The sequence below is a fragment of the Indicator indicator genome, chromosome 18, assembly GCF_027791375.1.
Source record: "Indicator indicator isolate 239-I01 chromosome 18, UM_Iind_1.1, whole genome shotgun sequence".
Taxonomy (NCBI): domain Eukaryota; kingdom Metazoa; phylum Chordata; class Aves; order Piciformes; family Indicatoridae; genus Indicator; species Indicator indicator.
Window position 1 is genome coordinate 1,885,295 of NC_072027.1, and position 131,151 is coordinate 2,016,445.

At 47.3% G+C, this 131,151-nt stretch overlaps 3 protein-coding genes across 3 annotated transcripts; 1 reads left to right on the plus strand and 2 right to left on the minus strand.

The window, feature by feature from the left end:
* Window positions 1-18,892: 18,892 nt before the first annotated feature.
* KLHL3 (kelch like family member 3) lies at window positions 18,893-64,015 on the minus strand. The gene is made up of 15 exons (XM_054388927.1): window positions 64,002-64,015; window positions 56,133-56,249; window positions 53,152-53,258; window positions 47,361-47,482; window positions 39,524-39,686; window positions 36,173-36,282; window positions 31,205-31,321; window positions 30,653-30,802; window positions 28,033-28,150; window positions 27,126-27,323; window positions 26,192-26,293; window positions 23,714-23,842; window positions 19,476-19,616; window positions 19,150-19,293; window positions 18,893-18,921 (listed from the first exon to the last, which is right to left on the minus strand). Exons 1-15 carry the CDS (start codon window positions 64,013-64,015, stop codon window positions 18,893-18,895), a joined length of 1,761 nt encoding a protein of 586 aa, XP_054244902.1.
* Window positions 64,016-76,962: 12,947 nt separating this feature from the next.
* Window positions 76,963-78,017, minus strand: HNRNPA0 (heterogeneous nuclear ribonucleoprotein A0). The gene has a single exon (XM_054389091.1). The coding sequence runs from the start codon at window positions 77,902-77,904 to the stop codon at window positions 76,963-76,965; it is 942 nt and encodes a 313-aa protein (XP_054245066.1). The 5' UTR covers window positions 77,905-78,017.
* A 15,487-nt stretch (window positions 78,018-93,504) lies between these two features.
* LOC128973098 (neuropeptide Y receptor type 6-like) lies at window positions 93,505-94,626 on the plus strand. Its single transcript, XM_054389294.1, has one exon. The coding sequence runs from the start codon at window positions 93,505-93,507 to the stop codon at window positions 94,624-94,626; it is 1,122 nt and encodes a 373-aa protein (XP_054245269.1).
* Window positions 94,627-131,151: the final 36,525 nt, after the last annotated feature.

Sequence of the window (131,151 nt, forward strand, 5' to 3'; positions counted from 1 at the left end):
AACAAGGCAAAGAAACCAAACAAGGCAAAAGAAAAAAAGAAAAAAAGAAACCAAACAAGATGAAAAACCCCAAACAAAACAAAACCTAAAAAACAAATAAAACCCAAACCAAACCACCCAGAAAGCCAAAACCAACTACAAAATAAAAATAAACACAGAAGCAGGGGAGAAGGGGGGAATGAAACAGAACAAAACAACCCCCCCACCACCACCACCAGTGAGGTGGCTGAAAGGAGAAGACCAAGAAGTACCATGAGAGCCTCAGGTCAGTAGCAGACTCCCATTGGATTTGTAATAGCAGCTACAAAATTATCTGAACTCCCATAAATCTCTGACTGTGCACAGAGGTTCAGGAAGCCACAGGAGTCATTCAGGTGGATTTTTACTTTAAACAAACTCTATGAGGCCACACAGAGTCAAAAGGAGCCCTGAAAAGGGAACGGAAAATAAATCTATGTGAAGCATCCAGCATCTAAATGAGGATTTCCACCAACCAAACTGCAATCAGGACCTTCAGACCACATTAGATGCGTATTAGACAAGGGCAAATGTTGTTGTTAGCTTAAACAACTGATAGGCTTTAGGAGGCCTGTGAGGGATCATAAAGCCACTTAGCTCTGCTACACACAAGCAGCACAAAACCATTTGCAGGCAGAGTTGTGTTCCTGCCAGCAGAGCCACCAGCAGCAGCTGCACTGCTTAATCTGATGAGCAGTAATTTCATTTATGCATCCAAAATAAGCTCTTAGATAATACAATTTTCGAGCAGACACTTGTGTGATAAATGCTTGCTTCCTACAAGTCTGCTATTCATTGCAGCATGTTTTTATTTTCAATCCCCTCTCTGTCCGAGGTCATTTGCAAGCTCTCCTTCCTTCCCTGCACAATTGATGCCATCTGGTGGTAGCAAAATAGCCCTCAAGCTCCTGATGCTCCCGGTCTCCTTTAATCATAGAACGGTCTGGGTTGGAAGGGACCTCCAAAGCTCACCCAGTCCAACCCCTCTGCAGTCAGCAGGGACATCCTCCACTAGATCAGGTTGAGCAGGGACATCCTCCACTAGATCAGGTTGCCCAGAGCCCTGTTGAGCCTTACCTTGAATATCTCCAGGGATGGGGCCACAACCACCTCCCTGGACAATCTGTTCCAGTGTTCCAGCACCCTCATGGTGCAGAACTTGTTCCTAACATCCAATCTAAATCTATTCTGCTCTAGTTTGAAGCCATTGTCTCTCATCCTGTCCCTGCAGGCCTTTGCAGACAGTCTCCCTGCAGCCTTCTTGTAGCCCCTCTTCAGGTACTGGCAGGCTGTTATTAGGTCTTCCCAGAGCCTTCTCTTCTCCAGGCTCAACACCCCCAGCTCCCTCAGCCTGAGGTGCTCCAGCCCCCTGTTGATTTTTGTGGTCCTCCTCTGGCCCCACTCCATCAGCTCCATGTCCTAGATTGGGGGCTCCAGACCTGGATGCAGCACTCCAGGTGAGGTCTCACCAGAGCAGAATGGCAGAATCACCTCTCTGGCTTTGCTGGCCACACTTCTTTTAATGCAGCCCAGGCTGCCATTGACCTTCTGTGCTGCAAGCTCATCCTGCCTGCTCATGTCCAGCCTCTTGTCCACCACACCCCCAAGTCCTTTTCCACAGGGCTGCTTTCTATCACCTCCTCCCCCAGCCTGTATTGATAGCCAAAACAATCCTTGCCTAGGTCAGTGTCACCAGAACAGTGACCACATTCCAGATCTGTCTGTTGCATCACAATCACCTGCTGCAGCCTGCACAAGGGATAACACAACCTATAGACACCATGCATTAGCCGGCCCTGGTGAGATCCTCACCTTCCCCAAGGGTCTCCAGCACATTTTCTTCTGTTTCAGGTGCCAGAACCAGGCTTTTCTGAACAACAAACACAATTAACCTGCTTTGTGACAGACAAGGAGCAGGGGGAAGTGCTTCAGAGTTTTCTTTCCCTGCAAATTAATTTGCTGTTGTTTTACTGAGTATTGGATTTTGGTGAATGCAAAGGTAAACAATGTTATCACACAAATCTTAATCTGATAATTGCAGCCTCACTTGAATCACTTGGTGATTAGCCCCTAGGCATAATGCTCATCTCATTCAGTTTATACCTTCATTATCATCAGATTCATTAATTTAATCCTCTGTGTGCTAAAACACTGCATGGTTAAAGGCAACATTCAGCAATATTCAGAACATTGGCAAGGCTTCCCTGTTCTCTGCTGAAGAGTTTGCAGAAGCAATGTTACACCAAGAGGATCAAGAAGTTCATTTTTCCCTTTAAATCCTTGAAGCATGGAAGTAATAGTTAATTTTTTTTTTAAATATATATTAGCACTTAATTATTTAATTGTAGCTTCAGTGCATGTTGAGCATAGTGAGCGGCCTTGAGGTGTACCCTGAGGAGGCTTTGTCAGGGCATGGCTGGTGAGCATCTTCCTCCTGCCTGCACAGCTGGAAAAGCTGGGACCTGCCACCAGAGAGGATCTGCCACCCTGGGGTCAGGGTTTCACTTGCTGAATTGCTTCTTGCCAGCAGCTAAGTTTGCTAATCCTCCTATCAGCCAGGGCACTGGAAGGAAATTTGTCATTTTTATTCCCTAGTTGATCTTGGCAGTGCCTTGCACTGTGCACTGCCAGGTTGTGCACAATCCCTCTGTATCCAACTCCATTGCTGCTACTTTAAATAAACCCCTTTGGAAAGGGGCCAAGGGATCAGCTGGTCACACAACCAGGACATGAACGTTGAAAACCAGCCATCAGGTCTACAAACTCAAGGGAAATCCTCTCTAAGGACACAGACCAAGACCATAGACTTCGTGCAGTAGGAAAAGAGCTGCAAGATGATGGGAGCAGACATGGGAAGGTCATCAGGTCAAGCCTGGCATGGCCTTTCCAACCCTCTCTTGGCAGGCTCATTAAAATACTGCTCATCATAGCCATGATAGAGTCAAACAGAGGGCCAGTACAACTGGTCCTGAGAAGTTTGAACCTGCTTGAATTTTGGGAAGATTCCTCCACCCTCCCTCCCCTAACAAGGGTAAAGCCCTGCCAGAAGCTAAGTGTGCCCTGCACGAATGGTAAGGGGTACTCCTGTAAAAATGAATAGTCCAAACCTGCTTCTGCATCAGCTTCTGAACACTTTCACACAGCACTATCAGAACAAAAAGGTTCTGCAGGAAGATATCAACCCAGTTCACAGCACTCCAGAACATCTCTGTACTCTTTGGTCACTAAGAGGAACAAATATTTGTTTATGAACCCCCCAGTTTATAAAAATACTGAACACGTTCCAGCTGGAGGCAGGGTGACCCGGACAGCTCAGGCACCAAGCCCAGGGATTTGGGCTTTTTTTGTCCTAAATTCAATTATGTGTTATATATTTTAGCTTCTTAGTGAATCAACATCTTTGGCAACACTTAGAGATGGATGCAACACGGCTCAGAGGTGAGAAGTGATACACCTGACCTGCCAACATGTAAACCAGAGAAACATTCCCCTGGCACCCTGAATGTGTTAGCTAAAAGGAAGGAATTAAGTCAATACACAGGCAAATAGATGTAGGTCAATTGAAGAGAGGCCTTTGAACTCCAGTGCTAACATTTGCACAGCTTATGCTCTGCATATCTCTTGTGTGCTTCTAAGCTATCGACAGCTTCAATTCAACAGGGCAAATAGGAACAGAAGGTGAAATATTTCCCTGACCTGGCTTTCAGGGTTGGAGCCCATGGGGAGGATGAAAAGTAGAGCTGAAAATATATTTAATGAAAAGGAGACTTGTAGAGATTTGAAGTTTATAATAGTTGTTTTAGGGAAGAAAGGTGATTCCACTAGCACTTGAGCCTGCAGGAGACAGACCCCCTCTGCACAGCAAGGATTCAGCACCTCACAGATGCTTCAGCACCAGGGCTGTGGAACTTTCCACAGAATCACAGCAAACAGCTAATTGGAAAAGACCTCCAAGCTCATCCACTCCAACCTTTGACCCAGCACTGAAGGGTCAACACTAAACTATGTCCCTAAGCACCAGCTCCTAACACACCATCTCCACACACTGCTTGAACACCCCCAGGGATGGTGACTCCACCACTGCCCTGGGCAGACCAGTCCAATGTTTGAGAGCTGTCTCTGTGAAGAAGTATTTCCTAGCATCCAGCCTAAACCTCCCCTGGTGCAGCTTGGAACCATTTCTTCTGCTCCTGTCTCTTGCCACCAAAGAGAAGAGGCTGCCCCCTCCTCACTCCAACGTCCCTTCAGGGAGCTGTAGAGAGCAATGAGGTCTCCCTTCAGCCTCCTCTTCTCCAGCCTGAACACCCCCAGCTCCCTCAGACACTCCTCACAGGTCATGTGCTCCATATCCCTTCAGAAAGGGCACCTCAGACATTTGCAAAGTGACAAACCACCACTTCCTTGATGTCTTTTGGAGCTTTCTCACGGCTGGCTGGGGAGGATATTAAACTGAGTACAAGAGGAGAGAGCTGTGCTGGTGAGCACAGGCATCCTCAGCTCCACAGCAAGGTACCCCTCCAAGCACCAGCCTCTGGCAGATATGACTCCTCCAGGCACTGGAAATGGTTTAAATAAATAAACAAACTGTTTCGATCAGAATTTAAAAATAAAGCAGCCCTAGCTTCTCAGTTATTTGCAACTTTACAGTCAGATGGAGAGCTTGGGCAGCCTCCTGCTAGCTTTGCACTCCTTTTACAAGGGCTTTGGACCAGCTCTTAATGACCCTTGTGAGTGACTGATGGTGAACTGGCACTGCTACAGCAGGGATGAGAACATGAGTTTGGCTGCTGACTTCATGTGTGCAGAATCATGCCCAACAAATTAAATTCAATTAAGTTGTACTGCAGCCAGTGACTGCTTAGGGACCATTAAAATGTCAGTTAATTAAAGCTGGATTTACCAAAGGTTAGGAGACAAATTGTTATCTGTTAATCTGTCAAAATCTTGAAACTGAAATGCCCTGCACAGCTTAGAGGATATTTTCAGGAGATCAGATAACAGAGCCAGTTGCATTTTTTTCCCCTTGTCTTACCTATGCATAGCTGATTGCCTGCCACAAATTAAAAATGGCTTCAAAAAGTTCTTTTTGTAGGGGGAAACTAAAAAAAAATGGGGAAAGAAGGAATTATTATTCCCTCAAGAAGCCACAACAAGACCAGGTTTTACTGATAATCCCATCCATAAATCATGAGATTTGGGGAATCAGTTGTAGCTTCCTAGGATTAAAAATGTCAAGGAAAAAAAATATTTAATTGAAAGGGTTTGATTAGTTCTCAAACTTTGCCATGGTAAAATTTATCCAGTACCTGATTTTTGTTTCCCCTGTTGCTGCTTTTACATTTACTTGGGATCAAATCCAGACAGCCTCTCATTAAAAGCAACAGGCAGGAGAGAGATTTTCTAGAGAGAACTCAGCTAGAGGAATCCTTTCCCCATTTGTTTAAAAGGCAATTACCAAAGGAGTTAGCTGCAAAAAGCCATGGATTCAGAACCCCTTCTCCACACCAGCCAGATGAGGAGCTGGAGGGGGTGGGGGGTGTGTGTCTCACCACACCTATCCTTTCCAAAAAAAGCTAATTAAAACCATGACATGGTGTCAAGCCTTTGTGTAAGTCTAAATCTCATCTGCATAAGCTAATAGAAGCTTTTCAGGTTCAGCACCAAGCCAGGGACAAGGCAAGCAACCAGTTCCCTTCCCAGGCAATGCCTATGTTATGATAGAAAAGTGAGATGCTCATAACCTCCTGGGCCTCCTTTTCTGAGGTTCAAAAAAGCACAAAATACAAATCCCTCGAGGCAGGAGGCAGAGTGAAACCAATAAGGAGCTCTAAATGCAACCAAGAGCAATTATTTGCCCTGCAGCCAGCTGCCCATGCTCAACAAAATCAGACTCTCACCTCCCTGAGTTTCTAAATGTGACTTGGAGAGCTGAGCAGTTTTTAGGTAATGTCATTGAGACTGCAATTACAAATTATGTTTCCACTAGGTTTGAATGCCAGAGAGCATCTATCTCCTTCTCCTTCTCTCTGGATAGATGAGGACTAGAAGAGCCTGGGACCAGCTGTAAGTCTGGCTCAGGTTGCCACAAAGCATGGATCCAGGCCCACACAGCACTGAGGCAAATCTAAACCTGCATTGAAGTAATCCAGTCCTTACTCCTAGCTTCTCCTTTCCCACCCAGCACCAATTTCACACAGTGACATGGCAGGGCTGAGACCTGAATGCTTTAATCTGGTGGTGCTTTTCTCTTAAGATACTTCCTGATAGGCTCTTTCACATTTTGCTGCCTGGACAAAGCCATTCCATGCTCTTAGTCATGAAGCAGCCACCACTGCTGGGAATCCAGGTCCTCATCACTTGCTCCCAGGGAACAGCACAGACGTTGGCAGGATTCAGTCCCGGATACAAGAGGCAAAAGACCAAATTTCTCCCAGGCATCCTTGGCATGCCCCAGATGGGGAGGCAGTCTCAACATCCCTCTTTCATTTTCCATCAATGAGGGATGAGTTCTGCTTTAGTGGCTTGGGGGTTTTTTTTGGGGTGGGGGGGAAGAGGGGAGGGCTGGGGAGTACGGCAACAATTAGCAAATAATCAAACTGTAAAGTTGGGTAAAGCCCCCTAAAAGTGTCAGTATTAGCTTAATTGAGGTTCCTATACCACAGTGCACAGCTTTGACCCCTAAGACCAGTTTAAATGCTCTCCCCTCCCACCAGCTGGGGCTCAGCCCCCTGCCCCTCCAGGCACCTCACAGTAGGAAGTAAATAAATAAATAAATAAGCTGACGAACTGCATGGCTTCAAAAACAAGAAAAACTCCAGTTTCTGCTTTGCAAGGATTTTTTTTTAACTGTATATCATCAAATGAGAGGCTCAGACACAATGGAGCTGGCAGATGGAGCAGGCAGGATTTGTATCACTCTACTTTTGATCCCAATCTATATGCAAAATACAGCAGAGGTGCCTGTGTTATGAAGTCTCACTGCTTGAGAAGAAAGTAATCTCTTCCTCTTTTATTTCCCCACCCACCCCCAAAATCCTATTTCCAGGAAGACAACCCTGCCCTGCAAAGGCTCTTGCTAGCCAGGCTTTGCTCATTTATTTGGCTGTGCTGACCCCCAGAGTCCAGTGCTCCATATGGCACATCCCAATGCCCAAACCCACGCTCTCCACCTGCTACAGAGAGGGTTTGCTGAAGCGATTGCTCCCACAGGCTGGGGAGGATTGCTCCCTGACACAGACATTTCCCTCCCCTTGACTCCAATTGCTGCATGTGCAGGAAACTGCACAATTAACTAGATAAGGGGGAAAAAAACAACACCACCACATTGCAACAAAAGCAAGAGAGAGAAACTCATGGGGATGCTCTCTGATGATGTCTGATATTAGATCTGATATTAGACCTCTCCAGCTGCACACCTGGCAAAAGCCAAACTGCCACTAGCTAGGCAGCAGCTGTGCCAGAAGGGAATCCTCTCTTTCTGCTCCTGAGTCAGGAGGAAGCTGATATTATTTTCTGTTTTATTGTACATTGTTGGGATTCTCCATTTCCATTTGTCTGCAATAATTGTTGGTTTATTAATCAGTTATGCTCCTAATTGAAAAGAATTCTGTCAAATGAGCACATTTGATTTTTTTTTTGCTTTGGAGCTGCATCTTAATTCATTTCCCCCACTCTTCTCCTTGGTTCAAGCCTGAAGCTTGGGAATAGAAATGGAAGTGTGTCAAGATCTCCCAGAGAAGAATGCTCACTTCCCTTTACCAGCATCCATTTTAGGCTACTTTTGTTTTCCCAGAGGACTTCAACATCCCTTATGATTGGGGCATATTTTTTGCAAACATTTATTCCTGGCATGAGTTTGGTTCACAATGCTTCTCCTAAAAACTATGGATGCACACAGGTACACAACCAGGGAAAAGTCTGGGAACTTCAGTACTGTTTTGACTCTGCACTTCTTAGTGTAGTGAGAGAAAAGAAAAGAGGGAAAAATGTATTTTTTCATTTATTAGCATCAGATTCTTGCCTTGTGCCTTCTCCTTTGATCTAGGAACTAACTGAATTGTCTTTCTCTTGCATGTAGCACTAAAAAGACTACAGTTTCCCTCACCCAAATTTAGGTCATCTCATGGATGAGAGCTTAAGGTTTGTTTTCTGGGCAAGCTTAATGTACTGACAGCTTTTTTTAACTTTGAAACCTCAATGTCACCTTCAGCCTAGAAAAAGAAAAATATTGAAGTTTGTCTTCAGGTAAGAAGCATTTTTCAAAACCCAGATGGGAATTACCTTCCCTCTCCTCCTAGCACAAATGGCAACCTGATAAATCTGATCATCTCTATCTATCCTCCTGGGAAGACAGAATCTTTGTCCTTGGCTGTGCTTCCCAACCTCTACCTTTTTCTGCACCACCTTGTAGCCTGACACACGTAACCTCAGCCAGATGATGAACAAGGACATCACCCCTGAGCCCACTCTGTCACCAGTGTGCTGGACACTGTTTTGGAGCTGCACCATGCTCCCTAGCTGCAGGGCTGCTTGTCATGGACAATGTGTGCACACAGGGAAGGAAGGGAAGGAAGGGAAGGAAGGGAAGGAAACTGTAATGATAAACAGCATCCTAAAAAAGAGTCAGAAGAGAGGTAGTGCCTGATGTATCATTCAGGTTGATGCACTATTCAGAAACCCTCTCTCAGCAAGCAGGCTACAATGGCATCAACCCAGCAGTCATGTGGGACCAGCCTGGTGGGAGCCAAGCCAGCACTCCCAGCTGCAAGCAAGCTGCAGCCCCCCAGCAGCACCACCTTGGCTGAAGCCAGGGCCTCAGAGCCTCCCACCAGCAGCAAGATGGAGTCCTGCACTCCTCCCTCCAGCACCTGAGGCTGCAATGCTTTGCCACAAGCAGGTGTGTTAAGCACTGGAACTAATTACACAAGAAGAGCTGCTCAGGAAAACATCCAGCTCCAAAGACAGCTTGAGCTAAGAGACATCTGGGATGCTGTACCCAAAATGCATCATCTCCTCAGAGGAAAAACCTCCTCTGCACTCCAGGGAGAGACACCAGCACTTTGTCTTCTTCCAGCACAGGTTATTAGGGATGTAGAGAGAAGGCTCAAGGGCTTCACAGGGACCTTGGACAAACACCACCAGCGGCTGCCCAGCTCCAGGCTCTCTCTCTGCCGAAGCACCAAGTCCCCAACCCCCGTGCAACGTGCATGACCCAGTGCCAGGAGCTTCCAGACCTTTGGTACCTACCGTTTCTGCTGCAGCTTCTTCCTCTCCTCACAGACCCTCTGGCTGCAGCAAGCACGACCTCCCCTGGAGCCGGCCCGGTGCCACCCCTGCGGTCTCAGCTCTGCTTCTCGTTGCTTCCACCCCAGCAGCTACTCTCCTGCCTTCAGCTGATGTGTTGGTTGGGACCAGCGAGGAACACAAAGAACTTTTGCAAAGAAAAGAGGTTCAGGAAAGGGCTTAAACCTCCCATGCACAGAGACAGAGAGCAGAGGGAGGGAGGCAACAACCCAACTGAAGAGACAGAGGGTGGGCTCAGCAGGTGTGCTGCTGATATCAAGCTGGGCAGAGGGGCTGGCACACCTGAAAGCTGTGCTGCACTCAGTGTGACCTGGGCACACTGCACAACTGAGAAAGATTAACCTAATGAAGGCTAACAAGGAGAAGTGCAGAGTCCTGCACTTGGGGAGGAACCACACTGTGCACCAGTACAAGTCAGGGGTTGGCCTGCTGGGGAGCAGCTCTGCAGAGAAGGACCTGAGAGTCCTGGCTGATCAATAATCCAATAACCAAACAGCAATGTGCCCTGGTGGATGAGGACCCCTCTACCTCCCTGGGCAGCCTTCTCCAGGGCTTGCCAACCCTTTTGGGGAATGACTTGTTTCCCAGTGGCAGTGTGATCTGTTTCCCAGGGAACTTGTCTCCACCTCTGTGTAAACAAACAAACATACAACCTGTGTGTGAAGGAGCACTGGGGTTCACTGAGAGCATAAGTTTAATTTCTGTTTAATTACTTGCTAGCTAGGCCAGGCTATCTTTGCATTCAAGAGACAGCTCTTAAAAGCTCTTCAGGACATGCAGCCCACAAGCACACTCACTCTGGGTTCCTCTAAGCCACTGGCCTTTGGAACCTCCCTTTGCCTTGGCTCCATCCATTGGCTTAAGCCTGGACCATGATGAACCACAGCAGGCAGAGGCTAAGACATGGCTTGCAGCCTTTGTTCTTGGCAAAGCCTGAGCTAAGAGGGGATTTTAAGAACCTCAGAGTAGAAGACAAAGCAAGTGAGCCATGGAGCACCACTCTCATAGGAGCCTGAGCACTGATGGGATTCTGGCAGGATGCAGTCAGTCTGGAGGATAAAGGGAGGGAAAGCACGGGGAGTCACAGCCAGCAAGGGGTCTCCTAATGTCAGGTTAGGTGGTAGAGATAGGGCCTAAAAATCTTAGGAACTCATTTAGTGTAAAAGCCCCCAGCCATTTAAAGCTTCAAAGCTGGCCTGAACTTGGAAAGTCAATTTAGACAAAATCTCACACTCCTGGAATGATTTTATCATGTTCACCTTTCTAGGTAACCACAAATTAAGCGTCCGAGGCTGTTTTCCATTAGTTGACAAATTAGCTGCTATTTATCAACAGCATATTTTCCACTCCCTACCTTACCCAAGGTCTGTTAGCACTGCAGGTCTGTGCAGCTGCCTCAGGGCTTTCTGGGCACTGGGACAAAGCTCTCCAAGGCTCAGGCACACAGGCATCACACCCTGGGATGCCGCAGCAGCAGGTTACAGCACGTGTGATCACACACTTCACAGCTGTGGGTGCATTTAATACTGACCTGATAACGTGCACATTGATGGGCCATTGAACTTCCCTTACATAGGTAAGAAATATCATCCAGTTCTGAATTAACTTGGAGCTGTCTGGAGCACTGTGGCTCTATAAATAGTGCATTTTCCATTAGAGAAAATTCTGACCAAAAAATCCAACACCAAAACCCAGAGTAAGGTGGGAAGGGTTCCAGCTGAGGAGGAGGGGCTGCATTTTCCCTGGTCATGAAGACCTGGACTCAGATTTGGCTCAGGTGCCTGTAGCTCCATCTGGAAGGGCAGCTGGCTGAGCTCCCCAGCACATCACCAAGGTGACTTTGGAAGCACAAGAGCCCTGCAAAGCTGGAAGCTTCAAGCCATTCACACCAGAGGTGTGTGGAATTTACACAGATACACAGAGCAGGCAAAATCATCGAATCATAGAATGCTTGGAAGGGACCTTTAGAGGGCATCCAGTCCAACATCCCTGCAGGCAGCAGGGACATCTGACAGGTTGCTCAGAGCCCCAGACAAACTGACCCACAATGGTTCCAGGGACGGGGCATCTCCCATCTCTCTGGGCAACTTCAGCCAACAGGAAAATTCCAGGGAGGCTGAATGAGGCACCAGGAAGAGCAAATGATAAAGTAACCCAAAACTTTCTCTCTGGGTGTGTTCCAGATCTGTGTGGCTTTCTCAGTTTTGATGGCAGAAAACCAGAACCTGGTAATTTCTTTAGGTAGGTTCAGAGTGGAAGAAAATGCAGGGCACTAAGAGGTGCACCTGCCCAGAGGGGAAAGAAAAGAAATGAAAAAGAAAAGAGAGAAAAAGCAAGAAGCTGCCACCACATAAACTGTAATCCACATGTTGCAGATCTATTGCAATGCAATAAAAAAATGTCTCAAGAGCAAGTGCAGGTTTTCTGAGGTAGCCTGCACAGGTCTGGCAGCTTGGGACTCAGCAGCAAAAATTGCTTAAAAATCCTTAATAAATATCAAATGGAATCTCAAGGCACATCTCTGTCCCAATACAACTCTGACTTGAAGAACATGATTTAAATTATATTTCAGCATTTGTCCTGTGGGACAAACTCACCACTGGGTGAGAAAACTTTGTAGAAAGAGTTTAAGGTAAAGAAGTATGAGGAGGGCATTGGAAAATAACAGTTAAACCTCTTGTGCTTTAGAGAAGAAGAACAGATCCTTTGGGACAGGCCTTGGGCATCCTTTCAAGGGACCCTTTAGAAATTCTGCTGATTGAAAAAGGAGACTTCAGTACTTTCAGAGCTGTAATTTACTGAGCAATCTGCTTAGCAGGGGCTGTGGAGGTTTGCAAGGGAAGCAAGAGGAGAAGGAGGCTCATGATAATACAGTTTATAAATCAAGGCCAAATCAAATACATTGAGCTTCAGCAGCTGTGCCAATTAAATCTCATTCAATTTGCTGAACAAGGACATTAACATTAATCACTTTGGCAAATTTCTTAGAATATTTGGAGTCCCTAAGCAGTTAAGTGGTTTTGTGCTTGTTTACAGTGCACAATAACATTACATGAAGCAACATCATCTGTCACTGAGCAACTGCAGGATGCTCTAGGAACCCTGCTGTGGCTCATGGCAGTGTTTCTGTGCTGCTCCTGTCCTTCCTGCTTCTCTTCTCAGAAGTATCCAATAGATTTTGTTTAGTTTCATTGCAATCATTCTCTGCAATCTTGCAGCACCCTCAGCATGGCCACAGAACGAGCTGCCAGCCAGGGGAGAAGCAGCTTTGCCTTCTGAAGCCAACACAGCCACATCATCATGGCTTGGGAAAAGGAGACCTTGTGCAAACTTCCCACTGCAGTTCAGGCCACAGGGATGCAGGAGATCCCTCTTTGGCCATATAGATTCCTTTAGGTCCACAATTAAATAGATTCCATTTTTATCAGCTGTTTACAGTTCCCACAGGTGAGGCTCTTTTCTGCCCTACCTTTGATCCAGGTGACTGGTGCCAAGAGAATGCAGAGGAGGCTGCCTCATCCTGGGTTATTGCAGAGCACCTACTACCCAGCAACAAAAAGGGGAGCTGTTTGTTTGCCTGAGCAGCTCAGGCTGGAGCAGCCAACCTGAGAAACACCTGGGTGCAAGGGAGTCTGCAGGTGAACAGGAGTGAGCATCACTTGCAAGGAGAAGCTCAGCTTGCTTGTTAGAGAGAGAACTTGGGAAGGAAGACAGCAAGTGTCTTTCAGCAGCTAGAAGTCTCACTACCACCACATCTCACACCACCAGTGATGCTCCCTGCAGACAGCCCTCCTGCAAGCCAGGAGCACGACGGCTGGGTGATGTCCTGGCAGAGACAAGGAGGGACCTGACCTCTCTGGCCTCACACAGGCTGCCCAGTGCAGCAGTGGGGGGAAACACCCAATTTGGTCTGGGACCACAGCTCCATTTACAATCCCACTGGAGGAGTTTTCCTCCATATTTCCTTTCCTATTCCTTCCCTCACTGCAAAAGCACTTGGCCTCCAAGGTGGATGAGGCAAAATGGGTGATACTGGTATATGGTCCTTGCCCTGAAATCTGAGGTGCGATACATGCCAAGATTAAAATGTGGGATGCACTCACAAACTACACTAATAGCAAAAACCTCCAGGCACCAAAATCAAGGTCATGAGATTTCCTCTTGTATTGCAAAGGACTTTCTTAAGCTGCAGCTTCCTAGAATCACAGCTTTAGCACTTCAAACATGACTGTAAAGGGGCCAGCAGCGTGGGAAAGGAGTCAGCTTGAAATGAAACAAGGAATGGCTGCCAGGCCCCCCAGCTGCACAGAGCAGCCCCAATCTGGCATCACCTTTTCACCAGTTTCAGGATCCCACATGCTTTGTCATTAACAGAAGGGGCATGAGGAGCATCTGTGGAAGACCAGAGCACTCAGAGAGAGGTGGGGTGAGCAGAGGACGTGAGTTGTGCTATCCTTGTTCCATGTGCTGATCTTTCAGTGTTACTGCATGGTTACTAAGAAACACAGGGCCCATGGTGCTAAAATCTCCTTTCCCATGCTTCCTCTCTTCCCAGTCACACTCACTGAAGGTTGTGTCTTCTGCCATCAATGCCCTGAGCAGGGGCTTGCCCACCCCCAGGAGATACACTCACCTCCTGCATCCCAGCAGCCAAGCAGCCTTAAACCTCTCTTGGAAAAGGAGCAGCACAGACCCAAGTCAGGCATGAGGGCAGCATCTCTCCCAGCATTTGGGCCTCTCAGCATCAGTACAGCCAGTGCCACTGCCCTCCTCCAAAGGACACAAAGTAAACCCAGGGTTTGTACTTGCTGTAAAAGGCCAGGTGGGGTGAGAAGATTGTTCCTCGCTTTCAGAAGCCACCAAAATGAAAGCAGACCCAGAAGGGTTTCATCAGTCCAGTGTTTATTCAAATTAAGGGATGGGGAATTACAAGATGATTGTATTTTGTGATATAAACATGCCAGTGAAGAACATTTCTGGAGTCATTCATCACACTGGACGAGAGAGCTGGCAAGAGAATGACTTTGCAGAGTCCTTGGTCCTTCACACTCATGCCAAAAAGGAAAAAAAATATAACCTTTAATTAACAAATTAGCTTCAACAGTCAACCAGCTCACCAGGGTATGCTGCCAGCCACCAAACCAACACGGTCTGCTTTACAAAAACAAAGAATTTCACACCCAGCTAAATTAGTTCACAATCATCCATTACTCTTAAAGTGGTTTGTTTGGTTTGTTGGTTTGTTTTTGGTTTTCTATACATAAAATATACAAATGAAAATTCTCAATATTTATCTATTGACACAGTAGAGGAAAACAAAAAAACCAAAAACAAACAAACAAAACCCAAACCAATAATTTATAAAGTTATAAGCAAAGATAAGGGCAGAGGAAAAGTGAAAGAACTTTCCAGCCTCTCACATCTGACACACTGCCAACCACTGCAGCTTTGAGCAGCACACTGTGCTCAGGTGAATGTGATTTGTGCCATGATGCTAAGCCAAGGGGGCAACTGCTTTGATATTACATTAGCAATGAATCCCAAAGGTTCAAAACAAGCTGCACTTAACCATCATCTGCTGAACATTGCTTGGAGAGTAAGGGTTCTGCTCTCCAAACACACTGCCAATGAGAGAACAAGATTGAGCTTTTCATGGTGTTGTTGTGCAAATGCTGCCAAGGGTATTTATGGTAATTGCAGTGCTGTATACATCTGTACCAAAAAAAGAAAAAAAAACAGTATTTGGATCCACTGAATGAACTGGAAATTGGGTTTAATCACCCACAATTTATCTATTAGGCACAAATGGGAAAGATGGACTTGATTCAAACTTGTTTAGACAACAGACTGCTTGAGGCAGATGACTGTGGCCCTGCTCACCTGCTCTGCAAAGCCTGCACCCACGCGAGATGCTGCTGGCTTTTGTGGGTGCACATCCCTGGGGATGCTTTGCTTCCTCCACCACAGCAAAGTCACCTTTGAGAAACTCACAGCCACAAGCCCAAAGGTGGCCAAGCACATGGCGACCCCCAAAAGGAGCTGACAACACAAGAGAGCTGAGGAAAGCTCTCTTCCACTGTGAGGAAGAGCCTGAGATGAGTTTGTGAAGGTTTTTTAAAGCCTCCTGCCATGGAGGGGGTTGCACAGGAGTGCAGTTGGGTGCATGGCATCCTCCATCTTCACACAGCAATGCAGGAGCTGAGAAACAAGCCCAGAGAGGGACAGCTGCCCACCAAGCTGAGCAGGAAGCAAGCAGGTGGCATGAGAAAACTAAACCAGGAGGATGAGAACTGCCATAAACCAACTGAATAACCTAAGAGCCTACTGGTGGCTGAGGTAATGGATTTTGATGTATTCCATGATGTGGAGCCCAATGCCATCCTCCTGTGTTAGAATCAACAGAAGAGCAATCCCAGATACTTTTTTTTTTTTTTTGTGCAGAAAACATACAGGTTCACACCTACATCACAGCCAGCAAAAACCAAACTGCAGTGGATTGTTAAGATTTAGATCCAGAATTTAACAGAAGTGTTGTTGACAACCACAAAAAGCAGCAACCCCAAACTAAAAAAAAAAAAGAAAATTTCATTTAAAATTGTCTTATAAAAATATTTACAGCAAAATTTGTTAGCACTAATGCTACGTTTTCAGTCCTAGAAAAAGGCAATCTTTAAAGGATCTGGCTCAGGTGCTCAGAAGTTCCCATACAAACATGAGACCACACAGCAAAGATGGACCAATCCCAAAAGCATCTGGAGGTTGGGGTGGGGAGGGTCAGAGCTGGTTGATCACAGGTTGTTCATATTGCATAGCTGGAAAATGAGGTCACTTGACTTGCATAACACTGCAACGATTGAGGAGGGAAGGGAGGAAGGAAGCGTGAGGGGAGGGAGGGCGGAAGGGAATGCGTCAGTTGCCATCCAGGAGAACTGGCTGCATCCAGGAGCAGCACCACTCATCCCTGGAAAGGGTTGCAGGGCCTAGCCCCATCCAGAGAGGCCAGCAGTGGGAGAGATGCCATTTCACAACAGCAGAAAAACATCCACAACTCTCTTCCTTATCAGCAAGGAAGGTTTATAAAGAGATGTCTAGCAGGGGGAAGAAGTATCCAACCTTCAGGCATCATTTTGGTTGGAAGAGACCTTTAAGATCATCACATCACAAAGAGCACATTTCAAACATGCACCTCTAGCTCTACCTACTAGGCTTTATCTCTAGCACACAAACTCTCAGTCTCCTGACAATATTTGCTTCACTCCACAGATGCCAGGAGTGTGAGCAGGTGAGAGGTTAGCTGGCAGCTGTCCCCAGCCACCCAGCTGCAGTTGAGCTATATAGCAGCTATTTAGCTCATGTTGCCTACCTCTACCTCTACACCAGACCCAAGGAGGGCCACATGTGCCTCAATTCTTGTCCACCCTTGCCCAGTCATCCCAATCTAAACAACAGATCCTGCCCCTGACCAAAACATTTTGCCTCCCCTGTTTTATTCTCTATTCGCACAGGCTGCACCAAAGGGAAACACCTTTTGGTGTCTGCTTTTTGGGGCAGCAAATCAGAGTCAGCCCAACCCAAAGCATCTTCTTGCTTGTGTCCTGGCAAAGATGCAGCCAGGACTCAGCTCTGAAAGCAGCTGCAGTGAGGGATACATTCCTACCAGCCTCAACAGCTCCTCAAAGGCAGCACGTCAGGTACTGCTCTTCTGGCACGTTTCAGTGGGGACTGTAGAACCCAAAGCAAAAGGTTTAAAGAGTTTTATAGCAAAGATTAATTTTGTTATTCTCAAAATCTCTGAGCTGACACACAATGGTAGGCATCAAGGATAATACTGCCATTCCCTTGGGCAGTTTGCCTTCGTTTGGAGAAACAAAAACATCCAAAGAGGAGTTGGTGAAGCCTCATACTGCCTATGGTCATCCCCCTCTGTGGGAGGCCACACAAAGGTAGCTTCTGTTTCCTCCACAGGGAACAGGCATCCAGCTCACAAGGGCTATTTCAACTCCAAAACTAAAAAACCCCATATCTGCCTATTTCAGAAGTAACCCACTCCTCTACAACAGCTGCACCAGCTGCACCAACCTTAGATCCCTCAGAAATAAAATGGTAAGCATTTTGCTTTTCTGCTTTAGAAGGTCACATGGAAACCTTGTAGAGGAGATCTATGGAGAAAGAAAGCAGCAGAACAGCACTGGCAGTGCTGGAGCTCAACAGTACCATGTGCAGATTGGGTCCTGCAGGCCAGCTGCACACTACAAAAAGCCTCAGCAGATCTACAGAGGGGAAAAGACAAAACAAACAGCAACAACAGAAGAGCAGAGCTAAGATGTTTCTTCACTTGTGCTCTTTAGCTGAGGAGCCTTTTGGGAGCCCACTTGTGCCTGCAGAAGCACACCAGAGCTCACAAGGAGACACAAAGGGTATTTTGAAGTCAAACATCTTAGGAAGCTGTAAGACTTTGGGATGTAAGCAGGACAGCTACCATACAGCTGGAGCTGGATTGGTCTGCTTTGAATCATCTCATCAATTCTTCACACTAACAGAGGAACACCTCCAGTAGGGGCAAGATTAAACCAGCAATTACAGGGAGTAGTCAATCTCCATAGACTGGAAGCATTAAAACACTGCAGGCATTTGACTTTGCCCATTAAACCCTGATGGGGTGAGAGAGGATTCTCCTATGTAACATCTCCACATTCATGGCACCACAAGGTATTTGTTACAACATCTAAATGCTCTCCTATGAAATGGCATTGAGATGCTGGGCAGAGCTAGGACTGGGGCTTTCAGCACAGCTGGGGTGCATGGTTTGGGATATTTTCTGTTCCAGCAACATGTGTCCCATGGGAGCAGCAGGCATCTTGCGGGGCTGAGACCTGCACGGTTCAGGTGCTGAGACTGCAGCCCCAGGGAAGGCACTGCCCAGCAGGTACAGCAAACAGCATTCATGGCAAGTAGAAAAACCACAAGGTATTTATTTCCACCACATGAGAAGCATTCCAGGGATACATACAGTGGTCCAGTGGCATATACAAACGGATGTCTGAGACAGCGTCACACTCAAGCCAGAGCACCCTGCTCCAGTCCATGTCTGCTGACTGCTTTTCTCAGATGGTAACTCAGAAGTTTCCACTGCCAGTAGTAAAGTCCACCCTCCAGGCACAGTGAGTAAGTAGTTCAACCAAACAATGTGCATGGAGCATCAGTAGTGAGGAAATCCAGAAGTGTTCCTTTTTACTCACAGGCCCAAACGCAGCAGTTCTGTTTCACACAAGAAACTGAGTGCCTGCAGCTCAAGCACAGTGTTTATCTCAGGGCATGAGCCACTGAGAACAGTTGATTGCACCACAGATAACAAGCAACACCTCTTGTCTAGCATGGAACACGTCCCCAGAGGGATTTTCACTTTGCTACACAATCCACCACAGAGCAAATGATGTTTGGAACGTATCACTTGTCATGCCAAGACAGTAACAGCAATGGGATGGGTCAAGTCAGAGGTCAGTCATCTTCCTAACATCACCTAGCTGGATCCACTTCACTTCTCTGCTCCTTGCATTGGCTTAGTCATGTGTCACAAGGGTTTATGGATCACAGCCACACCTGTTGTAAGAACAGACAGACACAGTTGTCAAGGGAGCAGCTCCTGGGTTGTGATGTGGCTAAGATCATCCTGCAAAGCCACAACAGCCCAGCAGAGAGAGGAGTCTGCTATTCCTATCAGTTTGCTCTATTGAAAGCAACACAAAACATAAAAACCCATAAGACTAAAGCATCAGGAGGCACAGCCCTCAAGCTGATGAATGACTCCAGGTGTTGCCAGGTGTTTACCTGCGTAGCTTCTCCCTGTGCTCATGCTGGTGGGTAGCAATGTCCACTTGTCTGTGATGGGGTTGTAGTATTCCACCGAGGCCAAGTTGCAGGAACCATCATCTCCTCCCACCACATAGAGGAGCCCATTCACTGCACACACACCTCAAAGCAGAGCACAGATAGTCAGACATGAGCCCACTCATGTCCCGTGGCACAGCACCTGCCACATTCTGATTCATTCCCAAGCAGGTGCCTCATCGGGACTGATCACTTACACATTAGTCACACAAAAACCCACCCAGACAGCCACAACCAAACACTACAGAAAGGCTTAGTGTGGTTACCTGCATTTCTTCTACACATGTTCATGTCTGCCACTTGCTTCCAGGTGTTTGTCCCTGGATCATAGACTTCCACACTCTTCCTCACTAAGGGACCGTCGTGGCCTCCGGTCGCGTACAGCAGCCCACTGAGAACACCAACTCCTGCCAGACAGAGCCCAGTGTCAGCCACACACACAGGGGAGAGGGCTCTACAGCCCTGCCTCTTCCACTGGGTACTGCCTTGGCCTCTCCAAGCTCACCCAGCACATGGTCAGCTATCCACCTAGCCACCACATGGCACTACAGCAGGCCTGTACAGCAACCCTGGCAGATTCCTGTCTCTCAGGGCTGGGCCCCTGCTCAGGTAGATCTTTGATCAAGTCCCACAACATCCATCTGCCTTTACCCAGCCTCTGGGACTGACTTGCTCTCTCTTCCCTTTGCCTTCCTGACCACTGCATCCCAACCCATCTTGCTTCCATCTGCCCAACCTTTTTCTGCCATGTGGCTCTTACATTTTAGTCTGATTCCCAATTCCAGAAGCTTTATTTTTGCTTTTCTTGCTGCCTTTGTGCCACATGGCTTCACCCCTCAGACACTCTTCCTATTCTCAAGAACTTACAGGCTCCAGTTCTTGAGACTGCCACTGAGCTCCTCTCCTCCCATTCCCTCAATTTGTGTCCCCAAACACGGCACATGAATTGCCATGATAACTGCTATGAATATCCACTTCACTGAGCCAAATTCTCAGTCTGGTTGAGGGTACCCCAACATGCACCACTTTGGAAGAGCAGAACACATCCCAGGGTGAATCCTGGTCCCAGAGCTGTACAAGGTACCTCCCAGCTGACTGTGGAATGGGAACCGATGAGGAGAGTTTACCACGTCTGAGCCCAGCAGCGTGGGTTTGCAGCACATTAGCATCTGACTATATTGAGCTGTTAGCAAAAATTTTACACTTTTAAGAAATAATTTAATTAGTAAACTAATTTCTTCAAGTAGGAGAGTAAGAGTCAGAAATACTTTGCCACCTAAAACCACCTCCCTGTGTGCTGAGACAGGGCAGACATGGATGAGACATATGGCAGGAGGGGAAAGGGAACCCTCTGGGCTGGTGCAGCAAAGCCAGGCAGCACCCAGACATTCCCAGCCAGCCCGGACGGGGGTGAGCCCGGCAGCGGGGAGCACCTGCCCCCAGGCTCCACTAGATGGCAGCAGCGGGACGACAATGGCCGCAGCCGAGCGCGGAGCTCTACGAAGCCGCACGACCGACCATGCCGCAGCACCCCTCACAGCGCCGCCGGGCTGCGCCCTCCTCGGTGCAGGGGCAGCTGGGTGACAACCAGAGCATGATGAGCTCAGCTTTCAGGTTGGGAACGGAAAATTGCAAGGGTGTTCAGCAGGCTTATGTAAGAGCATTCCTAATGCTGGACTTGCCCTGTGGAGATGCACTTGCAAAGAAGCACTTGGAGCAGGGTGTTCCAAACAAAAAGTCTTACTAAAAGCCACCTCAGAACAGGCACAAAATGTTTTGCTGTGTTTCAACACGTTATCAAGAGCAGGAGATACTCATTCTGTTCTCCTATGAAGTTGCCCTGGGCTCAGTTTAGCATCAGGAAGATATTACACTCCTTTTAGCTGAATTCAAACCCACAGTGACTATTTGCCTCACCTGGAGTTGTGGAAAAAGTATTGGATTGAGGAAAGAAAGATGGTGTGTAGAGAGCAGCCTCTCAACCAGCCAGCTAGGAAGGGAATTCCCATCACAGCTTAAGCTGCAGGATCATTGCAGCAAAGGGCAGCCTCTCGGCTTGGCTACCTCTGGGTAGCTGCCATCTTGACTATTGTACAAGAAGAACTCCACAATTTGACACCAAGAGAGACCCATTGCATGCAATGAGCAATAGCACCACATTGATACATTCCTTTTCATCTGAAGATGATTTTAAATGCAATGGATAAGAGCTTTTATCCCTTTCAGAGAGGAATGACCCTACAGATCACCAGCTCTTGCCAGTAAAAAAAAAAAAAAAAAAAAAAAAAAAAAAAAAAAAAAAAAAGCTTAGCAGGGGCAATCTGAGATGAACTTTTTACTTGGGTTTGGTCTGCACATCACCCAGTGCACAGATGCACTTTTTTGGCAGTTTAGGCTGGGTGCCCCCTGCCACTGCTGCATGAGATACACCTCTGGTGTCCTGGGTGCCCACCCAATAGGGGTGGACACAGGAAACGGCGTATTTCTACCCATAAATCCTGCGCCCTATAAATCCATCTGCAGAGTCATTCTCTTCCTCTTTCTTCCTTCTCTGCTCCCATGGGAGATGCTCTCTTTTACCGGGTAATGCCGGGGGAGTATCCTCAAGGCCACTTAGGCCTGACTAGGCCTAATGCCAGGAGGAGAATGGAGGGGGGGCAGTCTCAGACCTGGCCAGCCTGAGACTTGCCTAGCAGCGGGAGGGGGAAGAAAGAGCCCTGGGGGTTTGGGTATACCCTCAGGTGGGAGAAGGGAAGGATTGGGAAGCTTTAGGAATTCTGTGAGGGGTTCTGTATGCTTTTGGGATATTCTTGGCCCTATCCTTTGTAGTCTCTTGTAGCTTCACCAATTGCTTTTCCATTTAAACTTTCCATCACTCTCCAATCCGTTTTGTGTGAGTGTCATTCTTTTGTTCCTTTCGGGGCAAGAGAGGATCTGTCTGGCCTCAAACCAGTACAATGCCTTAACTTCTACTTAGGGATACTATCTGCTCAGAAGAGAAGGTCTTCTTATTTTCCCTCATGTAAAGGTGGCCTCATCATATCCAGCTATTTTGTGCTCTTTGATTTGATTGTTTTGTTTATATAATGAGTAATGTTTGAAATGGATGCTGGCTCTGACTATTGTGTGAAGTAATATCTTGGAGTGGCATTACTGAGACAGCTGATAGGCCTTGCATAAAAGGTGATTTTTTTTTTTCCCCTCCTTCTTAGGTTCAGGTTAATGTATTTACTGGGATTATTCCCTCTAGGCTAATAGCTACAATTTCTCTGTAGATGGAAAATTTAAAAGGAGCAGTATGTTTGATGGATTTGTTCAGGAACTGGGTGTGATTTTTGTGGATACTTTTGAAGTATTAGATGATTAAAACTAATTGTGTGTTTAAGTGCTGGGCTACCATGAGATTTCACTGCTTTGGGATACTCTTTGCCACTATGCTTTGTAGTTTTCTGTAGCTTCACCAATTGCTTTTCCATTTAAACTTTTCCATCACTCTCCAATCCATTCGTGTGAGTGTCATTCTTTTGTCCCTTTCGGGGCAGAGAAGAGATCCAAAAAGGAAAATCCATCTGACAACCCCCAGATGATAGGGAAGGCGGTGGTGCAGCTAGGCTTCCCAAGTCCCCAGCTGAGCTTGCAGCTGGTCATTTGGAAAGATAACTCTTTGCTTACAAGTGAGATGCATCTGTTAGCAAGGCTCCTCAGAAACATTGAGCATTATTCCACTAATCCAGAAATTAATTTCAATTTGGCAGATTTTAGCAAAGGCAGAGGAGCTGCTGAGAGCTTCCAGGCCATTATAGCTGTTCCCCTCCTCATGGAAAGTGAGTCCAGAGAAGGGCCACAAGGATGATCAGAAGGCTGGAGCATCTCTCCTATGAGGACAGGCTGAGACAGTTGGGGTGGTTCAGTTTGGAGAAGGCTCTGAGAAAACCTTATTGTGGCCTTCCAGTATCTGAAGGGGGCTACAAGAAAGCCGGAGAGGGACTTTTTAGGGTGTCAGGTAGTTCTAGGACTAGGGGGAATGGATCCAAGCTACAGGAGGGGAGATTTAGATTAGACATTAGGAAGAAGTGGTGAGACACTGGAACAGGTGGCCAACCTGAGTCACCAACCCTGGATGAATTTAAAGGTGGTTTGGATGGGGTGCTTGGGGATATGGTTTAGGGGTGAACCTTGTAGGTAGGGTTCTCGGTGATCCTGAGGGTATTTTCCAACCTGAATGTTTCTGTGATTCTATGCCCAGGGAGGTGGTGGAAGCCTCATCCCTGGAGGTTTTTAAGGCCAGGCTGGATGTGGCTCTGAGCAACCTGACCTAGTGTGAGGTGTCCCTGCCCCTGGCAGCGAGGTTGGAACTGGATGATCCTTGAGGTCCCTTCCAACCCTAACAACTCTGTGAAGTAAGAGGTTGCACTGCCAGCCCAGCAACGCCACACCAGACTTTTGCTGTCCTTCCAGGAGCTGAGACCCCCGGGGGACGGTGGCGCCGCAGCAGAGGCAGTACCTGCGCCACTGCGCCGCGTGCTCATGTCGGCCACGTAGCTCCACTCGTTGGTGGCAGGGTTGTACTGCTCCACGGTGCTAAGGCACTGCCGGGACGCTCCGTCGTAGCCCCCCACGGCGTACAGCTTCCCTGCAACACACACACTGCCATCAGCACGCTGCCTGCAGCCCACTGCCGGCACCAGCACGCCCCACAGCCCCCGCCTGCAGCAGGGCCTGGCTGAGGGAGCCCTGCCAGATGAGTCTAAACCTGCTGGGACGCCTGGAGGGAATCCTGGCGTCTGAGGTCAACTTTGCAGGCAGGCAGGAATGGTGTTTTAAAGCTGTCAACTAAATCAAGGAAACAACACAACAGCTTAATTAGAAGCCAAAAGCCCAGAGTGTTTTCCAAATGACTTTCTGGCCCAGATGTAAGAAGATGTAACATCAAGTGTGCTGCTGACGGAGCACTTCCTCCTGTTCACTCAGGGCAAGGCATCACAACACAGAAGGTACCACAGGAGACCCTCAAGGCATGGTGTATCTGTCCCCTTTCCTCCCTCAACTCCATGAAAGCTGAATTACATACACCTAGGGAGACTGGAAAGGCACAATCAGATGTCACAGGACTACATCATACTTGAAACAAGGCTGACAGTCCCTGTCCTCTGTTCTCAGGCCTGATTGATACTCTCTCCTCATCTCCCTGCATCATCCATCAGCTTGTTTTACACTTAGGCAACAAAGTCTCTGGGCAGAGGGTTTCTTTCTGCTTCCTTACCTAGTACAAAGGCTTTCTGGTTCAAGACCAGGCCTTCTACAGACTGCAACAAATAACCATTAATGAAGTTCATTCTACAGACATGTAGAACCCAAGTTTAGGAACAAAGCCCAGGAATAAGACCAATTTTCAATCCCTAACAGCAGAGCCTGGCCACCAACGAGCTGTGCAATTCTTTGCATGCACATGAGACTCCCACCAGCAGTTACCATCTACCATTTCACACTTTTGCATCCTCCGCTCCTGTTTCCTTCATGTTTACAAGGCTCCAAGAACAGGGCCAGCTCATTTCTTTCTCACTCAGCTCCACTCATGCCCTCCTCAGGCTGTGACCACTAGGAGAGGTCTGCAAGGATCAGGCTCATGACTGTGCTCCCTTTGCATTTTCCTGTCTCTGTAAACAATTTAAACTCTTACTTGTGCTGTTGGTTCAATAGCACAAGTGTCAGCATTAGTGTCAGCTAATGAGTTAGGGCAAGAGTGCCAGACCAAGCCAAGCCAAGATAAAGTTCCCTGGCTGGCACCAATTATTTGATATTTTCAATACCCACAGACACCAGATCAATCTTCACAACATTCAGAGATGAAGGCTGTGGATTAACTGCAGGCTGCAGCTTGCTCCCCTCACCAGTATGGATCAGCTCTTCCTCCCTATCAATGCCCTCTTGGGTTTTTTATCATGAACTACAATGCGTGCAACACTTATTTGTGCTTTCACACAACACAAAGGAAAAGGATTTCATGTCTCTAGTAGAAAGCCTGTCCATGGAAATGCATCTCTCAGGTATGTGCTTAATATTTGTCTGCATTCAACTGCTTCAGCAACTCCTAGTGACTGTCCGCAGCCCAGCACTTCACAACCAGGGGCTAGCTGTAAAGGAGATGCTTCTAAAGATGCAAATTTAGCACAACCACTGCTATTTACTTTGACTTTATCTCTCTCCCTCTGCTCACATAAACCCATTTCATGTTACTCTCCATTCAAACAGGTCAAACCCCACCACTTCCAAGCAGAGTTTCTAACAAGGCTTGTGCCAGCAGCTGTCCTTATTGGAAACTGCTAAAACATTCTCCAGACAAGGTCAAACAAAATCCTTCCTTTGCTTTGCTAATGGAGGAAAACATTACCACATGAACTGCTCTTTCTCCTGGATCCAAACCAAGCCACTTGAGTGTGGAGCTGACACATAGGTGCCAACAGCTGCCACAGTCCCCCGAGCAGCCTCTCCACCCACAGGGCCCTTGCTGCCGTCAGTGCCTGCTCATGTAGGCAGCGTGTGGCACGTGTGGGCCAGCCTGATGTCAGCAAACACAGGCTTGGATATTCCTGCCAAACCCCAGCTGGGGGCTGAACCATGCTTCCCTCCCTGAGCAGACCTGCTGTGCTGGGTCCTCCATCCACTCTGCATGCTGCACAGCACCGTTGGCTTTCACCAGCCAGGATGAACAAGGATGAAAAGAAACCTGGACACAGCTAGTGACATTCACAGGAGGCCTGGCCTGGTCTGATATGGGTCTGAAGCTCTTGGAAAGCTGCATGTGATTTTTCACTGTGATAAGGAGGAGAATGGAAAAAGCTGCAGCAATTACGTCACATAAAATAAATCTTCACCAGCTAGAGAAGAGTTCCTGCAGTTCCCTCCTACTGCATTTAACCATCATGGCTTCTGTGGGACACAGTCACATTTGCTTGATGGAAATGGCTGCTGGTTTTCTTACCCTCCACAACTCCAACTCCAACACTGCTTCTTCTTGTGTTCATGGGAGCCACAAAAAACCACTCATTGGTTTTATAGCTATAGGCCTCAACTGATGCCAGACCTAGTTAAAAAGGGGATACACAGGTTTTCTAATTAAAAAAAAAGAGAAGAAAAAAAGATTGGTGTTGCACTTCCATCTGCCTTCCACCTCCTCCCAAGTCCATAATTCCCCCCACACATTCCTGTACCCCAACTTTCTAGTCCCTTGCCTTTCAGGCTGGGACCAGCATGTCAATAGCATTTCTTCAACCCTGGAAAAACTGTTCCCCCATCACCCCTGCCCTGGGACTGCTGCCCCTCTGGTGTGCTGGAGGCACCAAGGTGGAGCAGAGTCCAGATTCCAAGCCCAAAAGTCCCACATCCTCTCAAGCAATACAAGATGCGTCCCTGCTAAGGTTTAAAAATTTCCCCAGAGCCTGTGGCATGTACTCATCATCAGCTGAAATAGTTAATTTAGGGCTTAACCAAACAGCAAAGCTCGACAGCAGAGGCAGAAGTGTGAATTTAAACATGCTGTTATGCCAAGAGAAATCCCAGGCACACATAAGATGCCTTGCTGGCATTTTACTCGTGCTGCTATGAAAAATTTAACTCAGACAAGGAAAAACTCCTTTGAAGTCCAGAAAAAGCATATTCATACAGAGAATGAGACTGGAAGAACTGTATTATTAAAGGAAAAAAAAACCTGGGGTGAGATTCTCTGCAACTGCTGATGGGTCAGAACACAGAGGTGATTGGTTACAGCATGCAGTAAACCCCAGCCCTGGCTCACTGCTCTACTACATCATAGAGGAAGGAGCAGCAACCTCACTAAAGCTCTGCAGCCTTTGCAGGAGTCTCTGAAAACATTTTTTTCAGGTCAGACACTGCCTGTTTTTTGCTCAGTCACCTACCAGTGCTGCCATCGAAGCCGCCCACTGCATACAGGAGATCATTGAGCACAGCTGCCCCCAGGGTGCTTCGCCTCTCCTGCATGCTGGCTATGGACGTCCACTGGTCCTTCACGCCGTCATACACGTCCACTGTCCGTACCCTTAAAGAGCCATTAAAGCCCCCAACTGCATACACATTGCCAGCCATAAACACCACACCTGAGGAGAGAGGAGAGAGATTTTATTGAGGTTTCAAAAAAAGCTTAGGAAGCAAGTGTCTGTTGGGGTATGTGAAGCAGCAGGGAAGAGCAGAACCTGGGCAAGTCATCAGCATTTCCTGCAGGTTAAGGGCACTGGAGCCAAGCAGAATACAACACGTGTCCTGTGGAAGGTGAAGGGCAGGGGAATGCTCAGCAGCACAAGGCACAGATGGATTCCACACCTGAATGAGTAATTCTCTGAGCGACAGAGAACATCAAATGGTGATTCACATTCACAGCCCTGTCAGATGGCATCAGAGGAAAACTCCCAACTTACAGATCTGCTCTCCATCACCCACTTCTCAGCACTGAGTGGGATTGACTCAGCTCCTTTGAGTTTCACTAGGAAAACAGGATCCCTGTGGGCTGCCAGGCTAGCAGGACAGGAAGAGGAGGAGGGAAGATACTGATGGAGAAGCAGCCAGGAGAGAGAGGTGAGGAAGGGGAAATAGTGGCTGTGAAGGACCGACAAGCAAGAACAGCAGCAGGGCATCCATCTGAGTGAGGAGCGTGCGTGTATGGAGGGAAAGAAGAGGAAGCAATGGCAAAAGGAAAAAGCTGCTCGAAGCCAGGGGCACAGAGGAAGGCAGAAGGGATGACTGAAGACATCCATCCAGAGCTGAGGAGTTCTGGAAAACAAAAAAGGTTACAGCAGAAATTCCTGTTACCTGCTCTGCATCTCCTCGAGGGAAGCTCAGCAACCTGATCCCACCGCTCCTCCTCAAAATCATAGCACTCCACACTGCGAATGGCTTTGGGTGCTTGCCCACCCACCACGATCATCACCTGCAGAGGGAAGACAAGAGCTAGAGAGCCTCAGATACCAGCCCAGGCAGCTGCTCTCTACCATCCCCACAACCTGGTCAGGAGTAGCTGCCAAAAGCAGGCTGCAGGCCCACCAGAAGTTTCTGCAGTGTCACTGCTCGCAGTTATTTCTGTTCCAAGGGGCAAAGTGATCTCCAGTATACCACACACCCTGCTAATCCCTGCTCATCACTTCCAAGGTGGGCAACCTGCCCTTCTTCCCCAGGAAACACAAACCCACTGGGCACCAGGCACACGCAAGACTCACTGCTGAAGTATCTCTCAGTGAAGATGATCCCAGTGTAAGTTTCCCAGCCAGCCCCCTGTTTAGTCATTATCTCCATGGCTGTGCTAAAAATAATCGATGCCACTCAGCAAATAAAAGGTGACAGCTGTGTTGCCACCTGCAGGGAAGATGACACTCAAGGAAATCACCAGGACTGTTAAGACCTGGGGTGCTGAGCTGCCAAAGGAAATGATTTGTCAGCCCCATTAAGCCCTCTGGCTGCAACGTGAAGGGATGCAAATCCAGTTATTAAACCCTAAGTTCCTTACAAATAGGGAAGATCTAGGTGAAAGTGATCAAGGGCAACCTCAGGAGTGAAAAGTGAGAAGACCTGGATGACAAAGAGTGGTCCTTTCCAGATCTGCCCCATCTGCCACCACAAAGGCAAACTCCCCATGGACTCACTGTCCTGTGCAGGGGCAGTGGTCCCAGGAGTCTGCAGCTCAGCACTTGCTGGCTGCCCACTGCTGCTGAGCCCCAGATGGGCACTGCAAACCAGCATGTGCACAGGTAGCATCCAAACCACCTCCACCTACAAAGAGCTCAACCTGCACTTTGTTCTGAGCACATTTCATTCAACTCTCCACAGCTCTCAAGAGGGAGGATTTGCTCCCCTGATCACAGCAAATCTCAGGAGCCAACAACCCAAGACAATCCGATTGGTACAGGGCCAAGGAGCTAGAAGCAAAATAAAGAGGTTTCAAATATAGTCAAAAAGTAGATGTGAAACTGGCTTTAGCCTCTGCAGGGTGGCTGGGAGTAACCAAGGGGATAAGACTGTCAGCTGAGGTCACCCAGGTAATGAGCTCAAGTCCAGTCACAGTTGCTTTAAAAGTACAGAGCCAGACAACCAATGTAAAGAATTTAAAAGAGTATGAGAAGAGTGAACTGTTAGATCTACAAAGGTAAGAATGTGTCATCAGAAAGCAAACTGAGTCCAGATTAGCAGCATGACTACTAGCTGTGCTGCACACTTCCATGGAAAGCTGCAGAGCTTCACACGATTACAGAAGTGAGAGATTTCATAGCAGACAGTAATCCCTCCTCAGAGGGACCAACAGAGCAGATGAAAGTTTCTCAGTAACAGGATTGCTGAAGGATCATCACCTTCTCCCTTTGTTTCCCAGTGAAGGGAAGGGAGGAGAAACCTGCAGAAGCTCTGGGTTTGCACTTACAGGTCATGCTACCGAAGTTGCTAGAGAACCTCTGCATTTGCTGGTTCACTTTATCCTTAACTACTTTAGTCCTTGAGCAAGGCTCATATCAGCCCTTCACAACATCCCCAAAGCTATGCTCTACCAACTTCATCTTAGTGCCAGCAGGCAGAAAGGACACCACACAAAACACACTCTGCAGAACCGCAGTTTCTTGATGGCCAGCCCAATCCCCAAGTATCTGATCAGACCCTCAGAACACACATCTCAAACACCCTCCCACAGAACAAGCTCACTATGATTTGTGCTCAGATAAATGACACACTGTGGTTTGGATGCCTTACAACCACCAAAATGCTTATTACTAGCTTCAGCAGCAGTCTGCTGACAGACATTGTGCCAAACTGTGTTTGTCTCCAGGGCACAAGAAAATTTGTTTCTGTTGTCGTTTTTATCTTCACTAATAAAGTGGTGGTCAGAGCATCACATGCCTGCAGGATAAATGTGGGGAGTACCAAGGATTATTTAGTCAGTAGCTGCTTTCAGTCTGCTGACATTTGCTTCAGCCTTCCTGCCCACAAGAAGTCTGGGTGGTTTTATTTCCTGCTGTCCTCGCTTCTGATTATGGATACAGGAAAAGGAAAGACAGCTGCTGTGACCCTTCTCAGCAGGGCTCCACGACAGTGCCGAAAGCCAGCAGGATCCTCAGCCAACTCTCTGAGCACTGCAGGCAGCTGCCTGCAGCCACTCCACGGGTCAGTGATTCTCAAGCTGCAGCTCCAGGAGCAGCAGCCCTTCACAGCCCCACTTGTGGCTAACAAAACATTTCCACGGCAGGCCCTTGCCCCTGGGAGCAGAGATCTTGCTTCTCCTAAGGGTTTATCTAAGTTTATCCAAATTAATGATGTATCATTGGGCAGAGGCAGTACCAGAAGAGGGAGTAACACACTTCAAAGGATAATCATGGAGTTAGTGAGAAGTAACAAGCTCCTCAAAGGCAGAAAATGCCACCAGGAATGCAGTGTGAGGTGAAGCTCAGCTTACCTTTGGCAGGCTAACAGGAGTCCTTGGCTTTGTTCTGGGGTTCTTTATGAGTTGCCTTTGATCCAGAGGAAGTAAATGATATTTCATGGCCTCGATGAGGAAGTCTTTACAGGTATTGTTATTCTTGATTAAAGCTTCTTCTTCAACTGTCTGAGGACAGGCACACATACAAAAGATCATCTTAACTGAAGTGCTTGCCAGCACAGGTCACAAGCTTTGTAGAGAGAAGGGGAAACCTGGAATTTCTCTTCCAAAGTACTAACATAAATAAAAATGCAGAAGACAAGCACAGATCTGCAGCTCTTCCCAAAGAAGAAGAGCCAGATGTAGTAACATCCATCCACAATCACTCCTGAGTCACAGTGCTCTTTCTATTTACCACCCTCTGCCAGACACTTAGCTCAGCACCACCCAGTCTTTCCTTTTATTCCTCTGTTTACAGACTCAGCAACATGCCAAATTCCCCACCTCACCCACAAACAGCCAAGTCATTGATTAAGGAGCTACCAGCAGCTTCAGTGCAAAGTATTAATGACTTTTTTGCAGCCTGACCTGTACAAGGTAATCTCTGGGCAAGAGGGGCAGGCGGACGTGCTCCATCAGTTTAGCCATGTGCTCTAAGCGAGATTCCTTCTCATAGTTTATCCAAGAAATAACAGCTTCAAAGACCTGCACAGATAAAGCACAGTTAAAGGGAGAAGAGAGAACTGGCCTGCATAGCCATCTATCCCAAATCAGGAGCTTTGTGATTTTACAGCACTGAAGGAAGGTGGTGCAAGATCTCTGTAAAACAGATGAAGTCTGCACAGAGCACAAGCACCACTGTAGCCAGGAGGGTGAGCTGCCCATGCATGTTAATAAGCAACTTCACATCTAGATGTGCTGTATCACCCTGAAAGCCAAGAGTGTGCCCAGGACAATCATACTCTTGGACATGAGTACTGGAAGGCAGCCAGGAAAGTTAATTAGCCTGCTGACATTTGCACTGGACATTATTCATGAAATCAGCCACAAGGATTACTTCTGATAAGAGAGATCTCCTCTCCTGAAGGAGCCTAGCCACACAGTAAGTCACTGTGCTCACCATCATGGTTAATCACTGTACCATTTCCCCCTCAATAAAACCCAGAGGACAAGCTCACCACAGGCACAGGAAAAGCCCTGCTCTACATGCATGGCACTGCTAAAAATACTCAAATAGTCTAGCTGGGAAGGAAGGGCTACTGGTCTGAGCTGAAATTTAGTTCTGCTCCCAGATCCAACCAGTTCAGATAAGCATCCAAACTTTGACTCCGTGACAAACTGCTCACCACCCATCCCATGCAGCAGCAGCAGCTACCCAGAGCCCTGCAGGAGGAGCAGATGTGGGCAGAAGCGTCCTGTGTGGGCTCCTGCATGAATATGCATCTGCTTATATAACCAACAGCCTCACTCCTCCTGAAAGAGAGGCCTGAAAATGTCACCAGGAGCGGGGAAGGCTGCCTGACACACCCAGCAAGGCAAGGAGAGGAGCTGCTGCAGTCTCGGATGCTGCACAGCAGGATCTGGATCAATGGAATTTCCCCATAGGGTCAGAATTAAACTCTGACCCTTAGCTCACCTCTACAGGCAAAATTCCCCAACTGCTCTTGCTGCCCAGTTACTTGGGAGGTGGTGGGGGCTGAGCACAGCCCTCTGCCCCCAGCCCCCAGCAAAAGCATTGCTGGCCCTTTGCCCCGGCACCCTTGGCAAGTGCCCTTGGTTTCAACTTCCCTCTCAGGTCACCAAATGGTCAGGTCAATTTGCACGGCTATTTTTTTCCTTTCTTTCCATCCCTCCTCAAGAAACCATTTTGTGTGGTCCAAGGTCACTAATTGGACAAAATCAACCAGGACTGGAGGCACAATCTCTCAGCCCTCTACTGCTGCTGGCGAATTTATTTGCAGGAGGCACTGGCAGATGCATCCTCCCACAAAGGAGAGGCAGAGCAAAAGGAGGTTTCTTCCTCTTAGGCTAAACCATAGACTTTAAAAAAAGAAGCAGTAAGGTATCAGCCTCATTTCCCATGCCAACAAATGCTCCTGCTGAACTGCTTGGAATTCAGGACACTGCCAGGAGGATTTAAGCAACACAACAGGGAGCCATGTAATCAAACCCCAGCAAAGGCAGAGGAAAACATCTCCTGCAGAACCCCCAAGTATCTTTAAATGGAAATAAATAAACAAACAATTTTGCTGTGGCTACAGGGCCTTGAAAGCAGAAACTAGGTTGTGAGATTCTTTTAATTGCAAATGAGCGTGGAAGGAGCATAAAGCAAGTGTTTAGCTACCAAAGATGCTTTTCTTTAACCTCTGCTGCACAAATGCTGAGCTACATAGCAGGTCACAGGACTGGGACTTACCCAGCCACAGACCAAGATGACAGGGAACAGGTCTTAAAGGAAGGTAAAGCAAACGTGCAGGAGGAATAAACTGCTCCCTTGGTGCTGGAGACCACTCCTGGGTTCCACATATGCTGATGCCACTCTGCTGGCCCTGATCTAACAGCTTTTCTTTATTATTTTTCTTTTAATCACATTCTGGCACCTTCCCTTGGTCCCAGTTCCTAATTTTATAAGGAGGGGTGTGTGTGTGTAAATATTAATCCAAGAAAGCAATATCACTATTTAAAGGCCACATCTGTTGCCATGCCCTCCCCTCTGCAACACTGTGCCCACTGCAGACCCTGAGCAGCCACTGCTGGTCCCCCAGGAGAGGGCTTCTCCAGTCAGGCACAACCTGCTGCCAGGCTGCAGTGAAGTGATGCCATGACCCACACAGCTTCATTCAGAGCATGGGCACAGGCTGGCAGCTGCCTGGCTGCAGGAGCAGGCTACGCTGGGGAGAGACAGATTCCCCACTCTACAGAGTGCAAGGATAAAGGCCTGGAGTATCCTCTTTCTGCACACTAAGCAAACAGCAAGGCCAGGTGTTTTCCCAGTCTCTCCAGACAAAACTCCACTTGTTAGATACTCCCAGGAGTAAGGACCAAATTGTGCATCAGCTTCTGGTGCACATTAGCAGCTCGAGATAAGTCAATGACTGGCTACTGTGTAAAATCTCCAACCCAAAAACCTGACCCTTGTAAAAATGCATTTATTTTACCCATTTCTTTTGTCACTGTTCCCAGTTGGCAGAAGCCCTTTCCCAAGTGCTGGCAGCCCATCCATATCACACTCCAGGAGTAAATATGAAAAATCATGATCTTTTAAAATAGCTTTTCCTTGCTTATAATTAGCCAGTTAGGCCAGGTGCAGAAAGTATTGATAAAATTCTCCTCAGAGTACTCAGCTATAGCAAAAAAGAGCAGGCAGACACCAAAATAAACCTTTGCCCTTAACCAGAAAGGGCCCTGTGCAAGCACAGAGGCTGGGAAGAGCAAGAGGGAGAGGGGGAGAAAGGAGGAAAATCTTTGAGTAATGGGGAACTGCTGTCACCATTTCACAATTAGAATAGATTTCTGTGGTAGCAGACAACTTTTGTAGTCCTGATGGCCTAGGGAATATAATTATGCCAAAATCTGTGGAGATGACAACTAGATTTTATTAGGCCAATTGGTATTATTATTGATGGAGGTGGCAGAGGATGGGGAGAACACACAAGCTCTTGGACACACATGTCTTGAGGTTTTACAAGGGCAATGCTTCCCTCACTGGCCTTGTTACCTTCTGGCCCTGGAAGGACTCAGCTGTAACACTTCCCAAGGAGCTGGAGATGGGAATGCCCTGGCTCACAGGCTGCTGGACAGGTGTAAGACATGGTAACAACAGGAATAAGAAAGCCTCTCCTGAAATCTGGCTGAGACAGTTGAACTCTCAGATGTTTGAACTATTTGCCTACTTATAACATCTTATTTCTTAGAAACAGTTCTCGATCCCCCAGGGGGGCACAAGCACACACCCTGGGGGGGGGGGTGTGTGTGTTAGCTGTACACAGATACACACATATCCTTTCATACATAGAGTTATTCCAAGATTTATCCCACATATTAGCAGATGGGAAGAATAAAGGGTCAGGCAAACTGCTTGTCTGTCATGAAGCTAACACAAACCAGCAGCCTGCCTACAAGTCTGACCTCAATTTTCAGCACTTCTTTGGGCTCCAGCACTGCTTTCTCATGCTCATTTTCCAGTCCCATTCTCTGCCTCTCTCTCTCATGTTGTTTTGAAGGCACAGCTCATGCCTATGTTTCCTTCCACTGCCTTGCATCCTTGACTTTTACAATCAGCTAAAGAAATGATGGGTTTGGTTGCATAAGGCTCAGATGAGGAAGGGAGGGAGGGAGGGAGGGAGGGAGTGCTTTGATTTCTCTGGGCACAATGCCAATAAAAGCTTTTTAACAATACTGCACAGGACTGGAAAAAATGGTTACTAAACTTGCACTTCCCTTTGAAGGCTGCTTGGCGGATGCACAGTGATTCTGCTGGGAGTTCAAGGCATTTGCTTTTTCCCCTCCCTGGCTCTGCCTGTGTGGCACCTCACAGCACCCTGCCAAGGTGCCCCCGCCAGCCTCACGCCTGCGGAAGTGCACTCCTGAAGCCCCCGAGGTTGCTGGCTCAGGATCTGAATGAAGCTTTGATGCATTCATACCTCATGTGCTGCAGGCTCTCTGGCAAGCTTTACAGTCCCCATGGGCCCAACCACCCACTTGTCTGAAGCCTGAAGGGGATGAGCAAGGATGGGTGCACACAGACCAGAAGCACCAAGAGCACACAGGTCCACATCATCCCCTCAGAACTCAGACATCCAGCAACTGTCCTGAAATTACAAGCCACAGGATCCTCAAGCTCTTGTGTAGCCTCCCACAAGTGCCCATCACCCCACAGCCACAATTCAGTGGTGAACTGGAGGTCTCAAAGTATGTACCTCTGCCCAGAAGCCTGCTGCATGTCATGCACAAAGCCTACACCAGAGAAAGGAGCTGGACCTGGTGTTCATCCAGTACCATAATTACCGTCACCCTCATCCCCAGGACTACAGACTACACAAGATGTCAACATTTCGACCACAAAACGACATCAACCAGTGCCTTTTCCCCCATCTTTCATGAAAAACATTAATGATGCTGGAAAAATGTTTGCTTCCTCCCTCTATGGTTGCAAGCTTCCTTTAGTTATTCTGTCTGATATGCAACAGAAGCCAACACTCCTCCCTGGCCTAATGAAATTCACCTTTTTTGGAGGTTTTACAGCAGGTAATAAGAGCTTTACAGAACAGCAGATGGGAGGTTCCTAGTTTTCCAGAGAGGAAAGGTATTCAGTTCTGGCCCCCAGGGCTTTTTGAAGTGATATGGATCTGAGAATCATTACTTCCTGCAAAGAACAACCAAGTGAAGGTCATTTTTATGTGGGGTTTGGATTCACATTATTTTTAATTTTCCTTTCCACATGATCACTGTTGGAAAACAGCCCCAAACGAGTATAACACAAGAACAGTTCCTGATGTAAGATCTAGAAACATTACAGCATTCTTCCATTCACTGTTGCTATACAATTTACTGTACCTTTTCTTCAGAGGAGACTGTGAGCTTGTCACTTGATATTAAACTGCAAACCTGGTCCAGACTAAGGCTAAGAAATTCTTCTCCTAGCATCACCTCAGGAAAGTGCTGCTCTGTTCAACAAATGAAAAGGGGGAACAGAAGATTATAATGAAATCCATGTTTTCAGTCAACAGGAGGACAGCATTCACAGAGCCACTCTGGTCACAGCCCTGAGCACCCCAGGCAAAGGACACGCAGCGGCTGCACGGTGGAAAAGAAACAGAAAATAGACTCAGAGCAGGTGAAAGGAATTTGGTGTCATTTCAGGTAACACAAACCCCAAGAGACACTTTCATAAATGACACTAAAGGGGAACTTAACTTTCTGCAACACCACTCAGTACCTCCCAGTAGCAAACACAACTAGAAAGTGGCAATCAAGCAAAGTGCCAGTGCCTTGGTGACGCAGCCAAGGACCTGGCCACCTCCAGAGTCACTTCTTGCTGCTTCAGCCAAGAGACAGAATCAGATCTGCTCAACACCTGGATGAGAGACTCCAGCTAGGGTCCTGGATGTTCAGAGGTATTCAAAGGAAAGCCCAACTTTAGCATGAAGCAGCCAAAGAGTAACTTTGGTGCATACCCCTAGCAGCATATCATGAGGGGTCCCAGGGCACCCAGCTGAATCTGGGTGTGGGGGCACACAGACAGGAGGCCAAGGGAGACCCTTGTCCTATGCACACACATGGGATCAGCTCTGCTCTCTCCCTCCTTTTACTTCTTCCCCCCAAAATGTGTAAATCTAACCTTTCTGCTGCTCCAAACCCTCAGCACGTATCTTCCCCAGCAGCTTTGCCCCTTTTCCACTTAAGCCTGCAATTGCAGACATTTCTTTTTCTGCCTTTTCTCCTCCAAACTCCTCCATGCTGTAACTTTGGGAGCCACCTGAAAACAACGCACATCACTGCTTAGAATCCCAAACTGGATTGCAACGTAGCTCCAAAACAGATCTTCAAATCCTGTAAGGAATATCACATCCAGGGCAGGAGGGATGGAACTAGATGATCTTTAAGGCCCCTTTCAATGCAATCCATTCTGTGAAGCCACCCAGACAAAGCTCACTAGGAATGAGTTACTTCCTAAAGAAATAATTTCTAGGTCACAACTGTTGTTAGCCACTCACTGACAGTTTTAGCTGTGCAAGCATCTCTTACATAGACATGCCAATTTCATCTCACCTGCTAAGTCTCATTTCTCTTTGGTTGAACTACATGGATCTTAGACACTTTATCTGAAGCAGCTTTTCCAACTTCTAATCCTTTAGCTTTGAGCAGCTTACACTCGTGTATCCTGAGAGCTCCTTCCGCAGCAAGATCTGCCTCTAGTTTTCACAGCTGCAGATTCTGCCTGCCAAAAAGCAGCACCACAGGGACATGAGCTGGCAGAACTTCCAGAGAGGAGCTCCTTAGAGATCACACCCAAACAAATCCTTACCAGGGCTGGTGCTGCAAGAGCATTTGGGCTTCCCTAACCACGGATCCTACTTGGTCTAATGGGGACAAAACCACCACAGCAGAGCCAAAGGTTTTGACTAAAAATAGCAGTATTTGGATAAACTTTAATACTCTGTGATGCTGGGAATCATACACAGCTCTAACGAACTCTTTTGGCCCTGAACACTTGAGAAGCAGGAAATGATCCCCACACAGCAAAGCTGGATGCACTCAGACTTCTGGACACAATCTCCTATTCATTCTGGACTGGCATCTGGGAGTAGAAAGATATTTGATCTCTTGTTATTAGTTCGAAGCAAGTAAAAATATTTACTCATTTTAATAAAAGAACTTGTGCCTGCATCAGGCAGGTTCCTCCACCTACTGAAGCTATCCACTGGCCAGAACTAAGCAGTTCTCAAGCAACAGAGCCCATGCACACAGGGACTCTTGAGCTTGGGGACTTCTGTCTTGGTTTAAAGCTGTTACATAAACAACAGAGTGAAAAGAATTTTAATGGCATTTTTATTAATGAAGTTCCATTAACATTACATGTGCTGTTGTGCTAACTGAGACTTAGGAAGGCCTATAAAACAACAAAGCAGACCTTCTAATTGCCAAACAACCAAATAAATATAGAGTGAATGCACTGCTTGTTGGGTTAAAGATTAAACAGGGCCTGGAAGCAAGGATAATGAGATATTACAAGAAAGCCTTTCTACAATTAACCATTCCTTCCAGGGTACCTTTCCCTCCAGGGGATAATACAGCCAGAGCAGCTGAAAAGGTTTTACTTCTATTTGCAGGAGAATAGGGGAGGACTTGGTGGGCACATTTTTATTCCACTGAGCCTACTTATGGTCCAGTTAAGGACAAAACCATACAAGGGAAACGTTGCAGGACAGAGCAGGTGCTCTGGCAGAGAGCAGGTGCGTTTTTCTCTACACAAACAGGCTGAAAAGCAGAGAAACAAACGGAGTTGAGAAATCTACCAGCTTCTCCCAGGCAGAGGTCAAGGGCAACTCTGCTGGAGGAAACTGGAAAGCACTGGGAGTTAAGAGCTTGGAGCTGCTTGGAACAGCTTTGCATTTACGATGTGGAGGAGAAATGCTGAAAGCCATTCCCAGAACCTTCTTATTGCAACCAAACATCCACTCTCAAGGAAACAAGTCTATGCACCCTTGGGGTAAGTGGCCATTGCTCCACAGATCAGAGGCTCAAACTGCATGACAATTTTAGCTGTGTTACCACTCCCACCCTGTGCCATTTATTCCTAGAATGCACAAATGCCCAGCACTGCCTGCTGCCCTCATGGGGCAGTGTACACAGGGAGGACACCAGCACATCAACACTGTGCTGCTGAACAGCCAAACTGTTCATTAGGGATAAAGTATTTTGTGGGCTGGGATTCAGAGGATCAGGGGTTTTTACCTCCTTAGGTGTTCCCCTGTGACCAAACCACAGTCTGCACTATCACAGAAAGGCACAAGTCTACACCCTACAAGGGCATGTAGCAACAAGGGCAATGGTTTTAAACTAGAGAAGGGTAGATTTAGGTTGGACATCAGGAAGAAATTGTTTACAATAAGGGTGAGGGGACCACTGGGACAGGTTGCCTGGGGAGGTGGTGGAGGCCCCATCCCTGAGACATGCAAGGTCAGGCTTGATGGGGCTCTGAGCTGTAGATGAAGATGTCCCTGCTTACTGCAGGAGGGTTGGACTGGGTGACGTCAAAAGGTCCCTTCCAACCCAGGGCCTTCTGTTTTCTGTTCTAATACTACAAGCACGAAGAGAGCAACCAGGATGCACTGGTCTTGCTGAAGCTGAGAGTCCCTGTAGCTGGAAGCAGGTTTAACTCCCCACACAGGACCCTGCCCTCACCTGCGTAGGCGTTTGCCTGCTGCAGCAGCTCCGTACACGCGTGCACGTCGGCAAAAGCTCGGATTCCGAGGCAGTTGGTGGGATGAAGCTGGGACTGCAGGAAGTCACAGCAGTTTTTTCTAACATCCATCAGTTGCAATAAGCTAGCAGCTGGCAACAAAACCTGCAAAGGCAAGAAAGGGGAATTAGAGAGGTAACAAAGTTGGGTTCACAGGGTGCACAAATGAGCTGCAACTCCCTTTCAGACAGGGACACGTCCCTGCGGGGTGCCAGAAGGAGGTTAAAGTTTTGGCACTATCTGCATGTAGAGGATTGTCATCTGTGCTCCCAGAGATGGAAATGGCTATCCTGTGCTGGGCTAAAAGCAGAGCTCTTCTCCTTCTCACACAGCCTCAAGGCAGGTAAAAGGAGGACAAAACACAATTCCTGCCTTTACTCTAGGTAAGTCCTGCACACAGGGTTTTTTTGGTTTTTTGTTTTTTTTTTTCCCCTGAAGAGTTTTATATTGTTTCTGTGCATTATCATCACATCCAAAGCCCACAGCAGCCCAGCACTCTTCAACACCTTGAACTTTCTTATTTCCAACAAAACCATGATGAGCAGGGTGCCCACAATGCCATGTAAGGGAAGGAGTTCACAGAAGCTCAAGCAGGTTCTGGTGACAGTAAAGCTCTCAGAAAGGATGAGGCCAACTCTTCAAAGCAACAGCTCTCATCTCCACTCACATACAATTCTGTGGACACTTGTTCAAGCCTGCATCTGAAGATGAGGTACTGCTTTGTATCTACAAAGCTGGGTGCAGAAATAAGAGACAGAAGTGGATCAGGAATGTGACATCTGCTGGAAAAACCACCTCTGAGGCCAGTGAGTGGGAAAGGAAGCAGAAAATAAAGTCAATGAGATGTTACAGCCTGTGACATCAGCTACTTCCTTTCTTAGGTCCTACAGCAACTGTAGACGTGTCTTATCCCAGCTCTTCCACAGCCCTGGCTGCTTCACACATGTCCTCCCAGCTGGGCATCTGCACTCACCATCTGAGCACAGATTTCCGGAAAATTGTTTCCAACTCAAAAAAAACCCCAACAAGAGGCTGCTAAACAAAACTAACAGGTTAACAGCATTCATCTCTCTGCCTCTCCATGGCAGGGAAGGGAAAAGGATGTCCCCTCCGTGTCCCTGCCTGCCTGTCCCCAAAGTCTCCAGGGTGAGGATACTCACAACCTGCCCTGGGTCTTTTCTAAGCCACTGATGCATTCCAGCTCCAGCCCATCTGTACACTGTCTGCTGCCAAGCAGCCACTCCAACAGGCAACAATAAAAAAAGAAATCAATTAACCTAGGAGCTCGTTTTGGCCCAAGCCTCTTGATGCCAGGAAGAGATTAGTTAGTGGTTGTGATTAAATCAAGATAGCAATGCTCTTGCAATTTTTGAAACCTAGCTGTGAACCACTTTCTATCTAGCTGAACCATCTCCTTGTATCAGCAGAAAGGTGAGCAACTGAGCTGCATAGGGATGTGGGTAAGGAAGTCAGACTCCCTGCACACCACCCCTGGCCAGAGCTTCCTCCATGCACCCCCATCCATCCAGTGTGCATGCATGCAAATCCAGGGGGGCTGCTTGCCTTGAGTGGTTTAGGATATTGCCTCTAAACCAGAAGGTACTTGCTACCATCACCAATACCCACACACTGAAGCCCCTCAACATCCTCATGCTGCTAAACAGCCTTGTGCTGGTTGAGAGGGCGGCACAGAAGGAGCCTTACACCACTGCAGGGAAAGGGGCATCATCACAGAGTACTGTTGTGAGGTAGGATATAAATAGCCCATCAAGAGAGGAGTGGATTTTCTCTTTCTTATTGCCCAGCTGAATGTCTCACCACTCACCTTGTTTTTACCAGGGAAGACAAAAAGCAAGCAAAGGATATCCGCTAGCACAAGGTCTGTTTCCTTTAGAAATAACAAGAGGAAATGCCCTGCCTAAGCATGCAGCAGGACCAAGCTGCAGCCCCATCAATATCCAGGCAAGTAACTCACCAGGGTCTGGATGTGGTTCTCCAGATTTGAACTGCAACCATTGCAAAGGATTTACAGAGAGATGGCTTCTCCACCAGACCAACCTCCACACCAAAATCCAGCAGTCTCTAGAAGCTGTATCAAAATTAGCTATTACTACAGCAGTTGACTTCTTTGCTAACTAAGTTATGTCCAGAGCCTCATCCATGGTGTTATGTGTGTATACACATAGCCAAACCCATCCAGTTCAGCAGCTGTCCCCTCTCACTCTGCAGACTCTGCACCAAGCTCCAGTTTTGCACAGCACTGCCTGTGCCATTAAAGACTTTCACAAACCTTGGATGTCTCTGAAGCAGGGACATCTCTCAGCCTAAAGTGCTTTCTGTTGCTCTAAGGCTCATTCAATAGGCAGGGCATCCAGGCTGGACTGCAGAGGCTGGGTTTAGCTCTCTGCTCTGACACAGCTTTCCAGGTAACCTTGGCCAGAAATTAACCCATTCCTCCTCTGCAAAACTGGGAGAGAAGCATTTCCCCAAGGCAGGGGATGTGTTAAAGCTGATAAGCAGCTTCGACAATGTAGTCAGATTGGAAGCCAAACACAAGTGCTGGCTGTGATCCCTCAGCAGCACATCCAGGGCTGCAGCTGGGACTGCACATCTGCCCCAACAGGGAGAGACAGCTCCCGGGCATGCTCCCAGGGGAATCCGTGACCAGAGAAACAAGCAGATTTGGTGTCTGCATGCCAGGTTAAAGACTCAGTTCTAAATAAATAGCTCTAAACTGCACAAGCAGTGGAGATAAAACTACATGACTCTAATGTGGCTTTGCAGTGCAAGGAAGGCAATTAGGCTTTATCATACCCCAACTGTTGCCAGCAGCACAGAGAGTGAATAATGGTGCTTTTAGTTATTAAATGCTCCACCTGGGCTGAAACAGCCCTGGCAAAAGCACGTGTGACAGGAAGCCACAAAACCTCTCCAGGAGCAAGCATGAGAAGGACAAGGGATACGCAGAGGTGAGGAAGAAAACAGAGGAGCAGCTGGTAACTTCCCTCCTGATGGACCTTCTCCAGTTCCACCATACAGAACACACCACCCCTTGGTTAAAGAGTGGGGTAAAAACATGGAGATGTCCATCAGGCACAGCAGAGTCCCTTGGTGCCACAGCCACAAGTTTCTCCTCATGTTTCTATTAGGCCAATTCAATTTAAAAGAGTTCCCACAGGCCTTGGAAGGGCTTCCAACCCAATGGCTGTGCCCTCCAGAGAAGTCAGCCCTGCTGTTGGTCAGGGCTCTTCAGCACTCCAAGGCAGGCAGTGCATGGCAAGGAGAAGCTTTTGCTCCATGGATTTAGATAGCTCCTCAAGCTGAGCTGGAAGGCTCAGCCTGGGCAGCACAGAGCAGGAAGGGAGCTGAAGTGCCCCACTTGTCACTGCTTTATCATCAAAACTGCATCTGTCATGGATACTCTGCTTCCTTCTTGTGAAGTCCTAACTCTCTAGGGAAAGGCAGAAGCACATTTCACAAAAGACAGTGACACAGCTTCTAGCAAGGCTTCTTTCCTCCTTTTCCAAGCCATTTTTTATTACCATTACTCCACAAAGCTGACAGTTTCAGTATCTGTTGCTCCCAGACAGTTCATTTCAGATTCCATTCTCTAGATGAGCCCTATCTGGAACCATGGTAGTATATAAGAACAGAACACACCACACCTGGTACAATGCCCCTCCTTCATAAGGAAGTCCCTGTGAAGTCAGGTTAAACAGGACACTTCCCAGGGAATCATTCCACCCCTAAGGGCCATGACTTTCTTCACTGGGAGGGTAACTCTCAGGCTGCCTCCAAGTCCTTAAGTGCCATCAGTAAGGATGAGTGGGACAGGTTGAAGAGGGACTACATTCACTGTCTGTAGCCACAGGTCCTGATTTTTTTAACAGGACCACTTAGGAGAAGGAGAGGCCTCCTCCCAAATCTCCTCTTCATTCAGCACTGCTCACGGACACCATGTTGAGCTTCTGCTCCAGCACTCTCCACTCTTCTCTGGGATATGAGTGTTGGAAAGCAAGGAGCACTGCAGTCAGTTCAGCTGCAAAATCAAGACCTCACTGAAATGCTCAAGCCAACTGTTCTGTACAGGTGAGGAGCAACCAGCCCTGTGCTTGCTCTGATACCTGCACAGGGCTTCCATTGAAGCCAACCAGGGCTGCACACAAGCATCCATCTACTTCCCCAAGTCACTCACTTCAGTTTTCCTCACTTCCACATAAACTGCCCAGCACAACCTTCTTCCAGATGAGTTTAACAAGCTCCACCTTCAAATCAGTAAGATCTTTCTGTCATGCACATGAATCTTTACAGCCAACCTTGACCTAGGGTACAACAGACGAAGAACAACAGAAGGCAGAAATCCCAGGAAGGATTTTCCTGAGACTACAACATGACTGAAACAAAGACAGAAATTGTTCCCCTGCTCCATGCCTTCTCCAAACAAGCGGGAGGTTAAATTCCAAATGTGTGTTCAGGGGCAAGACACTGCTGGGCACAGAAGCCTCTCTATCATCCATCACCCCTAAGCCCTCCTACTACTGCATCCATATCTCCTTGAAATCTGCCTCTAAAGCTGCACACAAAGCAGGACTGCATTTGCTGGGGCAATTCTCACCCACGAATCCCCCTCACCAAAGGAGTCAGAAGAGAATATTCACTCCCACATGTCCTCAGTGCTCTCCCTCATGGAGCTAGGGTGGGCTGAAAGTCCTTTTTCACCAGCACATTTGGGACATACTCTTGCTTGAACCTCTCCAGTAATTCACTACATCAGTGATGACTGGAACTGACTGTCCAGGCTTGGCTCCACATACACACATCCTTCCTTACTGAAAAAAAAAAAAAAACCAAGCCAAAACAAACCCCACTTTGCGCAATGAAATGACAATCAGCTAGAAAAATACATGCTTAGAGAGTCCCACTTCCTGAACACCAGACCAGGCCTACAAAAGAGAAAACAACAGATAGGTTCTGTTGTGTGCAGCGTTCAAGCACACTTGAGAACACTCATTCCTGTACTCCATGTTATCTTTGTTGCTCATCTTCCTCTCATTTTAAGTCTACTCATTTTATTTTGCCCACTGACAAGACACTGCCTTATTTGTCCACACCTTTTGGTAGCTTGGCTGCATTGGCTCAGTTAATGCCACTTAGGAATCTTTTTTTCTTATAGTTTGTACAAGGAATTACCTGGCACCTATACCCAGAATCTGCCTCTTCCAGCTGCTGAAGTCTGGAAAAAAAAAAACTTCTAAAAATGCACCCTTGCCCCTGCTAGAAAATCAGAGTGCATGAGATGGCAACAGGAGACCTCAGAGGTACCTGCTGGGAAAAGAGCAAGTCTCACCATGCTTAGGCAAGGGTGTGAAAGAACATTGCTGAAACACCACCACACAGGCACTACTGAGGCACCCTTCCAGCTGGATGGCTGACACAAAGCTGTGCAGCAGGAGCAGTGGGCAATGCAAGGGTTCAAACCTGCTCACTTCTTCCTCAGACTGGCATTGCTAATCCAAACCAGAGACTGCAAGGAGCTTCATATTTTGTAGTTCTTGTTTGCCTTCACTGATGAGAACCTTTCCAGAGAATCACAGAATATTCCTCTCTGTAACCTTTCCTTCTCTGTGGCTGCAGGTGAACATTCATCTCTTTGTGGCATTCTGTTCAGGGCTAAAACACCCAGAGACAGGCTGGAAATTTCTCTCTCAACTTTCTGTTGGTTTCATCACAAAATTCTATTAAATCCCATTAAACATTTTCAGCATGGACATTTTTAACATATAATAAAATTTAAATTACTCATTAATCTTGCTTTACAGCAGCTTCATTTCTTGGCTCCCATGAATTAATTTGCTTCCAGCCTAAAGAGTTGTTCACAGAATGGTTATTTAAATAAATCCTGTAGTGGAAGGACCTGCTTTACCAGATTGGGAAAAAACACACCATGCCCAAACCTTAGTATTCACCAACCTTACTCTTTTTTTATCTTACTGTCTGAGAGATGGAAGCTAAAATACAGAGAAGGCTCTGAATTTAACTCTTTGTAACCCATAGGCCATGGAAGGCAGGGTTTGGTTAGGGCTTTCTGGCTGCTCAGAAAAGGTAAGATCTGAACTTGCTCAGAGAGCTCTGGGGCAGGCCCACACTGCCAGCTGAGCAGGACTGAGCTGCTCTCCAGCTGCTGATACCCAGGTGCAGCTGCACTCCAGCACTGAAATGCTCCCATGAGAAAACAGCCAAAGCACTGTGTAGTTACTTTGAGCAAGCTTCATTCAAGGCACACCAGATGGCATCCTGAGCTCAGCACGTCCCACGTGCCGAGTGGGTGCTTCTGGGCCACCTAACAACCAGCAGCAGGAGAGGAAAGCAGACATTTCAGAAAGCATGTGGAGGTGCTCTTCACATTTCCCACAGGAAAAGGGACCAGCCTGAGAGTGTGCAAATGTCATTGTTCCTCCAGCAAAGGAAGATCCCAGAGGTCCGAGGAACTCCACCCCAGTTCCCCACTCAAGTAACAATGTCCCTCAGCTCCTGATGACCCTCACTATGTGCTGTAATGAAGCAGCAGCAGACAGCTGCTCCAAGTGACCCACAGCTGGGTTTGAGGCTCAGCTGCTTTGCTGTAATGGTACCTTGAAGGTCTCCTCACTTGCTGGTCCTCAGCTTCACTGTAGGGCAGATAGGATCCTACCAAGGTGACAACTGCCAGGGTGACAGCATGCCAGAAAGTCAAACACACATAACTGGAGGGCAAAAGGGGCAAGATAAGGCACCCACAGACTTAGGTCACAAAGGCTGGCACAGGGCATACATTGCTCAGGGTTTTGTCCAGGTTCCTACAGGAAGAGACAAGTCAGCAAGAGCCCACACCCTTCCTGAGGGACTGGAGCAGAAGAGCATGTCCCATCCACAGCCAGAACCTCCTTTCAAGCAGAACCAATCTTAAATTAGGTCAAGGACATTCGTTAGAACACATGCAGCAACACTGCCACTCTCCTGCATCACAGGGACAGGCTTTTTCTCCTGACCAGCACTGAAGACAGAGGAAGACAACAGATTCAGACTGCCTCTTGTGAACAAAGATAGAGAGCAACCAAAAAGCACATCCACACAGGAGCTCCCAGCATCCCTTCCAGAAATCAGTGCCTAAGTGCACAGCTATTTTCTTCCCACGAATACAAGTGGAGTCAAAGACAAAGCTCTACCAGCAGCCACAGCCACGTGACATGGTGAAACACTCTCCTCCTGAGCATCCTGTTTTATCTGTAGGCTGCCTTTCAATTACTCTATCCACTTCTGGACAAATATTTACCTCAAAGAAACTCAAGACTGAGAGCACACAGACACACAAAAAGGCAGAATGCCCTCATTTGAACAACGGATTCCACTCAAAGCTCTGCCAAACAACTCAAGCTACCCAGAAGAATTTAAAAACTAACAGCCAGATTCCACTGCCATGACCTCCAAACAACGTTTGACTCTGCCTGAGTCTGTTGTGACCTTCGACAGACTGACCCACAAGTCAGCACAGCCTCTCCAAAGGCAAATGCCTGCTCTTGTTACAAGTGTCCGACACAAAAGCTAAATGCAACATGACTTAAGCGCTGGGGAAGCAGCAAAGTGCCTCCAGACTAAACACAGGCTGGAAGTAGCTCTTTTCAAGCTCAGCCTTTTCCTTTCTGCAGCCTGAAGAGATCACTCACCCCCAAAGGACTTTGTGCCTCTGAGTTTCAAGTTTTTTCTCCTGGGTATCCAGAGGAGCTGCTGAACCAGACCTACCTGCACGTTCTCTTCCGTGACCTCGATCTCAGCGGTGTAGATGTAATCAATCAGCTTCCTCAGGGTCTGCCCATCAACGTCTTTTATCTCAATCTTCTTGGCTTTACTTTCAGACATGTCTCCTGAAAGTCATTTCAAAAGGACAATTAGAGTTTGCTTTGCCAGCCCTTGCTCCCCAGACATCCAGCACATCCTCCTTGTATCTGACTAAAAGGCTGCCCTGGCACTATCCCTGGTCATCAAAGGACAACCCAGCAAGATTTCCAGGAGCTTCCCAAAGCCAGCTAAAAAACACCTCAACATTTGAGGGCACTGGTGGAAAATAAAAGCAGCCAATCAACCTAATGAGCTCAGCTTTTTGCCAGAAAAGCACCTGCCATCATTCACCTACATTCAAACACATATAGGAGCTAAAAAAACCACCCCAGTTTGACCCTCAACCATCTCTCAAAGAGACTGTGGACAACTCTTAGGATGGCTTTTAAAATACATATATATATTTATTTAAGATATTTTGACATTTGATTCTAGATATATAGGTAGATGACTGAGTTGCAACAGCTAAGTTAGGATGCCTGCAATAAAAGGCAGATTATCTTCTTTCCTTAGGGAGAGCCTGAAACCTGCTGAGGAACACCAGCAGGCATGCCAGCAGCTACATCCAGTGTACTGACAGCTTCTCTTCTAAATTACCCTGTCATAACCTGTCCACACAGTTACCCCTTGTGCAAAACCTCTTGTGCAGAAAGATGTATTTCTCACCTGCCCAACCTTGCACCTCAGGGGCAAGGCAGCCCTTGGATCAAAGCTGTATCCTTTCTTTAAATACAAAACTTGCTTCAAAAACCCCAAGACAAGCAGCACTGGAGCAGTGATTTCCTTCACAGATGCGTAAGTAAAACCTGTAGCTGTGTAAGATAAGTTGCTTTGAGCAGCCTGCTCTAGTGGAAGGTGTTCCTGCCCATGGCAGAGGGGTTGGAACTAGGTGATCTTTAAGGCACCTTCCAACTCCAAGCACCGTGACTGTATGAGCTGATGCTTCATGTGCACCTTCCCCGTTGCTCTTGTGGCTGATGCTGTGCAGGTGCCATAGGCACATACCTCATGCACATCACAGAACAAAAGCAGGCTGTGGGAAGGAGGAGAAAGGATCCCCCAGGGCACTCCCAGTGTCCACATACACAGCGACCTCATCCGGGTTTTAATCACCACAATCCTGAGGAACCACAGACAAGAGAGAACAAATACCCAAGTGGAAAGAAAGCAATAAGAGAAACAAGAAAGCTAAGCAAAGAGCAGTTTGAAGAGGTGCCAGTTCTTAAACCTGAGTGTGAATAATCACTACTCTAAGGAATCTGGTGACTCAGTACTGCTGGGAGATTAAGATGAAAAATAGCTCCTGCAGCCCATGGGAGAAGTAATTACAGCCTACATCTCTGTACAGCATGCAAGACAATGTGGCCAGGCACCTAAAGTGCACAGCTCAGAGTCAGATGCTAAAGGGGGTCCAAGGCTTAGCATAGCCTCCATCCTAGAAAAGGAACTTCATGAGCTTCACTTATGCCAACAAGAAGGTAAAAAGCACGAGTGGGATCAGACCATTCAGTATTAATAAAGCTAACAACATCCCAAGGGATGCAGAGTAAAAGAATATTTGCCCCAAATTCAGTTTTCTTTTTTTTTTTTTTAATTAAATAATAAAATGTTCTTCAGAGAAGGCCATGAATACAAACCTGCAAGTACAAAGGGATAAATGACCTACATTTGGGAGGCCTTCAAAGCAGACAGGACTTTTTAATTAACAAAAGAAATGTCTTTTCTCATCTCTTCACACATCTCATCTCTTTCACACACTTCCTCTCCCAAAGAAAATATCTCAGGAGACAAAAGGGGGCTTCTGAGAACAGGCCAGCTCCCATTAGCCTAGGTGGAGCTGGAGGTGCCTGTAAGGAGCACCCAGCCAAACCCCACCTGCAGAGAGGAGCAAGCAGAGCAGCTGCAGCTGCCAGAGCCCTGCAGCCCTAGCTGGGACCCATGAGGCAGAGGGAAGGCTCAGATGCATGCACCTGGAGATGGACGCAGAAATAGCTTGGAGGGACTGCTCTGATAACATCATCTGTCTTTGTGGTGCTCATGTGATACAGGCAACAAAAATAAAGGCTGTGTGGGTTTCCACACCCACCAGCAAGCTGCCAGCCCTGCCTGCTCACTGCCTCCATTGCCTCTGCTCCAGTAACAGCACATGATGAGAAAGGAGAGTCTGGTGCTGTGCCCCACAGTCAGATGGGAGATGACCCCTCCAGCCACACAGGTGTGACCAAGCACCTGCCACTTGCCAGAGGGTGCTGCTCTGGACATGCCTCTAATGCTGCAGAGTGAGGAAGAACCTGAAGACGTCACAAATGAACCAAGGCAGGGGCTGCTGCAGAGTAGGAGCAGGCAAGAAGCTGCCACCCCCCTCCAAGCACAGATACAAGGCATACACAGCCCCCAAAGCAAGGCTGTGGGCAGCTGAACAGTGGGGTCAGCTAAGGCATCTCCTCCCACCTTCCTTCAGGAACACATACACCTTAAAGCCCATGAAGCCCAGATCCTAGGATGTCTTTCATAAATCAGACTTGAACCTTACCTGATACCTTAAGTACAGAATAATTCAACACACTGGCATCACCTCACATCCATATGAGGAACAGGGCAGGAGGGACCAAGGGCAAGTAAAACAGGCAGAGTGGTTCCAAACAGACCTTCTCTAGAGGACAGACTTAGCAGACACCAGACTCTCATGAAGGCAAGCCCACACCCAGTGGTGCTTTCTCCATCCATTCCCCTCTGCTCATGAGGGCAGGGAGAGAGCAGAGCTCTCCTGCTTAGTCACAAGACAAACTACAGTCAAAACTGCAGCAGGCAGCAGTGCCTTGTTTACCCAGCAGAGCAGTTTGCCCTGCCTCCTACACACTGCACTCCAGAGAGGCTTCCCAGGGCACAGCAACAGCTCATTTCAAAGTCAGGGATGTGCTGCAGCAGAATACAAATGCATTGGATAACAAAACCACAGCCTCTCCTGCACTGGGCGAGCACTTGGAAGCAACACGTGGAGGTCTCTGCGTGGGTGCTTCCTCCTTCAGCACTTTTGAAGTTCCCTCAGGTATCTCACAGGAGCAGTGTCTGTTACCCTTCCTGAAATGATTGTGTTTTCTTCTCAATGGATAGAAATTACTGCCCCAAATTACCCCCACAGAATGGTGTCAGCAAGGACCAGGCACCATCCAAAATGCTTCAAAGTCAGACCAGGAAGGGACACTCAGTTAGGAAGTGCTGGGTCTCATCTCTCCTTCAGCATTTCAAACTTCCCAAGGCTATTTCAAAGAGGAATGCCTAACCAGAGGACACCAGATGGCTTAGGAAAGACCCCAACGTTATCACAAATTCATTCATGAGTCCAAAGTCAGGTCCAAGGTACAGGGACAGAGCCTGCAGACCAAGTGTCACACAAAGGTGGATGAGCTGCAGGCCCCAGTCTGGTTCCCACAGTTCATAGCTTTACACTAATAATTTACTGCCACATGGCTACCAGCACTGCTGGGGAGCTGCTCCAGTTCCTCCAGAAAGCAGCTCCTCCCATGGGGACTCAGAGTGCACAACCAGCTCCTGCCCAGTCCTGCAAGATCCACATGTGGGACTTTTTATGTGTAACAGCAAAAAAACCAAGCTCAAACAGTTCACTAATGCTTGAGCTGTGATTTTGAAGTGTCCCACTCCAGAGAGCAAACCACCCATGGCTGGAAGGAGATCACACACTCTGTGTTTGCAAAAGGGCCCTCCAGACCTTAGAAACTTGGACTTAGCCAGCAAAAAGCAGCAAAGGGAAAACTGGTCTTTGCTCAACCCACTGTCCCCAGGGACATGTCACAGGGAGGGGACCATGGGCTGCCCAGGCTGTCCCTGAGCGTGGGGAAGCTGCTGAGCCGGCCACATGACGGCGGTTAGCTGATTACTGTTTAACTCGGGGCATGAGGGATTACACGGCACAGAGAATTCCTGCATGCAAACATGAGCAGCCCCTCACCACCACCTTCCCCCTCAGATGACCTCTAAGGATCACAGGATTTTTCCAAGAATTATTCCTTTTCAAGCCTCTCATCAGGAACGAGCATCACAAGCTCCCAAGTCCTCCTCAAGGAGCCCCACGCACATGGTTGCCTCTGGGCAGTGTCTGTTCCTCTGCTTCACACCATGGCCAATACCCAGTGCCACGGTGCAGCACACAAATGCTCTCCACCTTAGCTCACCACACTGATTAAACCTCCATGGCAAACCTCACATCTTGTCTCACCTCCAGACATCTGTTAACACCTGAGATGCTTTTCTCTCCCCCTCTGTTACAGAAGGTAAAAAAGCCTCCCGAACAACAAGCTTTTTCCTGAGAAATGCTCTTCTGCTTCCAGTAAAGCAAATAAAACAAGTTCTTATCTCAAGGCCTTTGAAAGGAAGAAACCACTCCTAGACCACAGGCAAAACAGGGGTAAAACCCCCAAAACATTATTCATGCTGAAGCTGAGAGATAGGGAGAAAAAAATAAAAAAAGGAAAGAAAAAAGCTTCCCTAGAGCATGCAATCATTTTCTTTGTATTTGGTTAAGACAATTCTTATCCTGCAAAAAAGGGCAAGGAAAAGGAAGCCAAGTAGCTCCTGACCAGACTAATTTTACTAGAATTCCTTAAATAAGCTGGTCACAGAATCAACCAGGTTGGAAAAGCCCTCAGAGATCATCAAGCCCAACCTATTACCCAATACCTAAAACCTCCTGACAACTAAACCATGGCTCCAAGTGCCACATCCACTCCTTTTTTGAACACCTCCAGGGATGGTGACTCCACCACCTCCCTGGGCAGCACATTCCAATGGCCAACCACTCTCTCTGGGAAGAACTTTCTCCTCACCTCCAGCCTAAACCTCCCCTGGCACAGCTTGAGACTGTGTCCTCTTGTTCTGGTGCCGGTTGCTTGGGAGAAGAGACCAACCCCCACCTGGCTACAACCTCCCTTCAGGTAGTTGTAGAGAGCAATAAGGTCTCCCCTGAGCCTCATCTTCTGATCACTCCCCTTCTTTTGGATTGGCAGGGCTTTGTTTGCTGTCCCACCTGAGCACAGCCTCCAAAGGGCAGCTGCTGCAGGAATCAGGTGATCAGAGAAGGAATTTTGACCTCCTCTTCCATTCACACCGAGGCTGCATCTGCCAGTACCAAAACACACCAGCAAAGCAGGGCTGCTAGAGCACACCAGGCTCCAGAGCACATCGCTGCTACTGCAGGCAGCAGCCAAAAGCGCCACGGGAGATTAAACATCCCTGGCTGCAAATCAGCAATGGCAGGGCTGAGCCTTCAAACTACAACTCCTGTGCCAGCAACTTCTTTGATGTGCACCATGAACATTTAGGGCACTGCACACGTGCTTGATGTTAACAATGCATTTTCATGACCCAAGGTCTTGTTAAAGGGGAAAAAAAACACCCAAAACAAACACCCAAAACAAAAAACAGTGAGCCAAACCTCAGAGTAACCTTCCTGTGACTCACATGCTACCCACTCACCCCACACCCATACAGTCCTACACCAAACCTCAAGGATTGAGTCAAGGATGACCAGCGTCATCCCCATCAGTGTAGCAAACCGCAGAGCTAACTGCACTACTCTCTCAAGGAACCTCTTTCCTCCAGGCTGTGCTGCACCTCCTGCCAGAGACATAACCTCCCAGGGTCACCCAAGTGCAGTGGCTGGTGTCAAGAAGAGTACCTGTAAACATGGCACAGAAATAAGGGCTGCAGGCCGCGAGCACCACACGGTGAGCTTCCATCTCCACAGCTTCAGCCACAATCACCACATCACAGAGGAGCCGCTTGCTGGAAAACACCAGAAAAGGAAAAGATTTCAGAACTCCTGGTCAGGCAGAAAGCTACATCAGCCTAGCCTGAAGAAGTAAGCAGAAGACCCACCATTATAGATAAGGGTCCTGAGCTTCTGCCAAATGGCAGTGGAGGTCATCTAATCCCCCAGCTACCAGCTCCTATCGATGTCTGCCTGCAATGACAATTCTGAATCCTCCCAGTGCTGCAGCTCTGCCTGTGATTCTGCATTCTCCAGGGGAAAAAAATAAAATCTGGAAGCTAAACCAGACATGCATGCTGCCCAAAGAAGAGATGGGTAAGGAGCTCCTTATACCTCTCAAACAAATAGGGCTTGGAGAAGGCACAGAAGAGCATAAGAGTTTGGGCACTACCTGGAGCCTGAACCTCTAGATGATCTATGAAACAAGGAACAGTCATGCTGTGCTTTCACCTTTCCATAGTAGAGTGGAAAAATGAAGTTATTTCTGTACTTCTTTCCATCTTTAGCCCTGAAGAGCATGACCACCACAAAACTGTCTCCTGGCACTGACCAGTGCAAAGGCTGCCTCAGCAGTTTCCCAGTGAGATGTCAGTCACTGGAGTTTACCTATGGGCCTGAGGACTTTCTTTACCACATCCATTAGCCTGGGGTTGAGTCACTGTGATAAAGCACAGGCTTCCAAACAGAAACCAAAACACTTCTGAGCTCCCCCACCGACTCACTGAACAGCTTTACAAAAGTCACTTCATTAACTGGTGACCTTTTGGACTAGCCCGACATATATCCTTTGAGGATTCATTAGTTAATGTTTGCACAAGGCTTCAGAGATGCTAGACAGCTAGGAGTGCTCAGCCTCTCAGTAAGTTGGGTTTAAGATGCTTGAGCATACAAATGCAAACTAAGGGTGTTCTTTTCAAATGTCAAGCCTGGAAAAGGATCAGTGTCTGTAAATCTAGATGTCCCCTTCTCAGAAATGCTTATCACCATGCTGCACTTTGTCTTTAGGAAACTGCATAGCAAATAAACACACACAGAGCTTCCATAGACTACATCCATCTCCTCCATATGTTGGATCACAAGAACAAAACACCTGTGAACTGGATGGTTACAGATGAAAAATAGGCAGAAGGTAGGAACTGATAGTCTGTGCTCCACATTCACTCCAGTTTGGAAGGGGTGATAGCAACGAGGGCTGCTTTTTAACAGCCTCTTAATGCAAGCTTCATTTCCTTCAGCTTACGTAAAAGGTGCTCTGTTCAGTTCCTCTTTGGAACACAGTTATCTGAAGTACCACTCATGAAATTAATTTTATCTACATTTAAAAGCTTAAAATTTCAAGCAAGCAACGTATATAAATAGGTTAAAGGCTTAGCAAGGTTTTTCTGTATGAGATCTCTGGGTGCACTGGAGTAGAGGCACTGTTATTGAAGGTAGCTGTTAACACTGATTGTTACAGCTCATTACAAAATTACACAATACATGAGAACTGTAAATTCCAGAACAGCAGCAGGAGCTGACAAAAAGGAGCACACAGAAAACAAAAACAAACATCTAACAGGTGCTCAAGGGCAGCTTTCAATCTTCTGTGTTTTATCACTTCAGTATTGCACTAGATCTAGCTAACTACAGGCACTAAGAAGCATTGTCCAGCTCTGCCTATTCCCACTATGCTTCAATTAACAAAGGAATAATAGGAGCACAATAGACTTCTGAATATAGCTGCACAAACCTCTTATTTCCAGATCCTTTGGTTTCAGCATAAAGAAAGGACTAGAGGGATGCCAGTACAAATATTTTTTTTAAAAAAGAAAAGCAAACAATATTCTGCTTCATATAATTGTTAAAAGGCAAAGATATTTTAATTTTCTGTTCCTATGCAACTAAAGATTGCTGTCAGACATCTGTGGCAGGAGACATTTCTCATCCTTCTCCACATCAAAGAAGGTGTCTCTTAGGAAACTTAATGCATGGGAGAGAGGTGGCTGTCACAGCATCTTTTGAGCACTTGGAACATGCAGGAGGAGGCTGATACCTGCTTTATCTGGATAGTGAGGGAATACCTAGGTTCATGTGTCGGACACGTACTGCTTTTGAAAACTGGGTTTCTAAGTCTCCATTTGAATGATGAAGGACTCAAATGAACTGGTGTGGGGAAACATTCTCTCTGGTTCATGGGATAACAACAACCAAGAAACAGCTTGGGTTTAACCACTGCCACCACAGTGCTGATTTGATGACAGCAATTCATCAAGACTCTGCTAACTGATATTTTTTTCATCCTCCAGCCTCCCTGAACCCCCACAGCTGTGTGAAGAGACCAAGGTGTTCTCTTTTCACCAATTTCAGGGTTTTTAAATTTGTAAGTAGAGAGCTGACATTCTTCCTGAGTTGATGATTTATTTTTTTTTTACCCCCTGCTTTGGAGTGCTAAGCCCAGACTGAATGACACTGCTAGTTAAAGAGAACAAGAAGAGCACATTTATAATCTTTGATCTATAATTGTGTGTAGGTGTCTTAATGTCTGTAGTGTTCTATTCTTGGTTTTCAGACCATTAGCTCACTTAAGAACATAGTTTAGAGCTGAATTTGCTGTAAGTAACAGAAAAGACTGCATGAATTACCATCTAGAAATGAAGGCTATTGCTCAGATAATGTTTTTGAGCCACAGCTGGCTTCCTTCTGCTGGGAAGACAGAGAGGTGTGAGATGGGGAAGAGTAACCCATCACATTTTAGCTGTCTCTTCCTACTTGTACTGACTCCCTACACACAACCATTAGCTGTTAGAAAAACAGCACAGAGTTTTTTCTGAGTCTCCCCGAAGCCTTTCTGTTCCAACCAGCATGTTCCTGCTCAACCAGAGAGGGTGTCCATGAAGTCAGAAGTATACCTCCGCAATTCATTCATGACCTTGAACGCCTTTCTCATGTGCGAGGGGTTGACTGTCACTGTGCGCTGGTCCTTCTCATCTTCAGCTGCCTCAGAGGACCTGGAGCTCTGCTTAATGCTAAGAACAGGGACAAAATAAAAAAGTTGTGGAAAACTTGATTCAATGACACTTTGGAAAAAAAAACAGTAATAATTTTGAAAGCATCATAAAAGTAAAGCAAAGGGTATTATGTGTGGGGTTACTTGCATGTTTGTTAGTTGGTTCAGGTTTCTCAAATGAAAAGCATCACAAAATGCAGCCACTTCTGCATGGCTGTTGACAGCCAACCCAGCACACAACTCAGTCAGCAGGGAAGAAAAGGAGAAAGTGCCAAGCACTCGAGGACAAAGCTCAGCCTTACAGGCTCCAGGCCAGAAAAGCAGTATAAATTGAAATTCAAGCCAGAACATAATTGCTTCACTGAATAGAAAGAGACTTCAGCACTGGGAACTACAAGAGTACCACAGATACTTAAACATCCATACAGAGAAAGGGAAATTTAGTCTGCAACATCTCATCTGAAAAACCCCAAGTGTACAATACAAGACTTGCATCATCTTCTGTCCAGGCAAGGACAATCAAAACTCCCTGTGCAGCTTCCAAAGCATTTGCTTTACAGAGGCTGCTTCCCTTTTAGAAACAGATCAGTTTAGTGCCAACTGAAACCCATAGAAAGAATTATTAAACCAGACTTTCCCACCAGAGCCACCAGCTACAGAGGTAGCATCAAACCAGAAGCACCCGGTTACGTCTGTGTTGAACCAGGCCAACAGGTGCCTCAGGCACATACGTGTCCTCATTACTCTGCTGGGAGCATTGGCTCTTTATCTAGCACTGACATCAGGTCAATATCTCCATCTCCCTGATCTGAAAGTGTGTGAAACCACTCAGTGATAAGGCAGCTCTTGGTCTCTGCTCTGCTTGCACCCATGGATCACCCTTCAAAGCTGCCAGCAAAGGCAAACAAGTCAATCAAGGCAGTCCGTGTTGAAAGCCAACCCCACGCAAATGGCAGACCTCAGGAGGTAACCCCATCACCATCATGCACCCAACTGAAGGCCTTCTTAGAGTTTTCCTTTGGAAAGGACAGTCTCCTTTAGCTTCGTGTTTGTCCCCTCCTCCCTGGCACCTTTCTCAGTTGGGCTTGTATCACGATAGAACAAGCTGAATCAGGTTAAGCCAACAGTCTGGGCAGCCCAGCATCCTGGCTTTACTGGTGACCAGAAAATGATAGCTAAAGAAAGGGTATCAAGTGTGAAAGGCACCTTCTCCAGAAGAGCCTGCCAGCCTCTGCTAAGGTGTGTAAGCATGCGCATGTGTACCTATATACATGTATACACACAGTGACCTTGGAAAATCACAATCACCCACAAATTCCAACCCCTTGGCAGTGTGGAGACCTTGCTGAACTTCACACTCACCCCATTGCCTGCTCCTGACAGGTGGCCGTCACCAGCACCACATCCCTTGAGACCACACAAAGCTCTTTGCCCCTCCAGGTGTCCTTGGTGGGCTGCATTGTCCTCCTTCTAGAAATAAGATGTTGAACAGCAGCCAAGCTGCATGCAGCTCGAATACATCCCTGCATACTGAGCGGCCTCCAGCTTTGTGCCCCAGACAAAGCTTAATGCCAAAACCCAGCCAAGTCCAATTCTTTCACTTTGCTGAACAAGAGAAATATTTTCAGTGATAAGTAAAGCAGCAAGGCTGAGCACAACATCACTCAGCACATGTCCCAGGAAAGGGGACAACTTCCCAGACCATGTTGCAGTCATCATCCAAATAGTTTAATATGGCTGAATTAAAAGGGGAGGAAATAAACACCCACCAACCTGAAAGGGCACCTCTTGTTAAATGTTTGGCATTCAAGGGCCTGGCACCAGGCAACAACACAACCACTCTTTCTCTCCCCAAAGGAAGCTACACTCATTCTGTGCTGCACGTAGCGCCGGCAGCATTCATAGGCACAGAGCAGTGGCGACACTCGGCTGCATCCCCAGCTAAGGAGTTTCCTCACTCCAGGACACAGAAAATACACCTAAGCCACACTCCTTCATCCATCAAAAGCTCTGGCTGAAATCTCAGGGCAAGTGAAGTCTGACCACAGCTTTAAACACCACCACGTAAATCCTTGCTTTTTAAACAGCTCTATCTGTCCTCGCAGCACACTGGAGCCGAGGAGCAAAAAAAAAAAAACGATCTAGAAGTGCATGTGACTTCACTGAGCTCTCGGTCTCCAGAGCCCAAACACGTAGGGGAAGCAAACAAAAACAAAACAAAACAAAACAAACAAAAAAGAAAGTGAAACCAAAAGGCATCAGCAGGGAAAAGCTGTACCCATGGGTCTGGGGCAGGACAGCTGGACGGCTGTGGGGCACTACTTTGGTCATCATCAAAGACAGACCTCACAGGATCCAGCCCCCAGTGATGCACACAAAACCCCTGGGGTTTCTTTAACATGAAAAAGCACACTGCTGAGAATTATTTATCTGTGCTTCACAGCTGGGGACCAAGGATTCATTGTGTTCAGACTTTTCTGCTGGAAAAAAAAAAAACCAATATTGTTCAAAGGACACAGCAAGTTTCATTGAACACCAAGGTAAATGTCAAAGCAACAAGCCTTCATAAAGCTTCAACTCCACCAATATTTGCCTGTGGGTTTTAAAAGAAAAAAAAAATCCACACAACCTTGCTTTGAAATTTCTGGAAAAGATCAATCAGGTCTTCCTAAAATGCCAGAAAAGTAACTTTGTAAAACAAAAACATCCTAAAAACCATCCTCAGCTTTATTAGCAGGGATGAGTTTCACATTTTGCCAAAGGCTCACCATAAAAAATGCTGCAGATTGCCTACTTAAAAACATAATTAAGAATAAAAATTAGAAAAAAATCAAGATAGGCTATTTAAAGTTTCTCCAAATGACTCATCTGAAAAACACAGTTGAAAAATTAATGGCCAAGAGCCTTTAACTCTTATTGGGAGCCTCACTCAGCTTCCAATGTGCCAGTAATGGACAGAGGATGATGTTACCTGGGAGAAAGATTTCACACCCCCATGCACACACTCAGAGATCACCAACACATTTCCAACAGAGAAACGCAAGAACCTGAGTGCTCTAAGCAAACACAACCTGTCACAAAGCAGAAGCCAGACCTGAGAAAACCAAACCAGTGCACTGCACAGCCCTTTTCTGATTTTTTTCCCCTCACAACACTAAAAATTACTACGCTTATTACACTGTTATTAATGGAGCACACCAAAGGAACAGGGTCCTCTGAGGCCACCCAGAGGTTCTGGAGCCCCTGCACCCCCTGACCACAGAGACTTTCCCCCAGCAGCTTCACTTTTGCCTAGCTGATGTCCTACCACACCAGCAGGACTTGCAAGCTGGCTGCCAGCAGCAATTTGTTCTATTCCTGGGCTATCTGAGGCTGTGCAGCGAGCGAATGGACACATGATTTAATTTCCCTGGGCCAGATGAACATCCTCGTTAGGGACACAGCAGGGTTCTCCTACAATAAGCAAAGAGGCTCTTACTTTCAGAGAGCACCAACCCCACCGCCACCTCCTGCGGGGCCTTTCAACGCTGTCCCCAAGCAGAACAAACAAACTCTAATGTGAGAGTTCTCAGCCAAGCCAGCCCAACCAGTTTGCACCATGTTCCTCCTCTCCAAGCCCCACTGGCAAGGCTCAGCTCAAGCTACCCATGGGCTCCCAGCACAGCTCCTGCCTGAGTGGAGCCACATACCAACCAACAGAAAGGTATTTTAAAAAGCCATAACCCACAGCTCTGCTGCATGCATGCATCAACTATAAAGTTGGGTTGCCTTAGTTACCAGCAGTAATTACAGATGTCTTTGTAGATTACATGAAAGAATAAAAGCTTTTCTCGGAGCAAAACTGTCCCCTGGCAAGATTTTTGCAGTGCAGAGAGCTGCTAAACCCCAGGAATAAAAATCCCAGCTCTGCCACAATCAGTTCTACCACTGGCCTCACTGGAGCCAAGAGTGCTCTAAAGGAGGGGGAGATCTTGGATGTGCCCTCTGTCAGAGAAAAGAAGGATCAGCTTCTGCTCCTGTTTCTGGCAGAACAGCTGCCAGGCTCGGCTCCCAGCCCACATGTGGGCACCACGAAGGTCCCTCTGCACCAGGCTCTCATACTGGAGAGATGGTGGGACTCCAGACATGTCCACTCCAATCTCATGGTGCCGTGCACCACTGGGTGGGGGGCTCTGAGAAATGATCTCATCTCCTGCCTCTGCACCAGACACTGAGGTCTGCTCTTAGGGCTTGTCCCATAATACCATGGAGCTTCAGCCCTCAAGGTTGGCCATAGTCAACAGGGCTTGGCAACCTGCCCTCCTACAGCACAGGCAATTCAACACCTCTGTGGGGACTTCACAACCTTGCATTAACCCCAAAGGGACATGCCTACTGTAGATTTTCAAAGCCTGTGGAGCTTCTTTGTGGGATACATGACATTCATCACTGTCAAAATGTTAATCTTTAGTTTCTGGGAGTTTTGACATAGCTCTGATCTAAAAATCTGATAGATGCCAAAGATTTGATAGACAACAGTTAGCAGTGTTCAAAACTCAAATGCCTCTACTAAGCTAAGAGGAAACCAAAATATTAATTTAGGCTTAGAAAGATGAAAAAAACTTAACTGGTATAATTTTCCTCTTAGCATCAATGGTCAAAATCATGGCACAAATATATTTGTTCCAGAGATTTATTCCTTGAATCAGACAGACACAGGGAGAAAAAGACATGGGTGTGATGGCACGTTTGTAAAAATCTCCACTTCTGAGTCTGTCTTTATCCAATGACAGTAAAATATGTGACTGAAGGAATCCAAATATTGAGATGGATTTTGAGAGGATTGCAGAGAAACATTATCACTAAAGCATACAGGAGAGAGCAGAATGGAAATGATTTTTTTTTTTTAATAGCAATATTATTTTCCTATTCTGTTGAATTATTTCAGTGCCTGCATCAACATGGAGACATTAACTTAGGAAAAAAAACAAAAAAAAAAAAACAAAAAACAATCCCACACAACTGGTATACAACAGACCCCAAAAGGATATTCATACCAAAGGAGACCTCAGGGGAAAAACAGACTTCTGGAACTACCAAGAAGGAAAGGCTTTGCTGACAGTAATGGAAATGACATAAAATAACTCAAATATGACAATACCACTTGCTTTCAAAGGCAAATACTGTATTTCTCAAACTCATACTAGGAAGAAACTACCCTCACTCAAAGATAAAGCTAAAATTACAGGTGCTTTAATTCCTTAACCAAAAAAACTCTTAACATTCTGAGGTTATTTTCCTATTCAAACTCAAACACATCTTCCAAATTCAGAACCAGAGAGCCATGCCCAACTATCACTTCTCCATAAAGCATAGCATTTCTCTATCAGCATAGCAAGAGAAAATCAAAATTCTGAAACAATTTGTTGCCAGATGTGAAGGTTTCATGTTAAATCCCCCTTGCCCTTGGCTGCTTCTAACCACATGCAATGCCCTGGGCACATGATACCACTGAACAACTTGGATGTGCAAGTTATCAGGATATTTGAGTCCAGGCAGGCTTGGGACCAGAGGCAGAGGTGATGCAAGCACCACCAGCATGTTCCTCACTGACTACAAAAACGGAAAAAGCAGTAAAATTAAAAACCAGAGGGAATTCTGCTGTCATGAAAGGCGCAAGTGTAAAATTCAAGGCCTAATCTGCATGACACAGATTGGAGTTGAAATGTGGAGCAAAAGTACAGAAACAGGAACAGAACCAGCCCACGGTGCTCACCCACCAAGGTCGTTTTTTAACATCTCTTCCTAGGACTTGCTCAGAGCAGGCACAGCAGCCTCAGCACAGTCCCACACTGCCTGCCCTTTTGAACCAGAAAGCAGGTGAACATTTCCAGCTTTCCTTGCCAAGAGTCAAACCCCACATCGTTACTGCCCACAACCAGTTCAGGATCACCTTCCTCTTACCAAAAAGCAGAAATACAAAGAGCAATTTGAGTAATCATTGCTCACTTTGAGGGGCAGAGAACATGCTGGTGGGGACAGTACTTTAATCCCTAAAAACAGACAATATGGAAAAAAAGTATGAGGTAAAACAGTCCAGGTACTTTCCCAGTGGCTTTTTCAGCTCTCTAGCCCCACCAAAAAACCTCCACTAAAAATGAAACCATTGCTGGTAATCACAAAAAAAAAAAACAACAGTAATAATTAATAGTGCCAAGGATGATCCCAGTCTGGAGTATCAAAACAGCTCCACTCCCCTTCCTCAAATGCTAGAATAAATTTCATATATATACATATATAAAGAAAAACCTATTCCATGTGCTAGCACTGAGCGTGATAAGCTAAGATTTCATGGCACTTGAAATTAATTAACGCTTGGGTTAATATCCGGAGGTGGCCATTCACACCCTTAGGGGAAGCAGAAGCCTTACCACATAATTTAAAGAGATGTGTCGGGCTCAAAGTTTGTTTTGCACATTAAATACACAAACAATTGCAACCCTTGAGTCACATAAGGGTGGAAACCCGCCCTTCAGGGCTTAAAAAGCAACTCCCACAGGCTGTTGTGAGGCTTTTCCCTCAAGGGAGGGAAAACTTCCAGAATTTAGGGGTTGACCCCAGCTTAATTTTCCAACGTTATCATATTGAAACAAAACTTCTGTCCACCCCTGATGATTACTGCTACCAGCAGGTCGAGCCCCCTCTCTGTTCCCCCATTCCCTGCAAGGTCACCAGCACAAAAGGAAGCACTCAGCATATCCTGTTTTGTTGTGGGTTTTTTAAATACTGAAAAAGAAATCCCAAAGCAGCTTCATGTTTAGTTTGAAGTGCTATGAGTGAGCTTTAGTGTGCAAAAGACACCACAACAAACGGAAGGAAGAATGAGGGCAGAGCAGAAACACCAAACATCTCTTGGGCATCTATGAAGTCCCTGCGCAGCAAAAACCTCACGTTCAGTTGACATGAGGTCGACTGTGCAAGCACTTCTGCACTCAGGTTTTGGGGCAAAATAGCTGCCTTGCAAGAAATAAAGTATCTATAGCCCAGCTTATAGACACAGGATACCCTCCTGCCTGCCCTAACACCCATATAGTGCCCAGCTTCCCCAAACACAGGCAGGTAAGTCGATGTCTAAAGGCTCCACAGACGTTACCGATTTTCATTCACTACTCAAAAGATCAACAAGCAGCAGCTGGTACGTCTTCAGCTGAAAGACAAAGCTGCTGGAGGTTCAAGATACGAGGAAGGCAGGCAGACAAGCCCAGCATGAGGCACGTTTTGATGGAGCGACCCTGCAGCACACCAGCCCACCTCTCCTGCCCAACACCTCCACCAGCGATTTTGGTAAACACCCACTGGAGCAGCTACCTCACCTCGCTATCCGTATCTAAAGCACATCCTACTGACACACTACGCTGTTCCTTTCCGTTTGGGCATACGGGGCGAAGCAGGCTGTCACCATGACATTGCAACATCCAGGCTAACACGGCAGGCGCTCGGCGCAAAAGGGATTTCTGCAAGCAGGCAGGGATGGGAAGGGATGGCAGGGAGGGAATCCCCGCAAGTCGCGTCCTGCATGCCTGCGCACAGCCGCCGAGAGTTCCCCGGAGAACAGTATCCCCCGGCACCGGGTCTCGGCATCCTCCACCTCGCATCCCTCCCGGGCAGGCACTGCCCGTTCCGCCTTCCCAACCACACCCCCCCCCCCCCCCCCCCCCCCCGCCCCATCCTCGTATCCCGCCAAGCCGCGGCGGCGCCGGGGCAGACACAAAGGCTCTGCGGCGGTACCTACCTCTCCTCCTCCATTGTGCGGCACGGAGGGAACCGGAGATGGGGGGGGACCGGGGCGGGCGGCAGGGCAGGCTCAGCGCCCCGGGCCCGGCATGGCTGCGAGCGGCCGCCCCCGCCCCGGGCCGCTTCCTGCGGGAGCGGAGCGCTGCGTCCCCAGCGCGCCCCGCCGCAGAGACTGCCGCCGCCGCAGCCCGCACCGCCTCCTCCTCCTCTCAGCCTCCTCCCCCGGCGAGCTTGCGATCGTCGCCGGGCAACGGCAGCTGTGGAGGGCGGCCCCGCCGCTCCGCACCGCCCGGCCCCCGCCGTCCCCCGCCTCCTGGCCCGGGCTCCGGCCAGCGCCACTGGCACGACCCGCGACTACGGCAGCGAGGAGCTAAAGAGGTCGACGGCCAGCCCCGAGCTGTACTAACGGGGGGAGGGGTAGTGGCGAGAGGGAACCGGGAGAGGCGGAGGCACCCGCGGGGTGCAGCTCCGGTGTCCCCAAGACCCACGGGTCCCTCAGCCGGCTGTTGATGGCAGCGCTTCTGCCAGCGCCGCTGCAGCCACCGCTGGCCTCTGGGGAGGTGGTGGAGGAGCTGAGAAGCCGTAACTGCCAGAGTCCGTCCAACCGAAGTGCTAAAGAAAAGTTTTACCGGACTGAAACTCCCCAGTATTGACCATGAGGTCAAGCCCGTGCACAGGGCAGCAGCAGGAGAGGGCTGGTGATGCTCACACCTGAGCAAAGTCCCAACACGTCTGGGTCCCCCCACTTCCTCTGCAAAAAGCACGATCTAGCTTCCAGTTCCCTACTTGATAAAAGATCTTGCTGTCCTTCTATGCAATCCATCAGGCCAAAGACCTGCTGCACAGGGCTTTATGGATCCTCAAACCACAGGTGCTGTTTATCCTGAAGCACTGCACTAAACCACATTTGCCATTTTTTATTCCAGTTGATACAAATGCAGGGATTTCACATAAATCTGAGGAGTTTCTCATTTCATTAAAAGATTTTCTCAGTCTTGCTGTCCAGCAATGAGGCCCTAGAGATTAATTATATTGAAGACAAGAAACATTTGCTTTCTTCATCCCTCTTCGATTCACAGAATGTTCTTATGCAAAGAGAAATATAAGCATGAAGCTATTTCTCTTGCAAGATACCATACCATATATTTTGTAAATAAAATTACCTCACTCTTCCACATTTCTCCTCAAACCACATCCTCCTCTGAAGTAACAAACACCTTTTAAAACATACCAGCAATGAGGATTGAACAGATGCTACTGCACCTTCCATGGGAGGGTTTCAGAAGCTTGCTGAGAATCATCACCTCCTCGCTTCAGATAAGAAAACTTAACACACCTGGAAGTTAAAGGACTTCATCAAAGTCTCAGGGGGATGGCAAGTCAAGAGTCCTGCTGTTTAAACACCATTTGGCAGCCTCCCCACAAACAGAAGAAATGCAGAAAAAAACATGGAGTCAAACCTTGCACAGGATCCAGGCTAAATTCCTGCATTTTCCATTTGAAAAGCCTGTTAAACTATCATTAGGATATTCAGTTCCTCAAATACTCCCCCCAGCATCCAGTCAGTCTTACACTCTTGTTGCACAATGGGCAACACTGCAAGATACAAGATTTCAAACCAGAGAAAAAAGTAACTATGCTAAAAATAGTCGAATTTACCCAGGAAACAAGGGCTAGAACTTGTTTCCAGTGAGTGAGTCCCTCAGTAACCATAAAAAGTCCAGATACAAGAGCAGGTCCTGAAATTGCTGTATCTTTATTAATGCCCACTTTTTGAATAACAAAATTTTAGGCTTTTACCATAAAAATCTACGTTTCACTCCAGTCAGCCTAGGAACTAGGCCCCTAGGTTGAATCAAATCAGCAATACCTTCTTACATGCTTTGTCCCACCAGCACATGTAACCTCTGGACTCTTAAAACACCTCTAGCAAGCATGGAAAGGTAAATCCCAGTGACAGATGAGCAAACCAATGAATAGTCCTTGCTGGAACAGGACAAAAGCATGTTCCAGTAACCAGAGATTATCTTTACAGCAGCCTTGCAAAATAAACCTGACTTGGTAGTTACAACCCTAACACAAAAATTTCTTGCTTGTTTTTAAGTGCAAAGATCAGTATCTTGAAAAAGCAAAAGCTGCAACACCTATGGGTGGAATTTTCCCAGCCTGTTTCAAAAATTGCTAGTCCTGATGAAGCCTAAATTCCTACCTTCCAACACCAACCAAACCTAAACTATGCTCAGAGCAGGAAGGGTCACAGCCAGCACCACCACCCCTTGGCCCACAAAAACCTTTCTAGATTCCTGTGATAACCTTCAAATCTACCATGAAAGACCAAATCCCCCAATTCTAATGAGCCACAGGAAAGATCAGATCAAAGCACTGCCAATGTCCCTACCACAGCAAGGAATTTCTTCAACAAATATGCCAGGAACTAAGGGAATAAAAACAGTCCCTGCCCACCTGATCCAAGACTCTCTCCTGGCCCAAAGTCTGGCAGCTGATTTAAACTTGAGGTGTAAGTAAAGCACAAAGTGCTTCCATTAATTTAATTCTGTGAAGAGCACCTATACCCTGGGACAACACCCTGTCAATCTCTACAGCTCAGAGAAGCCAAAAGGAGCTCCCTCCCCAAAGCCCATCAGAAAGCAAACTTCTTCAAGGTGGAAAAAACCTTGCTGGCTCTGCAAGGCAGACTGGAAGAGCTTAAGTACAATGCAAACAACAGTTCAGGAACCCTTTATCTCCCCTCTATATACTTTTTTCTAGTATACACCAATACATAGGTTCCAGGCATCTGTATCATAAACGATTTACTATCTTTAGGAGCTTTCTTTTTTAGTTACATAATTCCCTCCACCAAATTATTAATCATCTTTCTCTAAAAGTTGGCTTCTACATTGAGAGCTGGGGAAAATTGCAAAAATAAAACACTGCCTTCAAGGAAGCTTCCTTCCAAGGCTGCATCTCCTCAGCCTACATTATTTTTCATTCTCTTCTTTAAAAGATATATCTAGTTAGATAAATGTATATGGGTTTACACATAAACATACACCTTTCTATGAATGCATACATTAAGTGTGTGTGTATATATCTATATATATCTATACATACATGTCTTTGAGTGTCCAACCCACTCTAACACAGAAGATGGCCCTGCTTTGAGGGGTGTTGGAACTAGATGACCTCCAGAAGTCCATTCCAACCAAACTTATTCCATGATTTTAATGAAGCAAATATTAATTTAGATAGAGCTGCATGTAGAACATGTTTTCTGGGAACAGTTCTACTAATGAAATCAAAAATAGCCAAAGGTACCTACTGAAATAGCCACTGAGATAGCCAAGACACCTAACTGCAGTCACTTGGAGGTGGTACTTAGCTGGTCCACAAGGGACTCAGAGCACAAGGTGCTTTGGTAGAGAAATCCTGAAGGTATTTTCTGCCAAACCATGGCTGGAATTTAGAGCATATCATACTACTTTCATATAACAAACCGAAGCAGCAGCCAAGATTTAGCTACTACAGCAACTCACAGGGATCCAAGTTACCACAAGGCTCAAAAGGAAGCTCTAGGAGACCTTCTAGCCAGGGACCTTCTCAGAGCAGGAACTAGCTGAAGTTTAAAAGATAAGAGACTGCCACGGAAGCCCCGGTTTGTGAAGCATGTGAAGCACAGAGGCTGGCACATCTGCTCCAGCACTCACCCCTAGCCAGGATCCTGGTCCCTGGATGGAGATGCTGCAGAGGCCAGAAGCACCTACAGCCTCTGGAACTGTCGCCCTCTGCTGGTAGATGTCCCAGCTTCACACGCCTGCCTGTCTCAGGACGGCAAAATTGGGGTTTATGAAATACGTTTTCTTTTAATCCCTAACAAAAATTATCTTTCCTATAAAAATACTATATTTGTTCCGATAGCAATCATAACACAACCATCTTTAGGATAACAAGTCCCTCAGGCTTGTGATTTCTGGGGTGCAAACCATCCTACTGCTCATCCTATGCAGCAGTAACAGACCAGATGGGAAGTTTCCTCCTGCACCTCCTCTTTCCTGTGGCATAAGCAGTTGATGTCACCCACAGTCAGCTATGTCAGAAGCATAGAATTCCTGCTCTGTAGTCCTAGTAGGTATTTGTCAGAAACTGTCTGGCAGATTTTCAGATAGATTTTATGGTTGAGAATTAAGTGCTGAAAAGGAAAAAATAACATTCCCGAAGAAAGCTGTGAAAAAAACCCTGTTGTGGGCAATGCAGAAAGGCAGAGGCCAGTATTCAGATGCCTAAATGCTACCAAGTCTCTCATGAGTCCTCAGTTTTGACTCCCTCTTCTGCACTTACTGAAGTTTAGGCTACGGGCCAAAATGTGTGGGTTTTTTTCCCCTCAAAATTTTTGATTCAGTGTTAAGATAACATGGCAATGGGATTCTTTGGCTTTATATCTATCTATATATATATATATAAAACCCTTAATGCTTCCACTCATACTGTTATAAGGGGAAACTATTCATACACTTCATAAAGTCATTTCATGGTTTCATTAACATTTGTGTACCATAACTGAAACCAGCATAAGCAAACCTATTCTCGTTGAGGATCTCACTGTCCTGACCTAAGTCTCTTTATTCTTACTCCCTGCACACTCACTGCCTCACTCTCTTCTTGAAATCTTTTAAAACATTTCCATTTTTGTTCTTTGCAAAAGCCAAGAGATGCAGTCCACCACCACAGTACCACAACACAAGGTGCTGCAACATTAGCAGGAAGCAGCAAGTCACACAGCTGCCACACACTGAAATGCAAGCAAGATAGTTTCTGCAGGCACGTTATTTTACCTGAGCACAAAAAGCTGTCTCCTGCAGCACAGATTCCTCACAGATAACAGATTGTCCTTCACCAGCCTGCTTGGTATTTTGTTGGCAGAGAGCTTTTTCTGCCCAATCTCCATAGCATATTCAGAGTGGGAACTGTATGTCAGGGGCTCAGCTCGGGTTTCTGTTCACTTACTGGACTTTTGTGGTGTCCTTTTCAGGGCTCAGCTTTCCCATCCTCTCTCCATGAAGAAGTGTACCCTGTGAGGGAGAAAGGAAACATGCTTTGAGAAGGCATTAGGGAATGTGTGGCACCAACTCATGGCAACACTTTTGGCCTAGAGCAGCACCAGCAATAGAACAAGCCCAGCTCTTCCTGCCCAGTCTTCCTTCCATAGGCAATGTTTCTCAACTTCCTCTCAGCTGGCTCCCCAGCAGACAGAAAATGAGAGCTCCCCATTGCCACTAGCAACACAGGAACCCAGAGGAACACTTGCAGAACACGTGCTGCTGATTCATCACCAATCTCATGCCTCAGAGAGGCTTTAAGTGTGACATTGATACCACAGAGCGGAAGCCCAGATTCCAGCTGGTGAGTAAAAGCAAGGTCCAGTAGCAACTTCTAAATGGTATAATCATGGGGAAAAAAAACAATTTGCCTAGACTTAAAATTGCAGAAACCCATGGACAGGGGGCTTAAAGGGAAAAGGCATGGCAATTCACACCAGCTAAGCTTCCTGCAAAGCCTTGAAACCCTGCCCCGTGCTCCTAGGATCTCTCTTGTGCAGGGATACATCTCAACAAAAGTACCAGTAGAAAGCCAGAATTACTTCTCTTGCAGAATGCACTTTGCTAAATTATTGTATGCAAGAGGCATTAGCAATTACAGCTACCACCATTCTCCAGTCCAGCAGTGGTCTCAGGGGGAGAAGTCCTGAACTTGCAATCAGACAGGACTCAAGGGAACTGTGTCCAGTAAATGGAGCATCGTTATTCCAGCAGTGGTGGAAAGAAAACAACTGAACAAGCCCTAATGAAATCATACAGTGAATTACTTTGGCAACCCAATAAACTTAAAAGACTAGTAAAGCCTGAAAAGGTACCAGATAACCCCACAGTGAGAGCTGGGAATTGAGCATTGCAAACCTTCTACAACTCTGCAGCCCAGCCAGGGAACAGTTAGTGAGCCTGAAACCAGAGGACATCCCTTTGGAGGAGGCAGGGAACCTGGAAAATGAAACAGAGTAAACTGTTTCAAAAACACAGCTGACCATGCTGTGCTTTTACACAAGAGCCAGGTAAGAGCAGCCTCCTCCAGGGCCCTGCCCATGTTGTAATTTGTTCATCAGGGTGTGTGGCTGGGAGAGGAAGCTTCCCACTGAAGAAAACAAGATTACTTATCAGCTGAGAAAGAGAACAAGTGAAAAGAGCATAAATCTCCAGTCCCAAACACTGACTCTGCATTTTATCCAGTTACACCTTAATCCAAGTCTATGTGGACATAGGGACTGGACTCCTGATCCTTCTTCTTCCCAAACTGTCTGCAGTGTCTAGACTCAGGCTTCCTTCAGGAATTTGTGAAAAGCAAAATTTCTTACAAAAGAGAAGTGATCCACTGTGAAAACCACAGAAAGCAACAAAAGTTAGAGAAACAGAAGAGACTGAGATGATGTTCACCTTTTATATTGACTAGATTACAGTCTAACAGCGTTTTTGGTTTGCAAGCTTTTCAATTCAAACCAGTATTCCCAGTAAAAACCAGTTGGCAATTGCATGGCCTAAAGCAACACTTGAACAGCTCATTCTTCTTCCAAGGAACCTTTCTGCAATGTTCATCAGTGATTTGTACTTCAGCGTGTACTTTGACACATGTCCAGCCAGAAATTTAATCCCTTTTTAAATTGGCATTGATTCTTTATTACCCTCAAAAAGAGGTTTTTATAGCACTGTAATGAACAGAATATGTATCAAATTCATCCATAGCTCCACATAGTGTAGATCAGTTATCTTTCTGAAGGAGAGCTATTTTTTCCAAATCTATTTTCCATTTGTGAAAGCATTCAGGAATGAAGCTGCATGATCAGCCTAAGAGGGTTAATATCCAGATGCCTTGGACAGATGGCATTATTAGTCTGACTGGGCTCGACATCTCGTTTTCAAAGTTAAGGAGCTTTGGTGACTTGGGTAGCTGACAATCTGAGAATAGCCAGTGCTCTAAGCCTGATGCTGCTCTCATAGCAGTAGGCAAGAACACAGCTTTGCCCAACAGACTTTGAGAAAAACAAAAAAATAAAAGCAACACCAAGATCTCAGAGTACTTAAGAAAATGCTGCTGCAGCTTTCAGTTTAGGACTTGTACTGGCAAAGGCTGAACCAAGGAGAGTTAGCAGAACCTGAGTTTTACTTTGTTTTGGTTGGGAGATTGGTTTTTTTTTCAGTTTGTTTTTGGATTTTTTTTTTTTTTGCCACAACCTAGACCTGAAGCATTTCATCTTTTCAGCTGTACACTCTGTTCAGCAGAGAGTACAGGAAATACAAGCATCTGAAGAATGTCTCTCTTCTGCACTGAGTTACAGCTTTAATAGCCCTTGCTCTCTGTTCCCACTACCTGTTTTCCCCACAAGATGGGTTTGATGCTTCAAGGGGAATACAGATATGAGAAAACACTCTTAGAATGATATGAACAAGAGGTATTGGTTCAAAAGTGACTATACATTTCCTCCTCTTCATACATAACAAAAATCAAGAGCTCTGGGAGCAGAGAAGGCAGGAAAACTAGGATTTCTCAAAGGAACATGGAGGAGCAAGGCACACAGCTCCACCAGTCCCTTTGCAAGTTCTAGCATACAGGTAAGTGATAAGACAATCCCTAGGAAAGGATATATAGCAGAAAGCCCTTTCTCTTGCTGTAAGACACACACACCTGACACCTGTCAGCAGCAGTACTTACATTACAGAATGAGTGAATGAATATTCATTAAAGGTAAGTGGAAGCAGGAGTAATGTTTGTGTGTGCTTATACACACATGCCAGGAAGAGCAGTAATACTTCAACAGCAGGCTGGAGAAAAGTCCAGCAACAAAAGCAAACTGCTCGTTCAGGCTGGCTCAGAACCCCTCCTCACGGTGTGCTTGCAGAGTGAAACACATTTTGAAGTGAAGCAGAGATGTTACTGGTTTATTCACTTAAGAAATACAAAAATAACAAGCAGAAAACTCCTCTTTAAGAGATGCATACACCAGACCGCAGAATTAGTTACAGAAAAAATACTGAATAATCCATTACCTTGTGAACTGCACCTCTGGCTAAGGTGAGAGGCTGAAACTCTGGGGGTTACACTTTTAATGACCTAACATTAATCCAAGATGCTATATACAGATGCATAGTTTGAAAGACTTATTGGAAATGCTTTCTTCCTATTAAACAGCTTTGAAAGCAGAGGCCTGTAACAATAAATACCATGTAACAATGGTACAAACTCTTGATGATAAACACATCTGTAATGGCTACAGCAGGACAAAAAATCCTTTTTCAGAGGCTTGGATAAGCTACCTTGAATTGGAAAACCCAATCACCTCACCCTGTGGGAGCAAAATCCCGCTCTCACACAATGCACCATGATTTTGTTCACTAGGGTGAAGGGCACTAAAGGGTGTCCTTCAGTTTTAATTTGTTAGAGATTAACATTTTAATGTTTAATCAACATTTTTAAATCAAACTTTTGCTTTTGAGAGAGAATCTTCTGAGGTATGTACTAAAAAAAAGAAGCTGCTACTTTCAGACTTGAATGGGCAGTTGGGGTCCTTAGCACCACTCAGACCCTTTTCAGCAGCAAGAGGAATGCCATTATATTGCCACAATAGTATCAGCTGGCAAGGCAGGATAATAAACCACTGTTAGGACCTGCACTATCTGCTCAGGTCTTTCAATGCTAAATGAAAGCAAAATTTGCTTTACAGAAGTGATCCAAGTCGGGGCTAGGGAGAACACCATCATGAGAACTTCAAATTACATTTATAACTATCTTAAATGCTTTGGCTTCACTGACTTCAGTCTGTATGCACAAAGTATCTGACAAGCTGAAAGCTCAGTTCTGGAGGGCAAAGATCATCCACCTAAGGATACAAAACAAGCCTGCAGGGTAAGGCACAGCTTTTATTTTGCAGGTCTGCAGTCACCCACAAAGATCTGCTGTAATCAAGGCCGCTTTAGCCATTCCTGCAGTTCTAAACTACCTTTTCATCACCTACTGTCAAAACAAACAAGTGAGAGGTACTGCTGCTGCTTTGTGCAAGTGTCAACTCATTCCAGGTAACAAGTGCCTAGCACGTTGTTTCTTAATGCATTAGTCATCAGTATCATAAAAAAAGTGTATGTCAGGCTAATTTTATTAGCCAAATAAAATTTACAAGTCACATAAGAAGCAGAATCAAACCCAGGTAAGAGTAGACATCAATACCCATTACTATTACAAACCACATGCACATCCCAACACACTGAGCTGTGCTGTGTTGCTGCAGTCTCTGAGCAGCTTTGTTCTAGGGAGCTTTGTTCGTGCAGGTTACAAAACCAAAAAGACCTGTGGTTTAAGAAAATCACTGCATTCAATTATTACATGCTGGGAGTAAACCAAATTGCTCTCATTTCCTAGTTCTCAGGTGAAACCAATACAATCCAGTACTCAGTCCTGAACAGATCATTACACTATGAGATAATCTCACACAGCCAGTAAATTGAGCTAACTTCAAAGACATAGTTCAGAAATAAACCACAAGCTAAGGAGTAGCAAACTGAAATGACTTTATTGCTATCTCTATGACCATCCTACAGTGGCTGTGCAGTCACAAACTTATTTACACACCAGCTATGTATTTGATTTCAACTTAGTTCTTCCTAAGCACCTTTGTGCAGACAAATCCACCCAGGGGTCAAAAAATTACTAAATATCATTAAATACCTAAACAAAGCATTAGCAACAAATGTCTTCTGTCTACTGGGAACTGTTCTAGAATCAGCTTTTTATGCACACAGCCTCTACGTCACTGTGTCTCTAATGCCATCCAACACAGATTTGTATCTCTTGCTCTATCCCATGGTACATCCTAGCACTGCTGCCCCTCAGGAAACAAGGGCTCACATCAGCCTCTCAAACATTACCTGTGCTGTCACAAGGAAGTTCTTGCTCCCCAGAGACAAGAGATCAGAGTAGAGCAAGCCTCACCTACTCCAGACACTCCCCAAAGAACACAGATGTCAAACTTTTGAGAGAGAAAGTAGGCAGCATACTCCCTAATAACAGGTGCAATTTTTGCGATCTACTGTTTGTTCTAGAAGACAGGAGCCCTACAGGAGGGTGATCATGCAGCTAAACAAACAGCAGGTTCCAGCACAAGCCTCAGAATCAAGCTGTATCTTAGCCAAGCTGTCAGATGTCACACATGAAGCTACTTTTCTAAACATCTGTCTCTGGTATCAAGATATTCTCTCATGGCACATAACGTATGAAAATACCATAAAGCTATAGTTGGTGCACAAATCTTTACCTCCCTGAGCCAAATAAGCCACATCACAGAATTTGCTGTCCCTTGAGAAGGTTAAAGCAATTCACCATAGCCAGGGACTAATGCATCTGTCCAAACCAGCCCAAGACCTAGAACTCAGCAGTTCATTTCAGCTACCAGAAGGAAAGCTGTGCTGCAAGACAAGCTCAAGGATGAGTGTCCAACACGGTTTTAAAGTGCAAAGGTAAAGTAAAGAACTTGGTAAAGTGAAAAACTTCAAGCACAGTGAAGTGAAATCAAAGCAAGCACCTGAAGCTGTCTGCCAACAAGAGCTGGTACTTGCACTGTTTTACAAATACTTCTCTGAACTGACTTGCACTTTTCACAACATACCAGGTACACACTGGTTCACAACAGAGGCCAACAAGCTTTTGAGATTAAAAAAAAACAAAACAAAACAATAAATCACAATACAATTGCAAATAAGTTATATGGAACCTGTTTACAAAGTTAAGCTAAAGAGAACCAGTTTCACTGAGACAAACTATCACCATCAAGAAGAAACTCAGTTCTTGACTTAAATCATCCTGATACCAAGTGGTCCTGTTTATTTAAGCTCACATAGGTAATTACACTGGTGCTGGGTTTAATAGCAACAAAATTACTCATTTCAAGTAAAATCAGTGTCAGGTTGGACTGACACCACCTTGAAACATTATGAGAAATCCTTCAGCCCAGAAGCACAGAGCCCTAGACATTTAACCTTCCCCTGGAATGCCTGGGAATTATAAGCCTAATATCTTGCATATCTAGAGCAAAGGAAAAAAAAAAAATCAGCTTTTCAGATGCAGTCCCATAAAGCATCAGCATTAAAGACTAAATGCTTAAAGTTGAAGTCAAAGTAACTTTGTAGTTTTTAACTCCATGCCCCATACCGTACATACTCACTGAAGCACATAAGGAATTCAAATTTTTATTTCATATCCATAAACGTTGCTATTCTATATTTCTATGCAGGAAGGCAGTTTTCCCCTAAAACATTATGCTTTTTAATAAACAACAAACTTTAATTCTATTGCGTGAAAGGGCTACAAATATACATTTGTTAATCAAGCAGACTACACAGATATTTTTGCTTTACAACTGGCACCCCTGTTACTGGTACACATAGCTGGCTCATTTATCACAGCACCTTGCCCACGTGCTTTAGATTATCACTTTTGGAAATGTGGGCAGTTGCAATTACTAGAATTAAAAAAAAAATATTAAAAATTATGTGCTGAGGCAGGTATTGCAAATCCGTTTCCTTTTTTCCAGTCAGTACTCACGGAGCCCATCTTTATTCACATGCAGATGTCATTGCATCCTAAACCAGTCACCTAGTGGCATAAAGTAACTGTCAGAAGTCTAGCACGGTTGTTAGAACCTATTTTCCTCCTGCTGTAAGGAAGCCTGCAGCATGGGGCTGACGTCCTGTCGGTAGATGGTGCTGCGAGGGAACTTTAACGGAGGACAACAGTCCAGAGCGAAAAGTCTGTTAACCGGCTAGTAGGAAAACAAGGATGCGTTTAATAGAAGGGACAAACGTCGACCCTTTCCTGGAAGGAATCATACACAGACAAACGATAAGAGGACTTGAAAGTAAGCATTCAAAAATCCTGAACATTTTATATGAATGAAGAACATGCTTAACACAAACTAGTTCTTTCAAACTACACAGTACATACGTTGATGGAAAAGTCCTATAGAAAAAAATTGACCAACCATGTCAGCACGTCAAACTGCCTAGTACAAGATGGTGGAATACACATAAACTGTGTGAGAACGGATAGTTTAAAAAAAAAAAAAAAAAAAAAAAGACCACATCCACAAATCAGCATTTCAAAAAAAAAAAAAAAACCAAAAAACCAAATTCTCTGCCGAGTGTTTGAAAACCAATAAATCCACTTAGGGTAGTAGCAAAAAAGTCAATCAGGACCTTTACCAGGAATATAATATTTACCCTTAAGTACAGAGAGATTTTAAAGCAGACGAACACTTCCTTCAAACCTAGAAAAGACTTAAAACCGTACGGAATGGATCCTAGGAAAAAAAATTAGACATGTAAAGGTCAATGAACACAATGATTTATTTAAAAAATAAAAAACGTAAAAACGATTTTTTTTCCTCCTTTACAGAAATGTTAATTTCAGTCATGGGATCCGAGTAGATTTTGTAGAAAAAAAATGTAGTAGCCAGGTATCGAGTCCTTACAACAAAGGAAATTCCCCCCATAACCCTCCCCAGTTTTTACTCCAGATCAGCCAGACACTTCCCACCCCGTACACCCCAAAAAAAACAAATTAAAACAAGACATTTTTTCGTTGCTAGTATAAAAACGACCAAGGTCCAAGTAATAATAAAAAAATAGAGTCCATCAATGACTGTAACACAAAGTATGTGTATGTGGGGCCCAGTCCATCTTCAGAGAGAAAGAAGTGGCACAGGCAGCAGAAGCGACCCCCGGGGGCCTTTAGGAGCTGCTCCCACAGCAGGGAGGCATTTAAAAGGAGCTGCCCTTCGGCGAAGGAGAGGAGAAACCATTTAGAAGCTGCCCCGTATCGAAGGGAGGGCTCTCCACGCCACCCCCAATGGGTACGGATGCTCCAGCTCAGAAAGAGCCGCCCCCGTAGCCTCCCCCACCATAGCCTCCTCTGTAGGGTCCACTGTTACTGCGGCCCCCCCAGTTGCCGCCCCCTCCTCCACCTCCTCCGCCGCTCTTCATGGGGCCGTAGGAGGACTGGTGCTGGCTGTAGCTGCCGAACCCGCCGTACCCGTTGCCGTAGTCGCCGCCTCCCCCTCCGCCGCCGCCGCCTCCGTAGGAGCCGCTGCCATAGGAGCCGTAACCACCGCCGCCGCCTCCTCCACCGTAGCCGCCGTAGCTATTGTAACCGCCGCCGCCTTTGGACAAACCGTTGTGATCCCGGTTGCCGGATCCGCCGCCCCGACCCCTTCCTCCTCCTCCTCTGCCTCCCCGGGAAGGCCTGGATGAGCCGCCGCCTCCCCCGCCAGACTGGATGTCCTCCTTAGGCACGGCCTTCTTGACCTCCACGCGGTGGCCCTGGATCGGGTGGAACTTGACCACGGCCGCCTTGTCGGCGGCGTCGTGATTCTGGAAATAGACGAAGCCGAAGCCGCGCTTTTTCCCGCTCTGTTTGTCGGCGATGATCTCGGCCTTCTCCACGGGGCCGAACTGGCTGAAGTGCTGCACCAGGTCCCCTTCGCCTACGTCCCCTTTAAGGCCGCCCACAAAGAGCTTCTTCACCTTAGCGTGGGCCCCCGGTTTGGCCGAGTCCTCCCGGGACACGGCCCGCTTCAGCTCCACCGCGTTCCCGTCCACGGCGTGAGGGGAGGCGGCCATGGCGGCGTCGGCCTCCTCCACCGCCGAGTAGGTGACGAAGCCGAAGCAGCGAGAACGTTTGGTCTGCGGGTTGAGCACGACCACGCAGTCAGTGAGGGTACCATAGGCCGCGAAGTGCTCCCGCAGTCCGGCCTCCGTAGTCTGCACGTTCAGGCCGCCGATGAATAGCTTGCATAGCTGCGAGTTCTCCATGCTGCCGCCGGTGCCGAGACTCCTCCTCCCGCTGGAGGGCAGCTCCGAAGGTTTCTCCCCCCCTTTCTCCGTCTTGCCGCTTCTTCCACCTCGCTCGCTGCCAACAGCGCGACCTCACGGCTACGGCGGCCGCCGGCGATAGCTCCCTCGACCTGGCCCAACGCCTTCACTTCGCCTCACCTGACCAGCAGAAGAGACGAGGCGTCCCGGCTGCCGCCACTCCCGCAGAAAGGGGGGTGGGGGTGGGGGAAAACACAGGCACGCACAAAATGGCGGCTGCTACTTCTCCAGAGCTCGGCCGGCGACTGGTGCCCACACAAAGGGGACGCTGGGAGCCCCGCCCGCCCGGCCGCCGCCGCGCACGCCTCCGACGCCGGCGCAGCCAATGAGAACGTGCCGCCGGAGCCGTCCGCGACTCACCTTTAGGGGCGGGGCTGAGGCCCCGATCGACGAGTGCGGTGGCTAATCAGGGGGCGCGACCTCCGGCGCGCTTCGGCCAAACGCCCGGGGTTCGCCGGTGACAGACGTAGCGCGCAGCCAATAGAGTTGCGATGTGGCGGCCCTTGATGCGGGCATCTGCTGCGCGCGCCGGGGGGAGGGGCGGGAGATGGACCCGCTCGGGCTGCGTCAATGCGTCAGGCCTGCAGACGTCAGCCAATAGGCGTGCTGCGGCCCGGGCGCGCGCTTTCTCGCCGGCGGCTCCGCCCAGCGGGCGGGGGCAGCGCGCGGAGGGTCGGCGGGGCGCTCGCGCGGGAGCGTTTGAAACGCTGACCGTTAGGCACGCGCCTCCAGCACCGTCGCCGAGCCACGGACACTGCCCCGTCACGGAGGGGCATTGCCCCCCACCGCCACAAGCCATAACCCCCGTCCCGTCACGGAGGGGCATTGCCCCCCACCGCCACAAGCCATGACCCCTGCCCCGTCACAGAGGGGCATTGCCCCGCACCGCCACAAGCCATGAGCCCTGTCCCGTCACGGACGGGCATTGCTCCGCACCGCCACAAGCCATGACCCCTGTCCCGTCACGGAGGGGCATTGCTCCGCACCGTTACCGGACGATGTCCTTCACGAGTGCCCTCTCGCCCTCTGTCCAGGGCCTTGCTGTTGTTACAGCCTGAAGGGGAGGATCGGAATTGCTGCCCCTTCACAGGGAGGCCCTGCCCGGAGTGGCGAGGAGCCGCTGAGGGGCAGCCGGCACATGCCGGGCAGGACTCTCCTCACCTTCTGGCTGTATTCCTATCTCCACCTCCGACAGCACAGCCTCACACCTCGGTTTCTTTCCTCTCGCCCTCCTTCCTTGACTTTAGTGCCAGACAGTCAGCGACTCCCCTTGCAGAGGTTTTAACCATTCCCCTTTGTCCAGTACCCATCTGCTCCCTCCTAGGGCCACCTGATGCTTTTTCCCTTATTTGTCACCATTTTCCGCTTTTCAACATGCTCCCAACCATCCAACCTGTTCCCTCAGGCAGCTTCTTTCCTCCTTTTCCTGCTGCTCATTCCTCCTCTGTTTCCTTGTTCTTCCAACACTGTCACTGCCTACTCACCCTTAAATCTCTGAAACACGAGGTATTTTTATACAGAAATAATGAGAGCACTTGAAGGGTGTGCAAACCCTGAGAAATTACTAACAGCGAGATGTATTCCCTTTTTTACTTTAATAGTACCTTAAACAGCTTGAGGACTGCAGCTCTATTTTCAACATACTGGCAATTTTCATCAGAAAGAGGATTATTTGGAGGTTAACACTCACTGAAGTTTAGATTGGAAATCATCTAGGAGCTAAGAACAATTTTTGCTGTTGAATTTTCTTTCTGGAAGGTGAAAAGGACATCCAACATCTACCTAGGCATGTTAGCACCTGCACCCTCCAGTCCCTGAAACTTAGTCCTCCTCTTAGATAATTGTCTAATCTGCTTCTAAAACCTTCAGTGAAGGCAATTTCACAACCTCTTCAGGTAGCTTCTTTGTTCATTCTTTCCACAGAGATGCAAGTTTCCATTTAGCCACTGAGACAATCCCTGAAAAAAATAAAAACCCCAACCAACCATAATCAAATGAAGTGAGCACACACCTCAAGAACTCATGAGGTGTTCAAGAATCTGTACAAAGTGTACTCAACCCACTCTCCCTCTTGGTTGAGTAAATGTACATGCTAATAGACAATGGGCTCTAATCTGAGGTAGGATTTTCTCTTCTGTTTGGGCACCATGTCCCTGTTTGCTCTATTCCTTCTTGCTTTGCTTTTTCAGGCATTAGATCCTGAAAAGCAAGGCTGCCATGTCTCATCTATGACAATAATTCCACAGATCTTCCCCAAAACTGTTCCCCATGAGAGGGTCATATTACTTTTACCAATTAACACAGCCTGAGTATATTTCTGACCACTGCAGTATTTGTCAGGCACTTCACAACTTATCCTCCAAAGAAAGAGTTTGACCTGCAAAAATCTCCCTTGAAATCCCCCATGTGTTACCTACTACACAGTGCTTGGCTTTCAAAACTCCCCTATTCTGTACACCATCCAAGAATACTGGCACCAAGCCACCCTGCACTCCTGATGGGAAATCCACATTAGTGACCTGGAAATCAGGTGCTGGGGACTGGGTTAATAAAAAATTTACTAACAGACCACCTGATTTCCAGCCAGATCACATCCTGGATGCCCTGACACATATGTTGCTTGTCCCTTGCTCAGGGAGAAGAGTGTAGGTCTTCCCTCTAACACCAATCCTGGGAGCCTTTATCAAGGTACACACTGAATATTCTGACCCTCCTGAGCTGGTGCTTACAGTTCTGTGGTAGGCAGTGGATCAGGATGTAGCTGCCCAGCTGTCTGAACTGATCTGTGCTGGGACTGCTGTGCTCCAGCCCTCCAGCCATGCGATCATGTCTTCTCCCATGGGCCAGCACTGCTGCTTGTGCAACGCAGACAAGACAGACAGAAATAATTTTATCATGGAAAAGGGCTTCAGATTTAGCTGCCTCAGCTTTCTCAAACAGTTTTTGGCATGATCCCATGAGTTCTGGTGTTGGCAGAAGGGAGGAAGCAGAACTGCAACATCCCCCAGATTTAGATCAACTGCTGTGGAAACGCAGCCTTGGAGGCTCACAGATACAAGCATAACATTGACTATGCTGGAAGGTTTCTTAACTATAGCCCAGGAAGAAACCCAGAGAGACTGAACATTTCAGCACAAAGATTCTTCCTTGCTCTTCTTCAGAGAATGTCAACTCCAGAGAATAACACTGCTAGTAAAATTCTGCCCTCGTTTCTCTCAGTGGCCCAAGTTTACATGCTTTAGGCTGTGGCTGTCACTATCAGCAGCATTAACACTTGCAGCAGAGAAATGGGATTTTTACTTAAATTGGATTTTTTTTTCTGTCATAGCCACATATGTTAAGAGTAACTTACTAACGTGACAGGGAGATTAAATGTCTGTGTTTGACAGCTGCTTACAGGGAAAGGATGTCATGTAAAGTTTAGATCCATTTGTCTCAATGCATGAACAGATACAATCACTTTATGTAGTTTTAGAAAAGAGAAGATGCCCATCATCTCATACTTGTGGGTTTAAAATACAGAAACAGATCCTACTCAATTAAAAAACAAACAAAAAAAGCTTCTTCCCAGAGGCCATCTGCAAGCTCCACACAATTACAGGAAATACAAAAATATATTTTGCCTACCCCTTATTGTAAAAACTGTGGGGCCCTCCCCAAGATAACTCTGTTTCATGTATAAAATAACCCACAGGAGTTTGGAGTTTTACAGACCTTTGATAATTTACAGCAAAAATGGAAGAAAAGAGGATCTAGTTATGGCCTCAACAGATAACAAAGAAAACAGAACACATGTCCATGGAGCACTTTCTCTCCCTGAAAGCAAGACAGACAAGTAGGCCAAGGAAGAGAGCAAAGAAAGAAGTCACTACTTCTTTCAGTAGAAGGAGATGAGGATCTCTGAGATGTGAGCAAATCAGGCAAAATCAATTGCTGACACAACTCAGGTATAGCCCAACTGCTTCCTTTGCACTTCTGACTGGTTTATTCATAAAAGGAAAATGCCTTAAAGAAATAAAATAGATAGATAGATAGATAGATAGATAGATAGATAGATAGATAGATAGATAGATAGATGGATAGATGGATGGATAGATGGATGGATAGATGGATGGATAGATGGATGGATAGATGGATGGATAGATAAATAGATAGATAAATAGATGGATAGATAGATGGATGGATAGATAAATAGATGGATAAATAGATAGATGGATAGATGGATGGATGACAGACAGATATGTATATGTATATATCATGCAGATAGAAATGTCTCCTCTGATAGAGCAGAAAGGCTAAACTCTACCTGAGCTGGTGTCCTGCTCACTGTCCTTTCCCAGCACTCATGAATTCTTTCAAAATCACATCCTCAGACCTCAGACCCACACTGGAAGGGCCAAGCACACTGCACATGTAGAAGTTTCCTGACACATACCACCAGGCTCTGGTGACCAAGGGTTTCCTAGACAGCTAAAACATCAGCTCTTGCTGCATATCCCACAGACCTTTATACTTCTGAGGTCATCTGAGCCACCACAGAGTCTCCAAACAGACCTCTCCAATTCCTGTTGGATTTGTGCCTGGTGAGGCATCCAGTCACCCGATCAGTGCCCCAGGCCACTTGTTACACACTCTGCCATGAATTAGGTGCTCCTGAAATGTGCCATTTCCCTCAAGCTGCCTCATGATCCACCACAAACGTAAGACACACACCAAAGAACCAGCCTCATATCATGTGAGATGTTACAAGTCTGCTGCAACAGACCAACAGCTACAGCAGCTTCTCCACCAGATTTTTAAACTGCTTTTAACTACGTGTAAAAGTAAATGCACACTATCAGCCTATGTTTTAAATAGGCAAGCACTGTTAAAAAACACATTTCCCCCCTGACAAGGCAGCCACAACATTAAATTATTTCAGTTCTGATGGTTACTTATAGAATAAGCAGCTGACATCTCTCACACAGGTAAAAGCTCCACCTGCATCACCACCTGAAGGAATTGTGTTCTCAGACTGGAGGCACTGTGTTAACTGTCTTCAAGAGGTGTTTCAGTTAGTGTTAGAGCAATGGAAGGAAAACCTTGTAACAAAGAGCTGTGAAGATGATTAGGGGATTAGAACCTCTCTCTTATGAAGAAAGGACTTGGGGCTTCTTAGCCTGGAGAAGAGAAGGCTGAGAGGGAATCTGATCAATGCTGATACATACCTCAAGGATGGGTGTCAGGAGGCTGGGGCCAGTCTTTTTTTGGTGGTGCCCAGTGGCAGGATGACACAAACTTGAAATAGGAACTTCCATCTAAACAGGAGGAGGAAATTCTTTACTTTGAGGGTGGCAGAGCTCTGCCCAGAGAGGCTGCAGAGTTTCCTTCTCAGGAGTCATTCCAAACCCACCTGGACACTGTCCTGTGCAGCCTGTCTGGGTGAACCTGCTTTGGCAAGGGGTTGGACTAGATATCTCCAGGGTCCAGCTCCCATCATTCTGCGATTCTGTGATTGCTTTCATGCACAAAGCATTCCAGTTATTCCAGTACTCTACTGCCTAGAAACCACAGGAGGGCATCACTGCTTAAGAGATCATAGAGCAGAGGCATCTAACAGTCCCTTCCCAGCACTTGGCTTCCTCTTTTAATGAATGTTCTTAGTAAAAGATGATACAAAATAAATTATGAAGGAAATCTTATAGCCATTCTTGTCACTAAGGAGACATCCTTCTGTCACGTTTAATGGGTCCAAACTGAAGTTTTGGAAAAGAGCATCAGGGGCAATAAAAGGACATTAGAAAGTCAAGCCCTTGTGTAAACACAAAGCCTTTTAATTTGTTTCAGCCTCTTTAGTTTGTATCAGTGTGGTGTCCTTTGTCAACAGGTGTTGATTAATTTTTTTCATAGGATTTAAGTGTATTGGGGTTTTGATGAGTTGAAATTGTTTTGTTAGTATAGTGCAACCCTCCAGACCTAGGTCTCCTTTCAGCATTTCCAAACCTGTGGGAGCAGAATAACTGCTGCAATCACTTCTGCATTAACATTATGCTCATTGAAGGCTGCAGTAACACCACCCTAGCTATAGACAGATTTCATCTCCATTTTTTTTCATCACTGCATGGGTGAAAACAGGTAAGAATAGAGAGGGGATCCAACCATCATTTCCCAGATCACTCCCAAGATCCACACAAATGCAGGAAAGATTTTTAATGTAATTACTGAAAGACTTTTAGAGAGCTCCCTCCTATGCAAATCAACACCTCAGACAGATTCTTGATAAAACATGCTGCAGCAGCAGCATAAATTTCCCCATCCTGGCCCCGTGCTTTAGCTACAAGCGTGAAGATCTTAAAAGAGATACAACCACCTTAGAGGGACCCTTTGCTTTTTTTGCCAGAAGATTTCTTTTTCATTCTTTTCTGCTGTTTGTACTTTCATCTGTACAAATGTCAAGTATGTGATCTTACTTTTGAAACTATCATGAAGTAGCACTGCTTGGGAGAGGGGTTTCATTGAAGAAGATTAATGGAAACGCACTGAGAGGCAACTCAGTAGGCTTTGCTCACCTAAAGTTTGAACATGACACTCTTCAGGGTCAAAATGCAGATGGGGAATAAAACACTACCCCTCTCTTTTATTTGCTTAATGCAAAATAAGATATTCTAGAGATAAAAAGGTAACTACAGAATAACACACAGGAACTATTTCTCCAGTAAGTGGCATCAAACTGAACAAAATCTTCCCTGAGCCCTTTGTAAGGGGAGTGTGCTGACAGAGAAACACAGCTTTGAGAAGGGTGAAGCAGAAAGTCATCAGAGAATTCAGTCTGCATCCTTTTCACTGGACTTGCATTACCATTTTTCCTTAAATCCTGCCCTCCTTCCCCTTCCCCCGAAGCTCAAATTCTCTTTTCCTCTTTCATCTTTCCATTCTTCTGTCACTATTCATTATTTAATTTCTTGCCTTTCCTAAAAGTTTATGTAAGAGCTGGTCATAATTTGGAGTGACGGGGTGAAAGTAAGGCAGCAAAATATGATCTGAGTAGTCAAGGTTCTCGTCGAGGATCAAAGAACCCAGCAATGCTGTGGCAGATGGGAGAGGGTGGATCTTTCACTACATCTTAGTCCAAGACAGACCAGGATCACAAGTTTTGCCAAAAGAAGACCTGGAGCCAGCAGCAGTCTCAGCCATGCTCTGATCTTTTTCATCTACAAGTCTTTCTTTATGTATTTTCCAGCTAAATTAAAATCTGCCTCCTTTTTTAACCCCATTGGCTATTCCTAGGCTTCATTTATTTCTTGTTCCACAGAACCTCTGTAGGGTGTTTTTTGTGGTGTTTTTCCATGCCTGACATTTAGCTTTGTTTGAAAACAGCAGGAGGACTTTCCCTATGAAGTTCAGTATGTACCTGCCTGAAATTAGCTGCAAGACATTCATGCCTATTCAAGAGATTTTAAAATGAGGTGGTGCATAAAAGTGAGGGTTTCTAGACACAAAATAGCCAGCCAGAATTGATATTCTTAATTCAGAAAATCAAAAAAACTGTTACTAGAGCGTGCAACGTAGGAAAATTGAAACAGACTGAGATTAACAGGAAAAAACCTTTTGATTATTTAAGGATTTCTTCATTAACAATTAAGAGAGTGAGAAATGCCACAGGATGAGAAGAGCAGGGTTTAGTGCTCACAGTGTTGTTATAAAGAGGCTGTGGAGTGGAAAGAGAACAGAGAGAGAACTGATCCCATTCCCCCCAAATCTGTGAGCTATTGAAATAACTCACCTGTGGCAGAGCTCACTCTTGGAAAACATCAGCTGGGGAAGTTCTAAAAAGCTACAAAGGCCTGAATCAGGCTTTGGAAAGTGGGAACTGTTCTACAAAATGAATTAATACTGTCATATCCTATTAGAATTACTCACATATCTTTTTTTTTTTCAGTAAGAAAAGTAACTTGGCTGTTCCAAAAGCTGAAGATGCTGACCACCTTCCAGCCAGAGAGTGCATCAATCTGCAGCTCAAGTGTGTGCCAGCTGAACGAAATTAGCTGAAAGTTCATGGCATGATAGGATTTGTGAAATGAATATGCTCTTAGAAGTAACTCACTGAAAGTTCAAGCAGATTTGAGACCAGCTGACTTTTCATTCTAAGCATGATCTAACTGAGAGGTACAGACCAGAATGAAACATCAGCTATTCTCTAGAGCTCTGCAAACACGATGGAGTGAAGCCTAAACACCAGAGAATGAACCTGAGTGACTGCTTCTGAGCCACGGAGCGGTGCTCCAGCTCACACACAGACATCCATCCTTCTTCACTGCATGATCTCTGGAGAAAAACTTACAGTGAGTTCTTAGTTGCGACTCAGATGTTGCTCCTTTGGTAAATTATAACTTCTCTGAGGAATCCCAAGATTCCTCATTGGGGTGTTGCTTTCGCTTTGGGAAACTGGACTGTGCTTTTCCCTCCATCAGAACACATTCTCTTACTTTCCTGACATCAACCAGCACATCCGACACTAAGATGAGAGATTTCCTGCTTATTCCTCTCTGCCTCCTTGAAGTGCTATAAATAATAATACTTATGAGGAAGAAATATTCCAGATCCTTCAGAGATGCTAGAGGTCACTGAAGCAGCTCTTAGACAAGCTGCTATTGAAAAACTCTTTCAGCTAGGAAGCTGAGACATCCTGTGTATACATCTCTATTCAATCTTGACTTCTGGAGGAGAAGGATGCACCAGGGAAGAACAAGGACTGCTGCACAGCTGTGTGGGAGAAGCAGCTAAGCAGAAGCAAAAGGTTGGAGTGGTCAGCCAGCAGCAGAGCTTCCTGGTGGGCGAGGAATCGTGGAAGTGCCAAAGCAAAAAGTGAGCTCAGAGAATTCATACACTAGAGAATTTGTCACCAACAGGCTGTTGCCAACACAACAGACCTTATTACAAACTGCACATCTGAAAATCTCTTTACTATGGCACTTAAATCACTTAACCTGGTTTTCTACACTGCCCATGTTCTGTATGCCATAGCCTGGGAGCCAGAGTAACTGCTTCGATGTCATCAGGATGAGACTGCACTTCATAGACATGGACCCTAGAGAAGCATAGAATAGTTTAGGTTGAAAAAGACCTTTAAGATCAAGTCCAACCATTAACCCAGCACAGCCAAGTCCACCACTAAACCATGTCCCTCAGCACCACATCTACGTGGCTTTTCAATCCCTCTAGGGATGGTGACTTCAACACTTCCTGAGCAGCCTGTTCCAGGGCTTGACAACCCTTTCAGGGAAAAAGCTTTTCTGTTCAGCTCTGAGCTGGCTGGTTCAGATGACAGTGCCCTGAGCTCTGTGATTTAATGGTTAATTGCTACCTGATTTAAAACTAGCTCCGGAACATTTACACAAGCCGAGGTCATGCCTCCAGCTGCTGTATAACCAGATGCTTGGAAAAGATGGTCCAGTTTATTTCAGTATGAGTATCATACCTGGAAAGCCTTTAGGATCAGGCTTGTATTGGAATGATTGTGATGAGATGATAATAAGCATGATGATAATAAGCATAATGATTGGCATGCAGTACAGTCCACAGTGTTTCAAGGTTTCTTGTTTGTTTGTTTCCCAAACTGAGACAAAAACCTCTAGGAACACATTTAAAAATCCCATCAATACTCCTACTGTTTCCTATGAACAGAGACCTCTTGGAGCTGCTTAAATCCCACAAAGGCAGAGTTACTAAATTTACACCCCACACTGGCAAGCCAATTGCAGCCTTATCTGCAACGTCTTCTAATTTTTTGTTATCAGGTCACACATGAAGTTTGCTTCTCACTCGAGTTGCAGCCCTGCCTTGCAGTTAGCTAGCAATGTCTCCTGATAAAGGCTCATTTTCCATCACTTCATATTGAACCATTTGGAAATAACACCATCATTTAGATAAAGTTAATACAATTCTGCTATCCATTAACCCTTTTTGCATATAGACACTACAGCATTTGCCTGAAAACAAGCCACCTTGATCGCATCAGACTCAGCCACTGATTCCACTTAATATACACACCTCTGACTTCAGCATCAATACACCAAAGAGCAGCTACACCACCACGAGCCTCTGATGCCAGACAAAATCCAGTTCACAACAGGTAACCACAAAATGCAATCCACAGAAGGCAGCAGATTGATGCAGGTGTCAAGGTGAGGGGATCACAGGTGAAACATTTTGGCCTTTCCACAGATCACAGAAACACTCAGGTTGGAAAAGATCCTCAGGATCATCAAGTCCAACTAATAACCCTACTCTGCAAAGTTTACCACCCAAGCACCACATCCAAACGACCTTTGAACACACCCAGGGCTGGTGACCCAATCCCCTCCCTGGGCAGCTCATTCCAACACCTGACCACTCTTTGCTGTGAAAAAAAGTTTTCCTCATGTTCAGTCTAAGATGTCTAAGTCCAGATGGAGGACTGTATGCAGAGTTAGATTAGAAACAGTAAGCAGCCTGACCTTTGTTTGAAACCCATGAACAGAATGAGAATATCTTTTAATTTTACATATTTCCCTTATCAACAGATACCACACTTCTATGACCTGTTATTTAGCATGTTCATTTTGAGGTCTTGATCCTCTTCCTGGGTTCCTCTACAATCAGAAGCAGAAATTCTAAAGTGCTTTGGAAAAGCTTTGGGGTTTGCAGTATTTTTTGACATAATCAAAACCACTGAGTGCTAGAAATATTTTAGAGAAGTATATTCACATTACTTGATGCTTAAAATTTCAGGAGTCCCAGATGACCCTTAGGATAAAAAGCAATGGGCTAAAGTGAAGGAAATTTTAGGGGGAGACATAAAGGAAATTTTCCCAACAGCAGATTAGTCACTTGAATACCTAACTGAGGATGTTTAAAACACAGGCTAGACAAACACACCACAAACAGATACAACTATAGCAGAAGCAGGAGGTTTGGCTGGGGCTCCCTGCAGCCCTATTTTCTCCCCATGCAGCAGCATGACAAAATACTGCTGTATTTTCAGACAGTTCTAACCTGCCCTCAGGGTACAGCATCAGCCTGCTCAACCCCAAGTCCTGCTGCTTTTCAAATGCAGGTACATTGTCTAAGCCAGATTCCAGTATCCTCTCAAATGTTTTGTCTGCGAGTTTCTACTTCTCCAATTTAAGAGGGAATCATAACCTCATTTCCTGAGTCCACTCCCAGGTTCTAACCCTGGGTTATTTTCTCTTGACCCTGCCTTTTGCTGCTGCTGGGGAGCCACAGGATGGTTCAGAGTGAGAGACTGGGATACTAGGGGTTAAGTGGACCAGGTGTGAATTGAAGAGTTTAAAAAGCAATGTACCAAGCAGCCCATCCTAAGAAGGAGCAGTTCCTTTCCTCTCTCATAAACACCCACTCTAAATATTTAGCAGGGAAACACAGAATGCTCATTTTTGTAAACCTGCAGCTATGAAAGGTGCAGATTTTTACAGGGAAAACAGCAACAATAAAGCAGCTCCTTTTCAACATGTGCTAAGGTAGTGTGCCATGCTTTGCTTTTCAGGAATGTTTCTGTATCTCTGGAGTAAGAGCTAAAATAGCAATTTAGAGTGAAAATATGAGCATTTTAATTGCCACAGAGCCAATGACACACTCAACAGGGTGTGCACACCCTCTCTAAACAGCTTTTCCTATCTGCCTCAGCTCACAAAGCAATAAGCCATCTGCAGATGTTTGTGTCTGAAATCCAACAGAAGGAAAACATTTACCTGACAGAACAAATAAGATAACTGAATTGCCTGATAAGGTGTTTGACAGGGTGGAGGGAAGCCACGCAGTGGAGGAAAATCCATCCCCATGACTACTGCTCCTTTCTCCTCCCTGCTCATTGCTGTTCCACGCTGCTTGGATTCCAGAGCTTGTTTTATTCCTCAGCAGCCTTCTACCGATTCAGGCACAGCTGGAAATTGCGAGGCTGTGGTTTGTTGTCGGAAAGAGAAGAAAGGAGAGTTTAAGTGTTGCTCTAGGATGGCTTTGCTTTGGATTCTTTCATACACAAAGGAGATGTGTTGGCTGGCTCTGTAATTAACTCAAAAGGGGAAAAGAAAAGCTCTTAAAGGCAGTGTGGATATGACTTGAATTTTTCATCAGGTAAGAAGGCAGAAAATCCATAAAACTGTGTCAAAACTAACTGAAATCTGTCTTTCAAAGGATTATTGTATTCTGTACATCCTGTATTTAAAATTGAATGGAAAGTATCCTCCAGATTCTATCATTGCAATACTTTGGAACTTAATAAACAGACGATGTCTGCAACCAAAACATTTACTGGTCACTTTGAAGGGATGGGACTATGCATCTTGGACATAGGTAAGAAAATACTGAGGAAAGAAAGCCTTTTGAAATCTCATTTTGTCTTAGACTAAAAGAAAGCCTTTTTAAAACTCATTTTATCTTAGACTAAAAGAAAGCCTTTTTAAAACTCATTTTGTCTTAGATTAAAAGAAAGCCTTTTGAAATCTCATTCTATCTTAGATTATGCTTTTGATTTTCTTTTGCTTATGTAATGTTTCTGTATCTGAAGGAATGAAACAAAGTGGATTATCCTTTCTCAGTGTGAATTTCTCTGGTAGGGAATCTCTTTCAGAATGCATGGATTAGGGGCTGATGTGATTAGCACTCTCATTAAACACTTCAGTCCCATTCTGATATCAGCTGTGGCTGCGTTCAAAGATGCTGATTCTGCTGATATTTATTAGCTTTAAAAAGTGCCACTCTGCATTGCAATGGAGTTCAACAGGCTGCAGTAAGTACTGTGTAACTCATTTTTATGTTCCAGATGTTTAAATGAGGCAGGTGTAAAGGGTTTATTGCCTTGCAGTATGACAGGCACTAGACTACACTTTTTAACTCACAGTACAAACCAGATGACAAGAAATTAATCTCTTTTTTTTTTTCCTGAAAAATAGGACAATGGAGATGATCAGTGTGCTAAGGCTGAACTGATCACAGGGTCAGTACAGAGGCTTTTCCTTAACAGGACAAAGTGCCAGAGCAGCCCCACCAGCTACACTGAATTCCTGGGAGGGGACATTCATCGCTCACTAGCAAACTGTGTTGTGCAACCAAGCAAGCGTGGCAAATAGGGCATAAAATATTACAAACCTGGCTCAGCCTCATGTCCTTCGAGTCCCCACAGATTCTCCTGCTCACATAAAAAGCAAGGAAGAGCAGAGCTTGTCTTTGAAGGCATCTTGCTTCCAAGCCAGTTCCCCTGCTAACAGCTGATCTTTCCTCAAAGGGCAGGGCTCAGGTCTGTGTGAGTCAGGTGAATACTAAAGCCACTGCAAAGAGAAGGATCAGTCTTAGGATCAAACAGCCAGACTTGAGACCCTTACAGATCAAGAGTGGTAGTAAAGCTCATCAGGGCAGTATTTACCACTGGCTGCCCTCTCGTTCTTCCAGCACATGCATTCTTCTGTGTGAAAAACCCAAGCAGTGCTGCTCTGGGGAGAAGCGGTCTACAGTGCATGCCACGAAATAGGTTGCCTAAAGGTGCTGTTGTCCAGCATCATCATCAGTTTCTGCAGGGTGTGACTGTGCTAGCTTCAGAATCCCTTTCACCTCTCCCAGACTCACTAGGAGAGGAGTTTTTGCAAGCTGGTGCAGACAGAGTAGGGTACATAGCTCTTGGTTTTGCCCTCCTGGAGCAGGAGCACCTGTGAAGGACTACAAAGTCTGTCTGAGCCACTAGACTTCAACTTCATAGATGGTTTCTATGCCATCCCCTCAGCAGGGCTGTAACCAAGGCAGATGGGTTATTTAGGGAGACTATAGGACTTCATGTGAGCCCCTGACCACCACCTGGATCATATTTGGAACATCAGGGCCACATACAGTCACTTAAATCTACAGACATTTCTCACTCCAACATGAGCACGCTAGCTGGAAAGTGTATTTTAATCAGAGATGCTCCAAAGCTGGCTGTGGCTTTGATTATTTTTAGAAACTTAATTTGAAACACCCAAATTTAAGTCAAGCAGAAGTATCAGGGTAAAGCAGCCCAGGATAGAACTCAAGTTGGAGTATTCTCTGAGTGCCTGGGGGCAAAGAGTTACAGAATCATAGTTCCCAGCTGAACCCTGCCTTTGGTGCTTAAGCTGATGCAAGCAGCCAAACATTTTTCACTCCTTAGTAATTAAACAGTGGTAATAATTTCTATAAAAAGGTTGGCAAATGTACACATAAACAGAGTATTTCTAGTAATAATAAACCATCTACCTGTCCCTTCTTCTTTTCCTGCATCCTCTTCCCACTCTTTCTTCATGCTTCTCTCTCCACAGGCTCTCAACGCTCTGGTATTTATTACTAGGGGTGAAGAATGAACATCTTACAGATAGTTTCCCACTAATTCCTGCTTCAAAAAGGAATTCAGGTGAGTTAGAGGTGAGTTTTCAAAGGCATAAAGGTAGATCATACTTATCTATCTTTGAATTTGGAAAATTATTCTTCACATCCTTTTTTTTCCTTCCCCAGGTTGGAAACAACCTCTGTCTGGCCAGCAAGCTGGGGAGCTTTTGATTTAAGAGTAAATTTTTAACTCAGTGATAAATTCAAACCCATCAAGATATTCTGGTGAACCTAATTCTTCCCACTGCTATTAAGTTTTACAGCAAGAGATTTGTACTAATATCAAATATTGGCTTGACACTTGGTTAATTCAGAACTGTGACACTTGGTTAATTCAGAACTGAAGCAAGAATCAGCTCTGTGTCTCTTGAGCACGTGTTGCATTTACCCACAGAACATTTCGGGGCTGTCTTTTGTCAACCTTGTAAACAGTGAGCAGTGTGTAGGGAAATAAGACAACCTTTGGCAGCTCCTGCTATGGAGATAATTGTCTATGTAACTAAGATGTGATCCTTGGTTCACATTATTATCAGATTAGACTGAGGGAAAAGGCTATCTTATCTTTAATACATGAGCAGAACAGGAAACTCCAGTAAGGATGTTGTTCATAGAGGTGTTAAATATCACTCAGCACTTTGATTAAGCTGCATTAACTCACACTGCTTTGTAGCTCTAAAAAATGTGTGATGGCTAAGCTAGCAATGTGATGGCAGGACCCAATTCTTCTTTTCTGATCATAAAAAGCAACAGTTGATCCTCACTGGAATTCCTTAAACCTTCAGCTGAGACAGATCTTAAATATTTGACTTTGAAAAGCAAAGTTTATCCCCAGCTGGCAAAAGAGGATTTGTATGGAAATGTGCAGAGCAGTTTAATCAGAGCTATCACTGCTGTGCCTGGCACATCACAACCAGTTCCAGGTCTGTAACTCTGTCAGTGCAGAACCTCAGAAAGGCAGTGTCAGCCTCCACCCACATCGATACAAACCCACTAATACTCAGTCTCTGGCTTTGCCAATTCTCTAATAATTAATGAGATTAGATGTGCCTAAAATTTCAAGGACACCAACTACACCAACAAGCTCATAGTCATCCTTGTCTTGGAAAGCTCCTTCTGAAGTGTATTCTAAATAACACCAGGTTTTGTCCATAGGTTGGGAGATGCCTCACGATGGATAAAGCCATTCAGCATCCCAGTGAGATTCTCTCTAATCAAACCCTCTCTAACATTAGCTACTCACAGTTTCTGAACTTTGAAACATGCCAACTGTCTTTCCTTGCAGAACTCCTGCTTATCACAGCCTACACATTAGTTACAGCAGTGGGGCTCTTTGGAAATCTTTGTCTGATCGTTATCATAAAGAGGCGGAAGGAAACTCAAAATGTTACCAACGTTTTGATTGCCAACCTCTCTTTATCAGATATCTTGATCTGCATCATGTGCATTCCTGTCACAGTTGCATACACCTTAATGGACTACTGGATCTTTGGGGAAGCTATGTGTAAAATAACTTCTTTCACACAGAGCGTGTCTGTCACGGTCTCCACCTTCTCACTTGTACTGATTGCTATCGAGAGATACCAGTTAATAGTGAACCCACGTGGCTGGAAGCCTACTATTTCCCATGCTCACTGGGGAATCCTTCTCATCTGGGGCTTTTCCCTCACGATCTCCATTCCTTTTTTAATATTTCACCAGTTAACTGACGAACCCTTCGAACATCTGTCTTCCCATAGTGAGTTCTATAAGAACAAGGTCGCTTGCGTCGAAGCTTGGCCATCTGTTGCGGCACAACTGACTTTTACCACTGCCCTGCTGGTTTTCCAGTACTGCCTCCCACTGGGCTTTATTTTTGTCTGCTATCTCAAGATCTTTGTATGTCTTCGAAGGAGACACTGTAAAATAGAGAGGATGAGGGAGAGTGAGAGCAGGCTGAGCGAGAACAAAAGGATTAATGTGATGCTGATATCCATTGTTGTGACTTTTGCAGCTTGCTGGTTGCCTCTCAATATATTCAATGTTGTTTTTGACTGGAACTACGAAGCACTCATGAGCTGTAATCACAACCTAGCATTTACAATATGCCACCTCGTGGCCATGATCTCTACATGCATCAATCCCATCTTTTATGGATACCTTAACAAGAATTTCCAGAAGGATTTGGTGGTATTAGTTCACCACTGCAGGTGCTCAGCATCACAAGAGGAATACGAAAACATTGCCCTTTCAAACCTGCAAACCGATGCATCCAAGGCATCTCTGAAATTAACTAACCCCCCTGTGGATATCTAAAATAATCCAACAGCAGTTTCCCAAACTTTGTATTTTGTTGCAGATGGCCTCTGTCTGTGTGTCCTGATGGTGTTACTGCTGAGTTCAAAGGAGGTCTTTGCCATTTAGCTCTGCAAAGCCAGGATTATGCTCCCATAGGCACCCTGTTAACAGGTACTTTATGACAGCATTACTGCTAATAAACACCTTCCCAGAGTCTTAAAGATCAATAACAATGAATTATAAACAGTATTAACATCTCTTTTAATCCACAGTTCCCAACTCACTGATACACTACCTTAGCACCAATAAAACTATCTCCATTTCAGCCACTGATCCAGTTGTCCATCCTGGCTTCACCCAAGCAAACCAGGAACACCGGGGCATTCCTCACTCCATCCACCTCACCACATGCTGTTTTCTGGCCTTTCCATTTCCCAGCCCCACATTGTTCCCACTTCCCTCCCATCTGCATAACAGTTTCTGGGCAGTTCCCACTGCAAGGAAAGGCCTTTTAGTGATCCTGAACCTCCAATCATTGTCCTCTCAGCCTCAGCATGCAGTTTGCTTTGGTTTAGTACCAGTGCAATCTAGAAACTGTATTCTACAAGGGGGACTGTATTCAGTCTGGAGAAGGGAAAGCTCCAAGGAAACCTTATTGTGCTCTTCCAGTATCTGAAGGGGGCTACAAGAAAGCTGGTGAGGGGCTTTTTAGGGTGTCAGGTAGTGACAGGACTGGGGAGAACAGACCAAAACTAGAAGAGGGTAGATTCAGATTGGATATTAGGAAGAAATTCTTCCCCTTGAGGGTGGTGAGACACTGGGAGGTGGTGGAAGCCTCATCCCTGGAGGTTTTTAAGCCCAGGCTGGATGTGGCTGTGAGCAACCTGCTCTAGTGTGAGGTGTCCCTGCCCATGGCAGGGGGGTTGGAACAAGCTGAGCCTTGAGGTCCCTTCCAGCCCTAACAACTCTCATTCCATGAAAAGGCCAGAATTGGAATCTCTTTTTGCTTGTTTGTTTTGTTTTTGAGCACTAATACAGGCCCCATTTGATGTACTGCAGATTCCACTCAGACTGATGCTGTTCAAGATGAAATTCCTTCCCAAAGCATTGTGCTCTACCCCAAACCACCAGTCCACATCACTGCTCTTTAAAACACACCTTCTAGAATCTCTGTTATCAAACACACACACCACCAACTCAGGGTAAATTCTCTTTAGCTGCTTACCCAGACTGTAGATTCCTCTTGGAGTAGAAAATTAGGTTTGTGTTTTGATTGCAAAAAGATCTTAACCCAGACCTCTGCCCTGGCAAGTGGCCACACATGAGGCAGATGTGGTCACTTCTGCTGGCCTGTGTTTGAAATTAATTTCTTTTGTTACACAGTGCATAGAAGCCTAAAGGTGTAATGCTGGACACAACTTTTCTCAAAGTAAAACATTTTAAAATACACTTTCCAGTTTGGCCAGGAAAAAATAACCAAACCTATTCTTCATCCATGCTACAGTGCAGCAAAAATAATCAGGCTGTTTGAATACCATACTTAGAACACTTTAGTCCTACAAGTCACCATGCTTCCTCTTCCTCAAGGTAAATATCATTAGTCACCTGTACTACTACAGCCTCTTCCCTTTTTCACTTCTAAAGATCACCCTTGTACATAAAACTCCTTGCAATTTATTCTCTAACCCCAGCAGTTCAGCAATGCCCCACTGAAGCAACAAGAATTAACATTCAGATGACAATCAGCTCCTTGGTGATTCAGCTATGATGAGACTCACCTGAAGGCTGTAAAATTCCCTTGGGTAGGGACCACCATTTTCTGCACTCACACAGTTCTTAAAGGATTCCCTCAGTTCTCTTGTTCTGTTGCTGCAGCCTTGGTCCAAACTGTCTGCAGCACTCAACCCAGCAGAGGAGCTCTGTGAGAAGAGCCTCCCCAGCTCTTGCAGCTGTGTTGGGTTGTTAGGTGCTTCCTGACACACACTGAGCAAAAAGCCCTCCTTGACTCTACTGGTGCCCAATGCCATTGAAGTCATGAGGGCAGCAGTACTTGTAAGAGCAAGGATGGCAGCACTGGTGACATGGGTAATCAAGTATCTGAGTGACAGGAATGGGTTAGTTTTAGCATAATTTAGTATTTTTTTCCTCATTAGATCAAATATCACTGGTGTGAAGTAGAGCTTGTGAACCATCACTTAAGCACCTACTCTGTGCATCAGAAAAAAGACCAGGAGATGGATAACTACCTAATAAAGGATAATCATTGGACTATTCAGAGCAGCTTAGTATTAATTATGTCCATTAACTTCAGTCCCTAGTCACTGGGCTCCCTTTATTGCTGATACAAGCCATCTGCTTGTCCAGCACAACAAGTATTTAACCAAGCAGAAAGCAGCAACTTACAGTCAGCAACACTGCAGACACTCCACACACAATCAGAGGGGCTGGGACCTGCTTTGGTGAGGAGCAGGTGATGGAGGTGGCTCCAGGTCATAATTTCACTCTCCATTTTCCCTGGAGACTCCAGGTATCCACACAAAAAGCTACCAAATGTTGTCAGAAGGTCACCCACTGAGCAGAGCATTTTAACAAATGGCAGTGCCATACCTGCTGGAGGCTGGTTATCAGATGGGTTTCTCCCAGGCTGGAATACAAATCTCTACCATCATCTTCCTCATATTTAAGCACATTATTTACAGCTTCAGGTTCCATGCTTAGAGACATTTACAAGCATGTGACATTCCCACTATATCCTAAGTCATTCATATCAGGCACAGGAGTTCAGATTTCTCTCAGTTCTCATCATGGCAAACATCTCAGACAGTATTTAGTGTTTGAATCAGGCCCAGCTGAGGTTCCCAGGTGTGACCTGGGCTTAAGTAGCTGCCAGGACTGGATGGGCTTTGATAATGAAAGGAACAAAGTAGTACATCAGCATTATGGACTGGAGGTGGTGTGTGGTGGGGATGTGTGTGACTGTAACCTGCATTAAAGACTGCTCAACTGACAAATGCTGCCTGTGTTAGGTAATGCTGACCACCTCACTTCCCCTGATTTTATTGGTGTAAAAAGTAGACAAAACTACATCAGCCATGCTCACCAGATTGTTGGTACTTGATGCAGCCAGCTGAGGACTGTGAGCTTCCCTGGGGAGCAGAGATATGGAATTGAGTACAGAAGGCTAAAGGGGGAGCCTGACCTCCAGAAAGCAATCAAAATGTACAAACAAAGTCTTAGCAGTGATGTTTGCTCCAAAAACCTGCAGCAGAGCTTTGTTCAAGTGGCTCAGCCATGTAGAGCAGATCAATAAACTCATAAACATCCCTGTAAATGAACATATCCTTAGGTGTATTTGTATTTGATGGTTGGTTGAACTGTAAATACTTGGGAAATGGCAGCCATTGTGAAAATTATTCTGTTGAGCAGCCAGCTCTATTGATTGTGGACTGTAATGATGTACATGGACAGAAGCAGTGCCATTGCTGTATGTTATTTAAATATTTTGATTCCTCCCTGTCTGTTGAGAAATAAACATTACCCTGTATGAAACTGCTGCGTTGCCCAGCTGGTAAATTATACTGCCTCTGATCCTGATAGGACAGAGCTCATACAAACAGCTCTGAAACCTGGTTTAGCATTTCATATGTTCACCTATTAGATAAAAAAAGATCAGGGGAAAATTAGATATTTATTGTTTCCAGAAGAGAGAAGGACTTAAAACCAGCTAGAGAACCTTCTCAGGGCTCGTGGTGATGACATACCTTTGGTGAAGGACAGAAATATAAAACAGACTTCAACTGAATTTATGCCTCAAGGGCAGAGTGACTTTTTCCTGGGGTACTTCATGATTTGTACTCAGCTATAATCCATGTGTTTAGAATACTCTTTGCTTAGACATTCTGCAGGTACTTATAACTCTGTGCACTTTCTCAGTGTGCAAGTTTCCTTTCAGCAGCTCAGGAAATTCTCTCTGGAACATAAATACTGAAGGAGCTCCTCTGAGTGCTGCATTGCAGCCCAGTTGCTACACATTCATTTCCAAAGCAACATCTACTACTGTGTTTTAATTCATCAGGATTTAAGCAGAGGAAAGACACTTCCAGTTTTTCTTGCTTAAGCCAAATATTCATAGCACATTTGCCTCCACTATCAATATTTTATCACAGCTGATAAAAGCTGCTGGGCATTAACAGTGACACACATTACTGGGACAGATTCCAGCCTTGAAGATGAGATGCTTTTATTTTATCCATCCCTGATCAGGGCCAGCTTCTGGGTTTTACATGATATTTTTTAAAGTTAGATCACAGCTGCATCAGTTGCAAAGCAAGAAGATTTCAGCCTGCCATGACTGTCAGTTAACACTGCACTGACCTGTACAGCCAGAGGTAACATTCTGAGAAACACCAGAGCTGCCTTTCAGGGGCATAGATTTTGCACCTAAGAAGTGTCTGAATCTCACCCAGAAATAGCAATTATGGCAGGCAGGTAACTACAAACTTGCAGACACGTGGCCAGGTTAGGAAACGAGAACAGTTCTTTAGCAAGCTCGCTCCATGCCTCTGCCAACACATCCTGGTTTTAGCCTTCATTCCCGTAAAAACAATCTTGCACCATTATGCTTCTCTCCTTTTGACCTCCATAACATCTGAGCCCTTGGCCAATCTTACCCAAATTTTGAGGGACAAATGTCTCACAGATGACTCCACTCCTAGCTTTGGAAGAAGAGTGGCTGCCTAAAAGGCAGAAATACAAGTTGCCACCCCACTGAAGGTTACACACACAGCAGCACAGGCTCAGCTCTGCACTACCTGATCAGAAGATGCACAGCTTCAGACTAGCAGAAGCAGATGCTGCCCATCACCCAGAGTTTCAGAGAGCTGACACACAAGTTTTGCCTCAGCACTTGGGATCCTTTGAGGTCAAGCAAAGAACAACCAAAGAAGAACCTGCATGCAAGCTGCCTGACTGTGTCCCCATCACCCTGCTGGAAATGCAGCTAAACCTTTGCACTCCTGTAGGCAGGGGTGGCATTCCAAAACATCTGCAGCACTTTGGCCAGGCCTGTGGGGCAGAGTAAAAGCAAGGTAAAAAGAAGATGACAAAACCTCACCACTGACAGAGAGGTCATTTTGCTACTACACAACCTTGAGACTCACCAACTACTGTGGTTTAACTGCAGCAAGTCCTCCAAGCCCTGCACCTCCTTTCCCACCTTCCTCCTCACACTCCCCATGCACAGGCTGTGTGGGGTGAGGGCTGTCTGACACCATGCACAGAGTGGCCAACACAATCTGGCCACAATCTGGATGTTAATGAATGGAAATAACAGAGGGTTTGGCTTGCAAGAGCAAACTCATTCTTTACAGCAACAGACTCACCTTTTCCCCTTCTTTCTCTCAACACACCACCTTCCCCAGGCCCACCACAGTAGATGAAAGATGAGCCAAGCTATTGGGTGTACATGAAGTTTGCTTCATCATATGAATATTTGTTTTTCTTCTTCACTGTTCTGAACAGTATTCTGAGAGGAGAGCAAATCTGTACAGCACAGCTTTGAGTGACCTCGCAGCAAAGGGTGAGATGGACAGCAGATGTACTTAGTGGGTCCTCTTAGGCTCCATTAATGCAAAACAACACTGCCCTTGCAATTCTGTGCTAATTAGACACTTTAAAATGTTCCATGATGGCAAGCTTAGAATTAACTTGTCTGCTATCACTCATTTTTAAACAAGGTTCCTTTGGCACAAAGCTTGGTTCCCATGCAAATGCACTGCCTGATGTCTTTTATTTCCTTTCTCAAGCTTCTCCATTAGTCACAGACTATTTACATAATGTGATGGAACTGGCACCTCTGGGGAGCTAGTCCCTGTGCAGAATCCATTTTAGCCTCTTACCTGGTGGGGAAGATCTGCTAATTCATGTAACAGCTACAGGAATTAGTTCTTCCCACCAAGAATGGCCACTGGAGTCAGAGAGGCTCTCAAAGTTTGAGGTCCCTCTAAAGAGAATCACTTACACCCCCTTGGCAGCTCCCCTTTGAGGCTTGAGATTTCTGCTGTGCTTAGCTCCACAAAGCCAGAACAGGCAGATCAGAGGCTCAGATGTCCCAGGCACACACTTCTGTCAAAGCTGCTGCACAGCCTCCACCTCCACAAACTCCTGAGCTACAGCTAGACTTACATTCAAACCTCTCCTTCTCACCCTCAATACAGGTTTGTCTATTAGCAGGCAACAAAATGACTCCTTTTGGGACCATTAGGATGGCACAGCTGTGCCAGGTGATCTCATGCTTGAATTTCTACCTGGAAGCCATCTCAGGATTTGCCAGCACAACCACTACTAAAATCACCCTCTGACTGTAGTCTGATCAGATCCCATCCTTGCCTCAGGTGCATGGCTGGCCAAAACCATTTAACCCCACACCAGATTGTTGGGATTCAGGGGGATGGGGGTTGTGGGGTTGTTTTGCTAAGCAACAGCAGCCACTGTTTTCTCACACATGAGCAGTAAAGGAGGGCAAGAGTAACATTCAAGAAGTTTAGTGTGGATTGGAACAATAAAAGAGATCCCAGAACAGTCCTCATCCTCTCTTTTGTCTCTCTGGAGCCAATTGTCTTATTCTTCTGGAATTCTCAGCAGAACTATCTAGCTGCCATCCCCTCCCCTTTTAAGTAACTTTGCAGGAACTTGACCATCACCCTGCAGTCCTTACCCATTCCTCTTGACTCTTGGAGAGATTCCATGGCTAAAGGAGCTCTCTTTGTCTGCAGAAATTAATGCCAAACAGTCTGGGTTTGGGGGAAGGGGATTTACTCTGAAGAGGGAGGGAACAAACTGAGTTTAGAACAGAGCCAAGATGAATGCTCACAGGAGCTCAGACCCTGGAAGAAACTCAGGAAGATTCTGCAAGAAAACTGGGGATACAATTTACAAGCCTCAGGAAACATCCATGTGTGATTAACTCAGCCCACTGTGGCTACTATCCAGGCTTTCAGAGGGAAAAATTCTGTTTGAGCAGCAAAAGGTCTAACAGCTGCATACAGGGAGGTGCTAGGTTATGGTTGCACTCAATGGTCTTAAGGTCTTTCCCAACCTGGTGATTCTATGATTTGCTGATCATGTCTACAGAGGACATTCTTGCAAAGATAAAAGGGCACAGGAACCATTTCACATTTAACATGCACAGGAAGGAAATCCACACACACACACTGCAGCCATGGCTGAAGAGGTAAGAGACATCAGCTTTGCTTGCAGCAATACAAGGCCATCAGGTGCCTACTGTGTTAGCCAGAGACCCCAGGACTCCCTGTGTAAGACTTGGTTAGGTCTTACATCAAAGAGCCAACAAGCATGGGCTGTTCTGAGAACATATCTGAGTGTGGCTTTGCTGCAGGATGGCCACTTGACATCTTCACCAGGTGGCTGTAAATTCCTTCTCTTTGGAGGAACTCCAAAGTAAAGGTCAGCAGGACCTCACTACACACCCACAGGATAAACCTTCGGGAGGGTAATTAGTCAGTAAATAATTTCCTTGTAGTTATCCAGGCCTAATAGTAGATTAATCATAAGAGATGGTTTTATCAGTCAGCCTAGCAAGGCTGCCAGCATGGTGTGAGTCTGTCCAGCACACATTTACCTTTCTGCAGTTCAGATGGCTCCCAGCTTCCCATTCACAGACCCTTCTGACCTGTGTGCTGGTCAAGTTCTTGCTTACACCAAGCACACCATTCACTGTTGCACTGGGAGGAAGCAGACTCAGAGATCTCCTAACTTACACCAAGCACACCACTCACTGCTGCACTAGGAGAAAGCAGACTCAGAGATCTCCTCACTGACACCAAGCACACCACTCTCTGCTGCACTGGGAGGAAGCAGACTCAGAGATCTCACACCAAGCACACCATTCACTGCTGCACTGGGAGGAAGCAGACTCAGAGATCTCACACCAAGCACACCACTCTCTGCTGCACTGAGGAGAAAGCAGACTCAGAGATCTCCTCCTTGGGACCTGTATCATCCATTTCACCCCACACCAAATCTTTGTCTAAACCAGCCAAGGCTTTTTCCTGACACTGGCTGTCCATGGGGCCATTGCTGCAGGCACTGTCTCTGCCTCCAGTTCTTTGTCTAAGGCTGGAGCAGGGAGGAGCTGTGGAAAATGCCACACTCCAGCAGCTCTGAATGCCACCATCTGGATTAGTGACAGTAAATGTTATCCTGAGCGACCACATTCTCCACAACCTCAGAGCACTGCAGAACCTACAGCCAGCCAGTGTTGGACCCCACACTTGTTGGGCAGAAACCCCAAAACCTAAGGCAAATGAGGGTATAACCACAGCTTGAAATGCTCTTTATTAGCTAAAAGCTGTGCTGTGCTTGGGCATGCACACAAACCCTCCCACACTCCACCCTTCAGCCTTGCATGCAGGAGCTGAAGTCCTGTGACTGACTGGGAACGCACAACTGCTGGCTTCTAATTAGAGACAGAGTTGAGATTCCTCCACAAACTGGCCACAGAATTAGTATTGAATCCAAAAGGAAAATCTGAGTTGACTGAAAGTTCATCAAACACAGGGAGATAATTACTGCTTGCTGTTCCAGGAAACCTGAGCCCTGACACTACATTTAAATTATTAAAAAAAAAAAAAAAAAGGCCTGCTGGAAGCCTTTGAGGAACCATAACAAAAAGTTTCTTTCTTCCCAGCCCCATCATGTGAACAGACCAGACATGGAGACACTGAGGGCATTGTGCAAGGAAACCCCAACAATCCTGTGAGCTTGAGGATCCTGTTTAACCTCACATCTTTATTCATTGAAGTCAGGAAAAATCAAATATTCCAAGGGTAAATTACCTTTTATTTTCTTTTTCTTTTTTTTTTTTTTCAGGATTATTTACTTTGCTGGCTGATCAATTTACACAGAATCACACAGAATTGTCAGAATTGGAAGGGATCTCAAAGATCATCCAGTTCCAACCCCCCTGCCATAGGCAGGGACACCTCACACTACAGCGGTTGCTCAGAGCCACATCCAGCCTGGCCTTAAAAACCTCCAGGGATGAGGCTTCCACCACCTCCCTGGACAACCTGTGCCAATGTCTCACCACCCTCAGACTTGATTAGTCTTTGCTTAGGCAGCTTTGAGTCCTTTCCTCATTCCAAATGTAAAATACACACTGTAGTAAGATGCTAGGAGCACCCAAGCTGTGCTAAAAGGATGTATGGGGTTAGTGTTAAAATAGTTTCAGGATGGTTTTGCATGGAGGGGATCTGCAGCAGCTATACAGAAATCATTTGAGAACAGCAACAGCAAGTTATGAACAAAACCTAATTAGGAACAAAGAAAAATGATGAACAGTTTAATATAATCAAGAGTCAGAGCACATCTGCTGCCAAGAAACAGGAACTGCTGCTTGTGCTCTTGGAAAACCAGCTCAAAAGAACCAACTGCTAGTGGAATCATTAGGGAGGCTTTCAAAACATGGAGAGTGACTGAATGGTTGAGGGTGTGAAGGGAGCTCTTGAGATGATCTAGGCTAACCCTCAGTAAGCCAACTGCTTTTGCTGAAGTATCATCATCAATTTACCCAATTAAAACTCCAGCAGGAAAGTGCTGCTGGGAGAGCTGGCCCTGGAGGAGCCGTGGGGGTGTGCACAGCCAGCAGTGCCTGCCTCTGCCATGGCATGTTCCTTATCCACTGGCAAGCTTGCTGCCACCTCCAGCTCTGCATCTCTCCACCCCAGAGGACGCTTTTTTTTTATTTTCTCTGTCCCAGTTCACTGGGAGCTGAATTTTCTCCAAAAAAATCAAAATCTCTCAGTGGAGGCCACTCTAGCTGCCAGCTGTTGGGGCAAGCAGTGGTGAGCAGATGTGAGGTGGAGCTGCTGAGCCTGGTATGCCTGGGCAGAGGTGCAAGGCAAAAGCAATTTATTTGATTTTTGGTGGTTTGTTTTTTTTTCCCCAACAGACCCAACCAGGGCTGAAATCAACAGAAATTAGTTTTTCTGCCCACTTCATCTGTGAGATCCTTATGGATTTGGAAGTTAATATTTCAGTAGGTGATACAGACATAGCCACAGAGGGCAGCAGGGCTGCCTCAGATAACCAGAATCCAGAGATCCTGCAAATTACATTTTATATTAAATATGCCTGGAGGCTGCTTGTCAAGTGCAATCTTCAGGAATATGTGTCAGCCTTTTGTGCTGGCTTTGTGTGGTTTACCCTGGGAGCAATCAGCCTGTGCCCGAGGCAGGTGTCACTCATGCCACCTCGAAGGCAATGGGACTAGCACCGTGCCTGCTCCAAGAACTGCAGCCCTGCTGTGCTGATGAACAAAATGCTCAGCACTGAAATGAGATCACCTGAACAGAGCACACAGCCTGGGCCTCATTTCCAGCACCCTGCTCACCATATGGTGCCATTGCTACGCCTGTGCTATTCCTAGCTTCAAACCCTGGAACTGGAAGGGATCGGTTTAAAAATCAGGCTCGGATCCCACCAAGATGTCTGCTGACCACACCATAGACCTTTCTGGCTGGTAGTCAAACCAGCATGGTGCCAGGCACCCTTCAGATGATCCCTGTTAGTCCCTCCATCATACAGGTTCACAGCCTTTGCTCTTCCTTACCTGATTCCTCAGACCCATGTGTACCCCACTGCTTTCTTTCCTGCTCTGCTTGCAAACCTGTGGATTTGAATGTGCTCTGATTTAGGCATTGTTTATCCAGCTGGGAAGAAAGCAAATCATACACCAGACAATGAAATGAGTCCTTCACTTCCTGAAAACCTCATTGCACCATTTACCCAACATCCACCATCAGCACAAGGGCAATTTCTGCAGCACAAACAGACCTCCTGAGGACTGGCCAAGTCCTGTGCCCACCACCTCATGCCCACCCCTCGGGGCACAGCTTCCAATATCTGTTGGGAAACCAGGTTCTGGTGAATCTTCTCATTCAAAGTTGCCCACATCCCAGTGCCAGCTTCAGGTAACACCAAGAATAAAGGCACAGTTTACCTGAAAGCATTCCTTTCCATAGAAATAGCTGGATTTCTAGTTAACAGGTCTCTAAGGAGGTTTGGATAGATTTCTTCCAAAGGAAATTAGTAGGGCTGCCTAAACCCCATCGTTTTTACTCTGCTGCTCAGCATTTATGTTAGTCTAACAACTAATTTTAACATCTCAGCAGCCATCTTGCTGCAGAAGTGAACACTTGGCAATGTTAGCCAGAAAGCCTTGAAAGGCTGCAGTGTTGCCAGTGGGGTGACAGAGACACAGGGGATGTCTCCTTTGCACAGCCTTGGCTCTTCACATTGAAAAGCAACATCAAGAAATCACTCTGCATTCATGTGGCAGCAATTTCACAAGGTCTGGAACTTGTGCAAGGCATAAATTAATGTCCTTTGAGCAGAGCTCCTTGGATTGATTTACTTTTTTTTTCCTTTAGTCCTTACAAAGCAAATCTTCCTGCTCTATAGGACTGCAGACTGAACAGGCATTGGCACTTGATTTGCTTCTCTTCTCAGTAACCAGGCAAAGCAGGGTGGAAACTCTGAAACAGCCTGGACAAAACCAGGGCAAGGTCTGCAGGAAGAAGCAATCTTTGACACTGCTGGATGAGAGCATCTTTCTGGAATCACCAGCCTTTCTTCATACCAGATGCAGTTCCATCTGCTGGGAAAGCCTGCAGTTCCTTCTTGGACACAACTCATAGCTCACAAAGTCTCAGAAGCTAGTTTGGGCCAAGTCACTAATTCCTTACTGAGCCTAACACAGCCTAGAGCCTGTGGTTGGCATCTGAGAGGCACAAAGTGGGGTTTAACCTGCAGAAAGGATGAGAACAAATGCTGTCAACTTCTGGACACACCAACCACCAAGAGCCAAACTGAGTAAAGAGTGACTTGAAACTAGAATGAAAAAGGTGCTGCACTTCCACTCCAGTTCTCTCCTGCTGCAGGGAATTCAGCTGGAGTTTAGAGTTCAGACAGATTCAAAATGACACACATACAAGACATTCAACCTCCCAAATGCAGCTTCAGAAGAACCTTACAGTGGCACAAGCCCACACTTCTGGCATGCCAAGGACTCCAGAAATAAGGTTTTGCCAAATACACAAAAGGAAATGGTCCCAGGAACAGCAATACCCCACCTGATGCACTGTCCATGACCACATCCTCCTGCAGGAGGGACAAGATCAGAGAGTTCAGCAGGTGCAGGGCCTGTGTAGATATCATTCTCCTGGAGCCAAACTCAGTCCTTGTCTGCCATTTATTCCATTTAAATGTCAAATGACATTAATGTGGAGGCTCCCTGAAATTCTCTTTCACTAACATTTAAAAATCCAATATTGGTTGGTGCCTGCCTCATCAGGGCTTGGCAGCAAGCTGCTGTGAAGGACATGTGCATGAAGAGGAGCACTCTTCAGGGATGTTCTGCATCAGGAAGGGAAGGTTCAGAGAGCTCAGCAGCTAACTGCAGTTCCCAAAGGGATCCACACACACTTTGGTAACTGAGATTATTCCAGTTTCCCAAGCCCGATGGTTGATTGATCTGATATTATAGAGCACACAGCCAGACTAAAGCAGTTTGTCATGCTTCATTACATAGTCTGCTTCCATGTCTAGCTGAACATCTTCAGATCCTCTGGAGAAAAAATAAAGGTAAACAAGCCACAAAAAATACATTCTTCACAAAACTATCAGAAGACACAGGTACAGCAATACCCTTGGTGAAAAACTCTCTTCAACCTGATGGAAATCAGTGCAGTTCCAATGCAGCAGGACAGCTTCTCGCAGGCAAAGCTTTTCCTCTTCAAATACTTTCAAAACGTGATGTTGTTGGACATGACAAAGACAAGGCCTGGGCAGGTCAATCCCCTCATTTGAAATGTAACAAAAGGCCAGGACAAACTCTGCCCTAGATCCCTGTCTGTGCCTCCTTCTGCTGCTTTGACTCCCAGCAGCACATGGGCAGCCTGAGAGGACCAGCAATTCCTCTGCCCTTTACTGGGAGCACCTGCAATGCACCCTGCACAAGAACTGTGCCAACCCTTCTTCCTAAGCAACCCTCAGCTTGCCAATTTACCACACCTTACCCTGGCACCACCATAAAATGCAGTGAAAGCATTCAGACACCATTATCAATTAATTTATGCACATTTAGACCAAACCCTAAGAGAATCCAAAGCTCCTGAGCTTCATGCATGAACTCTCTGAGCTGTCTGACGAGTCCCATCATCATGCTCCTCATTCTACAGTAAATCTGCAATTGCCACATATTTTTTCTCCTGGTGGCCTCCAGGTTAGAATGCAAAACCCTGAATTTATGAAATAATCAGATTATTCATTTATTTATTCATTAGGTTTCGAAAAGAAGGAAGAAAAATAACCAAAACTCTTTTTTTTCTGTCTCACTCTTTTATTGTATTGACATTTTGTCTTTTTATCTCTGCAGACCAGAGTTAAAGTTCCACCTTAGTCACAAGGCTTGATGGAATTACTTCAGTCCCTAATTATTATTTGTCCACATCATAAAACTGCTACCACACAGTCTGTCCTTATTAGCCCTTCCTGTTTGGCCAAGGCAGCAGGGTACATTGGGCATATCTGAAGCATAGGCTGGGTTGGGCAAATTAAATAACACAGCAACTACCTGCTGAAGGCATACCTTCAGCTAGGAGAATTGTTCACTCTTCTCAAAAAGAACCAAATCAACACAAATTTAAGAGGAGTGGTTGTTTTATTGGTGTGTTTCCTGCTAGTGTTTTATGGGATACCAACTATTTGTTTGCATTGTAGAAAATCCAAGCAGGATTATGCTTAGATGGTGTCTAATTAATTTTTCATGCTGAAAACCCTCTCAATGCCAGATGGCTGATATGTGGCCATTTAGAAAGCAGAAGGGATCAGTCAGAAAAAGAGCAAAGTCCTCACCTTTGTTCACTGAACATCCTTCTCACTGATGGCCTTGCTAGTCAAATTGTATTACACACCTGTGCACAGTGCAGCCCTTTCAGAGAGGCATGGGTCTTTGGGATGTCAGTGCACCTCCCCAGCCTTCAGAATTATTCTTTCTCATTACTCTCCAGCAGCACAGAATAGTAGCCTTTGAGTTATCTTTTGCTGGGTCAAAAGATCTTTGGGTCATCTTCATCATTATCTAACTTGGGGGATGAAGAAGGATGCACAAGAAAACCTAGAGTCTGGGTCTGCTGTGGCCCCTGTGGTCACCTTCAAGGTAGAGTTTACTCTCTGGCAAAGGGAGAGCATCCCACCAGGACAGAGTGCTGCTGAATTCAGCATAACTGCAATCAGACTCCCTGTTTGTCCATGCCAGAGCAGAGAGGAGCAAAGCACAGGTGAAGCCTGGGCTGACACAAACAGGGCAACGGCATTTCTGTCCTGTTCATGCCAAGCCTACCTGCTGGCTAACATTTGCCAGAACGTCACAGGGAAAGGAACAAAAGTGCTCCTTAATTACTGTCCTTCCGTTGTTCAACTCAGGGGTTTTACTAAAGGGGAAAAGGCACAGAGAGCAGCTGAGAGCTGCTCCTCACAAATGAAGTCAGGGAGACTGATTTTCCAAGTGATTAGCAATGCAAAGATACATTTGCACAACTCTAAACCTTTGTGGTTTTATCCAACAGCTATTTTCACTAACCAAGGAAGGATCAGAGAAGGGCAGTCAACAGCCAAGTACCCTCAAATACTTCTGGCTTTAGTACTACTTAAAAACCTGCACTGCAGCTTTGTTTCTACAGCCCTGAGAGCCCCACGGGTTCCTTCTGCAGCTTTGATTAGAAGGAAAAGCTGCTGCTGCACCTTTGCAGGTATGATTCTTTCCTGACAAAACACCAATTGCTGGACAAAACACCACTCAGCTTCACACAGCCGTTCACCACCTCCAGCAGCATTTGGCAGTATTGCTCCCATGCTCCAGTTAGAAGCTCTAATGACAGGGCAGAGCAGCTGCCAGCAACTTATGGGCTGAAATAGAAATGGGAATAGCTTAAAGAGAGATGATATATCCTGAGTGGAGCTAACAGTAAGCATGGTGGCATCAGACAACCTGTTGGTTGCTGTGTTTCTTTCCATAACTGCTAGCCCCTCAAAGTATTGACAACCTGCAGCTGACTGAACTGCTGGGACTAGGGTGCTCAGCACTCATTCAGTACCCTTTCAGGTAAAGCCAAACCCAGACAATACAGTCAGAGAACCTGGTGTGCTAACTAAATTTAGTTTAAACCTCCAAAAAGGACAGCTTTTACAAAATCATCTCTTGTCTAGCACTCATCATCTAATTTCCTGAACCTGAAAGTCAGACAACTTTCACCAGTGACTTCCTGAGCAATAGATTAGATTGGGAAAAACGTTTTGCTCCCACAAACAGCACATCTTGACCTTCCTGGCCACACAAATGCTGTGACAGAAGATTTTTCTCCACATGATCCTTTTTCCCAGCCGTATCCAAGAGGACAGGCTGGATGAGCTTTGCTGCCTACAGCTTGAGGAGAAAACAACAGGGGATTTTCCTCTTCCCAAGCATCAGTTTCCATGGCATTCCGAAACAGCAGTCCCAAATCCCTTGGATGGCAGCAGTCAACATTTGTCAAGACTAGGTGAGGGATGCAGTTGTGCAGCTGAACAGAGCAATGTGCAAAGCAGCCACAGTGGGCAGTGAGAGATTCTCAAGCTGTGCAGCAGATTGCTGAGTGCAAAGTGCAGAGAAGGAGAGGCTGGCTGGGCTCCCCCCTCGGATCACACCAGCACCCTGCACACTGCATGGCTTCACACAGCAGCACCCTGCACACACTCCATGGCTTCACACACCAGCACCCTGCACACTGCATGGCTTCACACACCAGCACCCTGCACACACTGCATGGCTTCACACAGCAGCACCCTGCACACACTGCATGGCTTCACACACCAGCACCCTGCACACACTGCATGGCTTCACACAGCAGCACCCTGCACACACTCCATGGCTTCACACAGCAGCACCCTGCACACTCCATGGCTTCACACACCACCACCCTGCACACACTGCATGGCTTCACACAGCAGCACCCTGCACACACTGCATGGCTTCACACAGCAGCACCCTGCACACACTCCATGGCTTCACACAGCAGCACCCTGCACACACTCCATGGCTTCACACACCAGCACCCTGCACACTGCATGGCTTCACACAGCAGCACCCTGCACACTGCATGGCTTCACACACCAGCACCCTGCACACACTCCATGGCTTCACACACCAGCACCCTGCACACACTCCATGGCTTCACACACCAGCACCCTGCACACACTCCATGGCTTCACACAGCAGCACCCTGCACACACTCCATGGCTTCACACACCAGCACCCTGCACACACTCCATGGCTTCACACACCAGCACCCTGCACACACTCCATGGCTTCACACACCAGCACCCTGCACACACTCCATGGCTTCACACACCAGCACCCTGCACACACTCCATGGCTTCACACACCAGCACCCTGCACACACTCCATGGCTTCACACACCAGCACCCTGCACACACTCCATGGCTTCACACACCAGCACCCTGCACACACTGCATGGCTTCACACACCAGCACCCTGCACACACTCCATGGCTTCACACACCAGCACCCTGCACACACTCCATGGCTTCACACAGCAGCACCCTGCACACACTGCATGGCTTCACACACCAGCACCCTGCACACACTGCATGGCTTCACACACCAGCACCCTGCACACACTCCATGGCTTCACACACCAGCACCCTGCACACACTCCATGGCTTCACACACCAGCACCCTGCACACACTGCATGGCTTCACACACCAGCACCCTGCACACACTCCATGGCTTCACACACCAGCACCCTGCACACACTGCATGGCTTCACACACCAGCACCCTGCACACACTGCATGGCTTCACACACCAGCACCCTGCACACACTCCATGGCTTCACACACCAGCACCCTGCACACACTGCATGGCTTCACACACCAGCACCCTGCACACACTCCATGGCTTCACACACCAGCACCCTGCACACACTCCATGGCTTCACACACCAGCACCCTGCACACACTGCATGGCTTCACACACCAGCACCCTGCACACACTGCATGGCTTCACACACCAGCACCCTGCACACACTGCATGGCTTCACACACCAGCACCCTGCACACACTCCATGGCTTCACACACCAGCACCCTGCACACACTGCATGGCTTCACACACCAGCACCCTGCACACACTCCATGGCTTCACACACCAGCACCCTGCACACACTGCATGGCTTCACACACCAGCACCCTGCACACACTGCATGGCTTCACACACCAGCACCCTGCACACACTGCATGGCTTCACACACCAGCACCCTGCACACACTCCATGGCTTCACACACCAGCACCCTGCACACACTGCATGGCTTCACACACCAGCACCCTGCACACACTGCATGGCTTCACACACCAGCACCCTGCACACACTGCATGGCTTCACACACCAGCACCCTGCACACACTCCATGGCTTCACACACCAGCACCCTGCACACACTGCATGGCTTCACACACCAGCACCCTGCACACACTGCATGGCTTCACACACCAGCACCCTGCACACACTGCATGGCTTCACACACCAGCACCCTGCACACACTCCATGGCTTCACACACCAGCACCCTGCACACACTCCATGGCTTCACACACCAGCACCCTGCACACACTCCATGGCTTCACACACCAGCACCCTGCACACACTGCATGGCTTCACACACCAGCACCCTGCACACACTGCATGGCTTCACACACCAGCACCCTGCACACACTGCATGGCTTCACACACCAGCACCCTGCACACACTCCATGGCTTCACACACCAGCACCCTGCACACACTGCATGGCTTCACACACCAGCACCCTGCACACACTGCATGGCTTCACACACCAGCACCCTGCACACACTGCATGGCTTCACACACCAGCACCCTGCACACACTCATGGCTTCACACACCAGCACCCTGCACACACTCCATGGCTTCACACACCAGCACCCTGCACACACTGCATGGCTTCACACACCAGCACCCTGCACACACTGCATGGCTTCACACAGCAGCACCCTGCACACACTGCATGGCTTCACACACCAGCACCCTGCACACACTCCATGGCTTCACACACCAGCACCCTGCACACACTCCATGGCTTCACACACCAGCACCCTGCACACACTGCATGGCTTCACACACCAGCACCCTGCACACACTGCATGGCTTCACACACCAGCACCCTGCACACACTCCATGGCTTCACACACCAGCACCCTGCACACACTCCATGGCTTCACACACCAGCACCCTGCACACACTGCATGGCTTCACACACCAGCACCCTGCACACACTGCATGGCTTCACACACCAGCACCCTGCACACACTCCATGGCTTCACACACCAGCACCCTGCACACACTCCATGGCTTCACACACCAGCACCCTGCACACACTCCATGGCTTCACACACCAGCACCCTGCACACACTCCATGGCTTCACACACCAGCACCCTGCACACACTCCATGGCTTCACACACCAGCACCCTGCACACACTGCATGGCTTCACACACCAGCACCCTGCACACACTGCATGGCTTCACACACCAGCACCCTGCACACACTGCATGGCTTCACACACCAGCACCCTGCACACACTGCATGGCTTCACACACCAGCACCCTGCACACACTGCATGGCTTCACACACCAGCACCCTGCACACACTGCATGGCTTCACACACCAGCACCCTGCACACACTGCATGGCTTCACACACCAGCACCCTGCACACACTCCATGGCTTCACACACCAGCACCCTGCACACACTGCATGGCTTCACACACCAGCACCCTGCACACACTGCATGGCTTCACACACCAGCACCCTGCACACACTGCATGGCTTCACACACCAGCACCCTGCACACACTGCATGGCTTCACACACCAGCACCCTGCACACACTGCATGGCTTCACACACCAGCACCCTGCACACACTGCATGGCTTCACACACCAGCACCCTGCACACACTGCATGGCTTCACACACCAGCACCCTGCACACACTGCATGGCTTCACACACCAGCACCCTGCACACACTGCATGGCTTCACACACCAGCACCCTGCACACACTCCATGGCTTCACACACCAGCACCCTGCACACACTCCATGGCTTCACACACCAGCACCCTGCACACACTGCATGGCTTCACACACCAGCACCCTGCACACACTCCATGGCTTCACACACCAGCACCCTGCACACACTCCATGGCTTCACACACCAGCACCCTGCACACACTCCATGGCTTCACACACCAGCACCCTGCACACACTGCATGGCTTCACACACCAGCACCCTGCACACACTGCATGGCTTCACACACCAGCACCCTGCACACACTCCATGGCTTCACACACCAGCACCCTGCACACACTCCATGGCTTCACACACCAGCTCCCTGCACACTGCATGGCTTCACACACCAGCACCCTGCACACACTGCATGGCTTCACACACCAGCACCCTGCACACACTCCATGGCTTCACACAGCAGCACCCTGCACACACTGCATGGCTTCACACACCAGCACCCTGCACACACTGCATGGCTTCACACACCAGCACCCTGCACACACTGCATGGCTTCACACACCAGCACCCTGCACACACTGCATGGCTTCACACACCAGCACCCTGCACACACTCCATGGCTTCACACACCAGCACCCTGCACACACTGCATGGCTTCACACACCAGCACCCTGCACACACTGCATGGCTTCACACACCAGCACCCTGCACACACTCCATGGCTTCACACACCAGCACCCTGCACACACTGCATGGCTTCACACACCAGCACCCTGCACACACTGCATGGCTTCACACACCAGCACCCTGCACACACTCCATGGCTTCACACACCAGCACCCTGCACACACTGCATGGCTTCACACACCAGCACCCTGCACACACTGCATGGCTTCACACACCAGCACCCTGCACACACTGCATGGCTTCACACACCAGCACCCTGCACACACTCCATGGCTTCACACACCAGCACCCTGCACACACTGCATGGCTTCACACACCAGCACCCTGCACACACTGCATGGCTTCACACACCAGCACCCTGCACACACTGCATGGCTTCACACACCAGCACCCTGCACACACTGCATGGCTTCACACACCAGCACCCTGCACACACTCCATGGCTTCACACACCAGCACCCTGCACACACTGCATGGCTTCACACACCAGCACCCTGCACACACTGCATGGCTTCACACACCAGCACCCTGCACACACTGCATGGCTTCACACAGCAGCACCCTGCACACACTGCATGGCTTCACACACCAGCACCCTGCACACACTGCATGGCTTCACACACCAGCACCCTGCACACACTGCATGGCTTCACACACCAGCACCCTGCACACACTGCATGGCTTCACACACCAGCACCCTGCACACACTGCATGGCTTCACACACCAGCACCCTGCACACACTGCATGGCTTCACACACCAGCACCCTGCACACACTGCATGGCTTCACACACCAGCACCCTGCACACACTCCATGGCTTCACACACCAGCACCCTGCACACACTGCATGGCTTCACACACCAGCACCCTGCACACACTCCATGGCTTCACACACCAGCACCCTGCACACACTGCATGGCTTCACACACCAGCACCCTGCACACACTGCATGGCTTCACACACCAGCACCCTGCACACACTGCATGGCTTCACACACCAGCACCCTGCACACACTCCATGGCTTCACACACCAGCACCCTGCACACACTCCATGGCTTCACACACCAGCACCCTGCACACACTGCATGGCTTCACACACCAGCACCCTGCACACACTGCATGGCTTCACACACCAGCACCCTGCACACACTCCATGGCTTCACACACCAGCACCCTGCACACACTCCATGGCTTCACACACCAGCACCCTGCACACACTGCATGGCTTCACACACCAGCACCCTGCACACACTGCATGGCTTCACACACCAGCACCCTGCACACACTGCATGGCTTCACACACCAGCACCCTGCACACACTCCATGGCTTCACACACCAGCACCCTGCACACACTGCATGGCTTCACACACCAGCACCCTGCACACACTGCATGGCTTCACACACCAGCACCCTGCACACACTGCATGGCTTCACACACCAGCACCCTGCACACACTGCATGGCTTCACACACCAGCACCCTGCACACACTGCATGGCTTCACACACCAGCACCCTGCACACACTGCATGGCTTCACACACCAGCACCCTGCACACACTCCATGGCTTCACACACCAGCACCCTGCACACACTGCATGGCTTCACACACCAGCACCCTGCACACACTGCATGGCTTCACACACCAGCACCCTGCACACACTGCATGGCTTCACACACCAGCACCCTGCACACACTGCATGGCTTCACACACCAGCACCCTGCACACACTGCATGGCTTCACACACCAGCACCCTGCACACACTCCATGGCTTCACACACCAGCACCCTGCACACACTCCATGACTTCACACTCCAGCACCCTGCACACACTGCATGGCTTCACACACCAGCACCCTGCACACACTGCATGGCTTCACACAGCAGCACCCTGCACACTCCATGGCTTCACACACCAGCACCCTGCACACACTGCATGGCTTCACACACCAGCACCCTGCACACACTCCATGGCTTCACACACCAGCACCCTACACACACTGCATGGCTTCACACACCAGCACCCTGCACACACTCCATGGCTTCACACACCAGCACCCTGCACACACTGCATGGCTTCACACACCAGCACCCTGCACACACTCCATGGCTTCACACACCAGCACCCTGCACACACTGCATGGCTTCACACACCAGCACCCTGCACACACTCCATGGCTTCACACACCAGCACCCTGCACACACTGCATGGCTTCACACACCAGCACCCTGCACACACTGCATGGCTTCACACACCAGCACCCTGCACACACTGCATGGCTTCACACACCAGCACCCTGCACACACTGCATGGCTTCACACACCAGCACCCTGCACACACTGCATGGCTTCACACACCAGCACCCTGCACACACTGCATGGCTTCACACACCAGCACCCTGCACACACTGCATGGCTTCACACACCAGCACCCTGCACACACTGCATGGCTTCACACACCAGCACCCTGCACACACTGCATGGCTTCACACACCAGCACCCTGCACACACTGCATGGCTTCACACACCAGCACCCTGCACACACTGCATGGCTTCACACACCAGCACCCTGCACACACTGCATGGCTTCACACACCAGCACCCTGCACACACTGCATGGCTTCACACACCAGCACCCTGCACACACTCCATGGCTTCACACACCAGCACCCTGCACACACTCCATGGCTTCACACACCAGCACCCTGCACACACTGCATGGCTTCACACACCAGCACCCTGCACACACTCCATGGCTTCACACACCAGCACCCTGCACACACTGCATGGCTTCACACACCAGCACCCTGCACACACTGCATGGCTTCACACACCAGCACCCTGCACACACTCCATGGCTTCACACACCAGCACCCTGCACACACTGCATGGCTTCACACACCAGCACCCTGCACACACTGCATGGCTTCACACACCAGCACCCTGCACACACTGCATGGCTTCACACACCAGCACCCTGCACACACTCCATGGCTTCACACACCAGCACCCTGCACACACTGCATGGCTTCACACACCAGCACCCTGCACACACTGCATGGCTTCACACACCAGCACCCTGCACACACTGCATGGCTTCACACACCAGCACCCTGCACACACTGCATGGCTTCACACACCAGCACCCTGCACACACTGCATGGCTTCACACACCAGCACCCTGCACACACTCCATGGCTTCACACACCAGCACCCTGCACACACTGCATGGCTTCACACACCAGCACCCTGCACACACTGCATGGCTTCACACACCAGCACCCTGCACACACTGCATGGCTTCACACACCAGCACCCTGCACACACTGCATGGCTTCACACACCAGCACCCTGCACACACTGCATGGCTTCACACACCAGCACCCTGCACACACTGCATGGCTTCACACACCAGCACCCTGCACACACTCCATGGCTTCACACACCAGCACCCTGCACACACTCCATGGCTTCACACACCAGCACCCTGCACACACTCCATGGCTTCACACACCAGCACCCTGCACACACTCCATGGCTTCACACACCAGCACCCTGCACACACTCCATGGCTTCACACACCAGCACCCTGCACACACTGCATGGCTTCACACACCAGCACCCTGCACACACTGCATGGCTTCACACACCAGCACCCTGCACACACTGCATGGCTTCACACACCAGCACCCTGCACACACTGCATGGCTTCACACAGCAGCACCCTGCACACACTGCATGGCTTCACACAGCAGCACCCTGCACACACTGCATGGCTTCACACAGCAGCACCCTGCACACACTGCATGGCTTCACACACCAGCACCCTGCACACACTCCATGGCTTCACACACCAGCACCCTGCACACACTCCATGGCTTCACACACCAGCACCCTGCACACACTGCATGGCTTCACACACCAGCACCCTGCACACACTGCATGGCTTCACACACCAGCACCCTGCACACACTCCATGGCTTCACACACCAGCACCCTGCACACACTCCATGGCTTCACACACCAGCACCCTGCACACACTCCATGGCTTCACACACCAGCACCCTGCACACACTCCATGGCTTCACACACCAGCACCCTGCACACACTGCATGGCTTCACACACCAGCACCCTGCACACACTGCATGGCTTCACACACCAGCACCCTGCACACACTGCATGGCTTCACACACCAGCACCCTGCACACACTGCATGGCTTCACACACCAGCACCCTGCACACACTGCATGGCTTCACACACCAGCACCCTGCACACACTGCATGGCTTCACACACCAGCACCCTGCACACACTGCATGGCTTCACACACCAGCACCCTGCACACACTGCATGGCTTCACACACCAGCACCCTGCACACACTGCATGGCTTCACACACCAGCACCCTGCACACACTGCATGGCTTCACACACCAGCACCCTGCACACACTGCATGGCTTCACACAGCAGCACCCTGCACACACTGCATGGCTTCACACACCAGCACCCTGCACACACTCCATGGCTTCACACAGCAGCACCCTGCACACACTGCATGGCTTCACACACCAGCACCCTGCACACACTCCATGGCTTCACACACCAGCACCCTGCACACACTCCATGGCTTCACACACCAGCACCCTGCACACACTGCATGGCTTCACACAGCAGCACCCTGCACACACTGCATGGCTTCACACAGCAGCACCCTGCACACACTGCATGGCTTCACACACCAGCACCCTGCACACACTGCATGGCTTCACACACCAGCACCCTGCACACACTGCATGGCTTCACACACCAGCACCCTGCACACACTGCCATGGCTTCACACACCAGCACCCTGCACACACTGCATGGCTTCACACACCAGCACCCTGCACACACTGCATGGCTTCACACACCAGCACCCTGCACACACTGCATGGCTTCACACAGCAGCACCCTGCACACTCCATGGCTTCACATAGCAAGCGCAGCTCCCCCTCCCTGCTGTGCCACACCTCACTGGGATGCTGGCCCTGACACACTGTTGGATGTGACTTTGGGCTGCAAAGACTGAAGGAAAGGTCCCAGCTGGGTAGTAGGCTTAGTGGAACCCCTCCCCACCCTGCTGCAAAGATTTTCCCAGGCTCCCATGGGAATTAAGATGCCTTTAACTCCTACTGGGGCAAGATCTTTTCCACAATGAAGGAAATATATTTAGGCTGTAAATATCTCTGTTCCCACAGCTGGAGAGAGAGGAGAAGAGGAACTGATGCTTCTGTTCCATTCTCATCAATGCAACCTTACTCTTGCTTAACTCAGAGTTTACAGAAGGTTTTAGATTCTATTTGTTCAACCTCTTACAGCTTGCAAGATGCACCATTAATGCCCTGGGAAGGTAGAGGGCTTTGAATGAAGGGCTGAGTTGTGACAGGAGCTGTTAGAGCTCTCCTGCTTTCCCCCACTGTGCTCTCACTACAGAGCACCACAGGATATTCACTTACACCAACCACTGGAGCTTCACAGAGCTTTTCCTCCAGTGAAATGCCATCATTCACAATTAGTGCAGGACATTGTTAGCAAACCTGCAGTTAGCAATCATAATGAACTGTTGGAGAAGCACAGATTAAAGCCCTGTCTGTACATCCCAGATACACATACACACTAGTCTTCAGCAAGGCACCTTATGCTGTATCTGCAAACCCAGCCTTGTCATGGCACTGCTTTCCAGCAGGTCCCTGCACAGTGACCACAGGCAGAACTTGACTGCTTGGGTTTGTCCCATGATTTAGAGCTCCTAGATCATTTTCCCAGGCCTCTAGCATGAGCCAGTCTTGTAGTGATCAGTGAACTATTTCCAGTCTCAATGCCAGGTTTGGTTTTCTTCTCCCAGCTGCCTGCACAGGAAGCTTTTAGAGCAAATTTCATGCCCAGGAGAAGTTTTGCTCCAGTGCAGAGCAGCTGGAAAGCCACCTCAAGTTACTCCCTAAGAACTGCTCTCTTGAAGAGGAATCCACTGTCTCGTTTAGGGCTGTCACTAAATCCTGTGCACCCCAACCTCCACTTTCTGACCCATGGCACTGATGGCAGAAGCAAGCCTTGGCAATAGCCTTGGGATGAGTTTTCTGGCCCCTGACATTAGTGATCCAGTCAGGGATGTTTCTCCTCTCCCTTTATGCAGCTTTAAGTTCCTGGAAGTATAAATGACCACCCCCAGGACCTGAAGGCACAAGTTAATGCCTCGTGCTCAGAGATAATCTCCCTGCAGTTCTCAGTGGAGTTAATTCCTGCACTGTGGACACTCAGTGTTGTCAAAGTATGAGGAGGAATGCATTACCTAAATATGTTTTGATCACAGGGAGTGCAACAGCCAAAACCAATTTTCATTTTTGCTTCTGCACTTAGACATGCTCTGTAGATGTTTCCCTTCAATCCATCACAACTAAAGTAACTCCTTGCAATCTTGCCTCCTGTTTAATTGCTCCATCCTGCCAGACCCACAAGTTCAAAAGACACCCAAAGTAATGTTGAAAACAGAACTATTCTTTTCCAAATTAGCACCAGTCTCCTAATGGGTTCAGAATTACATGCTGGGAGTCTTGAAATGCACTGATTTTTTGGTACCTCATTTAAAAAGATTTCCAAAGTATACCAGCATGAATCTGAGCTGATATTTCCTAGGAAACTCTAATGGACCTGGCCATTCAAATCCCTCAGAAGATCAATCTCCTTTCCCATGCACTGCTGCAAACAGTCTCCTTCCCCCACCTGCTCGAAGCAGAGCTGTGCCTCTCAGATCCAGGGCAGTGCCCACAGCCCACAAAAGCTTCAAGCCCAGCCTCCTGGCAAGGCAGCAGCCCACAGCATCTGCAGCTTAGGTACTTACATAGCTCAGGAGCAAAGCCATGGAAAAGGTCATGAACTGAAAGTCATGAACTCAAAGAATGAGCACTGCGTGGAAAGCCACCAAGCAGATTTCATTGACAAAGACACTCAGGGAGAGGCAAGGACCAAGCTACAAAGCCAGGCCACACACCCCAGCAGCTCTGCTTGGGCAGATTTCACCTCACAGCTTCAAAGCTTGCCCAAAGTGAAGCATATGCACATCCAGAGATCCTTGTTAAACAGCAAGCAAGAGCTGTGCTCACAGCTCCTGCCCTCTCCTGCAACCAAGACAAGCCAAGAAGAGCAATTGAGCATCACCACAGAAAGCACAGCTGGCCTGTCCCAGGTAGGCTATTCCTATCCTGTGCTGCAGCAGCCAGTGCAAACCTGTCCCAGAGACCTTGGCATTGCTGCACATCCCCTGCAAGCACAAACCAGGGATAAAAGGGTCCCTGTCCTCCTTCCCACCCAGCAGGGCTAGAGCAGGGGACAATCTTTATCCCAAACCTCTCCCTGCACTGCAAGGCAGGCAGGATGGTGAGGCAGTAACAGACACTCAGCAGATGGCAGCCTGGCTATTTTCAGCACACAGCAACAGGCAGTGACTTGTTGCATGCAAACCACAGCTTTTGGGGGTGTTCTCCAGGCCAGACTGGTGTCAGGGGAGGAGCAAGCTGCCCATGGGAGCTGACCAAGTAGCTCATCCCTTCCTTTGACTTCACCAAGCTGCCACTTGTCCCAGCTTCTGAGGGTGGCTGCTCTGTGCCCAGCTGTGCACTAAGGAGCTCTGTCCTACCCATCAGCCACAGAAGCAGAAACCAAATCTTTCCTTCTTCTGTTGGGCTACTAACCACTGCAGCAAGGCACCCAAGATGGAAAGGAGAATCACAGCCACCAGCTGCCTATAAAGTTGCTTTACATATATTAAAAAATAAACAAGAAAAAAAAAACACAAACAGCCATCTCTGCTATGGCTTTCATTGTGCAGCTTAAGTGCTCAGTAATATTTCAGCAGCTCAGTCAGAAGCTGGAAGAGATTCTGCTGAAGTTCATCTGAACAGGCACAGAGTGCTGGTGCCATCTGCTGTTTGCTGGCCCCTGGCAGGCAGGCACAGGCAAATCCAGGAAACAGCAAAGCAAAAGAAAATGACTTAAGAAATTAACATCTGACAAAAATGAAAATCCTTCAGATGCCTGAGGGTCTCCTGTTGCAGTTTAGGGATAAGCAGGGGTTTAGATAAGATTTATTTACATGGGAAATACCACAAGCAAATCCCTGCTGACACAGTCCTAATGCCACATGAAAACAGACACAATGCCCAAGGTAGTAACAGAGGTAACCATGTGCTCTTAGGGTTGAAAATACTTCCAGCTTTTAGCTTAGTTAATTTTAGCTCCTCAGCCAGGAGCAGGACTCCTGGACCTCATAAACCCAGCAGTCCCAAGCAGAACAGCACCAAGATTTTCCTAAGAACTTATTCATGTACAAAACCCAGAGAGAAATCCATCCTGAGCTCATTCAGCAACTCTGCTGAAGGATCCAGTAGAGGCTCATGACTTCCCCACCCTTCTGACACCTTCACACACCACTTCCTCTGGAGCCTTCTTCAGCCACCCTCCTGTTGCATCTTCCAGCCAAGCCATCCCCACTTGCAGAACCCCCTCAGCAGGGCAGGAGGTGACAGATTCCTGGGGAAGCAGATCCTGGGTGGCCTGGCTGCCCTGTGACAACGTGGCTGGTCAGCAGCAATGCTGAGCACCGAGACACATCTCCCCAGCATGGGGACAGGGGACCTGCCTCCTCCCTGCCTGGGGTGAGACCACTGCAACCAGTAACCTGAGGGACAGCAGGCACAACCACTTGCCCCTCTGCCTTTTCAAGATGCTTAGTCTGCAGCCACAGCTGACACAGAGATGGTTGCTCTCAGGATACTGGTTTGGGTTTGACAAGGGAGGGTCTGATTTTGCTGGGCTTCAAATCAGCTGCTTTGTGTGAGAATCATTTCCATGTCCTTCCAGAGAGTTATTTACACTGACTTAAGCACTTAAGCTTGCTGTCCAGCCAGAACGGAGGTTTCACACCTTTCTTCCTACCCATACCAGTCACCAAACCCTGATGAAAGGAGCCTTACACAGAAGGCAGGTAGAATATTTTTGGCAGAGCTCAGACAACGTCATTTTTAATTGTCCATTCAATGCTTATGGGCATTGAAACCTGCAAACTTGAGGACCAGAGGTGCTTGTGTGGCCATCAAGAGAGCTGCAGCTGTTGGGATGGCATGCTGAATATGCAGAAGGAACTTTGGCCAGAGCTAAAAACAGCAAGACTGGGTGGTGCAGGCAAAGTGCAGGCAAACCACACACTGCATTTGTTCCAACCATCTCTGGCTCAGGCATGTCCAAAGGAGAAGTCTCTGCTTTTGGCCATTTTGTCCACCTCAATAAACTGACTCTGTCTCTTAAGCACCAAAGAGAAAACAAACAAACAAACAAACAAACAAAAAAACCCAAAACCCAAAAAACAGTTGTAAGAAACACTGTTTTGGTGGAAACTGGAATGAGAGATGGTGGTGAATGCAATCTTTTCTGCTCTAGCAAGTCGGTTGCACAGGGAAAGGCCAGGATAAAACATCCCTCCTGGAAATCTCTCAGCTCTAGCAGGATAAAATCTAGACCCACATTCATAAAATGTTGAGGCATTTTGTGGAGGTTTGTCATGATGCAGTCTGCAGAGGTTTGTGAGGACCCAGCCTGGGGGCACATCAGTACACTGTCTCTGTGGACAAGAGGCCAAGTGTCCTCTGCAGGACTGGCAAACATCCAACAATGTTCACCACTCCCCAGAGTGGCTGCAGATGAATCTGTATAGCCCAGACTGGCAGAGGCTTAAGTTACAGTGGAAAATATATTAGATATCTCAAAATGTCTGCAGTTAAACCCAAGGGAATGCTGCCAGAAAGCACAGCTGTAAGATCATCCAGTACCTGACGCCTGGAGGCATCTCATAGTAACATCTCTACTGCAACACTCTGAGTGAACTTTACTTTGAGAGTAGTCAATCTCTCCACTAAAACACTGCTCCTGGGATTCAGCATGTGGGGAGCAAGCAGGCACCTCTGCTAAGCTGCTCTCAGAAGTTAACACTGACAGATGACTGAGGATGTCTGCCAGCAATGCCACTTTTGTGATGTAATTACACAGTTCCAAACCACTCACACCCATCTGCAGTCCTCTTCCACCATCCTTGCTCAATCCCCTTGAAGCCTACAAAAATGTGCCAGCATCATTTAGAAGAGTATTTCCTCAACATCATCAGAGACAGTCTGAATTTACACCAACATCCCCATGATAGGCATCTAAGCTAAAACTGCTGCTCTGTTTACTGTGAGAACAGCAGACCTTCAGAGGAAGAACTAGGAACAGCAGGAGAAAGGTCAGATGTGTCCTGTTGTCCAAACACATCCCTCACATAAACCTGCATTGCTCCTGTGAAGCCAGAGGAGCTGTGCCAATTCAAGGTTGGGGTTGGAGCAGTTTACTACCAAAGAGGCAGCCCAACAATTGCTGGTATCAGACAGGCTTGGTTGAGTTTAATCAGTCAGACTTGGCTGAGTTTCCTGGGGAGTCTGGTTTCAGACAGGTTTGCCAACATGTAATCAGCCAAACCTGGCTGAGTCTATCAGTGTTTACCACCCACTTGGAGATCTCAGTAGTCAGAAGGCAGGAGGGAGGGCTTGGGGAGCCTCCCAGCACACACACACACACATACCCTCCACTGCCTTTGGACCACAGGCAGGCTGGGACACCTTCTGGCACTGACACCCCTGTGGAACTTAAACCTCCCCAAGTCTCTCCTTCTCTGTTCACAGATGATTTCTTTGAGCTTGCAGTCATGCTCATTGCACTTCTCTGAGGATCTCAGAGGAAGAGCCCTGACTGTTACCAGCAGTGGGCACCACCACATTCAGACTTAGCGCAGGCTGATGCAGAACTGTCCTTGCTGACCTGTCTGCTCTGTGTCCTCTCTTTCAGCAGCTAGACTCAACCAGGCTTTGACTACCAAAGGACAGGCACTCTTTGGAAGGGACCAGTTGGGCCTGCCAGGGCTACCCAGAGCTCCTGGAAATTGATAGCGTAAGCCAAGCTCCCTGGTGACATGAACACCAGCTCATGCTCAGCTTCTTCACAGGAGAGTGGGAACATGTGATGGATTTCCTTGCAGAAAGAAGTTTCTGTCTGAACTTAGAATCCAACCATAAGAATTCATTCAGTTCTTACTCTCAAAACTACCCTAGGCACCAAGTTGCCAGTGACTTGGTGGTTTTTTCCCAGGACAGGTTTTCCCATTCCTTTCCACACCCAGCCTGTCTGTTGCCTGCATCCCTCCACTCAGAAATCCCTTTTTGCAAAATAAAAATGCTAAGCAATAAATCACTGCTCACCTGTCTCAGAGTTTGATGTGGTATACATTGAAATGTCACTTCAGAGGCTCCTGACAAAGCACTTCAGGAAGAAGGGCCTCAGCATTTGTGGCCTTTGCAGCAGCTGCTTTTCCCTTTTGGGAAGGGTTTGAGATGGCTGGAATAGCCACTCTCTTCCCACCACTCCTGTGTTCAAAAGTTCATCTGCTAATGACACCACCAGGAGGTGAGCAATAGTTTAAATTCCTCAGGCTGGATTGTCTGGCCAGAGGATCCAAGCAAATCCCACTGACTTGTGGCAGAGGGGGAGAGCAGCACTCTGGGCTTCAAAATCCGTTTCTCGAAGGTCTTCAAGCACAGGTGAGAACTAGAGAGGCAAAAGACAGCCAAAGGAAGCAAGTGCAGCTCCCAGAGCATCCCTGCTCTCTGGTCCATGCTAGAAGGCAGGATCCACCCATCCTTGGGGCCAGATGGCTTTGCAGTGACACCAGAAAATGACACAGCCATTAATAACAGTGCCAGGAGAGATGCTTTAGCCAAACCTAATTTGTACCTCTTCACACAGCATCAGGGACTCAGCATGAATGAAGCAGGCAGGCAACTGGAGAAATCCAGGAGCTTGTGCTTACAGGAAACCCAAATGCAAGTCTTGGGAATCTAGGGATTCTTGGGAATCTAGGGAAGACCTGCAGAAGCCCAGAGAAGGTACTGATCCAGCACACCTTGGACTGCTGGGCAAGGCAGTTGGTTTGGTGGTCACAAGACTGATGGAGACTGGCAGTGCTGAGACTGAATGGTCTGACACACCTTCAGCTTTCCACTGTGGAAGGCACTGCTGTGGGAGAAGACAAGAGCCAGTTTGTTCACAGACATTTTAGAATCATAGAATCAGTCAGGGTTGGAAGGAACCACAAGTATCATCCAGTTCCAACCCCCCTCATCCAGCCTGGCCTTAAATACCTCCAGGGATGGGGCCTCAACCACCTCCCTGGACAACCCATTCCAGGCTCTCACCACTCTCATGGGGAAGAACTTCTTCCACACATTCAGCCTGAATCTCCCCACTTCCAGCTTCATTCCATTCCCCCCAGTCCTTTCACTACCTGATAGCCTAAAAAGTCCCTCCCCAGCTTTCTTGGAGCCCCCTTCAGATACTGGAAGGCCACAAGAAGGTCACCTCAGAGCCTTCTCTTCTCCAGACTGAACAGCCCCAACTCTTTCAGTCTGTCCTCATAGGAGAGGTGCTCCAGCCCTCTCCTCATCCTGGTAGCCCTTCTCTGGACACCTTCCAGTGTCCAGAGTGATGGGCAGCTTGCTTGGGCAGCTCTCCTCCTCCCAGTTTTTATGCATCCACACACAGCAGCTCCTCCAAAGGAGCTGTTAACCACTGTTTTGGAGCACAGGAATTTCCATTCAAACACCAACACTGGGCACAGACATGCCCCTGAACTTCAGCAGTGCCCTCACTCCAGCTCCTCCCCTGCATGGTACTGAATTGAATAATGCACCCTGCTGGGAACTGAAAAGCACAATGGCACTGTGCTTCTGCCAGCATCAGGACATCACTTCAGCTCCCAGGAGCTTTACACAGCTCTTCTACCAAGTCTGGAGGATGTTAATGTGAAACCATTCAAGTCACCTCGATGTAGGATGGCTCCATTGAACCCAAGCTATCTCCCTGCATTCCTCAGCACTCAGAGAGAGGGGAGAAGCTCAGGTTTTCCTTATATCCCAAGTGAATAGGAAATTCTTTACATTCCAGGTCTGTGTAAGAGTCCTGCTTCTAATGAAGTTTTGGTGCACTTCTCTTTCTTGGCTCTCTTTCAATGCAGAGTCACAATAGACCTGAGCTGGCATCTTTCCAGCACTCAGGACTACCAGCACGATCAATTATGAGCAGCTATGGATCTGTCCACTGTTGTGTCTCACAACAATGAACCTGTTTTATTCCAGCTCATGGTGCTGCTCTGCTGACCTTCGAAGAGGCTGGAGAGAATAAATTGCTGCAGTTTATTCCCATACAGCTGACATTCCCGCCATGCCATCACTCACAAGCAGGGATCTGAACATTAGAAATGTAACCCACCACCCCAGACAGCCTGCAGTCCTCAGAGGGAAGTTGGTGGAGAGACTTTCTGCTTCCAGACTCAGCACTGAATCAAGCTGCTGGCACCAAGAGCCCCAAAACCGAAGTGATGGCTTAGAGAGGTGAGTAACACTTTAATTTCTAGCATACTAATCATGTTGTCAGGGAACATGAGAGCTTTTCAGGGGGTGAGGAGGAGAGGCAGGGATATGATTTTTGATTTCAGATAGCAGCATTCCCTTTTCTGGCACACTGAGCACCACTCTTAACTGTAGGCTCATCAAAGGTGGTCATTGGAGCATCCTGACAAACCAAGAGCTCCAACCCCACAGCATGCTTGGCTGCTCAGTCCTCCTCCTTGCATGAGCATTTCTTACCCTCACATCCAGAAAACCCAGACTGGGGTTTCCAAGGCAAGAGAGGACTCCACTGCCAACCAGGGGGCATGCCACTTCTACAGAGTATGTAGAAGGCGTGAAGTCCTGGTGAGCTCTGCCTCCTGGAACGTCTCACTTCATTAACGAGGTACCTTGTGAGCAGCCAATCCTCCAATACCTCATTTAGTGCCTTGAGCTGGGAGAAGAGGCGAACAGTCCACGAGACACTCAGCTGGGATGCAGGCTCAGTTGTGCAGCAGAGCATCAGGTGGCCTCCAGAGCCTCCTCCTGAATATGGCATATGGGCAGGTATATCTTCAGGGGGTTCTAGCTAGAAAGTCTGTGTCAAAAAGATGTAAGCCTGAGCACCCACTGAGATCACTGCCTGCACACACTCTTGAGCTACCAGCATGCTGTCCAGCAGATTACCAGGCCACCATCAGCACAAGCTCAGACCACTCCTGGCTTTCATTAGATGAGCTTTCCACTGTAGAAAGTATTTTCCCAAGAGGCAAACAGAGAAGTATGACCAGAAAACCTTCCCACCAGTTTTAAACAGAAGCAGGCATGTACTGTCATGAAATACAGCACAGGGTGAGGAAAACCAAAGAAGTCATGCCTCCCTTTGCCAGTGAAGTGGCACTAAAATCTGATGGGTTTGGACACAGCACACCTGTGGTTACAAAGCTGCAGCTCCAATTTATATTGAGCCAAGTGCAAGCTGAGACAGGGCCTGGCTTTCTAGATCGCCTTTGGGTGGGAATGAACAGATTTGCTTTAGCAAATGCACTTGGGTGGCCTGACAGGTCCACAGATTTGTGGACCAGCTGCTTTCATATCAAATGCTGTCCACGCAGTTAAAATTAGACTGACCACATTTCCTGGAGGGCTTTGGCTGGCCAGCCCACTGCTAACTTGTGCCCACTGCTAGCCCACGTGTGGGCTCCCCAACAATGAAGAGCTCCCTGCTTGGCATCAGCCAGGCACATGGCACTTTGTGGAAGCCCAAACACCACAGCTATTCATTTAAACTAACCTTTAGTCCTCCTTGGGCACAGGGTATGCCACATGTCACTGTCACAAGAGGTGCTTGGGAGACCTTAAACAGTCCAGCCTGGATGCTTCCTAGAGACAGAAGATAACCATTAGACGAGGTGCAGATGTATTTTTCATTCACCCACATGCAAGTTATTTAATTTTATGCAACACTTTTTTTTTTTTGCCAGCTCACTTTTCTAGAAATAGCTTGGGGGTTGTAAAAAAACCCACACAAACACTATTTCCCTCTAAAAAGCTTCCTTTGACTGCACAGTGACAGTTTAATTTAGGCAACTTGAATAATGATGACTTTGGGAACTGTATGGTCTACACCTCAGTTCTACAAACATGCCTGTAAACTGTAAACTGCAGTGTTGAATGACACTGATTATTTGCACTTAACATGCATGATTTATGCTCTGTGTAAAAGCTCTGAGCCTGGAATCATTTTTTTTTTTAGCACGGTTTGCAGTGAAACAGGTAAGTTCCTGTTCTGAGCTTTGTGGTGATACTGCAGCATCTGTGATGGGACAACAGTACTCTGACCACTGCAGCTCTTCCAGACTTGGTTATATGATGCACTCTGGGTCACAGCAGATTTGGATCATTGCCATGAGCCTCACTGGTGGAACCAGAGCTGTTGGTATTGACTTTTAGACACCAACAGCTGCCCCAGCTTCTCTGGTGAACAGATCAGAGACAGGGCCTGGCCTAGACATAGAACTGAGAGCAAAAGCTCCTCTGTCAAGCAGCAAGCAAGCTAAAAACACCTCCTGGCATGCCAGGAAACTGGAGACAAGAGGGCTTTAAATAACACTCCCCTCAAACAGTCTCCACCCTCTGCTTGAAAAAAAGGCTGGGGGCTTTCTTATGTATTAAAGCCGAGGCTCTGCCTCATTATTCGCAGCAGGTATCCACGATGAAAGCATCCTCCAGTAGTCAACAGTGAAAGGGAGAGCTGGAATTTGATTCATGCCCTCCTCAGGCACAGCCAGGACCATGTCTCTGGCTGATGACATCGTGTGGCAACAAGGAGAACTGACCAGTCAGAGGGCTCTAGGATTTGTCCCAGAGCAGAGCAGCTCAGCACTGCCCCAGTGCATCAGCCCTCGGTCCAAGCACTGACAAGGCAGAGCTCTCAGGAAGCAGTAACCCTTCAGACACTCAGCCTGCGTTTCTCCAGAGCTCTCAGGAAGTAACTCTGCCTAGCTTTGGTATTACATAGCATCCTAACTGCAAAAATATCAGTTTCCAGGTTCTTGAAACACCATTCTTTACAGGGCACCCAACACTTGTCCTTAGGGTCCACATAAAAGACCCCCAACCTCCACCAAATGCAGCCACTAGGATATGCCTGTGCAACGTGAATGCCAAAGGCACACACAGCACAGGCAGCAGAGAGCAGGAGGGTGCATCAGGATGCCCAGGGACTCCACACAGATTATCACCTTTACTCACATCTGCCAACACTCTGCAAGCTCCAGCCATGGACACCAGCATCTCCATGCACTCACACTCCCCAAGACCTGCAGTATTCATGTCTCAGGCAGTCTGGGCTCAAAATCCTTCCACATTCTTGAAACGGTCTGGTATGCTAAGAAGTTTGGCAGGGTTGGGAGGTTTTATAGGGCAGAAAGGAAACAAATGACCAGGATCCCTATTTGACACAAACCCATTTACTTAACAAGCATGGAGCCTCATGATTTCAAGTGAGAGCTTAGCATCTCTTAAAATAAGTTGTGGGCATCTTTTAATGTCGGTGCTTAAAAGAGGATTTAGTCACTTGGTTCTGGGAACTCCAGTTTGACTCAAGTGTCCAATATCTGTCGGCACTTCAGCTGTTATCCAAATAAGGGGAGGGAAAGCCAGGATTTTCCAGCCCTGAGAAACAGCT

Bases quoted from the DNA above. Each gene is read 5' to 3' on its own strand.
- LOC128973098 (XM_054389294.1), top strand. From the start codon at position 93,505: ATGGATAAAGCCATTCAGCATCCCAGTGAGATTCTCTCTAATCAAACC.
- HNRNPA0 (XM_054389091.1), bottom strand. From the start codon at position 77,904: ATGGAGAACTCGCAGCTATGCAAGCTATTCATCGGCGGCCTGAACGTG.
- KLHL3 (XM_054388927.1), bottom strand. The intron at 31,322-36,172 runs GTACAGTAAATT...TTATCTGTGCAG, and splicing joins CAGTCTCCTCTGAAGAAAAG to GTCTTTGAAGCTGTTATTTC. The intron at 28,151-30,652 runs GTAAGCTGAGCT...TTCCCTCTGCAG, and splicing joins CTCCTGTTAGCCTGCCAAAG to GTGATGATCGTGGTGGGTGG.